Below are 139,653 nucleotides of genomic sequence, written 5' to 3' on the forward strand. Positions count from 1 at the left end.
CTGGGACTCATTGCAAAAAGTTTTGTCTATGCCTGTAAGTTTGAGTGTTTCTTCTGCTCCCTCTTGCAGTAATTTCAGTTTCTGGTGTGAACGTCTTTGATCCACTTTGAGTTAATAGTAGGGCATGGTGACAAACAGGAATCCATGTTCAGTTTTCTGAATATAGCTGCCCAGTTTCCCCAACACCAATTATTGAAAGGGCTATCTTTATTTTCCCACTATTTATCTTTGGATCCCTTATCAAATATCAGACAACTGTAAATACTTGGTTTTATTTCTGGGTTTTCTTGTCTTTTACATTGACCTCTACATCTATTTTGGTGCCAATATCAAGCTATTTTTGTTATTATATAGCTCTGTAGTAGAGCTTGAGGTCTTGGATTGTGGTACCATCACAGTGTTGGTGTTATTTATTTATTTATATTTATTTATTTGTCTAGAATTGTTTCGCCTATTCAAGGTCATTTGTTGGTCTATGTGAATTGTTTGAATGAGCACTACACGGAGATTCGTCACCTGCACGGTGACCACTATGAAGTTTAGGCTAAAGAAATGAATTCGAATTCCCTGGCTGTCCAGGGAACGCCCTGGGTCTGGTTCCCTTTTCTTCCGCAGCATCCAGCCCCGTGCCTGCAGGTGACCACAAGCCCCACCCAACCCCAGGTCTTTGTGGTGTGGAACTCCACCTCAAGAGCCCCCAGGGAGTCTTCCAGGACAGGGGTGGCCAGAGCAGGACCCCAGTGATGGCTGTGTCCCCCCACCCCCACCACTCCTGTGCTGACACAGCAAAAACGAGGGTCACAGGCAGATCCTTGCAGAGTACCACACTGGAGACTCTTTCACCCCCAAGGGGGGCTGTTTTGGTTCAGCAACTCCCAAGGCTCGTCTAAGTTAATCACTGATGACAGAGATTAATTTATAACTAGACAGCAGACAAGATAATTCAGGCCTTGGCAGGGTGGCACTGAACTGTGGCGCAAGGCATGGCTTAGAAGATACCTGGGTGTGTCTTGATGCCAAGGCTGGGAACTGCACATCGCCTTGTTTCTGCAGGGGCTGGGGGGGCCTCTCCCTCACCTCCTGCACACTGATGGTCATAGAACACCTGTCCAAGCCCCAGCCAAGCCCCTAAGCAAAGTCTGATTAGGAGGCGCACGTGTGGGCTAACCCAGCCAAGACCTACCTGCCAGAATGGAGGCATGGAAGGAGGAGGAGAAGGGAGGGAATCAAAATACAGAGAAGAGCTGAAGCAGTGGTGGCTCAAACCTGTAATCCTAGCTACTCAGAAGGCTGAGAGCTGAGGATCACGGTTCAGAGCCAGACAGGGCAATTTGTGAGCCTCTCATCTCCAATCACCAGAAAAAAAACAGAAGTGGCCCTGTGGCTCAAAGTGGTAGAGTGCTAGCCTTGAGCAAAAGAGCTCAGGGACAGCACTCAGGCCCCAAGTTCAAGCCCCATGCCCAACCAAAGGAAGGAGAGATGAGAGCTTAGGCTGAGAGGAGGTTCCTACGCAGCCTGGGTTAGTCAGCTGTGACCTCCCCAGAGAGGCAGGACTTTGGGGACTCTGCCCTCCCATGGTACATTCATGGCCCTTGTCTCTCCACCACCAGCTCCTTCTTTCTGGGCTCCCCTGAAAAGATGGGATTGATGTGTAGACCCTTCTGGCCCTTCATCTTTATGCCCAGGATAAACCTTTACACCTGCATATTGAATAAAATGTCTTTTGGCCATACTGCCTTGGAGAGTGGGCACTGGGGGTCCGAAGCCCTCAACCAACCACACAGCTTCCCAGATGAGTGTCTCCACCTCTCTGCCTTCTTTTGTGCTCTTGGCACAAAGCTTTGGGAAAGGGTATGTTGGTAAGAGAGGGGCCCTTTACTCTGTGCTGGGTGGGGCAGCTTGCTAACCTACACAGTGGGACTGGAGACTTCTAAAGCAGCTCACCCCCATGAGAACTGACATACTGTGCCCAGTGCAAGCTTGATATATATGCGTGTGTGTGTGTGTGTGCGTGCGTGTGCGCACGCACACACACAAACGCATATGCGCTTGTCCTGTGGCTTGAACTCAGGGACTGTGTGCTGTCCCCAACCATTTAATTTTTGCTAAACGCTAGCACTCTACCATTAGCACTCTACCTCATGAGCCACAGCTCTACATCTGGATTTTTTGGGATAATTTATCGGAGATAAAGAATCTTACGGATTTTCTTGCCCAGGCTGGCTCTGAACCATGATCCTCAGATCTCAGCTTCCTGAGTACCTAGGGTTACAGGTGTGTGCCACCAGTACCTGGCTAAGCTTGATTTCTGAAGCTCCTATTCATACTTTTCAACCTGCTCTTCTCAGCCAAGAATTCTTGGGCAGTGTACCACTTGGACACCTTCTGTGGTGGTCCTTGCTGCCATCTTTTCTTTCTTTTTTTTTTGGTGGGTCCTGGGGCTTGAACTCTGAGCCTGGGCGCTGTCCTCGAGCTCTTCAGCTCAAGGCTACCACCTACCCCTTGAGCCACAGCGCCACTTCCTGTTTTCTGGTGGTTAATTGGAGATAAGAGTCTCGTGTTCTTTAGTGCCTGGGCTGGCTTTGAATCTTGATCCTCAGATCTCTGTTTCCTGAGTAGCTAGGATTGCAGGCGTGAGCCACTACATCCGCCCGGCTGCCATCCTTCTTGAACAGAACATTCTGGGTTCTCTGCCATCCCTCATAGCTGAAGGATCCCTTTATCCTTTAAGGACAAAAAATGTCTTCTTGGGCATAAATCTGTTTGGACATTTATAGAGGGATTTGCATGTATTTCCGGAAGAACTGGGTGTTTTTCTTATCTAAATTGCAAAGATGATCCTTTTAATATGATTCAAGAGAGTCGTTTCATATGGTAATTCACACACAAACTGGATGAGAAGCCCCCGACTGGGCATGAAGCTCAAAGCAGAAATTGGATTCATAGGAGGAACTAGGATTTTTTTTTTTAAATCTGATTTGCTTTTAGCCACTGTCACTGAGAAAACCTTGCTCTCTGAATGTTAGTGGGAATAAAAAAAAACCCAGGACACCCAGATTTTTTTTTTAAAGCCCTGTATAAGACACCTGGAAAGGGTAGAGGAAGCATTGGTGCATTTGGGAGCTAAAGAATTGTGTGGGGGTAAGCTGGTGCAGTGGCTCACGCCTGTAATCCTAGCTACTCAGGAGGCTGAGATCTGAAAATCAAGGTTCAAAACCAGCCTGGGCATAAAAGAACTTGAGACTCTTATCTCCAATTAACCTCTAGAAAACAGAAGTGGGGATTGACTCAAGGGTAGGGCGGTAGCCTTGAGCTGAAGAGCTCAGGGACAGTGCCCAGGGCTAGTTCAAGCCCCATGACCCCCCCCCCCCACACACACAAATTGTCTGGGGTGAAAATGCTAGTCAGACACTCACAAGTCAGATACTTGAAAGCAGAAGTAGCCTTTGAGAGGCACTTCCTCTGATCCTGCCAGTGGGGAAACTGAGGCTCAAAGGGACAAAGCAGATTAGATTGGCTTAGGTCTCACCGTGGCAGAACCAAGCTGGTACATGATAGCTGCTTTTTTCTGAGCCTGAACCTGGTGCTGGGAGTTCCCCCACAGAGAGGGCCAAGAGGAGTCACCAGGCCAACAGTGTCCCTCAGTTGTTAGGAGTGTGCCACATCCAGCCAGCAGTGGAAGAGGTGGGGGATGGGAGCTGATCTCACCGGTAGAGGAGAAGACACAAGGAGGCTTCATGTAACATCTCTGACCCTCAAGTGACCAGAAGAATTTGTTTTGGGGTGTTAGAGGGCTGGGTATCAATGCAACAACCTCCCTTAGTTATGTTCCTTTCCTAGTTTTTCTCTTTTCTTTCTTTTTTAATAGTACTGGAATTTGAACACAAGGCCTTGTGCTTGCTAGGCAAGCTCTTTACCACTTGGGCTATGCCTACAATCCTAGTTGCTTGAGGCTACTTTTTCAGATATTTTGCTTGGACCTGGCCTCGGATCTGGATCCTCCTACCTGTGCCTCCCATTTGGCTATAACTGCAGGCCTACATCGCTGTTGGCTTATGAGGTTCCATGTCTATCATGTGTGGCATCTGGAGAAGCATGTTCAGTGGTGAGCCCTATCAGTGGGTGCTCAGGAAGTGGTAGCTGCTCTCAGCAGATATCCTGTTTAAAAAAAAAGGGGGGGTGGTGGGGAGGGTAATGGGTACCAAGACATGCGAAAGGGTATCAATGTATGTGAATTAATGCACCTTCTATCTGGCAAATATCATGTAACCCTTTTATTAATTACAATAAAAAATATTTTAAAAAAGTGGACAGGATCCCACACTCTCTGCAGTCGTTCTATCCTTTGTGCTTCCAGTGGTAGGATTCTCTCCCACTTTACAGATGACCCAATGGAGGATACAAATTCTGTTCAAAGTTGCCCAGCTGGAAAGCAGTGAAATCTGGCTCTTCTGGTTCTATGCCCTTTCACAGTGCCCCACCAGCTTCTCCACGCTTGGTTTTTATTTGCCTTTCTCCCCAGATGACCCACAGACACATTTAAATAGAAGTGGGGGCCTTCAGCGTAAGCTCTGCCTATGGAAGACAGATGTATGGGTGGCTCAAGCACTCGAGAAGGTTGGAGACAGCAGGCCTTTTCCCACAGCATGGAACTGGGGGAAGGTATTTGGGCGCCCTCCCCCCAGCTATGTTTGAATTTTACTCCCAAATGAATTTTCCATACACAGCCATGAGCAGACCCAAATTTAAGCTTTGAGACCAGCACAAGAATCAAGCCTGTGGCCCAGTGGTAGAGTAAGCCCTGGGTTCAATCTCTAGCATGGCCAAGTCAAGTGAGGTGCTGATAGCTCATGCCTGTAATCCCAGCTACTTAGGACTCTATGAGACTATTATCTCCAGGTAAGCAGCAAAAGGAGCTGGAAGTGGAGGAGTGGCTCCGGTATTATAGTGCCAGTCTTGAGCAAATAAGCCAAGCTGAAAGGGCAAAACCCTGAGTTCAAGTTCCAGTACCAACAAACACCACTCACACTCCCCAAAAGCCAATTAGAAAGGAAAAAGATTACAAATGCATCACATAATTCACAAAACAACTTTAACCCACACAAACAAAAGACCAAAGATTACTTTTTGCTAGTCTGGGGCTTGAACTCAGAGCCTGAGCTCTGTCCCTGAGCTTATCTTGCTCAAGGCTACTACTCTACCACTTGAACCACAGCACCACTTCTGGATTTTTCTGTTTGTGTGGTACTGATGAATTGAACACAGGGCTTGACGTATGCTAGCAAGCAGTCTAGCACTAAGCCACATTCCCAGCCCCCTAAGATTTAAAAAATAATTTTTAGCTTGCTGGGCACTGTTGGCTGGCTCACACCTGGAATCTTAGATTCTTAGAAGGTTGAGATCTGAGGATTAAAGTTTGAAGCCAGCCCAAGCAGCAAAGTCTCCAGTAAACCACCAGAAAATCAGAAGTGGTGCTGTGGCTCAAAGTAGAACACTGCCCTCCAGTGAAAAAGCTCACAACCAATAATAAAAATAATAATCATTTTTAGCTTTCCACATATCGAAAACAGACAAGCCTTCAAAAACACCCATGGTCATGTCATTTGCATTTTCTGAAGCCACGCCAGTGAACAACTCTGAAATAAGTGAAAAACTGTGGTCAAGGCTGATGGCACACAAAGGTGTCCAGATGTGCTCAACTCAGCAGATTCGGGTGTGACCCCTACAGAGTCTGGACTCTGAACGGCCAGAGCATTCTCTATGCTCAATGACCATTCTGCACAATGAATTCATCTGTGTAATTGTGCTTAGCTGTCTCAAGATTAACTCTGTGTTTGCATGAAGATCAAAATGCTTACTTTCAGAAGTTTGGTTTTCTTCAATTTTGTCTTATCTAGGGAGGTATTTGTGCTTGGAATTTCCTGGGCTTCTCTCTCTCTCTCTCTCTCTCTCTCTCTCTCTCTCTCTCTCTCTCTCTCTCTCTCTCTCTCTCTCTCTTAAATATCTTGTAGAGATCGAGAATAGAAAGGCAAAAAAAGGGCTAGGGTTGCTTACTTCTTATTGTTCTTGTTTAGAAACAGCCATTGGCACTTATTCTTCCCTGTTTTAGCGTGCTTTTTTCAAAGGTGACCCAGACAGAGATCTTAGAGTAGGTAATTGCATTCTTGCTTAGCCCCACCCCTGAAGACTGATTCTAGTTAAACTCTGACCTAAATTCTGTGTTATTAATATACTTTTTCTTAGCTGGGCATTGTGGAAAATGCTCGTAATCTCTGCACTTTTAAGGGGCTGAAACAGAAGGATTAGTTGCATATTTGAAGCCAGCCTGGGCTATTATTATCATGAGACCCAGTCTCAAAAATATTACCAGGTTATGGCTTACATTTTTTTTTGTCAGTTGTGGGACTTGAACTCTGGGCCTGGGCGTTATCCCTGAGCTCTTCAGCTCAAGGCTTCTATCCTACTGTTTGAGCCACAGCACCATTTTCAGTTTTCTGGTGGTTAATTGGAGATAAGAGTCTTACAGACTTTAGTGCCTAGCCTGGCTTAGAACCCCGATCTTCAGCTCTCAGCCTCCTGAGTGGCTACCACGCCTGGCTTTTGAATTATATTTGTAAAGGGTAGACAGCTGAAGTGCACAGCTTGGTAAATGTTCAGATATACATATATTTTTGCTTCAGGTATGAGCCACTGGTACCTGCCTTGTGCTTCACTTACAACTTCAACTTTCCTTTTGGTGTCACCGGGAAGTACAGCAAATACCTATTCTGGGCTGTTTTAAGGATCACCCCTCTACCCCTGACCTCTGAGGAGGCTTGCAGACACGTTGAGGCCTGGCCAGAAGGGTGGCGGCATGATTTATACTTCACCTCCCCTGCTCTCCAGCAGTGAGTTCTGGAGAAAAGTTGGAAGGCGTGAACCACAGTGGTGATCGGAGCTGCGAATGGAGTGATTTCCCCTTAATCATTACCACTGCTGACATCAATGGAAAGCAAGGGCCACGTGCCAGCTCCATGGGCCTCCGCTACGAGTGGAAAGGAGGCGACGAGGTAGGGATCGGCTGGATTCAAAACAGAATGGCAGGACGGTGCTCAGCTTTCCTTGCAATTGTCTCCTGTGGCAGGAGTATCCACCCTGCCCTGGCCATTTCCAAACCTGCTCAGGAGGGCAGGGGTGCTTCTCTTTCCAGAGTTGCCGTGTGTGCCCAGGTCACAAGGTGGCTCTGAGAACAAACAAATCCTTTCTCAGAGCAGGCGGCCAACTGCTTGCTCATGGACCATGCTATAAAAAGGCTTTGTAAGTTGAGTCCCAGCTCCTGAGCTCTGGACTGATCCCTAGATTTGTTCCAACAGCTCCTTCGGGGGGGGGGGGCGGGGGGGGGAGGAATGGCCCCAGGCTCCCTGGGGAGACTGGCTCAAACAAGCTAAGTCAAGAGGAAACCAACCCTGTCTGCTGGTGCAGGCAGCCCAAGCAAATGGAATGGAGACAGCTTCTGAAGCCACGGCAGCCTGAATGCAAACAACCTGGTTTCCAAATTCTCTTAGTAGAAGTTGAACAAGCCAGTTGTGGGTGACACCTGCCTACGACTGTAGCTATTCAGGAGACTGAAATCTGAAGATCCAAGCCAATCCAGGCAGGAGTGTAAGATCCCTATTTCCAATGAATTAGCAAAAAGCTGGAAACGGAGGTTTGGTTCAAGTGGTAGAAGGTCAACCTTGAGCAAAAGAGCTAAGGGACAGCACCCAGGCTCTGAGTTCAAGCAACAGCACGAGTATAGACACAGGCATAGACACACAGAGAGAATTTTCCAGGAATACAGCACTTTTTGGACCCTAAAAGCTAGTCAGGATCCAGTCAGGATCCAGTTGGGATTGAATGGGATCCAATGTGATCTCCTGGCTGCATTAGAGAGATCTTTGAGGTTCCAGTTTGTGGATTTAAAGAAGTAACAGCCATCTCATTGGTGATTTCTTCTCAAAGCTTGACTAAGTGTCAAGCAAAGAGTTAGCTTTAACCCCAACCCCAAGATAGAGCGCTCTACCACATGAGCCAAGTCCAGTGAGAGAGAGAGAGAGAGAGAGAGAGAGAGAGAGAGAGAGAGAGAGAGAGAGAGAGAGAGACAGACAGACAGACAGACAGATAGACAGAGACAGAGAGACAGAACACACTGGTCCTGGGGTTTGAACTCAGGGTCTGGGTGCTGTCCCTGAGGTTTGGTTTGTTTTTTGCTCAAGGCTATGTTCTACCACTTGAGCCACAGCTCCACTTCTGGCTTTATGGTAGTTAATTGGAGATAATGGGCTTTCCTACCAAGCTAGCTTCAAACCATAATCTGAGGCTAACCTCAGATTTCAGCGGATAGCCAGGATTCCAGGTATTGAGCCACTTGGCACTCAGAATGTTTAGAGTTTTATAAATGTATCCCCACCAGCTATGAAGGAGCATGTCAGGATCCTGTTTTCCTTTCTTCCAACTCCCCCCACCCCCTGCTCTCTTCCCTGCCCTTTATTGTGGTCTTGAGCACAGATTTCTTTCCATGCGAGGTGTGTCAGAAAGCTCACATAACTCAGCTGCATCTTTCTGGAGCATAATCTTGACTCCAAGAATTAAGTGAGATGGAATAAACCCTGTGACTATTGCTCCTCTTTTCTGTGACACTCATCCCGAAGGTCTCAGAGTATGAGGATAATGGAGCTTGGAGTCCCTGTGTGTCTGTGCATAAGACATGTCACTGGTTCTCAACTGTGCGTGTTTTACACCCTTCCCCTCACTCGGAGGAAAGGGACTTTTGTCCAGGGATGTGTGTGTGTGTGTGTGGGGGGGGTGAACTCAGGCTTGGGTGCTGTCCCTGAGCTTTTTAGTTCAAGCCTGGAATTCTCACTTTAAGCCACAGCTCCACTTCTGGTTTGCTGGCAGCTAACTGGAAATAAGAGTCTCAAGGACTTTCCTGCCCGCAACTGGCTTTGAACTGGGATCCTCAGATCCTGGCCTCTTAAGCAGCCAGGATTATAGGTATGAACCACTGATGCCTGGCTTCCAAGGATATTTTGTTGTCACAGCAAGGGTGGAAGTTCTTCCTGACCTCTCCTGCACAGAGGTCAGGGGTGAGGCTAACAGTCCCACAGTGCACAGAATAGCTTAACTGCTATTCCTGCAGTGTCCCCATGCACTCTCTATAGCCCTCTGCCTGGAATGCTCTCCCCCTGGCCACCCCCAAGTTCACCCTCACCTCTTCAAGCCTCTGCTCAAAGGTCACCTCCCCAGGTAGGCCTTCCCTGAGCACCTACCTCATGTAAAGCCATGGGCTGTGTCCAACACGTTCTGTCTGCCGTCCAGGTGCTACGAAGCCCTTCCTCTCTAATTCATTTACTGGACCTTCCAACTCCTCCTCCTTTGCCTCCTCCTCCTCCTCTCCTTCCTCCCCCCATCTTCCTCCTCTGCCTCTTTCTCTATTTGTCTTTTCACTGGCATTCTCCTGCTCCCTAGTGCTCAAAAAATCCTATTTTCTGAATGAATAAATGAAGTGATTAAGCAATACCATCTTATCCCCTTGTCTGATTTATGAAGTTTCTCCCCCCCCGCCCTTTTTTTGACACTCAGGCCGTAATTCTGAAGATTATGTTCGAAGCTTCCTATTTCCACTTTATGGAAAGGATGTAACTCACATGCCGTACATTTCAAGGATTTCACCATTTCACAACACATTCTGACTCTCACAGGAGGGAAGACAACAGCCTGGGTCCCCAAAGCAATTCTGCCATCTCCAGCTTTGTGACTACTGTTGGGAAGCCTCAAAGTGAAATCACTTATGCAACTTTTAATATTCCCAGCGGCAAGACCCTATCCACTAAACAGCATCAGTGGGGATCCATGAGTAGCTGAAAGTCTCTCCAAGTGGTTTTAACTGCAGTCAGGTTTGAGCTATTGTTCCTAATGAAACAGTGTTACACCAGTCAGAAGCAATGTTAAAGCTCAATGTCTAAATGATTTTGTGTCCTCTGTCTCCATCTGCTGGCCATCCCACAACACTGCTATAATTTTCCTGTACTCTGGGTACCCAAGACCTGCTGCTTCCTGCACTTTTAAAAAGAATGAAAAAGTGAGCTTGGCACCAGAGGCTCATGATAATCCTAGCTACTCAGGAGGCTGAGAGTTGAGTCAGTTTGAAGCCAGCTAGGGAAGCAAAGTCTGTGAGACTCTTCTTTTCATCTTCTTTCCATTTAATCACCAATAGGAGAGCTATGGCTCAAGTGCTAGAACAGAGAAGAGAGAGAGAGAGAGAGAGAGAGAGAGAGAGAGAGAGAGAGAGAGAGAGAGAGAGAGAGAGAGAGAGAGAGAGAGAGAGTGTGTGTGTGTGTGTGTGTGTTAACCAGTACAGAGGCCAGAGGCCTGAATTCAGAATCAGCTTTTCACTCAAGGCTGAGGCTCTACCACTTGAGCCATACACTACTTCTGGCTTTTTGCTTTCTGGTTACTTGGATACAAGTCTCATAGATTCATGGGCCGAGGCTAGCTTGAACCTCGATTCTCAGATCTCAGCCTCTTGAGTAACTAAGAATCTACATCGGAGTTATTTCCAAAATAAAATCAAGCTTCTTGAGAGTTCTAGGTGAGTGTTTTTACTTGTCCTAACGTTTTGGAAATTGGGAAATGAAGACTGGAGAAGCTGTGGCTCTGTGCTTCAATCACACGTGCCCTTAAATACTGGAGACTAAAGAACAGTTATCTTCTGTATCCCGATTCTTATTCATCCCATGTCAAATGCAAGTGTGGAATCCTGTAATAGATCTCTGAATTTCTGATAGAGATCAATTCCAACAAATTGGTGGCAGTCAAGAGACAAAAAAAAAAAATTATATGTAAAGAAGTATGCAGCAAGAAAGTACTTTTGACATTACCAAAATGTGACTTAAAAACCTCTCTTTGTAACCAGGGCATGAATTGCACGGTGACAACATGCTTGACTGGTGTGGGAGTCCTGTGCTGAGATCTGCACGCCCTGCTGCGAGGAACGGGCAGCCAGAGGTCTGAGCAGCGTGGACGGGGGTGGTGGGCCAGGCTCACAAACTATGGAGGCCGCTTGGTGAAAAGAGGACATGGTAGAAATGGTTTTCACCAGCTGATTAGAAAAAAGCCAATTCCTGGAGACACATCTACGACATTCTAATTCCTAAGTCTTTCCACATTCTTTTTTGCTGAGACCTCCGGTTGGCTCGGCACAGTATATCCGGACTCCTGCCTGCCCAGGGCGGGGGTTCCAGCAAGCTCGACTGTGGCCTGTGTCGTGGACCCACGCTCCACAGTGGCCAAGCCCTTTGTGGAGAACTCAAACAGTGGCTAATGCCTTCTAAGCGGGGTGATGGGCTGCTCCTGCCCTAAGATTAACCCCCCAGCACAAGATCCAGCCTGGACCTCCTGTCCCCGAACCTGACGTGTGGAAAGTGGGGTGGAACAGTCACCGGCTCGATGACTCCAAGTGTGTCTCATGTGACCCAGAGGAAGCACAGTAAACACTCAGGATGTCTTCAAGGAAGCCTACGATGGCCCCTTTGGCTGTGTCCCCAGTCAGTGCGTGCACACTGCTTAGGTGCTTCAGGGCTGCTCTGACCATTTGGTCTCTTTCCTGAGGACCGTGGGCTGCCCTGGCGTCCTCTCCCTTGGCTCCTGACTTCAAAAACTGCAGGATGTAGGGCCGGAGCATATCCCCATTCAGCTCCAGGGTTTCTCTGAGGCAGGGCAGATCTGAGGTGCCAGCCAGGCTCAGGAGGTGAATCAGTGCCTGGCAGATCTGGGTCCGCAGGCTGGCGCAGTACTTGAATTCCAGGAAGTCCATGGTGTCTTCGCTCTTGTGTAAGGCGGTGAGCAAGGCTTTCCAGATCCGGGCGTACTGCTCCACAGAGCCGTACCGCTCCCTCTGGCTCGGGATGGAAAGGGCCGTGGCGGATCGGATGCGCACCTTGAAGTTCTTGCATGATGTCACCACCGATGTCAAGGCATGGTAGGCCTGGGAGGTCCAGGCGGCTGTTCCTAGAAAGAATCCACAGTCACTGAAACCGGTGAGAGCTTAGCAAGAAGGGGGGCACGAGAGAGAGAGGTGGAGGGGGCGTGCGCCATAGTGTCAAGACGTGCTCCCTCCCACCTGATCAGAGCAGTGCGCTGACCCAGGATCCTCTGCAAAACTGCGACCAAGGACATTGCGATCCATGTCCTTAACACCTGGGTAGATGGGCTGTGCCTCCCCCCGAGGTGCCCCGCCAGAGGAGGGGGGCATTCTTACCGAGTGGAAGAGCCGGGTTTTTGAATACGTTTCCCATCGCATAACAAGCATTCCACCGCACTTTCATGGCAGCCTCCGTCAGAACGGTAGAAATCAGGGCCTGGATAGATTCCTCGATGATTTCGGCAAATCTTGGTTTTTCTATATGAGAGGGTTGCAGAAAATGAAGCAAATTTCCAAGGGCCCGGACTGCATTGCTTTTTACCTAGAAGATGTAAAAAGCTTTAGAAACTTGTTTTGCCAGAGATGTTTCAGAAAGTCTCACTTCTGCTTTCAAAACTCACAAGATCCCAGTAGAGCTCTGTGTCAAAGTGGTAGAGCATTAGCCTTGAGCAGAAAAGCTCAAGCACAGGGCCTACACCCTGAGTTCAAACCCCAGGACAGACACAAAAACTCAAGAGAGCCTAAGCAAGAGAGTTACTCCATCCTGGAAAGGTGTACACACCTGAAAGGCCATGTCTGTTAATCTCCTGAGCCCTGAGAAAGGGGCGGCCTTACATAGTCCCCTAGATTTTTTTTTTCTATTTTTTTTTTTTTGCCAGTCCTGGGCTTGAGCTCAGGGCCTGAGCACTGTCCTTGGACTTTCTCAAGGCTAGAGCTCTACCACTTGAGCCTCAGCACCACTTCCGGCTTTTTTCTATGTATGTGGTACCGAGGAATCGAACCCGGGTCTTCATGCATGCCAGGCAAGCACTTTAACCACTAGGCCAAACTCCCGGCCCAGTCCCCTAGATTTTTAATGCCAGTCTGCATCATCCCAGAGGTTTTAGAAATGAGACGTGAGGACCCCTGACGCAGCGGGACTATCGCACAGTGAGTCGAAGGAGCCAGGCTCCTAATGGCAGCCCGGCGGGCTCTACTGCACAGCGCTCTTAGCTGCTGCAATGTACCAGACTCACCTAGGCAGGCGTTCTGGGTTTGTTTTTATACCAACTCCCAGAGTCTCCGCTCAGAATTCTTTCCAGCTGACTACCAGGTTTTCAGAAGCACTGGAGTAAATTAAGCTCTTGGTTTGAGGAGGTCCTGTCGTAGGTGCTTTACCATAAAGCTTCTCCAAGTAACACATTCACAAGGACTTCTTGTTGCTTCTCAGAGAGAAGCGAGGCAATGTAGTCAGGGCGCCCAGCCACTAATGGGCAAGCCAGGCCTTGAATCCATGGTCTCCTGGCATAAAGCTCAGACTTATCTATCGTGAAATAAGGGACATTCAAAGCCAGGGTCCCTATCTATCTTTCTTTATTTTCACCTAAAAGGAGCTTGAATTTTATTTTTATTTTTTTTGGGGGGGTGGACTAGTAGATGAGTATTAAAGCAAATTCAATAAAACAAGACACTGTGCCATAGTCCACACACGTTGAGCACAGGCCAGCTGGAGACTCATGAGCACGCGGTGGGGGCTTCCAGCATCCCAGGTTATAATGAACACTACTAGGTTTTGGTAGGAGTCTACCTTGTCTTTGTCCTTGGAGGCATCTATCGCTGACCGCAACATTTTTAAGAGCAGGAGCCCAGAGAACTCTTCCTGGAAACTTGGGTCTTGTGTTTCCCTGTTCCACCCAAAGCACACAAAACAGGTTACAAGAAGACTCTACTTAAAATATACGCATATAAATAAATTCACTAGGTATAACTAAAAACTTCAGAAGAACAGCTTGACAAATCTGTTCAAAACCCAGCAAGAACTCATAGTATGTTTTGTTTTGAGACAGAGTCTTGCTACATACTCCAGGCTGGCTTTACACTCATGATCCACCTGCCTCAGTCTCCTGAGTGCTGGAATTATAGGCGTTTACTACTATGACCCAGAAGTTTCGTATCTAGGAATGAATCTCACGGGATGGTCTCAGAGCAGAAATCTTATGCACAAATGCAGTCACTGCATCCAGAAGTGAGGCCTACGTTTCCAGGAAATAGCTAAAGATGCACCATACAGCAGTGACTGCACAGGGCTTACTAAGTCACCAGAGGGGGCCAGGGACCAGTGGCTCACACCTGTAATCCTAGCTACTCAGGAAGTTGAGATCTGAGGAACATGTTTCAAAGCCAGCCCCGGCATGAAACCAGAAAACTGGAAGTGGCAATGTGGCTCAAAGGGTTGGGTGGTAGCCTTGAGCTGAAGAGCTCAGGGACAGTGCCCAGGCCCAGAGTTCAAGTCCCATGACCGACAAAAAAAGAAAAAAAGAAAAGAAAAGAAATCACCAGAGGGCAGAGAGTGTAGTCTAGTGGTAGAGTGTTTGCCTAGCATGCACAAAGTCCTGGGTTCGATTCCTCAGTACCACATACATAGAAAATGCTAGAAGTGGTGCTATAGCTCAAGTGATAGAGTGCTAGCCTTGAGTAAATAGTGTCCAAGTTCAGTACCCAGGCCCTGAGTTCAAGCCTCGGGAGGAGAAAAAACAAAAACTAAAAAAGCACCAGAGAATGCTTATAGATGTCTTACTTAGAGTTAAGGGACTTGGTATGAAGAACACAATTCCTTCTGGGGGTGGCAGGATAGGAGGTACGTTTTAAACTGAATACCATTTTATACTGTTAGATTTTTTTTTGGTCAATTGCGGGGCTTGAACTCAGGGCCTGGGCGTCATCCCTGAGCTCTTTTGCTCAAGGCTAGTGCCCTACCATTTTGAGCCACAGCACCAGGTCCAGTTTTTGAGTGGTGAATTAGCGCTAAGAGTCTCACAGAAACTTTCCGCCCAGGCTGACCTCAAACTGCAGTCCTCAAATCTCAGCCTCCTGAGTAGCTAGGATTTTAGGCATGAGCCACTGGCACCTGGCCTGTTTGAATTTTTTTAACCTGTTGAATATATTACTTATAAAATACAAACACTCTGTTTTTAAAGTATGGCAACCGTTACTAAGGATTGGGTTTCTGTTGTGTGTGTGTGTGTGTTTGGTATTTTGAGTTTGAACTCAGGACCACAGTTCAGCCATACTCTTAGCCTTGGATTTCTACTTTTTTATTTTCTGTAATATACATGTATTAGTTATACTTCCATGTAATACTTAGTATATATCATAGTCTATTTCTGATACATATTAAGAACAAGCTGTTAATACAAAATCAGAGCAGGAAGGCTGACTATAAATATGAGCAGGACCCCTGCTAATTATTTTGTAGTATGGATGAAAGACATTCTCTTGGGATTCCCCCTCAGAAGTCACTCAGAGTAGCTGGGCCTGACGATAAATGCCTGAGGTCTCAGCACTCAGGAGGCTGGCGCAGGAGGATCACAAGTCTAAGGCCTGCCTGGGCTATATAGTAAGACCCCGTCTCAAAGAAAAAAGACGAAAAAGAAAAAGTCACCAAGGGGAAAAAGCCGAGTCACCTACATGTTGACAATCAAAGTATCTGTCAAGTTGCCCAGGGACCAGGCTGCCTTGGCACGAACATTCAGAGACTTGTCTTGAAGTGACATCAAGATGGCATTTGCTGTGTCTGCAACAAACATAGTGTCCTGCAAGACAAACCAACGCTGTATCACTTTAGGAGTTCACACTACTGCCTTTAGCCTGCTCCTATTAGAAACCATTTTTGATTATAAACTTTAATTTGGAAAATAAAATTCACTCGCTCAACCAATTACTTGTCTTGTACACTGCACTCTGGCCCCTCACTGTAGTCTGATGGAAGCTCCCAGGACTTTGGTATGAGCCGTGATGGGTAGGGTGTGGTGGGCTTTCCCTCTTGGGGCCTCTCAGAACCTGGGACTGTCCTCTCTGAACTCTGCGGAGGTTGGTTCTCACCTCCAGGAAACAACGTTCTGACACTGACGACATTTCCCCAAACATCCTCTTCAGTGAAACGCCACCCGTGGCAGCAAGGGAGACCTCCACTTCCTTCTTAGTCATCCTCTGTATTAGCTTGCTACACAATTACTATTCCATTTCATCCAAACTGTAACAGTAATGGCAATGTCCCATTCCATTCTCATTCAATCATTCAGTAATTTTAAAATGTACTAGCCATCAAGTGACCCGCAGTATGCTCAATAATTAAAGATAAATAAATGACAGGTATTACTATATTTAAATAGTAATTAAGAAACCAAATTACCAAGCACGTCAATTTCCTTTACTATCCACACAGGAGCTCTAAAACCGCAAAAGATTGGTGACTTGGGCTATAAAGGGGCACAGGACAAAGCAGGCTGGCTCTCACCTGTCTGAGACAGGGGAAAAGCACATAGACGCCGAGGGCACGGGAGGTGGCAGCTTTCACTAAACGATTCTTGCTGTCGTTCAGGCCGAGTAATACGGTGATGCACAGAATCTGTCTGTCATTCTGTATGAGAAGATGGACAAAAGGAAAAGTGGCGGTGTTGAGGTCCACATTCAAGCTGAACAGCAACATGGCTGTGGTCTGCAGGCTGCCCAGGTAAAAGATAGCTGAGTCCCCGCGCTGCAGAGTGCGTGCAGCCTATCTCCACGCTGAACCCATCGACTACATGAATTAGGTCATCCTTCTAGCTCATGGAAGCGGCCTCTTCTGTAAGAGTTACATACACACATACAGGTGTAGATGTCAACACCGCTGCAGACTATAGAGGAGCAGTTACAACACTGCTACCAAGTAATGCATATGTCATCCCCAAATCCAAGTTCAAATCTTCCCAGGGTGACTGCATGTCCTTACAAATGAGACCCTAGATGCCAAGAGCACTGGAAGGCACTAACTGGGAAGAAGAGAACCACACAGAGCAGATAACAAATCTGTGGGAACTTCTCAGTCTCTTGAACGGTTAGAAATAAATGCTGGGGCTGGATTTGGTGCTACATGCCTGTACGCTCAAAATCAAGAACACGTGCCTCTGTGTAAAGCTCTGGGCTCACTCCCTAACATGCTTCCCCCGAAATAATTCCTACTTAGAAATCATCCAGACTATGGTATTTTTATTATGTAGAAGCTCAGACAAAGATAGATACCAAGTTGTCCCCCCCCCACACAATGTACGTTATTACTTATGACTTCCATTTTTAAGATAACACTAGATTTTAGAGACACTTAGGTGATCAAAGAGGTAGAAAGTAGTCTTTTGATCTCTGGGTATCTGGCTAAAGTGGCTCTGCCTGATGCTTGCCCATGAGTGCCAACTCCTTTCTGAAGCACACACAAAAATAGTTTTCATACTTTCTCATCTGCTCCTCCCCCAAACCCAAGCAGAAGCTTTTTTTCCTCAGAGACAATGTGGAAAATGGTTCCAAAAAGACTCAAACTTGAGCACTGTGACTCAGGGCATGGCTGGAAAGCAAGGAAACGGCTGTTACCGGCAGACTGCTGAAGGCCTCTGGCAGGATGGAAGACAGGGCGTCACAGGCGCTTGCCTGGAGAGTCGGGTGCTCTGAGCTCTGCAGGGCTCGGGGCAAAGGGCCATTCAGCATCATGGTCCAGAACGTCACCACCTGGAACGAAAACACAGTTACAACTGAGTACATAGACATGCATCGGGCCTTAGGGAGGCGACATATTTCCTTCCAATAGCAGCTTTTTAAGTAAACTCTTTCCCACAGTGCCCTTCCCACAGGGACCCAGTCTAATAGTCTGCATTTTATTAAGCCCAGCAGCAATAGTGACAATAATGAAGAAGACAACAACGACGGCAATAATAGTACACGTGTGTTTCTGAAGTGCATCATGTGCCTGGCAAAAGTATTTACAGAGCATCAACTTATTTGAATCTCAGCATGACTAAGATAATTCTACAGCAGTGTCTTCGCTTCAAGCATGAAAGCTTCCTCTTTCTGTCTGCAACCTTGGATGAGTGGCTAACCCTTAAAACTTCATTCCCTCTTCAAAAACCCACTGCAGGGTCTGTGGGACAACACAATGTTATGCCGTGTATAAAGCATAAAGCATTGGTACAGAGTGGACACTAACCCTGCAGCATCTTTTGCCAGAGCTCTGAAAAGTTATTTTACTTCAAAGCAACACTGGCAGGTGGCTGAACAGTTTCCTTCCTAAGGCTCTGTCAACCCTTGAGATGTCACATTCATTTGCAGTCTGTGGCAGTGCGTCTCCAGTTTCTGTTCCATGGACGTGGACCTGGGTTTCACCATGTATTTGTGCACTGCTTCCATCCTCCCCCACCTCAGCTCTTGGAAACCAGTCTGGAGCTCCCTATCCCAGTCCAGAAAAGCGTGGACCGGCATGGTGGCTAGCCTCTGGGGCTGGCCCAATTATTCTCACCTACTAATACTTATGCCTCTGTGTTATCCCCACCCACACTGGACCAGGCCAGCCTGGGTAACCAATACAGCACTAGGGCAAAAACTATGAAACCCCTGGGCTAGGTCATGAGACACGGTAGCTTCTGCCTTGTTCCTTCTCTCAGATGACTTACATGGGGAGAAGGGGAGGAGAGCTGGCTGCCATGTCAATAAGACACTCTGTCTGAGTGACCCTTTGCCAGCAGCCAGTGTTAACTTGCTAGATATATGTGTTTAGGGATAACTATTACTGGGTAATAGATAATTAATACACGAAGCCTGCCTTCTGTACAGGTGAATAATATGAGGGTGTAAGAAGTGAAGAGGTGTGCCCATCACAATCATTTATCTAGCAACCAGGGAAGTATAGTCTCCAACCAACTTCTATCTGATAGCAAAACTCAACTCACTTCCCTGTGTGGTCACATAGAAACTTTGGTGGCAGGAAGGCACCAAGGTTAGACTTCGAATTCACTGCAAGGATGATAGAATTGTGAAGGGAAGAGAGCAGGTAGGATGAGCAGAGAAGAAGAAACATTATCAACACTGAGTTGATTTTGCTTTGGGCATTTCTGGTAGTGTTGCATCCCTAATCCAAAAAACTGGCACAATGTGGGGACAGCAGGCACGATGGTGTGAAACAGAGATCAGAGGGCTTTCACAGGAATTGTGGGTATCGAGAGTTGAAGGGTTAAGGGAATTACCATTCATAAAGTACCCACTATATGCCAACACCTTTATATTTCTCAGCAGCTCTGTGATTTAAGGATTACTATCCTGGGTTATAGTAAAGAAACTCTGCCCAGAACCATGCTGATTCCATGATGCTCTCCAAACCTTATCCTACGCCTCTGATTAAACCCCTCCCTGGCATGCTCAACCATTCCAGTTTGCCTTGTGAACAGGATAAGTAACCAAACTAGGTTTTATGCAAAACAAATACTGATTTTACTATTATTGTTTTCTTATTATATATTGTCTTACTACATGACTAGAAATTATCCTACTACACACTGAATTGCAAGTGTTAGTTTCATGGTTTTGATGGAGACTGAGCCCAGGGCTTCATTTATGCTAGGCTGAGATGCATCTTGAAGTTTTTGATATCAAACTATACCATGCACTTTACCACTGAGTCTCAAAAATGCATGAATTAAAAAGAGCACTACGGATTGATGTTTCCATACCAGGTGGACTGGTACCCTCTGCTCGGGGGCTGTGGGAGAGTCTGGCTTATACTGCTGTATTAAGCCTGTACCCAGTTCTTCCAGAAGCTGCCAAAGAAAAAGAAGGAACCATTAAAACAGAGCATTCAAGCTATGCAGCTAAAAACAACTTCACTTCAATTTGGGGATCACCTCAAATCAAGAAGGAAAGTAGGGCCGGGAGTTTGGCCTAGAGGTAGAGTGCTTGCCTAGCATGCACGGAGGCCCGGGTTCGATTCCTCGGTACCACATACATAGAAAAAAGCCAGAAGTGGTGCTGAGGCTCAAGTGGTAGAGCTCTAGCCTTGAGAAAGTCCAAGGACAGTGCTCAGGCCCTGAGCTCAAGCCCAGGATTGGCAAAAAAAGAAAAAGAAAAAAAAAAAAAGGAAAGTAATCGCTGACTTTCTGTCTTTTCTCACAAAACCCAAAAAGTCTTTCAAGGAGTCAAAGTGCTGTTAGCACAAAATCAATTCTTTTGGTTTATATGTAAGAACTGAAAATAGAGGTTTCCTTTTCTAAGAAAAAAATGCATGTGGCTTGAAGTGAAATTACCTTGGCCCCATGAAGCTGAATGGACGGGTCTCCTTCCCCCATGCACTTACAGATCACCTCGCCGAGCTCCATCAAGTACAGCTGTGCCATTGAGAAGTAGCCCCTCGCCAGGTGTGCCAACAGCTGCAAAGACAGCAGGGAATTAACTCCACCAGCAGAATGCAAAGCTATCTAGAAAACTGCTTCAATATTTCAAAAACCAGTCACTCTTCAAAAAGAGCCTGAAATCTGACGCTGAACAAAATGAAAAAAAGAAAATGACCATCATCTTTATCCTATGCTAAAATAACAGCAGTTAACTGTGTCATAAATTTATGACACATATAGTTTCTGATTTTTTTTATTAATATTATCTCACATAAGTCTCAGAACAATTCTTTGAGATAGGTAATAGAATTCAGAACGGAAGGCAAGGCTAAAAATGTTAAAAAGATATGTTTAACTTTATCTAGGTATTTAGTAGCAGCTACCAGGATTGAACCTAGGTCTGAGACCACATTTAAGTATAAAAAAAAGTAAATATATATATGTAATATATACATATATATATATTTATTTAATATAGGATTGTTTTCTTCCTTTGAAGGAACACTTGTTTTACTTCACTAAACAGATGTAAGACCAAAGGGAATTTATAGACAAACACTAAACAGAAATAAAAAACAGCCATACAATTTTCTAGAACTACTGTTGTACCTTAGTAAACATACCTAGAATGACTACAATAGATTACAAAAAAAGTGACAAGAAGGAATGAATCTGACCTTTTACAACTATGGACATCCCTCCAAGCAAAACAACAAAAACATACCATCTACACTTGAAATTACACCGCCTACTGATACAGCTGGTACATGTCTTGGTTTTATGCTACTTTTACAGAGCTGAAGAAGAAATGGCTACTTCCTTTCAGAGAGCAGGACATGGCACCTCCTTACCTGTAGGGCCTCCAGTCGCATGGGGGATGGCTCATACGTGTTTCCTGCTGCAGAGCCGGCGTTGCCCCCGGCACAGGAATCCTCCTTGGGCAGTACAACAATGGAGATGCAAAGTCGGATGAGCCAACAGGGTTCTGAAGATCCTTTAGGTGAGCTGACAGATGCTTCTTCTTGAGAGGGCCCTGTGGGGACTTTCTTCCACCAGTCAGGAAGGCCAAGGTGAGGTGTTGATGAACTGCTATTGCTGAGGCCAGAAGAACAGGGCTGTTGTAGAAGTAGCTGGACTTCAGGTAAAGGTGCGTGAGTGGACACTATAGCTCCCAAGAGGGTGAGACTTGACACACGAACGTTAACATCTGTGAAAGGAAATAGAGCTGTAGATTGTGGATCACAATCATCCATGCAGGCAATTAAGAACTGTTAGATGAGCCTGGCATGGTGGCTCACGCCTATAATCCTAGCTATTCGGAATGCTGAGATTTGAGGATCACAGTTCAAAGCCAGCCCCAGCACAAAAGGACCTGAGATTCTTATCTCCAATTAACCTCTAGAAAATGGGAAGTGGGGCTTGGCTCAAGGGTAGGGGGTAGCCTTGAGCTGAAGAGCTCAGGGACAGTGCCCAGGCTGAGTTTAAGCCCCAGAACCCACAAAAAAAAAAAAAAAAAAAAAAAAGAATTGTTAGATGATTGTTTGATTAAACTTCCAGACCTAATGGGATATTATCAAGAAATAATCCGCAAATTGAGAACATTAGGTATCTGTAGGAAAACTGTCTTGACCTTCCCTACGATCCGGCCATACCACTCGTGGGCATCTATCCTGAACACCATAACCCAGAATATGATAAGGACACCTGCTCAGCTATGTTCATCTCTGCATTATTCACAATAGCCAGGTGATGGAAACAATCCAGATGCCCTACTGCAGATGAATGGATACAAAAAACGTGATATATATATATGTATATATCTCTGTGTGTGTGTGTGTGTGTATATACACACACACATACAATGGAATTCTACATAGCCAAAAGACAAGGTAAAATAATGGCATTCGCAGTGGATGAATCTAGAGCAAATCATGTTGAGTGAGACAAGTCAAGACCAAAGGAACAAAAGGCGCATGGTATCCTTAATATGTGGCTATTAGATCCAAACAGTACAAGAGAGAGGACTCATTATTCACGTACCCAATGCTATGGACATGGTATTGGAAAAATAAACACAACTACATAGACATAAAAACCTATGACTCTATAGACATAATGTGTTATTACATAGATTAATATATATCTATGACATACAAACCCTCAGCATAATTTTAATTATGTTCTAAAATATAAGTGCCAGTGATTATATACAAAGATTCCCTTCTTGAATACTTGTTTGTTAAATACATCATGTGAAATATGATGAAAAAATCAAGGTTAATAAATTTAAAAAATTTGTGAAATCAATCAAAACAAAAAAAAAGAAAGAAAGAAAATTGTCTTGGAGAGTCGTCCAAAATTCAGTATTATGAAAAAGAAAAAAAAACACAAAAAAAGACTAACATGACATAAAAACTAAATTTAGCCAGATGTGGTAGCATTTGCCTGTAATCCCAGGACTTAGTAGCATAAAACAAACACATACTTTTCCTGAAAAAAATCCTTACTGTTGTACTGGCTAAGTCTTTGTCTTTTCAAATAAGCTTTAGTTTATTGATATCCACAAACTAACTTGCTGGGATTGCACTAAATCTATAGACAAAGTTGGAAAGAACTGACATCTTGCTATTACTGAGTTCTTCTCTCCATAAACATGGACTAGCTCTTCATTTTACTTAGTTCTTTAACTTCCTTCATCAAATTGTACAGTTTTCATATACAACTGCATACTTCATTTTAGATTTATTCCTAAGTATTATAAGGTTTGAGCATTTTAACAAGAAAAAAAAAATCAAGATACTTGAAGCTGGCTGTGGTATTTCATGCCTATAATCCTAGCTACTCAGGAGGCTAAAATCTGAGAATCGCAGTTCAAAGCCAGCCCGGGCACTAAATTCCGTGGGATTCTTATCGCCAATTAAGTACTAGAAAACCAGAAGTGGTGCTGTGGCTCAAGGGGTAGGGCGGTAGTCTTGAGCTGAAAAGCTCAGGGACAGTGCCTGGGCCTGGGCAAGCCCCACAACTGACCCCCCTCCAAAAAAAAAAATTTGAAAAGGAGATTTGAGACATGGTCCTTTCCTCCTCAGTTAAAGATACAAGTAAAGCTGGGCACAGCGGCTTACGCCTGTAATTCTAGCTACTCAGGAGACTGAGATCTGAGGATCTCGGTTCAAAGCCAGCCCAGCCACTAAAGTAAAGTCTGTGAGACTCTTATCTCCCATTAACCACTAGAAAATCAAAGTGGCGCTGAGACTTAAGGGGTAGGATGGTAGCCTTGAGCTGAAGAGCTCGGGGACAGCATCCAGGCCCAGAGTCCAGGCCCCACGACTGACAAAAAGAAAAAAAAAAAGATACAAGAAAAGCAAGTGTGGTAGAATGAGCAAGGGGCTGAGTCAGACTTGGGGCACTATATTCAAGTACTATTTTTGCTACTAATACGATGAATGATCTTAAGGCAGATCTTATCTGCCTGTATTACATGCTGGTCTAAGAAGTGGATACAACTTGAATTTACCTATCAGTATCTCTATTGAATCTCATGAAAATCTTATAGAGTACGTAATTCTTCCTATTAGAAGGAATTTTGGCCCAGAGAATTTTGGTCATGGCTAGGAGATGGCAAAGACAAAATTGGGCTACAGACTCTTAGACTGACTCCAGGTCCAGTGCCTCCCATGACATCAAAGAAAACATTCACACTTTTCTGCTGTTCTACAATTCTAAATGAAAAACTCAAGTCAGCAGAGGTCATCTGCTCTGAAAGCTTGCAAATAAAAAGAAACAAATATTCTAAAGGCAGGTATTTGGGAATAAGTCAGGGAATAACAAGAAGTAAGAGTTTCTCTAAAATTTAGAGGAGATAATGTTAAAGAAGCTAGATTTTGTACTATGGGATGGTACGTAACCATCCTCTACCTATGCCAAAAGGTAGTAATTATTATTATATATTTTTTTGCCAGTCCTGGGCTTGGGCTCAGGGCCTGAGCACTGTCCTTGGACTTTCTCAAGGCTAGAGCTCTACCACTTGAGCCTCAGCACCACTTCTGGCATTTTCTATGTACGTGGTACTGAGCAATCACACCCGGGTCTTTGTGCATGCTAGGCAAGCCCTCTACCACTAGGCCAAACTCTCAGTCCAAAAGGTAGTAATTATTATACATTCAAGGGAACCCACTTCCACTTGGCTCACTCCTAATAGTAAAGCTACATTCTAACCACTGTCCTGAAACACAGAAGAGATTAAACTTCACAATGAATTCTTTAGCTCATGTCTTTCTGTTGGGAGTCTGGAAGTCAAAAGTTGCCAACTTTTCAAATTGGCACCCTTGAAAGGCTGAGAATAATACAGATCTCTATGAGCTATAAAAATGCTTTGAATACTTTTTGAAAATTGGGTAATAGTCTACATTTGATTGGTATAAAGAAGCAATTAGATTAAAAAAAAATACTACTAACCTTTGTGGCGAATGTAAGGCTTTATCTGGTTCCAGACTTTGGTCAGGAGGCTGAGTTTCAGACGGTTATATGGTGCATTTGATACTAAATTTGCAAGGCACTATAAAACAAACAACAAAAAAAAGTTCATTGGGTAGTAAGCATAAATACAACTTTTTTTGGTGGGGGGGGCTAGCACTCTATCACTTTGAGTAACAGCTGCATTTTTTCTGGTGGTTTATTGGAGATAAAAAAATTCTCACAGACTTTTCTGCCCAGGCTGGCTTTGAACTGTAATCCTCAGCCTCTTGAAAAGCTAGAATTACAGGAATAAGCAACCAATGCCCAGTAAAAATACAACATTTTAGGGAGGCTGGGAGTTTGGCCTAGTGGTTAAAGTGCTTGCCTAGCATGCACGAAGACCCGGGTTTGATTCCTTGGTACCACATACATAGAAAAAAGCTGGAAGTGGTGCTGAGGCTCAAGTGGTAGAGCTCTAGCCTTGAGAAAGTCCAAGGACAGTGCTCAGGCCCTGAGCTCAAGCCCAGGACTGGCAAAAAAAAAAAAAAAAAAAAGAAAAAAAAATACAACATTTTAGACATATAATTTAAAAGATTTTCCTGCTTAATAAAAAGTGTATTTTTCTTTTATTGTCTTTGGAAAAATAGTATTTGTTTAAAATTTAATACAATGGTACCTTAACACAAAAGTATTAAGTATTATTATATAAAGTATTATTAAAAGTGTTTTGATTTATTTTTATTTATTTTTTTTTTCCAGTCCTGGGGCTTGAACTCAGGGCCTAAGCACTGTCCTTGGGCTTTCTTGGCTTTTTCTATGTATGTGCTACTAAGGAAACAAATCCGGGTCCTTATGCATGCTAGGCAAGCACTCTACCACTAGGCCAAACTTCCAGCCCTATTAAAAGTATTTTAATAAATCATGTGGATACACAGAGATTATAGGTTAGATCGGACAAGAGGCACTGGTTTCTAAATATAGAATCTTTAATAAAACTATTACTTAATTATGTTCTTAGATTGAGTTACTTTTGGACTATGTGAAATATTATATAAAACCGAAACAAAAAAACCCTCTGTGGACCCCACAGGAACCTGGAATATTTACCTTAATTATTCGAGTTAGGGTCTGAGAGGATGACTCTGCTACCAAAGCCAGCAAAAGACATCTGTGCAGCTCTTTAATGCTGGAAGCAATCATTACAGAAAAGGGAGTGAAAGCCCTTCGGTGGTCACTGGTGTCTTCCGCAACAGAAAGAAATTGCTTTGAGCTTTCCAAGATGGCAGATAAAACTTGCAGAGCACAGGCACGAGTCTGAAATTTCAGGATAATTTTTACTAGTGAGTTAAAAAACAGAAGACAGATCCTCTTCTTCCCATATATATTCAATTTTCAAAATAATTAGAATCATCTTAATTAGAAGAATAAAGACTATAGAATTATATATCAAGTTCTGAATGCAGCCTAGAATTAAGCCATTTGTGCCCCATACTAAAAAAAAAACAAAACAAAAACACACACATAAACACACACAACTTAAATTGAATTGTTGCTTGGTTTTCTTTCTTTTTTTTTTTTTGTCAGTCCTGGGGCTTGAACTCAGGGCCTGAACATTGTCATTGGTCTTTCTCAAGAATAGCACTCTACCACTTGAGCCACAGCACCATTTCCGGCTTTTTCTATATAAGTGGTACAAAAGAATCGAACCCAGGTCTTCATGTGTGCTAGGCAAGCACTCTACCACTAGGCCAAACTCCCAGCCCCTGTTGCTTCGTTTTCTTAACCCTTTAAGTCCTAACTATGGGAATCATTTAAGGATTAAAAGCAAACTAAAAAATATGTTTTTAGATCACAGTTGTCTATTTCCTATCAAAGTTCCTGAGAACATTCTGCTAAATATTCTGTTTGAATAATACTGTATCTTCTTTAGCCAATTCACTCAAAAATGCCAGTTAAAAATCTTTGGGTCAGATTTTTTATTTGTATTTCTTTCTTTAGTTAGTCATGGGCACCAACCATAAGCTTCTTTTGCTCAAGGCTAGTGCTCTACCACTTGAACTACAGCACCTAAGACACAGTCTGCCGCAGGTTGGCTTCAAACTACGATCTTCAGATCTCAGCCTCCTGAGTAGCTAGGACTCTAGGCGTGATTCACAGAATCAACATTACAGTTCAAGGATCTACACTACGTATTTACTCAATAAGAGGCACAATTGAATTTGGAAAGAAAATGGTTTTCCAGAGAACCTTAACCACATTATCACTGAACACCAAGTCATCAATCACTTCTGCAAGTCTTTTGCAGAGAGGGTCCTGACAAGTCTAAAAAGATTTCTTCTCTGAACAGAGACTCATGAAATCTGAAGAACTAAGCATAATCACTTCGATGAGAAATCCGTCTGCGTTAGGAACCTGTGCATGTGAGAAGAGCAATACCACAAACGCAAAGCATAAGGTCCAGCAGAAGGGGAAGCTATCTGCAAAGGGATAGTACATGGTTTACATTTTGGAGTTTACAAGTTACAGAGTGTCTGTCATACTCAATTCTGTTCTAATGATTCAGACAGTATGTGAAAGAATAAATATGGCTATGTTCCAACAAAACTTTATTTACAGACAATGACATCAATGATGTCATTCCATGTATTTCTTACATGTCATGGAATTTTATTCTTCTTTCTATAATTAAAAAAACATTTAAAAGTGTAAAAGCCATTCCTTGCTACAGGTCATACAAAAATAGATAGTGGGTTAGACTTAGTTTATAGGCCATTGTTTGCCAACCGCTGACTGATGGCTGGTCTGAATTGAAAAAGACAGTGATTAGGCTAAAACTTAATTTCTTTAGAAGGTATTGAAAAATCACAACCCCAAAGACTCACAAACCAAACAAAATTAAAAATCAAATTATGGAAAGGAATGAACTGATGTTCAAAAAGTCAAATAATTTTAGCTCAATTAACTGTGGAACCATAAGAGGGAAACATCCATTTCTATCACAGATTGAAATTTGTTATTTTTCCACGCAGCAGTATAAAATCTACATAGAAATTAGATGCCATCTAACATTATACTTTTACTTTATTTATTTAATTTATTTTGGTTCAAGTCTTGCTTCATTTGTTCTTTTATTAGTACTTAATATAGTTTGCCATTCTGATCTGCACTTACAGCACAAAGCCAAAATACACAGGCAAATCATAAAAGGCGTAACTCTCTGGAGAGCTTACTTGTTGATTGTATTTTATTGTCTGATTATTTGCAATGCTGGGTGACTCTGCAATCATATGCCTGGGGTGTTCAGTTTTACTAGTGTATAGTTTTACTTCCTTGGATATGAAAACATGTCTAAAGCTAATACAGGTCAGGAGTTTGTCCTAGTGGTAGAGTGTTTGTTTAACATACACAAAGATCTGGGTTTGATTCCTTGGTATCACATACATAGAAAAGGCCAGAAGTGGTGCCGTGCTCAAGTGGTAGAGCTCTAGCCTTGACAAAGCCCAAGGACAGTACTCACAGGCCCTGAGTTCAAGCCCCAGGACTGGCAGAAAAAAAAAAATAAAGCTAATACAACAGAAAAGTGATTTTCTATTTTTGCTTTGACTTTAGATTGTCACAGAAATGTTTGTTGATAGGGCAGAGAGGAGAAAAAAAAGTAAGACATGTAAATTGATAGCTCTTAGAGTCTAGCTATTCTTACCTTTGGAGAAGGATCTTTTAATATCAGTGTCATTAAGGACACAGACTGTGGGCTTCCATGCTCAGGTGTGTCAGGAACAAACGCGGACCAGTACCCATAAAGAACTTTCTTTTCTATCGATTTTATAGTAGAAAGAAAACAAGCTAGTGCTCCTTGGCGAACTTTGGCTTGATAGGACCTTTTACAAGCAAAATAAGGAAGAAAAAGGGTCTTAAGTGTTTTCTTTTTAAACACAAGCATGAAATTTATTTATTTCAGTTATACATTGAGAAATTAAACACCATCAATAATTTCTAAAGCTATTACCATGACCTTTCAAAAGTTATTTTTCAAAGTATCATCAGCATGTTGAGGCCATCTGCTTATGAAATAATTTTTGTTTAGGGGGTTACTAGGGATTGAACTCAGGGCTGTGTGTTTGCTAGGTAAATAAATGCTCAAACACTTGAGCTATGCTACCTGCCCTATAACATGGTATTAAGGCAGACAAAAACCACAGCCTTTATGCGAGGGCCACACCAGGCATTCCACTGAGGAGGACTCTCTCTCTCTCTCTCCCTCCCTCTCTCTCTCTCTCTCTCTCTCTCTCTCTCTCTGTCTCTCTCTCTCTCTCACATGCATAGATCAAGACAGCAAAGCATATTCCAAGTAATGCAAAGCCCCACACAACTGAAAAAAATCTTCAAGTTCAGTCACCCTTGGCAGTCAGTTTTTAAGCAGTTATAAAAATACATGTAACTTAGAATATCAGGTATAAAAATATGATCAAATATTCCTACCGCATTTTCCCCTGGATGCCTCCTTCCGCATCAGAATAGTCCGACTCACTGCTACTGATTCTTTTCCAAATGGAAGAAGTGAAGGGTGAGGAGACGTGCTCTCTCCCTCTGGCTCCACTTCCATCTACAGGCAAAGCCGGGGAAGAGGGACAGACAGAATCCCTACCACCTGTGTTCACCCTGCCGGATCTGCTGCCTGAGGCTGCGTCCATTTCTCCATTGGATGATTCTTCTTCTTCTTCTTCTTCTTCCTCATCTCCATGTTGGGCTTTCTTTGCTTTCATTTTGTGTTTCTTCTTTTTATTCTGATTTTAGGAGCAAAGGAAGACATAGATGATAACTATTTCAAAATAATTTTTAACTGAATCCTAGCACTTTCCTCCTTGGCAAGTGATCTAAATATGTTCCCAACAGGGAGATGGAAGAAGAAAAGGAGGCAAGAAAAAAGTGCTCCTTGATATTTTTTGTCTCAGGCACAATGCTAAGTATTTACATGACTACCATGAGACTGTATGAAATAAGGAATCAAGGTCCTGAGACAGGACACAAACTTGTGGCTTGGGTTTAAATTCTACCTTAGTGACTCTTGGCAAATATGTTACTTGTTCGAGTTTGACCTTCCTCATCTATGAGTACGAAGTTAATACAAACTAGTTAGTCGAATGGTAGTAAAATCATTCAGCCTTCTGAAGAGATTTCACAAGAAAATTAAGGCTGAGGGAAAAGAATTCAAGTATCTATTTTCTTAGTTCTTACAAATAAGATAACTGGGATCCTTCTAAGGCATGTACTGGAGCTAGTAACCACCACCCATAATGCATGGCCCTCGGGCTGTGCAGCTATGCAGTAGCACATATGAGGTAAAATCAAGTTTCAGATTTGCTCTTAGAAACCTGAGGGAGATGGCAGCTGTTTGGAAAGGCTAAGAAGTCTTGATTAACGTCTGGTGCTGATGAGCTAACTAATAGGAGAGTGTCTCCTGATTTATAGAAGAGCAGCTAAAATACAGCCTGAAGGCCAAATGTAGCCTGGCCCATGACCCGTTTCTGTACATGAAGCTTTACTACAACACAGCCATGCCCGTCAGCTTCCAGGGTCTCAATGCTGCTTTCGTACTATTGGTAGTGTGTCAGAGACCGAAATTATTTACTGGCTAATCCTTCTCGGTCTTCAGAAGTCTAGGGGTGAGGAAGCTTGATCTTGGATGTAAAGCTAATGCTCATTTTTATAGCTGTTACTTGCCTAGATCTCAACTTAGAAGCATAAGGTGTTTTAACTGGTATTTTTAGCAGCCTCATAAATTAGGCTCCTGCGTTAACTATATTAAACTGAAATGAAATTCAAAGTGGGAATAGTAGTGGTATAAATTATAGAAAATACACAGACTATTCAAAACAGTCCACCACTTAAATCCCTACAGAGTAGATGTACCGTAGATGGCCGAGCAGTACTAGATTCTGATTGTTGAGGTGGTCGCCCATCATACTGAGGGAGTGGAGTTGGGTATAACACCGCGGGCATCTCTATGCTTAGTCCAGGGAGTCCATGAAACATGGCTTTCTAAGAGTAACACAAACACACACACACACACACACAAAACAAATCACAAAGCATGATTACTTAGCATGTTCCATGTTCTCAATCAGAACACAAACCTTAGCATTTAAGAGACTAGTAAAGGACTAGACGCATAGCACCAGTGATGGAACAGGTTGTGTAGCAAATGCAAGGCCCTGAATTCAAGCAGGACTGAAAAAAAGAAAGAGGAGGAAGGCTAGGTGTGATAAAACACACCTGTAATCAGCACTATGGCTTGAAGGCAGGATTGTGAGTTAGAGGTCAGCCTGGGATACATAGCAAGTTCAAGATCAACCTAAACTAGAGTGAGGCCTCCACACAACACACAAAACCTACTAAATCATAAAAGTAGGAAGGAAAAATAATCTCTTTAATGAACTTTCAAGAATTTAAAAAAGAGCTTAATTTCATGTGGACTCTAGCTAGATCTGGTTGGCCACATTAGGTGAGTTTAGTATAGTTATTATTTTTATTTATCTATTGTACCCAATTCCTTTTATCCAGTTATTTTATCCATCTTATAAACCAAGTTACACTTTTATTTTGCTACCTATCTTCCGATCTAGGTCTCTGTCTCTATTTGTTCTGGGATTAAGAGAAATGGCATAAGGAAAGAGTAAAATTTAATCATGCTCATCAGCCTTGGCATTGACTTGAGGTGAACACCAAGCCCCTCACTGGAGACCCCACAGAAGAGATTTCAATATGCTTGACCACGAGCATTTTATTTGGTCGGCTCTCACACATATAAAATTTCAATACCTTGACTCTAGCCTTAGAACAATGATATGAAGTGATCCTCACGTCTGGGAAAGGAGCCGGAAATCCACTGAGTGTAATGGAAAATCTACTTACCTTTAGCACAGCTAAAAGAGCTCCAAGTTCATCAGTTTGTGTCAGTTTCATCTTCCCTCCATTGAGGAGTGACTGTATGCCTTTTAATGCACTCTGTAACAACTGGAGGAGGGGAAAAAGAACAAGTGAAAAGGCAGAACAAGTGAAAAGGCAGGTACGGGGTGTTCACTCCTGTAACCCTGGATACTCAAGAGGCTGGCGAGCTGAGGATCGCAGTGCAAAGCCAGCTTGGGCAGGAAAGTCCATAAGGTTCTTTTCTCCAATTAAGCTCCCCAAAAGGGGAAACAGAGCTGCGGCTTAAGTGGTAGAATGCTTGTCTTGAATACAAAAGTTTAGGAACAGCACCCAGACTTTGAGTTCAAACCGCACGATCGGCACTTCAAACAAAACAAAACAAAAGGGCCAGGAGTGTAGCCTAGTGGTAGAGTGCTTGCCTAGCATGCAGGAAGCCCTGGGTTCAATTCCATGGTACCACATACAGGGAAAGAAGCCAGAAGTGGGGCTCAAGTGATAGAGTGCTAGCCTTAAGGAAAATCCAAGGACAGTGTGCCCAAGCCCTGAGTTCAAGCCCTAGAACTGGCAAAAAAAAAAAAAAAGCAAGGGGGGGGGGCCGGGAGTTTGGCCTAGTGGTTAAAGTGCTTGCCTAGCATGCACGAAGACCCGGGTTCAATTCCTCGGTACCACATACATAGAAAAAAGCCAGAAGTGGTGCTGAGGCTCAAGTGGTAGAGCTCTAGCCTTGAGAAAGTCCAAGGACAGTGCTTAGGTCCTGAGCTCAAGCCCAGGACTGGCAAAAAAAAAAAAAAAAAAGCAAGGGGGGGGGCAGATAAAATGTGGTTGTCCATGGATCAACCTTTTGTTCTACAAAGAAGAGGGGCCAGAGCCAGGAGTCTGGCCTAGTGGTAGAGTGCTTGCCTAGCATGCACAAAGACCCAGGTTTGATTTCTCGGTACCACATATTTAGAAAAAGCTGGAAGTGGTGCTGAGGCTCAAGTGTTAGAGCTCTAGCCTTGAGAAAGTCCAAGGACAGTGCTCAGGCCCTGAGCTCAAGCCCAGGACTGGCAAATAAATAAATAAAAAGACAGACAGGCAGACAGTCAGAAAGCCTCCTTTCTTTATATGATGACAAATCCTTCTCAAATGCACTTTTTTTGGCGATGGTACTGGGATTTGAACTCTAGGTCTCCTGCTTGCCAGGCTGGTGTTCTTCCACTTAAGCTACACCTCCCATTCCTTGTTAAACACTTTAAGGCCTTATTTCATATTCTCCTCAAAAGAGTCCTATGATGTCATGACCTTACTTTGACCTTACTTCTACAGCGGTAACTCCTCTGTATATCACCTTAACAATAAAAATTTTAAAAAAAGAATCCTATGATGAAGTGGGATATGGAGGCACCAAAAAGTTAAATAACTTGCCAAGCTGCAGCAGTTACAAAGCATAAGGTGTATTAATAGAAATGATGTCTTCAAGACACTGAGTTCATAAAAACCCCAAAAAGCGGCCAAACTGATTCCACACGAAAATAATGAATATGTTCATTCATACATAGAAAAATAATCTGAAGGACTGAGAATGAATTGTCTTCCATGGTTAGCGCTCAGAAGGAAACCAAAAAAGAGCTTTTCACTATCTTAGATCTGTAATGTTTGAAAATATGTCATTTAAGATTTAAAATGTTAAGAAATTGTCATCTGTCTGAGACTTTTTTTTTTAAGAAATAAAATAGTGGGCTGGGAGTCTGGCCTAGTGGTAGAGTCCTTGCCTAGCATGCACAAAGACCCGGGTTCAATTCCTCCATATCACATACATAGAAAAAGCTGGAAGTGGTGCTGAGGCTCAAATGGTAGAGCTCTAGCCTTGAGAAAGTCCAAGGACAGTGCTCAGGCCCTGAGCTCAAGCCCAGGACTGGCAAACAAACAAACAACAACAACAAAAGAAATAAAATATTGTAGATATTGTTGACATACAGTTTCTTTCCTTTTATGTTTTAAAGTCAGGTACTAACCTAAAACTCTATTGCTTTTATACTCAGGAGGGAAAAAAAAAATTAAGGTGGACTTTTTCCTCCCTTTTTTCTTTTTTTCTTATGTGCCAGTCCTGGGGCTTAAAGTCAGGACCTGGGGCTGTCCCTGAGCTCTTTTCTGCAAAGCTAGCACTCTCTCACTTAAGCCACAGCTCCATTTCTGGCTTTTTTTTTTTTTTTTTTTTTTTTTTTAATGGTAGTGAATTGGAGTTAAGAGTCTCATGGACTCTCCTGCCCAGGTTGACTTTAAACCACAGATTAGTCTTAGATCTTAGCCTCTTAAGTAGCCAGGAATACAGTCATGAGTCAACTGGCTCTAGGCTTTTTTCTTTCTCAAAAACCTAGTCTATTAAAAACATCTTAAAAACAAATGAATAAAAGGCACTTTCTTGCCATTTTAACCCAAAGATCAAATATGACTGAAGTCTTTTTGGCTTATACACATTCTACCTGAGGCAAGCAAATTCACTTATGAATGAAATTCAGCTGTGTGGTATTAGCCTCTATTAGTTTGCTTGTAGATATGCCTGTAACATTTGATAAGATCTCATACCACCTACCAGACAAAATGTTATATCATCCATGTCAGACGATTTTGGAGACTGTAAAGTGGTCAAGAAGGCTTGGAAACAGAGATTTTGGTAGGATTCCTCCAAATATGGCTGTCCTGGCACACTAAAACACACACAGAAAACTTTGAACTAACACCTTTGAAATGGCATTTCCAGAAGAATAAGAATTCAACATAATATCCGGGCACAGTGGCTCACACCTGTAATCCTAGCTACTCAGGAGACTGAGATCTGAGGATTGAGGTTCAACAGCCCAGGCTCTAAAGTCTGTGAGACTCTTACCTCCAATTAATCACCAGAAAATAGGAAGTAGTGCTGTGGTTCAAGGGGTAGGGTGGTAGCCTTGAGCTGAAGAGCTCAGGAACAATGCCCAGGTCTAGAGTTCAGGTCCAGAGTTCAAGTTCCATGACTGACATACACACAAAAAAAATTCAACGTAATAATACAAACTAATAAAGTTGAGATATACTCTAACGACCCCTTTTCTGTGGAAAACTACACTTTGGCTAATTAGTTACTGTTACATACAGGCTCAGGCTTAAATAGGAAGAAATAAGAATGGTTTTTATTGGGAGATGCCCAAGAAGTTTCTAGTGGAAGAAGTACGAAAAAAGAGAAACATTTTGTTGTTGTTGGTCATGAGACTTGAACTCAGAGCCTGGGCACTGTCCCTAAGCTTTTTCACTCAAGGCTAGTTATCTACCACGTTGAGCCACAGCACCACTTCTAATTTTCTGGTGGGTAACTGGAGATCAGTGTTTTGTGGTCTTTTCCTACCCAGATTGGCTTTGAACTGCCAAGCTTAGACTTCAGCCTCCTGAGCAGCAAGGATTTCAGGTGTGAGCCACTGGTGTCCAGCTTAAAGAGGAAGATTTTCTAGTTCTGCTTTTCAGTTCTGAGAGGTTAGAAATGCTAACGGACGCTGTGAACTGCCCCACTGAACCTGGCTTCCTTACCACTGGACAACCTTATGGAAGGCAGAGGCAAATTCAAGTTTGTGCCACTCCCTGTCTACTGCCTATGGCAGACTGGCTTCATTTGCTTTCTTTCTTTCTTTTTTTTTTTTTACTTTGTCGGTCATGGGGCTTTTAACTCGACTCTTCAGCTCAAGGCTACCGCCCTACCCCTTGAACCACAGCCCCACTTCCCGTTTTCTAGTGGCTAGAGATAAGAGTCTCATGGACTTTAGTGCCCAGGTTGGCTTTGAACCTCGATCCTCAGATCTCAGCCTCCTGAGTAGCTGGGATTACAGGTGTGAACCTCTTTATGTCTTTGAGACAGTCTCATCTCCTCTATGTAACCCAGACTCCAGCTTGAGATCCTTGTGTCTTAGCCTCCTAAGTACAGGAACAACTGCATGTGTTATCATGCCTAACTTAAAGGAGATTGTTCTTCTACATTGGCTGTGGCTTCAGACAGACAGGGAAACCTGCAAAGAGCCTGCCAAAGCGTGGTCTTATCTTCTTACTACTGGGGGACCTAATGGGGTCTACGTACCTGAGACACAAGTTTGCCATGCAATGCACTGCAGCTCTCCTGACTTCAGCATCGGACTGAGCCTCGTCACTCAGCCTCGTCAAGAGGCCAGTCTTGCCTAGCAAGTCTGGGAGGTACTAAAACAAAACAGCAGCAAGTCAGCCTAATAAAAGCTTCTTGAAAAGTCTTATTCAAAGGGCTGGAAATGTGGCTTAGTGGTAGAGTGCTTGCCTAGCATACACAAAGCCCTGGCTGGGTTCAATTCCTCAATATCACATACACAGAAAAAATCAGAAGCGGTGCTATGGCTCAAGTGGTAGAGCACCAGCCTTGAACAAAAGAAACTCAGGGATAGGGGCCGGGAGTTTTGGCCTAGTGGTAGAGTGCTTGCCTAGCATGCATGAAGACCCGGGTTCGATTCCTCGGTACCACATACATAGAAAAACAGCCAGAAGTGGTGCTGAGGCTCAAGTGGCAGAGCTCTTGAGAAAGTCCAAGGACAGCGCTCAGTCCCTGAAATCAAGCCCAGGACTGGCAAAAAAAAGAAAAAAGAAAAGAAAAAGAAACTCAGGGACAGTGCCCAGGTCCTGAGTTCAAGCCCCAGGACTGGGGGAAAAAATACTATTCATTGAACAGATTTTATCTTCATTCTTTTTGTTGGTCACAGGACTTGAACTCTGGTCCTGGGCGCTGTCCCTGAGCTCTTCAGCTCAAGGCTACCACCCTCCCGCTTGAGCCACAGACCACTTCTGGTTTTCTGGTGGTTAACTGGGGATATCAGTCCCGTGGACTTTGGTGCTTGAGCTGGCTTTGAATCACAATCCTCAGATCTCAGCCTCCTGAGCTGCTAGGATTACAGGTTTGAGCTACCGGCTCCTGATGAGATTTTACCTTTTATATTTTTAGCCAGTTCTAGGGCTTGAACTCAGGGCCTTAGCACTACACTTGGGCTTTCTCAAGGCTAGAGCTCTACCACTTGAGCCACAACACCACTTCTGGCTTTTTCTATGCATGTGGTACCAAGGAATTGAACCTGTGTCTTTGTGCATGCTAGACAAGCACTCTACTACGAGGCCAAACTCCTGGCCCAAGATTTCATTTTTTTGCCAATCCTGGGGCTTGAACTCAGGGCTTGGCACTGTTCTTGGACACTTTTTGCTCAAGGATAACATTTTGCCACTTGAACCACAGTGCCACTCTGGCTTCTTTCTGTGTATGATGATACTGACAGTATCACACCCAGGGCTTCATGCATGCTAGGCAAGCACTCTACACTAGATGACACTCACAGCCCAAGATTTTATTTTTGAGAGAGAGAGAGAAAGAGAGAGAGAGAGAGAGAGAGAGAGAGAGAGAGAGAGAGAGAGAGAGAGAGAGAGAGAGAGAGAGAGGGAGAAATACACACACACACACACACACACACACACACACACACACACCGCATATATCAGAAGATTAGCTATTAATAAGAAAATGTTACACGATAGGATTTATGGCCAGTTTCTGCCAAATAATAATGCCCAAGAGTATTATTGCCAATGTCTTTCTTTTGGGCTATGTATTTTTTAAAGTTTGTTGAGTAGTTTGTGGATAAGTAGGAAATATGTGCCTTTCAAAAACCAAATAAACTTTTTATGCTTTTCTCTACTCCTCACAAACAAAGGGGAAGGAGGGGGGAAAGGGGACAAAAACATGAGAAGGGGTATCACTGTGAGAGAAGTAATTCACCCAGTTCCTGATGAATGTAACTGCAACCCCTCTATACATTATCCCAACAATAAAATAAAAACTACTAGTAAAGCTTTTTTTTTTTTTTAATCGGTTCTGGGGCTTGAATTTAGGGCCTGGATACTGTCCTTGGGCTTTCTCAAGGCTAGTGCTCTACCACTTGAGCCTCAGCATCACATTCAGCCTTTTCTGTGTATGTGGTACCAAGGAATCGAACCCAGGGTCATGCATGCTAGGCAAGCACTCTCATACTAGGCTACACTCCCAGCCTCAAGTAAGTCTTTTAGACAGGATGCAAAAACGTGCCAAAAAACTGCAGGATGGATCTAGTGATAGAAAATAATGTATACAAGACGGGTGATGATGACGATAATTGTTCGTATTGAGGGAAAGCCAAGCACTCTGCAAAGCTTCTGTTAATTCATCCTCAAGAGCAACTCTAACACATGAGGAATCAAGGCTCAGCGTGGTTCATGAGCATTACTTATTTTCAGCCAATTGCTGACAAGATAAAAACCTGAGCAAGGTCTGTTGTCTCCAAATCCTGGGCTGCTCTCCTTTCAATGCCAAGTCAGAACACAGTTTCAATTACCTTTTGACATTTTGAGCCATTGCAGTACACCAGAGCTGCCAGGGCTTGAAGAATTTTCATGTGTGTCCAGGAACTACACTGGTGGATCGCTGAAATAGTATATGCCAACAAGAAATCCAAGTTCTGTTCATCAACGATCACCTACAAAGGGAAAAGAGCCGACTCAGCTTTCAAAACCATTTCACCCTTTTATAACAGATATGCTTTCCTGACTCAAGCTGTGTAGAGTGTACATATATGATTTTTGTGTGCATCAAAATGATAAACTAAAATCTGACCAAGACAGAGGTCTTCTCCCTGCTCCAGGGTCTCACTCGCTTCTTCCCCTTTGGTCTCTCCATTCAAAACAGAACCTGGCCAAGTCAATCAAACTTTTCCTCAAAGCAACCAGAAACTGACAGCTGTAAATAGAGATCTAATACTCGACACACTGAAATGTCTTAATTCAACTAAATTTCCTTATGCATACTAATCTGTCAACGAATACACGGTAAATGAATATAGCTTTAAAATACCTACAACGTAATGTGCTCTGAAATCAGGGTCTATAGAGGCCACCTGTCTAGTCGCTAATATAGGTGGGGAACATAAGAAAAAGATGACATATGTGGAGTTTATGATCTTAGGATACATTAGAATAACCTAAATATCGTTTTATGAACATTTGAAATAAATTCATCAAATGGCAGAAAGTTGGGGATAGGCTACAGAGAGCACAAACGATCAAGAAGTTTTCTGTCAGTGATACAAAACATTACATGTGAAAACGATAAACATCTGAAGTCATCTCACATTCATCAGAAATATTCTAAACTTCCTTAAAATCAGCCTCCTCTCAGGTGGCAGACGCTGCTGGTGTGGTGACCTTCCCCGAGGACTGAGTTCTGGGTTTGTTTTGGGCATTTCTTTCTCCCAGAAAGCCTCACAGGTCCTAATTAGCAGAAGACAATGCTCCCTGGGAGCCTTTGGCAATGTCTGTGGAAAGTTTTGACTGTCCAATCGGAAGGATGCTACCGGCATCTTGTAGAAAGAGACAAGGATGTCCTACAATGCCAGAAATATCAAATTATCCAAGCCAAAATATCAAATGTTATGGGCTGAAGGCATCCTGGCTGCACACAGTAATTGTCCGGGGAGGGCAAGCTCTCCAGTTGATTTTACTGAGCAGATTTACCATTCATCCTCCTGCTCAGAAACTGGATCAGAAGTACTCATTTTATTTTTCCAACCAGTGATTTACCATTCATTCTCTTGTTCAGAAACTGGTTGTGAAGTATTCATTTTATGTCTCCAACAGTCTATTCGGGAAGTCTGCTGGGGAATCTATGGGACATGTTTTCTCTGTCTCTTTCTGTTTCTGTCTCGGTCTCCGTCTCTCTCTCTCTCTCTCTCTCTCTTTGGTACCACTACTGAGGTTTGAACTCCAGGCTTTGCACTCTCACTCCCTTGTGGATGGAGCTTTACCACTTGAACTACATGTCCACTTCCAGCTTTTTACCACTGATCAAAGTCTCTTGGATTTGCTTCTCAGACTGGCTTCAATGAGCAATTCTCAGATCTCAGACTATAAGAGTAACTAGGATTGTGTGATCCAACGGCACCCAGCAAGTTTTCTTACTCTTAAATACAAGAGATACAAAATAAATGGTTCTTTGCTGAACTGTCTTCCATAAGAAGCCAGGCATTTGTGGCTCACACCTGTCCTGGCTACTGAGGAGGCTGAGATCTGAGGATTGTAGTTCAAAGCCAGCCCATGAGATTCCTATTGCCAATTAACTGCCCACTCAAAAAAACAGAAAAAAAAAAAAGAGCTGAAAGTGAAGCTTTACTCAAGTGGTACAGCACTAGTCTAGAGCACAAAAAGCTCAGAGACAGTATCCTGGCAGTGAGCTCAAGCTCCAGAACCAACACAAAAAATAAAAAAACATAAAGTAAAAAATAAGTAAATAATAAGAGCCTTAAATTCAGACAGTCATCTTAGGACAGGAGAAAGGCTAGCTGAAGCTGGTCTTGCACTCGATGTAGGAGTCTGAAGCTTGTTTGGTTAGCTCATGGCTGGCATTTTACCACTTAATACAGGCCTCCAGCTTGACGTTTTGCTGGTTAGTTAGAGATAGTCTCTACATAAGGTTGGCTTTGAATCATAGTCCTCCAAGTCTGTCTCCTGAGTAGCTAGGATTACAGATGTGAACACCAACAGAAGTTGTTTTAATATAGTCTTATTTAAGGCATTTGCATGTGTATATGTTTTGCTGGGGATCGAATACAGGGGCACAAAAGCTCTACTATGAGCTATACCCTAGCCCAAGGCATTTGCTTTTTCTAGCATCTAAAAGACAAGCCTAATACTTTCCACATGTGCAGAATCTCAAAAGTACTTATTCTCAGATTTCATGATGAGTCCTGAAGTCACATAAATCTGATTACCTGTAATGTGTTAAGCAAATGGTGAATCAGCTGAGACACTTTGCTGACAAGATGATTCTGATTAAGAGGCACAAGTCGGCAAGCCTGAACAAGAAGAGCACTGACATCCTATTGAGAGAAAAAAGAAAAAAAAGACAAAACAATGGTAATATAAGACAAGTGAAGACCTCCCATTACTTGGCCAAGAAGGAAAATCAAATAGCACACCTCTAATGGGAGACGTGATCCGAATGAAAATTGAGGCAGGAAATTACAGGATTGGGTAGGGAGACAAAACAGCAGCCTCCAAATAAAATGTGCTAAAATGAAGGAAAATAATTGAATTTTTCTCAAGTTAAAAGTTCCAGAGCGTCTACCATGCACAGACAGTACAAGTGAATAATCGTAGAAAGGTTTCCAGCATGCTGAAGTAAAATAAATAAATAAATAAAAAAGTAGACTTTTAACAGCATAGGGAAAATCAGAAATGACACATATTAATCTTATGTAAAAAAGCAGGAAAAATACATTTGAGAGAGAAAGAGAGGAACCTATTTGCAAATCACATCATTTATACATTGATTTTTACAGACTATGAGGTCCTGAACACCAGCTCCAGAGATGAAACATTTTCCTGAACCTCAAAGAATGAGAGACAAGCGTACAAGTAATAAAATTAAGTGCTGAAAGTATTAAATACAAACTCAGTGAAGAGCTAGGATGACCTATTTCAGGGCCTTGTGCATGCTAGGTAAGGTCTCTACCCCTACATTAGTATCCCCAGGTCTTTTTAGTTGTTGTTTTTGTTTCTGCAATAAGGTCTCATGAACTTTAATTGGCAGGCCTCAAAATCACAATTTTCTGCACCACCACACCCAACATGGGTGTGATTTTTTTTTTTTTAGCAAAATCTGGAATGATGTGAAGGATGAATAGAACTTTGCCAGACAGACAGGGCACCAAAAACACTATTGTAAATTCACATAATGGGAATGAATGAAATGTGTAAAGACCTGGCGATGTCATGAAACAGCCACAGGTGCTTAAAGAACAGCAAATTCTAAATGACTGCACACAGGACCCAAAGAAGAAAATGACAGGAGAAAAGATTGGAAAGGCCGGGCACTGTAATCCTAGCTACTCAGGAGGCTGAGATCTGAGGATCAAGGTTCAAAGCCAGCCCAGGGACAAAAGGACCTAAGACTCTTATCTCCAATTAATCACTAGATAATGGGAAGTGGAGCTTGGCTCAAGGATAAGGTGGTAGCCTTGAGCTGAGGAGCTCAGGGACAGCGCCCAGGCCGAGTTCAAGCCCCATGACCCACAAAAACAAAACAAAACAAAAACTGGAAAGGCCTACATGTTTTACCTCAAAAATATCAAAGCACAAACCACCCTTTTCCCGCCACACCCTCAGTGCAGTTCCCTATTACTCTTGTGGATCTTTTTTTCTTCATGTATGAAGAAACAGTTCTGTATGAACTGTTTTGTTCCTTGCTTCAACTGTTTACCAATATACATTGACGATCTCCCCCGGATCAGATTATTTACTCTGTCAGGTGCCACTAGGACAAGCCAGACAGCTTAGAATTTATGGGTGTGGACGTGGGTGTGGGTGGGGGATGGTGGTGGTGGAAACTGAGTCTTCCCCTGTGAGGAGAGGCAAGCGGGTGGGCCAAAGGATGGGGTTCAGGGCAGAGAGGCGGGGCGCAGCTCCAGTGCCAAGGAAGGCAGCCCCAGGGAGCGGGATGGACAGACGGGTCGAGGGCGGGGCCAGGACAGCGGGCGGGGCTCGAGGTCCAGGCCATCGTAGAGGGCGGGGTCCGAGGGTTGATGGGTGGGGGAGTGGCCTGGGGCAGGACAGAGCTCAAGAGATGGTGGGCGGGGCCCCGTTGTATAGAGGGCGGGGCTCAGGAGCAATGGGCGGGGCCGGAGCGAGGGCGGGGCTCTAGGAGCAATGGGCGGGGCCGGAGCGAGGACGGGGCTCAGGAGCGATGGGCGGGGCCGGATCGAGGGCGGGGCCGGACTGAGGGCGGGACTCGAGGATCAGTGGGCGGGGCCGAAGCGTGGTCGGGCCGGAGCGAGGGCGGGGCTCGAGGATCAATGGGCGGGGCCAGAGCGAGGGCGGGGCTCGAGGATCAGTGGGCGGGGCCGGAGCGAGGGCGGGGCTCGAGGATCAATGGGCGGGGCTCGAGGAAACAGGGCGGGGTCAGGCAGGCGGGCGGGCCCCGTCCTCCCGCCCAGGCCGCCTACCAGTGGATCGACGCCGACGCCTTCGCTGTAGTTCTCGGAGATGAGCTGATCGAAGAGCAAGTGGATCTCAGTGCGGGCGGAGCTACTGTCATCCGGACGCAGGGCGCGCAGCCTGGCCGCCAAGCGGCGGAACCCACTGCTCGGTTCAGCGGGCGGCTCCAGCGGCGACAAAGGAGGCTGCTGCCCACACGGCAGCGAGCCGGCCACCTGCACCGCCGCCATGTTTTCTCCTCCTGGAAAGGGCTCTGGGAACCACTTCCGGGGCACCCCTGGGCTTTGCGCTCGCCTCCCGGAAGTCCCTTCGATGGCCGGAAGGGCAGCCCGAGGGATTTGTGGGACGATCGTGCCGTGAAATTAGCTTGGGAACTCTCGTAAGTCTGACTGGAAACCGAGTGTTCTGCTTGTTTTGTTTCTGGATGGGCGCGGGGGCCCGGAGGCCGCGGTGGCCGGGAGCTGCGCGGCCCAGGACCGCCGTGTGGGGCGCCCGAGGGCGCGGTGGCGGCGGGAGGCGGAGCCGGGCTGCGGGCCCCCCTCGGACGCAGGGTAACTGAGCTCCTCGTCTGATTATTTCCCCCGCACCCAGGTGTTGTCACAGCGAAGTAGCGGGGCTGACCGGCCCGAAGGTCGTCGGGGGAGTACGCGGGTCCGGCCGCGCAGAAAGTGCTCGAAGAGCCACGTGTTGTCTTCCTCGGCATCCCATCGCCGCCGCGGCTGAATCCCTTCCTACGCTCGGTGTAGTGGTGGGGAGCCGCCAGGAATCGAGAGTGAGGGGCGGAGGGGCCGGGGCCAGGTGTCCTTCCGAGACACGCTCGTGCTGCCGAGCCTCCTCCGGTGAGGCCCCGACCCCACGCCTTCTCACGCCTTCCACAGTGCTGCTGCCCTTGAGACGCAAGCCATTACGTAACTAATCGAATAACGCGAGCCGCGGGGAGGCGTTTGCAGCGATGGTTTATTGACAGGGACCCGCCTCCCCCCCTCCCGCCCGCTCCGCGTGGTCTCTGCGCGCGTGCCCCTGCTTCCGTCCGTCTTCTCAGGCAAGGAGCTCTGGTGACATCTTTGCAAGTGGAAGCTAGAGGAGGAGATAAGCTGCTATTAGAGGCTCTCAAGGTAACTCTGGGAACTGAACACAAAAACTTGACATGAGACACCTGCTGCACGGGGGCCCTGGCTCCACAGCGTACAACCGGGAAGCAGTAGTCCCAGTTCTGGAAGTCTACGGGGACCCTGAACACCAAGTACTGCAGATAGACTCGACAAGGAATACTTCTCAGCAAAACGTTGATGTGGTTTTGAAGTATCTCCTGATACGTTGTATTTAATACAACAATTCATTGTCAAACTTGAGCTGGAGTAGGTTTTATGCTTATTCCTTTTCAATTAATGGCTACCAAAAATAAAGTATCATATGAGGCCTCCAAAATACCTTTATACAAAAAAGAATTCTCATGGATCAAAATGACAACATACATTAAAGGCTTAAAATGAGCATATACTCTTTAACAAGAGCCAGTTCGATTTCGTATTTATTGCTATTTAATATTGTTTAGCATTAAAAGTATCACAAATAAAAATTTCTGTATACTACCTTTATAATAATAAAAATTTAAAAATAAGAAATAAATGTCTACTCATGGAGGATACTAGAGCATGGATGGTAGACTGTCGAGCTGGTAACAATAGTAAGATGGAGGGGTGAGAGAGTCATCAATTTTAAAATTGTTTTCCTAGCTTTTTAATTAAAACATGAAATAATTATCTGGGTACCAGAGGCTCACACCTGTGATCCTAGCTGCTCAGGAGGCTGAGATCTGAATATCGCCATTTGAAGCCAGCCTGGGCAGAAAAGTTCCCATGAGACTCATTTTCAATAAACTACTCAGAAAAAGCCAGAAGTGGTACTGTGGCTCTTTAGCACAAAGAGGTTCAGGGACAATGCCCAGGACCTGAGTCCATGCCCCAGGACAGGCAAAAAAAAAAAAAAAAGAAATTAAGAAGTCAAAATAGATGCAAGATTCTTGTATTTGTTTAAAAATAGACACTAGTGTGTTAAGACATCAGTTGCGAGTGGGCAATTATAGATGAGTTTTTAAATCTTGTGTTCACTGAAAACAAACCTATTTTTAAGCCAGGCATCAGTGGGGCTCGTGCTTGTAATACTAGTTACTTAGGACGCTGAGAACTGGATGGCACTTTGAAGCCAGCCAGGGCAGAGAAGTGATCTCCAATTAATCACCAAAAAGCCCACAGAGATGTGGCTCAAGTGACAAGAGTACTAGCCTTGAGTGAAACAGTTCAGAGCCAAGATCCAGGTCTTGAACTCAAGCCCCATTTATAGCACACACAGCAAAAAATAAGTAAATAAATTAGATAGATAGATAGATAGATAGATAGATAGATAGATAGATAGATAGATAGATAATTTCTCCCCAGAATATGCTAGCCAAGGAAAATGTTTTTTAAAGGTTTGGACACCACCAAACATGTTTAGTGAATGAACCTTTTTCTTGGGGAGAAGAGAGAGAGGCTACAAGGAGACCAGTAGACTTTTTAGGAAGGTCCCATGGGGTCAAAGCCAGACAAGGCTGAGGAAAACAGGAAGGCGCATGTTTTTACCTGTCCTTAGTCTGTATCACAGACATGGCCACAGCCGTTGCTGACACACTGCTCGCCTGGCCCACAGTCCCAGTCACCACTACAGAGCTCCATGCAGGTACCTACGGTAGAGCAGACCACGTGAAAACTGCTGTGGTCCGGATCACAGTGTATAACATAAATGCAAGATAATGACTGGCAGAATAAGAAGGCTCCATATCTATTCAAGTTAGAGACTGTTTTCACATAATCTCAATAAAGTCTACTTTAGAGATTGAGAAGTCCTCTCCCCACTCCCTTGTTTCTTCATCCTTCAGGGAATGGGGCAGAAAAGGGGAGGTTTCTATTTACGGGATGCCATTAAAAGCACTTGTCCACTGACTCTTCCTAGTCCCATTTGTTGGTACTGTAACTGGGATTGCAGAGGTGGCTTGCCTTCCAGTAAAGACAGAAGTGGATTCAATCCAGATCTGCCTGGCCCCTCGGCCTGAGCTCCTTCTTGCATGTCCCACAGTAAATCCCTGATATAAAAAACACAACTCCAAGCTTCAAGGAGTCACTCTTGACCTGAGTAGAGAGATCCCCTAAATTTCCAGCCTCAAAGTCGGTGTTGAGAACCAATGAAGATTTATAAAGCTGATTACAATGCCAGTTTTTAGTAAAATACCATTCACTGTTCCATCTATGCGTTTCCTCAGTTATTATCAGGCATTTCTTTACCTGATTTTCTCTCTATGGTTTCCCGAGCTTTTGTTTCCTTATCTGTACAACAGGACCCATGGGTTCAGTGAATGAAATGGTGGTCCTTTTTCCTGTGTTAACTCCAATCAAAAGGCGGCTCTCTGGGGCTGTATGAACAAGCAGGACCCAAGTCCAAGCACAGAGAGACTGGGTATCATAGTGGCTTAATGATAGCTGAGGCATTTAATGAGAAAGGTGTCGGTGCGATGTCTAAAATGTACTTAAGACTTTGGAAAAGATTGGTTTGGTTAGCCAGGCATGGTGGCTTACACTACTCAGGAGAAGATCACGGTTCAAAGCCAGCCCGGGCACCAAAGACTGTGAGACTCTTATCTCCAATCAAATCACTAGAAAATGAAAAGTGGGGCTGTGGATCAAGGGGTAGGCTGGTAGTCTTGAGCTGAAGAGCTCAGGGACAACACCCAGGCCCAGAGTTCAAGTCCACAGGGGGGGGGGGGGGAGGGGGGGGAAGATTGGTATGGTTGCTTCCCACATATAAATTGGAGAAATGACTCCAGAAATACAAAGATGTAAGACAATCTGTTTAGAATCTAACAATGGAGACTAAGATTTTACTTTAAAACACCAAAAACGGCCCAGAGCATAGCCTAGTGGTAAAGTGCTTGCCTAGCATGCACAAAGCCCTGGGTTCAATTCCTTGGTACCACATACGCAGAAAAAGCTGGAAGTGGTGCTGTGGTTCAAGTGGCAGAGCGATAGCCTTGAGCAGAAAGTGTCCAGGCCCTGAGTTCAAGCCCCAGTGTGGAAAAAACAACAAACACTAAAAACAAAGCAATTAATTCTCAAGCAGCCTTAAAAAGGAAAATGCAGAGGATTCAAGGGGCTCAGGGGAGATAACACACTATTTCCAATTAGATTTATCAGAAAAGGCAAAGCTGGAGATACAGAAATCTTCTTTAGGCAGAAGGTAGAGTTCTGTGAGAAGAGAAATGAATTACTAGCAAAAACTTACGAGGGAGGCTAATGTCCCAGAGCTGGTAGGGAGAGAGACTGTGAGGTGCTGCGGTACCAAGTTTAATAAGACGCTTGCACAAAGTTCTGCATCCTGTTTACCTTATTCTGGCCAAGAGAAGGCCAGGCACATATGAAAGAACAGCTGAAATTAAACAGGAAGACTAATCAGGGAGCCAGCTGCAGAGAGCAGGCAGATCACCAGGGCCTGTGGACTTGAAATTTCGTTTGATGAGTCAAGAGAAGGAGAAGATTGCTGATCAGTTGGATAATTCTGGTATGAGGGCATCGAATGAACCCAGATTCAACAAGCAAGAAGAGAGGAGCTGGGAGAGTCTTAGGGAGCTGAAGCTAGGGGTGGGGGCGGGGACAGGGATGATGGAAGGGGGTAGACAGCCTGCGTGGAAGGAGGAAGGACAGAAGAGGTGCAACGACATCGAAAAATGGACCGTATTTGGCAACCAGCTCAGTGAGGTGGGGAGGAGAGCAAAGGAGACAGAAGAGTACGTGGAATCCGGGAATATTTAGGAAAAAGAACGAAGCAGTGAAACACAATCCAGGTGAGAAGGAATTTAGAAGATGGAAGGAGAGGCAGGCAGTATCCAGTGCTGCTCAGTTAGAGACTGAGTTAGAGTCAGGAGACTGGACCTGGAGAGACACTCCAGGAGTGTTAGGACGGGCAGGAAGTAGACTGTGGCCACTTTGAGAGCTGAGGAACAGTTACAGGGGCCGAAAAGCAGAGGCTGAACAAGATTCTTCTGAGGGTGGTATGCTTCAGAGAAGAGTCCCGTGATACAACTCCTCTTAGCAACTAATGAATACCAAGAAGTGGAAACATATTTAGGGGAAGGTATTGGAGGGTGGGACAAAAGTGGGGAATGCTGGGAAGGGTGACTGGGATCTGGATTCATTGTACCAGGTGTGTTGGGAGGAATGTGTGAGAGTGTTGAAAGGGTGACATTGATCCAGGCACACTGTAGTCATAAAGTGCTTTGTTGAATGGCAACTCCTCTGTACAACTACTTAAAGGATTTTCAAGGATGCATTGAACTACTAATCTGACTTATGGAATTGTAACCTCTTTGTGGAACAACTTAATTTAAAAAAAAAAAGAAAAGAAAAGAAAATTCCTGGGCCAGGAGCATGGCCTAGTAGTAGAGTGCTTGCCTAGCATGCATGAAACCCTGGGTTTGATTCCTCGGTACCACGTATTCAGAAAAGGCCAGAAGTGGTGCTGTGGCTCCAGTGGTAGATCAGTAGCCTTCAGAAAGCCCAAGGACAGTGCCCAGGCCCTGACTTCAAGCCCCAGGACTGGCAAAAAGAAAAAAAAAAGATGCTTATGAGAATGCTGACGGTAAATGGAACATTAGAGATTGCTATGAGTCATACTTACCATGATCAAGAAAGCTTCTCTGCCTGGGCACGAGTGGCCCACACCTGTCATCCCAGCTACTCAGAAGGCTGAGATCTGAAGGTTGCACAGTTCAAAGACAGCCCAGGCAGACCAATCCAAAAGACTCATCTCCCATTAGCCAGCAAAAGAATGGAATGGAGGTGTTGCTCGGTAGTAGAGCTCCAGTCTTGATTGAAAAACAAAACAACAACAACAAAGACAACCAAGCAAGAGCATGAAGCCCTGAGTTCGAACTCCAGGACGAGCACACACACTATTTCCTATTGACTCAAGGAGATGCTAGCAGATGAGAGGCAGGAAGGAAGGAATAGATAGGTCAGCTGGAGAGGAAAAGAAAGATAAGGCAGAGGCGGAAGAAAAAGAGCTCTGCTTTGATGCCCAGGGCAGGCCATCTAGGAAAGGAGAGTTCCTTCTCTCCTTTCTTCCCCTCCTCTTCCTGAGCACACCATTCCCAACATCCTATAATTTCTGGTTTCCTTGTTCAAACAAAAGACTGGCAATGCTTTCTTCCTGGACTTACCCAAAAGCTGCAGGGGTCTCACTGAAGCCTGAAGCTCCCGCACCTCCAAGCTGAGGCTGACGATGGTCAGCAGGAGAAGGAAGCCTCCCAGCCTCATGATGCTGCTCGAGTTGTTGGTAAACAAACAAGAGGGCCACATTTATACCCTTCCACCCACTGAGACTGGCCGGGAAAGCCTACGCCTCACCCAGAAACCCACATTGCTGGAGACACGCCATATGTACCTGGGTAATACCACCAAGGAAACGCCCTCTTTTGATCAACCAATAGGACTTCAAATCCAGGAAATCTAGAAATGGGGGAGGGGGAAGCACTCACTTTGATCTACTCATTCATTTTTATTTACTCATATTCAACACATCTATTAAATGTGTACTCTGGGTCCAGGAGAGCTAGGCGCAAAGGAGTATGTCCTGAGAAGTGACAGCTGAGAAATGACACTAGGTAGGAAGGGTGTGGTCTGCTCTTTCACTTCTCCCCTCCCTGCTTCAGGACGGTCACCCTGTAATTGAGGCAGGGAGGGGCAGTGGGAGAGCTAGCTGAGGTGGTTTCCCATCATCTGATACTGGTAACTGGAGCTAGGTGGTTTGGCTCCGTCCTTTTCTCTCTGGGCAGGTGCTGTGCTATGCTAGATGTGATTTGGGGTAAGGGAGGGTAGAATTCCATTTGTCTTATCCAGCTTCATTTCTGAGAGCCTGAACTGAGGATTTTCTTGTGAAAGCCTCGTGAGATGTGTCTTATGCTGTAGCCTTATCAAGCAACTAGGGGTGAGCCATAGCCACGACAGGGCCAGGCATGAGATTTCACTTCCTCCTCCGAGGGATTTCTAACCCAGAGGAGTGGTTTTTCTAAATACACACAGCACTTGAGTGTTTTGGGGTTGTTTTGAGGTTGTGTTTTGGGTGGGGTTGTTTTGAGGTTGTGTTTTGGGTGGGTGCCTTCTTCCCCAAGGGGAGGCATGCGTGACTTTTGACCATGAAACTACCTTGAACGATAACTAATGTGGATGAGGGGGTGTGTGCTGATAAGAGCGGCAGCACCAGTTCACAGCATCTTTGAGGACCCCGCCCTCTCCCCCACAGAAGATGGAAGAAGGCTGTTGGACATTTCAGGAGTCTGTCTCCTAAACCTGAGGCTGCAGGAACAGACACTCCCTGCTGTGCCTTGTTAGTTTCTGAAATGCCACCAGTCCCTGAAATGCCATCAGTCAGAGATCCTTTAGGCACACAATTCTTTTTTTTTTTTTTGCCAGTCCTGGGCTTGAGCTCAGGGCCTGAGCACTGTCCTTGGATTTTTCTCAAGGCTAGAGCTCTACCACTTGAGCCTCAGCACCACTTCTGGCTTTTTCTAAGTATGTGGTACCAAGGAATCGAACCCGGGTCTTCGTGCATGCTAGGCAAGCACTCTACCACTAGGCCAAACTCCCGGCCCCTAGGCACACAATTGTTAAAGGGACAAAGAGATATAGGTATAGGCCATGCAGAAAGCTGTGTGTGTGTGTGTGTGTGTGTGTGTGTGTGTGTGTAGAGGGAGAAATGAGTGGAAATTTTCGACTTAATGGGCAAGGATAGAGAGAATGGAAGAGTAAGAGAGATTTGGGGAACCAGAGACTGAAGATGGGCCTCCAGGGAACTCATAGGAGGGTCTTTTAAGTTCCCAGATGGGATGTTCCATAAGTCACCGACAGCTGGGAGGACACAGCCTTGGATTTGAAGAAATTTCCACTGAAATCCACTTTCCAGATATGTGATTGTAGGCAATGGTTCATGTTAGAGAATAAAAGAGTTGTATTCATTTTTGAACACATCGATTTTTCTGGGGTATGCCAAATGCTGGCAGGCACACCCCAGACATGATACTTGTTCTTAGACAGCTTCTACACGAGTGGAGGCGGGAACCATTGTGTTGAGAGTCAAAGATCGAGTTTCATTTACACAAACAGGCTTTAAATGGAGACCAAATGCCGCCTCCTCCTCCCTTCCCCAAGACTACCAAGGGCAAAATAATTTTCATTTTACAGGAGTGACTGGACCCCCTCCCTGCCCAAGCAAGAGTCAGCAACTCCAAAAAAGTTTGCCCAAAGGTACACAATGATCCCCAGTGTCTTGAGCTGCCATTTAAATAAACATGTAAGCCTTCGAATGGAGGAGCCATTGTACTTTTGTTTCCATATAGATATGCACTATTGTCGCCATTGGACAGAGGAGGACAATTAGGGGTTGTGTGCATGGTAAGCAAGCACTCTACCAATGAGTAGACACTCATTGACAACCCCCATCACTTAGGGACAATTGTGTAATTTCTCTACAAGATGGTGAAGAGCACAGCGGGTGTTTAGAGCGAATTGTCCTCACCTAAAGGGCTCCTGATTCTGATGAGAACCTGTGAGGGCGTCATTCCCAACAACTCATGAGTATTCAGCTGTTCTACATACCAGCCTCTTTGTCCCCTATATTGTGAAACTCAGGTAGTAGTTCAAGGCTAAGTTATTGGCCAGAGCCACAAGATAAGGGCTGGACGCCATGAGAATGAATGACAAGCATGTGTCTTGCCACAAACACATCAGTTATCCTGTGCCAGCCCTAGATATCACAGTAGGTAAGAACCTGAACTCAGCATTCAGACTGCCTGCACTCATCCCGACTCCAGCTTTGTCCATAGCTGTGTGGTGGAAGAAGAGTTATGTAATACCGACAGCAGGTTACTGTATGAACTTCTTCTCATGGCTATGGCCATGGGCAGAGAGAGGATAAGAATTATCCGCTATCTCCCATTGAGCTGGACAAACATCTCGAGACACAGATACTCAGAAGGTAACTTACCCTTGTTTAGATGGAATGATGGTATCTCTTTTTTTTTAAATAGAATTTTATTGTTATTATTTTGGTGTTATACAGAAGGGTCACCACAATGACAATATATTTTCATATAAGCTTTCTGAGCTGGTTCTTCTTACTGGCCTTCCAAAAGGAAAATGTCTCCTCTCTGTCAATGCTTATGGAGTGGTTCTGGAAGGTGCTGGGTTGAGGAAAGTTGGCATGAAAGATTTTCTGGGGAAGCAGACTCCTTCTATGTAGAGAGTGAAATTGAAATGTAGGAGAGAGGCACTTCAAGTAGAAAAACACAGCCTACTGTCTAGAAATGGCTCCAAAACTTGCTCTACCTCATCAATTCTAGTTCTGCAATTGCCCCATCATGTAGTAATCTAGGGAAATCTCAGTTGGAAAGACAAGTAAGCAGAATCCAGCTGTCTGGCACCAGGGTAAGAAAAGGAAGCGTGGCAAAAGGAAAAGAGAGCACAGAAAGTCATTCTGTCCCAGTGAAGTCCCACAGTGTCTCACTGAGAGGACTCCGAGCTGTCATTTGTAACTCTTCCCTGAAGCTTTTCTTCATGGGTTTGTCCTGGTTTCCTATCATCTTCCCCACAATTCTGCTTCTGAGGAACTGATTTCTTTCTCATTTTCTTAGGAGCATGGAAATGTGAAAGGGGAGACACCTCAATTCTGGTGCAAACCCTACCTTCTCACTAATAACGAAACCACAGTCACATCATGGCTACTACGGACTTCCTGACAAACGAGAAGATGGATGGTTGTGTTGTGTTTTGTTTTGTTTTTTTCTAGCTTGAAATACAAGGCTCCCAAAGTTCCCTAGGAGTCTGAAGAAGAGATACTTCCTGGGTCACCAAGGCCCCTTGGAGAAGCCTCAGCCATCCTCTTCATCTGAGCCTCCATACAGCTCATCTCTTTGGAATATGTTCACCTCACACTAGGGTTCTCCTGAGAGAAGCTTGGCTTACCTTCTAGAATGTTCCATTCTCCTCTGCCTTGAGAGTCACACTCAGTGTCGCTCTCAATTGGTTTCCTATTGCAGCTCTAACAAATTACCACAAACTTAGTATCTTCAAACCACACATATTTATTCTCCTAAAGTTGTGAAGTCCAAAATCAGTTTCCCTGGGCACTGCTGCATCTGGAGGTTCTAGGGGCAGGGAGGGCTGGGGGAGCATTTCCTTGCCTATTTTGGCTTCTTGTATCCCTTGGCTGGTGGTTTCTTCCTCCATCTTCAAAGCCAACAGCAGAACATTTTGCTTGATATCACATTATCTCTTCTATTGTCAAATTTATCACTTCCTCCCTCAAAATGATGTTTAGAAGCCTGGCCAAATAATCTAGGATAATCTCTTTATCTTTTTTCTTTCTTTCCTTTTTTAATTTTTCTTGTGGTGGTAGGGCTTGAACTCTGGTCCTACGGGTTGTCCCTGAGCTCTTCAGCTCAAGGCTACCGCCCTACCACTTGAGCCATAGCACCACTTCTGGTTTTCTAGTGGTTAATGAGAGATAAGAGTCTCACAGACTTTAGTGCCTAGGCTGGCTTTGAACTGTGATCCTCAGATCTCAGCCTCCTGAGAAGCTAGGATTGTAGGAATGAGCCACCATGCCCAGCTTAATCTCTTTAGTTTAAGATGCTTAACTTTATCCTCTTTGCAGTGACTCTTTTGCCCTATATGGCAGCATTCACTTGTTCTGGGGGTGGGGATGTGAACTGCTCAGGGGCCATGGTTTAGTTTACCACAAGGATCTGTACTGTTGCTCCAGACAGAAGACTATGCATTATCTCTCCTATCCAATCTCTGCAGAATAAAATCTGTGTCTTTCTCCAGATCTACCATCTACCCTTCTAGGCCACCCTGGCTCCCTCTTTTTTCACTTCCTTTAGGCTCTGGTATGTTCTAGAATGGTGCCACCCATAAGAACTTTCTGTGATGATGGGCAGTTCATAGCCATGCTACTCAACATGGCAGATATTACCACCTGGTAGCTATTGAGCCCTTAATGGGAAACTGAGAAACTGAATTTTAAATTTTATTTCATTTTAAAGCTGTAAGAGACCTGTAAAAGTTTTAGAAGATGTTTTATCCAACTCAAAGTTTCTCCTAAACATGATCGTAAATCTTACAGAGAATGGGCTGGGAGTTTGGCCTAGTGGTAGAGTGCTTGCCTAGCATGCACGAAGACCCGGGTTCAATTCCTAGGTACCCCATACGTGGAAAAAAGCTGAAAGTGGTGCTGAGGCTCAAGTGGTAGAGCTCTAGCCTTGAGAAAGTCCAGGGACGGTGCTCAGGCCCAGGACTGGCAAAAAAAAATCTTACAGAGGTCTTACTTAACGAAGTATGTTAAGACATTTTCTTTTGCCACTCTTGGGGCATGAACTCAAGGCCTGGGCACTGTCCTTGGGGTTTTCTCAAGGCTAGTGCTCTACCCTTTGAGCCATAGCACAACCGGCCTTTTCTGTGTATGTGATACTGAGGAATTGAACCCAGGGTTTCCTGCATGCTAGGCAAGCACTGTACCACTAGGCCACACTCCCAGCCCCTTAAGTCATATTTTAAAGGTGATGTACAGAGGGGTTACAGTTATATAAGAAATGACCTATTATTTTGAAATTTCCATTGAACTTTAAATAGCCACACTAGCCAGTGACGAACATATCGGACAACTCCGATCTCGACAAAGGAGAGCGGAAGCTAGGCCCAAAGTGACTAACTGCTAGCTTCTCTCCCCACCGACCTTGGTTCAGCTCTGCCCCTAACTGCTTTCTCAGTCTATGGAATCTAGAGGAGATGTCCATGGAGTCTCACGAGCACTTGGGGTAGCTGAGGAAAGGACAAGGAGAATGGATCTGTCGGTCCAAAGAAAGTGCAGAGCCCTGGTTCTGCACAGAATTTCAAACATTCATTTGATTTGTAGTCTCCTCTTTGTCTGTCGTACTCAATGGGCCACCCACTGTGTGGACAACTGAAATGTATCACAGGTATAAACCTTGGACCAGCACCTCATTTGCGGAGTGGATTTTGGCAAGTTACTTCCAGTCCTTGACCCCCTCAGTTTCCATAAACTGCAAGCCATCTGGCTGTGCCAGATGAGTTAAGAGTTCCTCTGGGCTTTAACACACTGTGATTCTAAGTGGCTCAGATCATGCTTTTTGTGTATATAATTCCTCTTCAAAGCCATATTCCCTCTGACCTATGTGAAGGAAGTTCTGAGACTGATTGGGTAGGTTCCTCTACAACGCTCAAGAGTCACACCAGACCTTCATCCTTCTGCCCTCCACTGACAGTTCACATTTGCTTTGATCTATGCATGAAAGACCCTCAGAACCCTGAGCGGTGAGATGCTGAGGCTCAGAAGAAGAGGGAGAGAGCTCATGTAAGAGCTTTAGTAGAGTGGGTCAGAGTGTTCTCATTTCCCAGGTGGGAAAACTGAGTTCCAGTAAGGCAGACTGACTTTTCTGATGCTACACTTATTATAGACTGATAAAAGAATTTCCTAATGCGGCACTGAGATGATGAAGCCACTTTTCTGACTGAACTACCTCTGCTTTCCTCTGTATTGTGCTGTTGCCCTCTATTTACCATTTCCCCAGGAGATATCAAGCCCACAACGCTTAGGCTCGCAGCTTCTCTCTTGCATCATCCTTTCATGATGTTCCAGGAGCAGGGGAGCCAGGCGGATCACTTCTCTGCACCTTTGACTCTTCACTGAGAGCAACACGCCTAATCTTCAAGAGCCAAAAAATAGGATAAAAGAAACAAGTGGTGCTGGCAGAATTGGTTAAGCACCTGCAGAAAACTAAAGTTGGATTCTTCCATGTCACCCTGCACCAGAATTAATTCCAAATGAATCAAAGACCTTGAGGTAAAAGCAGATACTCTGAAAACTTTACAAGAAAGAATAGGAGATACACTAGGTCTCCCTGGCACAGGTAAAACCTTTCTTAATAAAGACCCAGAAACACAACAAATTAAAGAAAGTTTGGACGAATGGAAGTGCATTACAGAGCTTCTGTATGGCAAAGGACATAGCTAGCAAGTTAAATAGGAAGCCCATAGAGTAGGAGAAGATCTTCACCAGCTATGCAACAGACAAGGGCCTCATATCTAAAATATATCTACAGCTAAAAAAATTGAATGTCTCCAAAACAAATTTTCAAAGAAACAACCATCCCATTAAAAGACGAGCTAAAGACTTAAAGAGAGACTTTTATGAAGAAGAAATAAGAATGGCCTATAGATACATGAAGAAATGTTTGACATCTCTGGCCATAAAAGAAATGCAAATCAAACAACTCTAAGATTCCACCTCACTCCAGTTAGAATGGCCATTTTCAAGAAATCTAATAACAACAGATGCTGGCAGGGATGTGGCCAGGAGGGATCACTACTACACTGTTGGTGGGAGTGTAAACTCGTTCAATCACTATGGAAAGCAGTATGGGCAATTCCTCAAAAGACTAAACACAGCTCCCCTATGACCCAGCAATTCCACTCCTTGGCATTTACCCAATTGTCTAGAACCAAGGACATACTTAGCCACTAGCACAATGCAGCATTATTTACCATAGCAAAAATAAGGAACAAACCCAGATGCCCCTCAGTAGATGACTGGATCAAGAAGATGTGAAATTTTTTTTTTTGCCAGTCCTGGGCCTGAGCACTGTCCTTGGACTTTTCCAAGGCTAGAGCTCTACCACTTGAGCCTCAGCACCACTTCCGGCTTTTTTCTATGTATGTGGTACCAAGGAATCGAACCCGGATCTTTACGCATGCTAGGCAAGCACTTTAACCACTAGGCCAAACTCCCGGCCCCGATGTGAAATTTTTACTCAATGGAATTTTATGCTGCCATCAGAAAGAATGACATTGCCCCATTTGTAAGGAAATGGAGACTTGGAAAAAAATCATATTAAGTGAGGTAAGCCAGAACTAAAGGAACATAGGCTCCATGGTTTCCCTCATTTGTTATAATTAGTACACATCTAGGACTCTGCTAGCAGAGGATTACAATAGCTCAAAACCTAGGTGCATAAGGTCATATAGGATGAGACTAAATGAAATGAACTCTAGGATATGGAAACAAGAACTTTATCTTGTGGGATAATCTTGTTCTTAATGTACTATGTTATTTCTCTTCTCTTGTTTTCCCTTATGATTGATCTCATGTTGTTACTATATCTGACTTTGTTACCTGGTATTGTGTATATATGTTTATTTATTTGAAATAGGAAAGGGAAAGGGGGAAAACAAGATGATTGGGAAGGGGCGGGGGGACAAAAATGTGTGTGAGAAGCAATGCATCTACTACCTGACGAATATAACTGTAACCCCTCTATACATTATCCTGATAATTAAAAAATAAAAATTTTTAAAAATTAAAAACATTGAGGGCAACAGTCCCCACCTTGTTGAGGGTGTTATAATACTTACAACAATTATAATAAATAATATATAACACATTATACATTAAATACATTAATATACTCTACTATATGTGATATACTATATAATAATACTACTTATAATATAATAGTTCCTTGTTGGATGTATTAGCCTGGTTAAGGACTCAATAATTGCCAATTCTTCTTGGTTCAGCAACGATATTTTTGTCCTTACTAATAGCAACAGACAATTCCCTCCCCCCCAAATCAGGTTAAAAACCACAAAGAGATTATCTGCTGTTAAGAAGATACTTTATTACCAAAAACATGCATGAAATCAACTGCATTGATTATGTATCCACAATAGCAGAGAAACAGCGGTGCTCGACCATCCCCATGGGGGATACATCCTCTGAGCAAACATAAATACTAGAAATAACTCCAAATACAATAAGTTACGACGAGGGTCAGGAACTACTGAGAGGCGGTATGGGCGTGGGGGGAGCAAACATAAATACTGGAAATAACTCCAAATACAATAAGTTACGACGAGGGTCAAGAACTACTGAGAGGCGGTATGGGCGTGGGGGATAAGGTGCAGCTCACTGAGGAGCATCTGAGCCGGGGTGGTATTCCCTGAAGATGTCCTGATGCTCAGCCTGGACCAGCTCAGTTCAGTTCCAAGTCATCCACGTATTCCTGCACCCAGCTGTCACTGGGGTTGGCACACACTTGCCTGCCCTTTTTGGTCTGGAATCTGTAGGGCAAAACGTGGACAGATTAAAATCCTGTATCCTCTGAGGACATCTACTGTGCCTGGCCTGTGGTAGATCTCTGCCCCTCCCCCCTGCCACCCCCGCCCTTGAACATGGTTCATGTTGGGCATTTCTAATGAGTGGGATCCTTTCTGGGTGGCCCTGGCATCTGACTTCCTATTAATTTTACCTATTGACTTCAGCTATGGTCCCAGGCGCTTCTCAGATTAGGAAGCAATGGTTTGTGGTCAGTAAGGATGTATCTCCCGTTCCCTACCACTCCTTGTTCACATGTTTTCCTAGCATGTTTTCATGCTAGAACCATATGTCTCTCTCTTATGCCCTTTATTTTTGGATTTTCCTCATTTCCTGGCCTTTGCATATCTTCTTTCCTAGAAAGGAAGAAACCTGTCACTGACCCAGGCACTTTCAAGACTGAACTGCTCCCTTCACTGCTCTGCTTCAGCCCAGGGAACCGTCTTCTCATCTGCTCCATCACCTCCTGCTCCCCTCCCCGTTTTGAATTCTGCCAACCCCCATGCCTCTCAGGACATCCCAGGAGTTCATACTCACACCACAGCTGGCTGGGAGCAGAGGCTACTGGTCTCATAGTAATCCGTCACATAGTTCCGAGGAATCTTCTTCAGGGTGTAAGAGAAGCAGCAAGATGTGGGAGGGTCTGAGCCCACTGGGGGAAAGGAAAGGTGAGGGTGAGATCAAAACTCTACTTGGGAGTAGTTCATGTGGGCTTCCAGCATGCTCCTTCAATGAGCATCCATTGTAAACTGCCAGAACCCCCAAAATGGTCCCTAGATTTATGTCCACACACCCACCCAGAAGGAGACTCTAATTCTAGATAGAGAACCTCAGAAAAGAGAAAGAACACACCTCATTTCTTTTATATTACACATGGGGAAACAAGCCATAGAGAGGGAAGGACTTAGCCAGAAGTCAGAGACAGAGACAGTATAGCAGTCTACCTTCTAGCCCATCCTTTCCCTCTGCTAGCTGTTTGTTTTTATTATTATTGTATTATATATTATATTATACATATTATTGTATAGTTTTGGTGCTGGAATTGGGCCTTGCTCTCAGAGCCAGGGCATTTTTCATTAGATTGTTTTGCTCCAGGCTTACATTCTACCACTTAAGCTATAGCTAATTGGAGATGAGTCTTACAGACTATAACTACTAAAGATGAGTATATATACATATTTATACATATATATCCATATATTAAAAGAGTAAATTTAAAGACTTTCCTGCCCAGGCTGGTTTTGACCTGCAATCCTTAGATCTCAGCCTCTTGAGTAGCTGGGATTGCAGGAACGAGCCACTGGCACTTCACCCTACCTGTTAGTTCTTAACAAATGGGCACTCGACTAGTGATGGATACCTGCTAGCTTCTCCACTGAACCACAGAATACTCGGACATCTTCCCAGCTCATTTCTGTCTCTTGGCTAGATCCCACTGTTGGGTCAGCCCAAGTTATAAAAGCAGAGTCTGCCTCCACACGGGTTCTTAGAAGCAGTAGCAACCAGAGTGGACTTACTTGGTGCTGAGAGACATGGAGCGCAGAAGGCAGCGCCGAGCACGAGGAGAGACAGGACAGTTGCGCAGAACTTCATGGTCTTGGTAGAGGAGAAGGCTGCACCGGACTGAGATTGCAGAGCTCAGAAGCTTCAGAACCGGGCTGTGTCCTGTGCTGATCTGAGTCCCTCTTTATAGGGACTCGGGGGCTTGGGACAGACGTTGGAGGTGCGAGGAGGGCGAGTGGAATTTCCAGGGTGGAGATGATGTCATGGCACCAAGAAGGAAAGTAAAGTTTGCTGAGAGTGAAGAGTTCCTTCCCCCCGGGGTAGTGTCATCACAGAAGAAAGAGGGGGGAGCCAGTGAGACATACGCCAAGGGGGAAGTGGTATACCAGAGTAACCAAGCCTGGGGAGGGAGGTGCCAACAGAGGGGAAGGAGGAGTGTTCATACCTGCTAGGAAGGCCTTGTGGACAACAGCTTACTGCTCTTGGTGGTTGACACCAGAAGCTGGAGGCTTTATGTCAGTCTTTCCAAGTTGCCTACCATTTCCAGAACAAAGCATAGCCAGGAGGGAAACTGTTGACCACAACGAGCCTTTCCACATAATCTGTTTCCAGTTCTTCACTGCTGCACGCACAGGACAGAGGTCTGGATAACCTGTTTAGAACAAGGAAGGAAAGGAAAAGCAATCAACCTTTCAAAGTATTTTCTTGGATCGATGACGGATCAGGGGCAGGACACTGGTGAATCATGCCTGTAATCCTACCTCTCCGAAGGCTGAGATCTGAGGAGTGTAAAATCCCAGGGACAGCGTTCAGGACCTGAGCCCCACAATAATGACAAAACAACAAAAAGACCAGGAGAAAAAAAATGTGAGAATCAAGTTTGGGAGACACAAAGAATGTTCTTCTAGTATAGGAGTGGGAGAACTAATTTATTGTGCACCTAGGTGTTTCCCAGCCAGTCTTGGGGAATGCCTCAGGTCCCTGTGAAGAAGGTGAATTCCACCAAGGCCAGAGGATACAGGAATGCAGGAAGTGGGGCAAACGTGGGTGATTCAAATAATTGGACCAACATGCCACCCTTTAGCTCAACTCCTCTCACTGCTTGCACACTGTGATCCACTCTGCTCTGAGAAAGAAAAATGGAAGACTGAGAGGAGGGAGCCCTGCTCCTGGAGGCTTCTGAGAAATGGGGACAGGAAACATTCTAGGGATACTTCAGTGTCCCTTGGTAAAGTACAAGGTTCTCCATTGTCACCCTCCCCTCTCTCCCCATGCACAAATGTAAGTGACTGCCTCTTCCTCTGCACTTTTCTCTGTTCTTTCTATCCTGGCCTTTGTTTTGTACAGTGCTTGTTTCATATGGTCTGCTCTTTACCGAAACCCCAGCTCTACCATTCGCTGGTAGCATGTGTATTAGTCTCTCCCGTGCCCTCTCCTGGATGATGCAGTTTCATTGTGCTTTCTCAAGGACCTCACTTTAGAATGAAGTGCATTGGATTCCCCAGACCCACAGACTGCATTCTCGATGGCACTACTGTTCAACTCAATTGTGTGTCATGGTAGACACAGCTGAATGCCCTTAAAGAGATCTTGGTCTAGAGATGGCATTGACACGCCAGAACAACCATCCCACCAGCTGGAATAAGTGATGTACCAGGGGTAGGAAAGAAAAGTAACAGGGGGCCTGAAGATGAAGTGAAATTTCTCTGAGATCAGTCTGAATCTATGGAATAATACGGCAGAGCATCTGTTTCTGTGACCTGCTGTGCTAGCCTCTCATCTCCTGAAGGATTGGGGCGCTAAGGGTATCAGGAGAATAGTGGGAAGGCCTGAGCTGTGACGTAGCCTGTCCCATTGCTCAGGTAATGAGTATACTTCTTCATAGGCAATTTAATTGGAGATTAGAGTCTCCTGGACTTTCCTGCCTGGGCTGGCTTTGAACCAGGATATCTCAATCTCTTGAATAGCTAGGATTAAGGTATGAGCCATCAGTGCCTGGCTTGGCTGTTAATTATTAAGAAAAGTGGAACTTAGCTGAGAGTGCATAAAGGCATCAATAAGAAGGAAAAAAGTGGAGCTTGACTATGACTGACTGTGTGCTAGATGTCCTAGAAGTGCTGGAATTACGTCCGGTCTCTTTGAGGACAGTGCTGCAATTCAGGAGTGTCGGGACCAGGGGCATGTGCCTCGGGGAGCTAAAATGCCCGGGACACAAGAGCACATGTTCAGGCTGGGCCGCCAAAGCCAGCTGGGATATAGTCAGGTTGTGAGCTATAAACCATGAAGAGGTACATCCAGTGGTCTTGGCAGGGTCGACGCCAATATGTGGGCATTTAGGGGAAATGGGAGCAGAAATGGAACTGTGGATGGGAGAGGTAAGTACACAGTCATCCAGGAGGAAGTGTCCAGAATGGTGTCCCTAGGACAGCAGGCTGGTGGAAGCAAGTTATCCAGACTCATTCGTGCTGATGGGAAATCGCCTTCCTGGCCTGTCTAGTGGGCTGTTTGGCTGTCATGGAGTATGTTCGATTCCTGAGAGAAGCCTTACCTGTCCTTGGGCTTTCTCAAGGCTACAGCTCTACCACTTGAGCCATGGCTCCACTTTGGGCTTTCTATGTATGCAGTACTTAGCAGTCGAACCCAGGGCTTCATCCATGCTAGGCAAGCATCTCCCACTAGGCCATATTCCAGGCCTGCCCTCCCTCCCCTCTCGCCTTTCCTTCCCTCCCTTTCTTCCTTTTTCCTTCCTTCTTTCGCTCCTTCTCTTCCTTCCTCCCTCTTCCTTCCTTTCTTGTACTGGTGTTAGGCAGGCCCTCTGCCGCTGAGCCAGGCCTCCAGCTTGAACACCACAGCCTTTCTATCCTTCCCTCTCACACTATAATGAGAATTTAGGCATAGCACATATTGTTAATCAAATCTAGTTTATTCACTCAACAAGACATGGATTAAGCAGCACTATGAGTCAAGCCTCATGGTTGTCATTGGAGACACATTGATGCATAATACAGACAGGGATATAAAACTGACAGACAATTTAACCTGAGGATATCCATTTACTACCCAAGAATTTTCTAAGTCTCTCCTAACTCAACTATCCTACAACTCCTTTCTATTATACATCAAAGTGCATATCAGGCTAAGGATGCATGCAACTGTGTTGTTTCCCAATCGAAGTAAAAACATATGCCAAAGGGTTATTTCCTGACACAGGGATTGATAAGGGAAAGTCTTACAAATATAAATACTGGGACAGAATTGCATATTTATTAAAAGGAACAACATTGTAAGAAACAGACACTGGGCTGAGTTATTCATTGTGTTAGAATTATCATGAGTTTAGGATTTGGTTAGCTAAGCTCAACCAACCATCAGGACATGGTCTGAATGTGGTTTAAAAGTGACAAGACATTGCTGGGTGCAGCAAAGACATGGCTCATGTCTTTAATCCTAGCTACTCAGGAGGCTGAGAGCTGAGAGGATCAAGGTTCAAAGCTAGCCCGGGCACAAAAGGACCTGAGACTCTTATCTCCAATTAATCTCTAGAAAATGGGAAGTGGGGCTTGGCTCAAGGGTAGGGCGGTAGCCTTGATCTGAAGAGCTCAGGGACAGCGCCCAGGCTGAGTTCAAACCCCATGACCCCCACACACACAAAAAAAAGTGACAAGACATTATTTAAATTTTTGAAGAAGAGTTTGCATAGACGATTGAAGGAGGCACTGTGGTAAATGCTGCAATCCTGGAAGTCGAAACTGTTGATCATCTGGCAAGTGATTGACTCAGCATCTCTATTTCCCCTTTCCCCCGCCCCAACTCCTAGAAGTCCACTTGCAGAAACCGACTCATGAGTATGAAGCTGGTTCCTCTAGAAATGAGAGACTATATTTGGGCTAGGTGACATGAAGGGAAAACTGAGAAGGAAGCATCATCTGTGATGTAGTTTCTAAAGAAATGAATAACCTTTCTTTGGAGTTGATAGCAATGTAGATTCAGCAACATAAGGAGGGATGAAAACAGAGCCTGATTGCTTTTTAAAATGTGGCTCCAGGGCTGCGTGTGGTGACATACACCTGTAAGCACGGCTATACTCGGAGGGTGGGGATTTTGAGGACAGTGGTTTGAGGCCAGCCAGGGTAAACGCAAAATCCCCATCTTAAACCAACATCAAACATGGTGGTATGCACTTATAACCCGGCAATGGGGGCGGGGGGGGGAGGTTAGGTTAGGGAGTAGGTAGGAAGGTTGTAGGCCCAACACCACTGCTGGACAGTATGGAAAATTATGGGCTGGAAGGATGATTCAAGTGTCAGAGCACCTGCCTAACTGTGATTCCCCGAGTTCACACTTCCGTACCGCCCACGAGAATGTGATGGTACAGACACTTGGAGAGACAGGATTCCCCAGGGGGACTTTGGTCCACTTCTGTCTGCTGGCCTCCGTGGTTCTCTGGCATTTAACTCTTCACTCCTTCGGGGAGAAGTCGAGACCTTTCCTGCTTTGGTTCCAACTTCGCTTCATTGTCCACATTCCCCACATGGCTCTGGAACTTCAGACTCACTTGTGCTTCCTGCGGGGCCCACAGACTCCCATCTGCCACTGGGCAGGCCCCCACCTCCCACCAAACCACTTACCTTCATATCCTGCGAGGCTCTCAAGAGCCAGCTAAAGCTCTACTCCTTCACCAAACCTCCCCGCGCTGGTTTGTGTTGTACTGGTAACAGGAGTCAGAGTCTGGGCATTGTCATTTTTTTTGTTCTGTTTCGGTTCAGAAATGGAATGCTATCACTTGAGCCGCTGCTCCACTTCCTGTGTTTTGCCGGTTAACGAGACATAAGAGTCTCACAGACTTGCCTTCCCCGGCTAGCCTTGAACTTTGGTCCTCAGATCTCAGTAGCTAGGATTATGGTTGTGAGCCACCAGAGCCTGGCTTCTTCAACCATTTTTTTTAAAAGAACTTAACAATAAACAATCCAGTGAACATACCATAATTTGCTCTGTCATTCTGTCATAGAGGGAAAAAATCCGGTTTCCTTGTCTCTGCAGTATGGATGCACTATACATGTTGGAAGATGTATCTATTTATATTTGGTTGCTCCCATAGAATACTTTCCTAGAAATATATTTTCTATGTCAATTGGTGCTGACAGATTGACACCTACACTAGTATTTCTCATCACATGTGATAGTTCAATGAATGGACAGAATAACTGAAACATGGCCTCATATTTTCTATTCCTCTAGCCTGGGGTTCCTTAATTAGTTCCTTTGGGGTTGGGGGAAGGGTACTATCATCCCCAGCTTCCATCTGTGTGGTTAAGGCAGAGAGAGCAGAGTTTCCGTTCTATGGGGGTTGGGGGAATGGGACTGGAGACTTCATTCACAGATCACTTCTGGTGAGGAGGTGACCAGCTAAGAATAGCTCTGGGTTGACAAATCCTCTCTTCTCCATTCATGAGGGAAACTATTTCCCCCAGAAGAAACCAGAGCAGTCACGAGTTGAGAGCTGAGACCTATAGCTCAGAGATGCTATTCTGGGATATCCTGAGCCACTGTGGTCACCAGAGACTCTAAGTTGCCCAATGCCCAGGATGACAACATTGCTATGCGTAAAAATTTCCCCCTATCACCCCCAAATTCAATTTCCTCACCCGCCAGCGCTGCTATAAAGAGATAGAGAGGTGGCTTCAGATGCCAGCAGGACACAGGTAGCAGCGAGGACAAGCCTATCTGGGCTGTGCTGTCACTCCGGCTCGAACTCACCATCCATTCGTCATCATGAAGAACTCCGTGGCTGCCCTCGCCATCCTGCTCTGCGCCACCGCTCTATGTCACCAAGCCTTCTCTGCGCCACGTGAGTAGCATCTGGAGCAGGTGTCCCTCCCCTCTTTGGCCACACATAGACCACATCAATCTTTTCTGTGGTCCAAGCAAAAAGAGAACTTTTTGAAGGACTGCAAAACATCTTGAGCTTTCTCTTCAAGATTTTTATTTTCATCCCTATGTGGTCTTAGCTTTCTGAGTTCTCCAATTCTGAGAGTCAAGGAAGGTAAAGGAACTTGGGATCTTGATACAGATAGAAAACAAGGCCCTAAACAGGTGATTCTGCAAGAGGTAGAACCCAGGTCTGGCAACTCCCTGGCAGTGGTATCTGCTCATCACTGGTCCTGGTCTCCCTAAGAGGGCTGTTCTGGGGAGATCTTAAGAGATGACCAGACTTCTCCTATGATTTCCTTAACTAGATGGAGTAAGAGAATAGCCTGCTTGGGTATCTGACTCACAGAACAAGCAAGTACTTCCAGTGAAGGGTCAGAGAGAATGAATAGACATAGAAATGAAGACAGCAACAGAGGCTTTTCTGGGCAAACATACCCAAAAGCCCTCCCGTGCCTTGCGCCCCAGTCTCCACCTTGAGTGAGGCTGCCTCCCTCACCCTCTTGACGGAGTAGACACCAGTTGGCCTTCCCTTCTGAACCATGGCTTGTTCCTTCCTCTACAGTTGGTATCGACACCCCGACTGCCTGCTGCTTCTCCTACATCAACCACCCGATTCAACGCAGATTCATAGTTGATTATTTTGAGACGAACAGTCAGTGCTCCCAGCCGGGCATTGTGTAAGTAGCAGTCCTCCTTCCCACTCGTGGGGGACAGGCCAATCCCATCGGACACACACAAGCTCCCAGTGGATCCAAGAAACGCCCGGTCTGCAGGGTCTATCAAGAATCCAGGACCCAGCTCTCCTTGGTGTGACCTGACTTGGTAGTGATGGGTGGAAGAGAGGGAGAAGGGGATGGGGAGTGAGAGAAAGAGAGGTCTGAGGCCTCCCCTCAGTCAATGATAGCATTCTCAAGCTGCCCCAGAACACAGGGCGCCTGTGAAGAGGTCACCGCCAGCCTGAACTCCCCTGTGGTAGTCCTCAGTATTTGATTCTCTGCTTCTCTCCACAGCTTCTTAACCAAGAAAAACCGGCAGATCTGCGCTGACCCCAGCCAGGCCTGGGTGCAAGAGTGCATCTCTGACCTGAAGCTGAAGGCAGAAGTGGAGAATAGACAGCAGGAGGTCCGCTGACCTCGCCATAACATCTACATTTACCTCTCCTATGGGCTTGCTCCAGGCCCTACTCTTAACTTGGATTTTTATTTATTTATGTTATTTAATATTCATAATTTATTTTTTTATTGATGCATTGTGGTTTTGACCATTTGCACATCATTTCAGGTGGTAGTCATCACCTTGGTTTAGGCAGACACGGTACCAAAGTCTCAGATTAGCAAATAGGTTGTGAATGCTTTTCTTCTGTGACTTCTGTAGCCCAACGACAGAATAAAACTGCTCTTTTGAAAATTAATCTGGCATTGAGTTTGGCTTTGTCTTTCTGATAAATCAGAATTCTTGGTTCAGAAGAATAACCGTAAGAAATAGGAAAAAAATGTGGAGTAGATGAATCTGGCAGGCAGGGAGGGTCAGGAAACAGAGATGTGGTATTCACAGACATTCCACTTTACACTGGAGGCACAGATCCAGAACACCAGAACTGAACATTCTATAATTCAACTCATAATCGATCTGCTCTGGGAAAAGCCCTTTCCTTTCCCACTGTGTGTGTGTGTGTGTGTGTGTGTGTGTGTGTGTGGGTGTGGGTGTGGGTGTGTTGTCATAGGACTTAAACTGTGTCCCTGAGCTGTTTCCCCAAGCTGCTTCAAACCACCACAATCTTCAGATCTCAGCCTCCTGAGCGGCTTGAATTACAGGCACAGGCCATCAGCGCCTGGCCCTCCCTTTTTCTTGAGACAGGGTCTCACTATATGGCCCAGGTTGGTCTGAAACTCACTATGTTGCCCTGGCTGGTATTGAACTAGAATGTTGAGACTAATTATTGGCATGCACCACTACAACCAGCTGAAAATTCATTACTTGATTGGCTCTCATTAAATAAAATATTCTGCAGTGTCTATTTATGATAAATCAAGCTTTCTTAATAACAATTGCTTCTACTTTTGAGGTCTACTTGGGACAGTGCTTTAGATGAATGTCTGTTTGATCCTCCTGTTAGAAGATCATGAGGTAAAGCTTTTGTCCCCCTACAGAGGTGTTCAGAGGAGAGGCATCTGGGAAATGACTGGATCATGAGCGCCGACCTCATGAATTAATTAATCCAGCTAGGGATCATAGCTTAATGGATTTAGGAGATGGATTTTGTTATGAAAGCGAATGCTTTCTCTGCTTCCTGACCACCAGAAGGTGAGCAGCTCTCCTCAACCACGCTCTTCATCCATAATGCTTTGCCTCACCATGGACCTAAAATCAACTAGGCCAAGCAAACATGGACTGAAACCAGGTGCCCAAATAGACCTTTCCTACCTTGAAGTTGAGGTTCTCAAGTATTTTCTAATAGAGACAGAAAGCTGACAAAAGCACCTGCCAATCAAATAGAATAGCACAGCTTAGTTATACTAAGCAGGGTCAAATGAGTCTCTGCTTCTGCTGAAAAATTACATGTAGGCTCTTTCAGGTTTGGCTGACTTAGGAATCCAGTTCCTATGCAATTGCAGTGGTAAGGAGGATAGCGTTCATTTGATCTGCTTATATTAATCTGTAGAGTGAATTTCATATACACTTAGTCTGAGAACTATAAGGAAGGGTGGCTGCCCAAAGGAAATGTAGTTTTCCTCTATCAGGAAAGCTATATGGAAGAGATTCAGGTCAGGAAAATTATGTTTCCCAGTGTGCTTTATTTTTCCTGTTAATTTTTCTTTGATACCTAAGGGGCTTTAGTATTTTGTATGTGATGAATGTTTCCTCTCCTTTGTTCTCTAGACTAGAAAAAGTTATTTTTCTTTTTTGCCAGTCTTGGGGCTTGAACTCAGGGCCTGAGCACTGTCCCTGAGCTTCTTTTGCTTAAGGCTAGCACTCTACCACTTGAACCACAGTGTCACTTCTGTCTTTTTCTATTTATGTGGTACTGAGGAATCAAACCCAGGGCTTCCTGCATGCTAGGCAAGCACTCTACTACTAAGCCACATTCCCAGTTCTAGAAAAGGTTATTTTTTTCTAGTTTATTGAATTACTTTTGATTTGAACTCAGGGCCTGGACATTCTTCCACTTGAGTTTCAGCTCACTTATGGCTTTTGGTAGTTAATTGGAGATAAGAGTCTCACAGACTTTCCTGCCTGGGCTGGCTTTGAACAGCTATTCTTAGGTCTCAGCTTCCTGAGGCTTACAGACATGAGCCATTAGTGTCTAACCGTGAATTAATACTTTTCTTTTAAGAAGGTGTTGTCTTGTGTGTTTCCTATTGCCCTGACAATAACTATCATCCCGGTCTGAAGATAATCAGATGTAAAAGCCCTTCATAGTGTCGAGGGAAAGAAGGCCTACATCCCCACTGCAGAATCTACAGGGAGGAGGAGACCTGACCCTGCTCCCGGAAATTCCCACCCCCTTCACGTGAGTAGGAGCTGGGGATGAGGAATATGGGAGAAGTCAAAGTCCCTGTCCATATGGGGGAAGACAGGGATGGGCAAACACAGACGGACAGATGTGTCAATATGCAGGAACACATCAGATTAGCACTGGTAATCCCCTACTTCCCCAAGAACAGCGCCCACAAAAAAAAGTAACTTGTGGGATTAACCTCACCCTCAGACACTGGGTGGATGGGTCTTGATTAAAATAGGCCAGTTTCTTTTGGAGGCGTTTTAAGTAAGTACATCTCAAGACATCCCATTATTTATAATTCCTAACAGCCAGCTAAATGGAAATACCATCATTCTCCCGATCATCTCCACATTGTGTATTACTTAAATTACACCCAATTTTAAGTATGCTGGATACCAAATGCTCTTAAGCAGAAGTCTTTTTCCATACTTGAATGTCTTTATACAGGAAATGATTTCCTTAGACATGGGCTTCTTTAGTCAACAGCTAAGATCTTTCTAAGGCTCCTAATTCATATGGCCATTCATATTGAACACATCTTTTCTGTGCACGTTGGGGCCCTTGGTGAGTCTCTGAAAGGATGAGATGTCTGCCTGGCTAGCCGCTGTCATCACTTCTGTGGCCCCGGCGTCCCCCTAATTGCAGCTTCATTTGGATTGGGTTGCTCTAGACTTGTGTTCTATTTGTATAGTCCCATTGTGTGTTTAGAATAGTTGGGGAATAACCCAAAAGTTCCATCTCCACCAGGGAAACTATGAGTACAGAGACTGCTGGCATGGTAGCAGTAAGTGTGGCCCCAGCATGACACTGTTTTACCTCCTCTCATGGCAGAAACCACTTCCCCATCCATAACCCCAAGTCAAGTGAGCACTTAAACCATTTCTGCAAATACCCTGAGCCCTGTGGTTACCTAAGGCCACCCTTACATGCACAAGTCTACAAGACACCAGCGTGCCAAAACCTGCCTTTCCTGTCACCCCATTTTCCATCTTTCTGTAGTCTAGGGCTTACATGTGAAGTGGGAGCTGCTGGGCATACCAGAAGTAACAGAGCGTGTTCAGGTTCTTTATCACTCTGTCCACTCTGTGGGGTCCCCACCATCTCCTCACTCAGCATCCCTCTATTCCTGGGTTTCGTTTGCTTTTGGGTTGTTCCCACCCACCCTCCCTGCCCAGTCTCTGGCATGGGTCAGAGGACATCACCAAAGTCCTATGGATAGATCACCCAAGAGAAACAATTTCCCAAGAGATTTTCAAAATGCAGAGTTATCTGTTCTTTTAAAAGTCTTAGCTCTTTATTCTGATTTTTTTTGGTCAGTTGTGGGGCTTGAACTCTTGGCCTGGATGTTGTTCCTGAGTTCTTTGGCTCAAGGCTACCACCTTATCCTTGAGCCACAGTGCCACTTCTGGTTTTCTGGCAGTTCATTAGAGATAAGAGTCTCATGGATTTAGTGCCCAGATCCTAAGATCTCAGCCTCCTGAGTAACTAGGATTACAGGCATGAGCCACTTCGGCTTCTATTCTGATTTTTAAGTCTTTAATTTTTTTATTATAAAGATGAGGTACACAGAGGTTACAGTTACATCAGTCAGATAAGGAATACATTTCTTTTTGGACAATGTCTAAACCCTTTCTTCCATTGCTCTCTCTCAGTTTTAGCTCTCTATGCTATAAACCTCAAGGAAAGGGTAGATCTTGTCCTATTTGGGAAATGAGAAAACTGAAGGTTTTTCAGCAAGAGGCAAAAATTCAGCTAAAATTATTTCTTAGTAGATGGGTAATAAACTCACCTCATAGATGGCTGGCAAAGATGGTCTCTTGCTAGAAAAAAAAAGTCTCATTTTAACCTGTATAAAGTTCTCCAGTAGAGCTAGAACAAGCAGACTGTTCATCTAGCTGTGTTTTCTGCAGAGGGCGATAGAGATCCACATTAGCATAAAGCATAAAATGATGGGGTACATGCACAGGGGAACCAGAAATCTCCACTTCCTTCCAGTTCTCCTCAAACCCAAGTCCTTCTCTATGAACAGCATTCTGACCATCTACTTTTTTTTTTTTTTTTTTTGCCAATCCTGAACTTGAGCTCGGACTGAGCACTATCCTTGGGCTTTCTCAAGACTAGAGCTCTGCCACTTGAGCCTCAGCACCACTTCTGGCTTTTATCTATGTATGTGGTACCAAGGAATCGAACCTGGGTCTTCATGCATGCTAGGCAGGCACTCTACCATTAGGCCAAACTCCTGGCCCTGACCATCTACTTTGTTTCTACTCTATCATTAGGCAGAAGGAGCTGTCTCATTTATGATTTCTTTTTAAAGAGTAGGTTCATCCCCCCACCCCTCTGAGTGGGCTTAGGCCCTAAGCATCTACTCATTTTTCTAAGAACCCTCCCCAACAAGTTGAAACCTAGAAACGAGTAGGTGACCAACAGGCAATGCTAGGCAAAAGCTGGTTCTTCAACTGATCTCCAGGAAGAGACAGGGCCTATTGGGATAGGATTCACCACAGCTACAGCACGGTCAAGGGTACATCAGTCAGGGATGCCATTCGTATGGCCTCCACAGCTCTGTACCAGTAAGCTGCCCTAGAGCCATGACTACAAAGATGAAGAAAGTCACACACACACACACACACACAATGGTGATTGTCACAGCTTCTCTGTGACAAGTAGCAGGTGACCTGTGGTCTAGGATCTAGCTTAGTGGAAGGTACAATTGTTGCATGAGGACCTCATCTGATTCCCAGCACCCAAAGAAAAAAAAATTAACTTCTTGGGCTGAAAGTATGGCTCTCGGTGATTGCGTTCCTGTCCCAGTAGGTGTAACACCCTGGGTTCAAAGCCCAGTATCACAGGAATTTCTTCCATCCACCCCAGTAGTATGGGACTCGGACTCAGGGCCTCACACTTGCTAGACAGATGCTCTACCATTGGAGCCAGGCTTCTCTTACATTTTTTTATTGGTTGTGGGGCTTGAACTCTGGGCCTGGGCATTGTCCCTGAGCTCTTTGGCTCAAGGATACCTCCCTACCCCTTGAGCCACAATTCTACTTGCAGTTTTCTAGTGGTTAATTGGAGATAAGAGTCCAGGTCTCTTTGTGCCTGTGCTGGCTATGTGTATGTATGTGTATGTGTCTACACCTGTCTGTGGCACCTGGGACCTGGGTTTACAGGAAGTACTGACATGCTCGGCTCAGATCATCCTTCTGCCCCTCACCGATGAACAATATTTCTTAGAAGTGCTCCAGTCGACGTGACATCATGGTCCTTTGCACCCAGGGTGTGGTTGAAGTGTGGCTTGCGCTGCCTGAGATGCAGTGTTGTCACATCATACTTCACCCAGTGTGGTCAGAAGGTCGGTGGCTCAGTGTCGGGGACTGGCTTCATGGTAGGCAGCGTTAATCTGTAGATCTCTCCATGTGCTCAGGGCTGGAACAGTAACATCTCACTTCCTCTCAATATCAAAAACATCTCCAGCCGGGCGTGGTGGCTCACACGTGAAATCCTAGTTGCTCAGGACGCTGAGATCTGAGGATCATGGTTCAAAGCCAGCCTGGGCACAAAAGAACCAGAGTAACAGAGCTATGCTTGTACATCCTGAAGCTCCACGGAGCACTAAGCATCCACCATGTGTAGCTCAAGGCTTGACTCCAGACATCATATGATTCCCTCGGGTCATCCAAGCTTCCAGCTCCTCCTGGCCCAGGACTTCCGAGAATGGGAAGAGACATGATTTGAATCCTAGAATGGCTCAGGCAACTCTGGGTGTCCCACACTTCTCCCCCCACCCAGTCTTCATGGTTGCCTACCAACTACTTCTCTACCATGGCCTCAGCTCAGTTTCCCTTGAGGCTGTGATCTTCGCACAGGATGCTGGTTCCTAGAGTGAGTGAGCAAGAGTCAGATTCCTCTCATTTCTTCCCAAGATACTCCATCTTCAGGGTGATCTACAGAAGAGGATCTCCTCCTGGAAAGTTTCTCCAAAAGAAGCGAACAAGGACCAGGTGTTCTGAGGACCATTTCTCCTGAAGAGGGAACTTAAGACAGAGAAAGACAGAGGTAGAGGTTGCAAATAAACATTCAACTGTTTGGCCCCAGTGGCTCATGACTGAAATCCTAGCTACTCAGGAGGATGAGATCTGAGGATCTTATCTCCAATTACCCAGCAAAAAGCTAGCTTGGAGCAGGAAAAGAAAAACAAAAACAAAACCAAAAAAGGACAAGGCCCTGAGTTTTAAGACCTAGTACTGGCACAAAAATAAACAAACAAACAAAAAAACAAATATATTTTCAAAAGGAAGAAATGTTTGCTTTCCCATGCTTCCTTTTCTGTCCAGCTCTGCAGCCCTGAGCAGTGAGTGATGTTTCCGTCAACTTCTTGCTGACTTGCTCAAAGGGTAGGCGAAGCTGACTTTGCTTTTTGCAGGCTCTGGGTGCCCGCGCCTTTAGACACCCTACTGCTGTTATGTTTCTATAGGTCTGTTCAGATTACATTGGTCACCATGGTGATACCAGCCACCAGTGCTCATATCCTGGTTCAACGTCACTGTCAGTCCTTGGAGGTGCTTTCTTTCTTGGTCTGGGGCCTTGAAGGAACCAGAGGAGGTGCCTTAGGGCAGAAGAGACAGTGGTAAGGAAGTGACATTAAGACTGTAGTGTACAACCATCCAAAATCTAGGGCATACTAAATCCACTAGCACAACAATGTTCATTGCAGCATTATTCACCATAGCAAAGATATGGAACCAACCTAGATGTCCCTCAGTTGATGAGTGGATCAACAAGTTGTGGTATTTGTACACAATGGAATTCTATGCTGCTGTCAGAAAGAATGACATCGCCCCATTTGTTAGGAAATGGAAAGACTTAGAAAAAATCATATTAAGTGAAGTAAGCCAGACTCAAAGGAACTTAGGCTCAATGGTTTCCCTCATTTGTTATAACCAGTAGAAACCTTGGGCTCTACTAGCAGAGATCTGCAATAGAGCAAAACCTTGATATATAAGGTCATATAGTATGAAGCTAATTGAAAGGACCTCCAGGATACTGAAACAAAAGCCATATAATGAGTGATTGTTGTCCTTAATCGACTATGTTATCTTTCATCTCCTTTGCTGTCTCTTGGGTATCTCATATTGTTACAGTATCTCACTTTGTTATCTGATATATTGAATTTATTTGTATTTGGTTATTTGAAATTTGATAGGGAAGGGGGGAAAACCAAGACGGGGGGGTGGGTGGTAGGTGGGGGGGGAGGGTAATGGGTACCAAGACATGTGAAAGGGTATCAATGTAGGTGAATTAATGCACCTTCTATCTGGCAAATATCATGTAACCCTTTTATTAATTACAATAAAAAATTATAAAAAAATAAAAAAGGGCCGGGAGTTTGGCCTAGTGGTAGAGTGCTTGCCTAGCATGCACAAAGAGCCGGGTTCGATTCCTCGGTACCACATATATAGAAAAAAGCCAGAAGTGGTGCTGAGGCTCAAGTGGTAGAGCTCTGCCCTTGAGAAAGTCCAAGGACAGTGCTCAGGCCCTGAGTTCAAGCCCAGGACTGGCAAAAAAAAAAAAAGACTGTAGTGTAAATCACTCATGGATTATGAGGTATACGGATGAAGGGGATCCTTGAAAATGTCATTGGTTCTAGGCTCTGTAGAGAGAGAAGGGAAGGGAGAAGTCATGGATGCTGAGGAACTTCTGTTAAATCCTTCTGCTTCGTATCAGCCAGGATTCAACCGAGTTAGAAGAGTTATGTGTGCATGAGAGGAATTCGACCCCACACAGTGATGGAAGCTGGGTTGGTCAGTTTTCTTTAAGGCTGTGGTCTTCACACAGGCTTCTGGAGCTTGACGGCTGCAGAGTAGGCAGTGAGGAAGATGGAGTTAAAGCAGGAATGAGAAAGGAAACATGGGATACGAGGCAGAGGCCGCATGAGTGGACAGCTGCCCGCCTGGACGTGCCTCCTTTTGATGAAGTGAGACATCCCCTGGAGGAGCTGTCACGTCCCAGCCGACTCAGGAGTTGGACAAACTGAAGGAGGGTGCTGAGGTGAAATAGCTCCAGGCCCAGCTGAGCAGCCCGCACGAGAACATGATTTGAAGCTGTGTGCAGGACTTGTCTTGAAGCCCACCCTAACCAGAAACATACAGGAAAGAAAATGCTGGGGAAGGTAATTCATCTGATCAAGTGGGCTTTGGAGAGCAAGAATCTGAGCCAAGAAAATGATCTGTAACCCAAAGCTTCCTCTTTCACAGAACGACTTTCCCCTGTCAAATCTCGGCTCCCGCACCCAACTAATTTTGGTTTAAATGAATCAGTCAAGTGTTCTATATGACCACTAACACTGAATTCTTCAATTCGTTACAAAGCTACTGTGGAAAATTCTACAACGGCCCCTTGTTCAGCCCTTTCACCATCCAATCATATAATGCTTGATGGTTACTGATGTAGAAATAGCGGCCCATCTACCAGCAAACAAATATTCACTGAATACTTGAGCCTTTCCCTTTGTTTCAGACCTTCAGAGTAATAAGACTCTCATCATTACATAACTTATAAGTAGCAATGCATAGTATATACTTTTGTTCTTGAGCCATGTCCTGAGCTATAAGGGAAAAAAAAACCCATCAGATTATGGTCCCTGATGGTTCACATCTATAATTCTAGCTACTCAGGAGGCTGAGATCTGAGGATCAAGGTTTGAAAATAGCCCAGGCAGAAGAAAGTCCATGAGACTCTTATCTTCACTTAACCATCAAGAAGCCAAAAGTGGAGCTGTGGCTCAAATGGTAGAATACCAACCTTGAGCAAAAACACAAGTGAGAATGCGCCTTCAGTTCAAGTCTTCGTACTGGCATAAAAATAAAATCATCAGAATCTATGCTTTTATTATAAAAACAAGAACATTCTCATACAGCTGAAAATCGAAGGGAAAATATGTCAAAGAAGATGTCATAATGGAAACTAGAAAATATTTTTAACTGAATAGTTGTGCATATTTAGATTAAAACAGATTGATCCTAAAATGTATGCAGAAAGGTAAAAGGCCAAAGATATCCAAGCAAGGACAGGAAAGAAAAAAAAAACAGGCAGATACACTCTACAGCACTGGGAACTTCTAAATAAGCTGCTCAACAACTATAATATGGTACTGGCACATAGATAAGAAGATAAACCAATAGAAGAGAGTGGAGTCTAGAAACAGACTACACACCAGGAAGCACTGCAAAGCAACAGGGAAATGATATGATCATCAACTTTATGACCAACTTGACTGGCCCATACCATCCCCAGACAAGAGATTAACTATCACTCTAGATGTTCCTGTGAGGACTATGAAATTTCACATTTAATTCAGCAAAGTGAGTAAAGATTGCTCTTTCTTTTTTTTTTTTTTTTTTTTTTTTTTGCCAGTCCTGGGTTTGAGCTCAGGGCCTGAGCACTGTCCTTGGATTTTCTCAAGGCTAGAGCTGTACCACTTGAGCCTCAGCACCACTTCCGGCTTTTTTCTATGTATGTGGTACCGAGGAATCGAACCCGGGTCTTCATGCATGCTAGGCAAGCACTTTAACCACTAGGCCAAACTCCCGGCCCAAGATTGTTCTTTCTAATGTTGATGGATGGGTCAGCTGGGGGTCTGAATAGGACAGAAAGGACCTACCTCAAAGGGAGGATCCTCCCCAGTGATTGCCTTCAAACTGGGATACTGGTTTTCACTATTTTTCCCCCTCATGTCCTTGGACTCAACCTGGATAATGCTGTTAGCTCTCTTGCCTCTCTAGTCTGCCAACAAAGCCTGAAAATCTTGAGACTTACCAGCCTTCAGACTCACATAAGCCAGTTCCCCTACTCTGTATTATCAGGGTTTTCAGAGGTTCCCTGGAAAGCCCTAATCTAATCTAAGGGTCTTTTAAATAAAAAATAGTAAATACTGGATCAATTAGATATTCACATAACATAAGAAAATAAATCTTCCTCTTCTCCTTCCTTTGTTTCTTCCTTCCTTTTTGGACTCAGGGTCTTCTTGTGTATGCAAGGTTGTTCTCAAACTCAGTCCTCTTCCTTCAGCTTCCTAAATGTCAAGATTTAGGTGTGTATTACCACATCAGGCTAAACTATAGATCTCGAAGCTGAAATTCCAGCACTCAGGAGCAGGAGACAAAAGCATCGTAAGTTCAAGGACAGACTGGACTATATAGTGAGACCTTATCATAAATAGATAGATAGATATGCACACCAATAAATAATTTTGTATCCTTTTTCATACAAAATACTAAAATAAAGCAGCTAGATTATGAATTTAAATATCAATGTTAGAACAGTCAGACCTTTAGAAGTTAACATAGAATTCCTTTAGTAACTCAAGATAGAGGAACATTTCTCATTAGATGCTCAAAGCTATAATCGTATAGAAGAGACTAGTACATTAAAATTAAGAACACATGTGAAGCCAGGCATAGTGATACATGCTTAATAATCCCAGCTACTTAGGGGATTGATGCAGGAGAATCACTTGAGTTCACGAGTTTGACAAGGTTGAGCAAGAGTGAGACTGCGACCTCCAGCTCAAAAGATAAAGCGATTATGGAAATCATCAAAACATGGTGTTCTGCATAGAAGGCTATGACCACTTACTTCAGAGAAAGGAAATATGAGAAGGAAACAGCTCAGCATGATTCCTGGGTGAGGCCAATTCCTGATAACCAGTCTGTTGACACAACTTTCTATAAGCACTCCCATCAGATGAGTCTCTGAAACACTGTTGTGTGCACCCTGAAAACTCTGGCACCCATAGATACTCTGGGTTGTACAAGTCACAAGACACTTCTCTACTTAAAATTTCTTGCTTATGCACTTGCAAATTCTACCTTCCCCTGGTATCAGGCTGCCTATAAAAGACAAGAGAGCTCAGTCAGCTCCCAGAAGGAGACCAGCAGTCCTGAGATCCCAGCACCATCCCAGCTGCGGCCACGCTCCATTCCCCGAGGGTCCAGCATCATGAAGGCCCTCGTGCTCGTCCTCTTTGTCCTCCCCTGCGCCACTAGCCTTCTCTCTTATGAAAAAGGTAAGTCTGTCATCCCTTTTCCTTGCATCGTGGCTCCCTGGCCAGAACACACCATCCAAGTGCCATCATCTGATGTCTCCACAGCTAAGGTTCTCTAGCTTCCAAATGACATGGTTGTTTTCCTTAAGACGCTTTCAAAGAAATATATTGGGCTGAGCTGCATGACACAACTTGGAGAGGTTTGATCCTGCTTTATAGATGAGGCCAATAAGGTCAGATATATTATTAGTGTGAATTATAACTTAGGTGCATTTAGTTTCCATTATTCTGCTACGCTTTAGAATTACCAAGTGCCCATGGCTCACACCTCTGATCCTAACTATTCAGGAGGCTGAGATTTGAGGATCATGGTTCAAAGCTAGCCTGGGTAGGAAAGTTCATGAGACTCTTCGCTCCAATTAGCCACCAAAAAGCCAGATGTGGGGCAAGTGGTAGACTGTCAACCTTGAGTGAAAAAGCTAAGGGACAATAGCCTGGGCCTGAGTTCAAGTCCCATTACCAGACCCCCCTCCTTCCGCCCCGCTCCCTCTGGCCACACACATACACACACACAAATTCTAGCAGATTCCAGTTCAGTTTCTTGAGTGAATTGTAAATGTCCCTAGCGTGTGTGTGTGTGTGTGTGTGTGTGTGTGTGTGTGTGTGTGTTAGTCTTGGGGCTTGAACTCAGGGCCTACGCACTGTCCATGAGCTTATTTTCTGCAGTATTGTCTCTACTACTTGAGCCATAATCCCTTCTGGCTTTTTGTTGGTTAGTTGGAGATAAGCCTGAGCAGGCTTTGAAATGCAGTTTTCAGATCTCAGCCTCCTAATAGCTAGGGTTACGGATGTGAGCCACCACCACCCAGGTCTTAGCTTTTGTTTCTTTCTTGTTTTTTGTTTGTTTGTTTGTTTGGGTTTTTTTTTTCTTTGGTTTGGTTTGGTTTGGTTTTTTGGTCCTGGGGCTTGAACTCTGGGCCTGGGCGCTGTCCCTGGGCTCTTTGGCTTAAGGCTAGCACTCTACCCCTGGAACCACGGTGCCACTTCTGGTTTTCTAGTGGTTAACTGGAGATAAGATCTCACGGATTTAGTGCCCAGGCTGGCTTTGAATCTTGATCCTCAGATCTCAGCCTCCTGAGTAGCTAGGATTACAGGTGTGAGCTACCATACCAGGCCAGCTTGCTTTCTTTTTGTTGGAGACAAGGACTCAAACTCATTATTTTATGCCTGCTTTTGCCCACTGGATGGCATTCTACCACCTGAGCCATGCCTCCAACCCTCTCAGCTTTCTTACAGCTAGAAGAAAAAATATCCCTGAATAACTAAGAGAAGAGAATAGAGTAGCTAGAGAGCTCGGTCCCTTTCTGAATAACACAGGGAAACATAAAACCCAAGACAATTCTAAGGAAAACAATGCAAAATAAATAAAAAGCAGCATGATTTCTAACTTTCTTTTCCCCCAAACCTCAACTCTGAAGTAGACCTTCTCTTTACTCCTTCCTGACTCGCGCCAGCTTGCCTGTTCTGACAACCCTTGTGTCTTGTTCACTTAGATAGGATTTACACTCCACCCACCTGCTGTATCTCCTTCGTCCCCCATTCAATCCCTTTCAGTCGTGTGGTTTCCTATTATAAGACCAGCGGTGACTGCCACAAAACGGGTATCGTGTAAGTACCAGTCCCTCTGCCTTCCAGCTCCCCTCCCCTGCCTCCAGGAGGTACAGAACTTGTGAGGGAGGAGTGGATCCCTCAGAAATGGATCTGGGGCAATTGCCAAGGGTGTCAGATTGTGGATTAGGCGCTGGGGTCGGGGGAGACTTTAGCACATGCTGGTCACAGAGAGAGGCTGCTGGGCTATTTCTTAACTTAGGCTGGGCAAGCAGGGAATACCAGCCAGAGCAGAGGGAAAAGAAGACATGAAGGTAGAGCAGAACGGAAGTGACCTAGAAGCATCTCCATAAATCCCTCCGAGCAGCAGTGGAGCCCCTGAGGTTTTGAAGGATGGATCTTAGTAGTGAATGGACCCTGAACAGTCCACAGGGATGAAAACTGAAGGGGACAGAGCTGGTGATGAATACCCTTACTTACTTATTAACGGCATCCTTCTACTCTCTCCGTAGCTTTCTCACCACAAAGGGCCGTCAAATCTGTGCCAATCCCAGTGATGCCTGGGTCCAGAAATATATCCAAATCCTCGACTCAAATCCTCGAAGCACCCTGCAGGAATCCATTAAAGATGTGAATAGACAGGGAACCACAGAAGATCCCAGAAGCACTCTCTCTAGCCCCTATGAATCCCTCCCCTCCACTATCATACCCTGAAATCTTAACTTTAGTTAAGCAACTGAAATTCTGCAAATCACTTTGTCTACTTGCTGTTTTTGCTAAGAGGTCATAGGACACTCTTATTCACAGCCCATTCCCAATCAGTAGTTGGCTTGGATTTAGAACAATGGTGAATGCTGTGTTCTTCTTTCTAGGTAATCATCACTATCAACAGATACTTACTGTTTAATAAGTCTCTTACTGTATTCACTATGTATGTGTGCATATATATATGAATAATAAAAGTTCTTTTTGTTTTCCTAAGTAAATCTGGGACTCTTGGCTATGCTTTTTTTTCCCCAGTCCTGAGACCTGAACTCAGGGCCTGGGCACTGCCCTTGATACTTTTTGCTCAAGGCTAGCATTCTGCCACTTGAGCCACAGCACCACTTCAGACTTTTTCTGACTATGTGATACTGAGGAATCGAACCTAAGGCTTCATGCATGCTAGGCAAGCACTCTACCACTAGGCTATGCTCCAGGGCCCAGTCCTATGTCTTGAACTCAGGGTCTGGGCACTGTCCCTGAGCTTCTTTTCACTCAAGGCTAGCCCCATACCACTTGAGCCATAGTATCACTTCCAACCTTTTCTGGTTATTTGGTACTGATGAATCCAGGGCTTCATGCATGCGAGGCGAGAACTCTACCACTAAGCCACATTTCCAGGCCTGCTTTTGTTTTCATTTTCCCCACAAATCACATTCATTGGGTGAAAGAAATGAGAGAAAATGTTGGATATCCTGAGTAGGAAACAAAGTTAAAGAGAAAAAGGTTTAAGTGTCAATCTAACAACACTAGGCTTTGTGCCATCCACACATTCCCATAGACTAAAGAAATAAGCATTGTTAAACAAATGCAGATTTCTATGTATTAGAAAAGTCCACCACTTGACTAAACATCAAAGCAAAGTAGTTTATCATGTGTTTGTATACCCGAAGCTTTCTTGAGAATAAAGGCCCAGCTATTTTTGAGGACTCACTTGAACCATGATCTACGTTGAGATTTATATGTCTTGCCTCGTCTTCAAATCATTCAGTTTTATGTCTTCTCAGAGTGTGTGACACTTGCCCAATTTTAGGCATCTGGTAAAGTTGTGCTCAAACCTACATCTCAGAGCAAGTTCTATACTCTTAAGTAACCACTGGGCAAGTACCTCTCCAGATGTCCACATCCCCTAAAAAATGGAATTAGCAGGAAAACACAGTTCCCTGATACAAGAGAGTCTACACCAGACAAGAATCATCGTGTTGGATGGAAATATGGCAAGGTTACTCAGTATTGCACTCTCTCTCAGTATATTACATCATTCCATTCCTCCTTGACAAGCTAGTGGAGTAACATATCTCTATGCAACTACGAATTTCCAAAGAAGATCTTCTCAAATGACTGCTATCGTGAAATCATGGGGGATCTTTCACTTTTTTTGGCTTAGGTATTTTTTAAATTTCACCATACTTACATTTTTAATAACAGATAATAATGGAAGTATTTATTTTATTTTGCTCTAAGAAGAAAATGCTAAAGGCCTACTGTTCACGTAACTCATGACATACCCTGTTTATCTTGTTCTTGGCTGGATCTCCAAATTTACAGTATGTACTCAGTAAATATCTGTAACACTACACCGACACTGCACAGGCATGAGTTCTACTTATGTGGATTTAACCAACAACAGGAATACATATATATTATATATTATATATATGTATATATGGTTTACTGAGGATTGGATGCAGAACCTCATGCTTGCTAGACAAGTACTCTACCTCTTGAGCCATGCCTCTAGACTCTTTTTGCATTGGTTATTTCAAAGGTAGAATCTTTATGCTCTGGCTAGCCTGGGCTGTAATCTATTTATGTTTCTCTGCATCACCAAGAGTTACAGGTGCATGCCACTATACCTAGTAGTTATTGAGATGAAGTTTCTTATAATTTTGTTTTTGAACCAGCCTAGAACCATGATTACCCAAATCTTCATCTCCGAAGTATCTAATAGGCTTAAATCATTTGCACCTGACAAGAAAATGTTTTTTAAAACTGTATTTGTACTGAACATATACAGTCTTTTTTTCTTGTGATTACTCCTTAAACACTAAAATATAAGAACTATCTGCATAGTATTTACATGGTATTAGATATAGTAAGTACTCTGGGATTTAAAGTAGGATATGCATAGGTTATATACAGGTTATTGTTATTGTGGTATTTTATATAAGGAACTCAAATACTCTCTCTCAGGGGCCTGGAAATCAATTCTCCAACAAATACTGAGAAATAATTATATTTACAAAATAAACTAATAGTAAATATGTTAATAAATGAACAAAGATTATTCTCTGCAAAGTAGAAGAGATAAAGTAGAATATTTGATCTTCAAATTTTCATTTTCTCCTTTTTCCCTTACAAACTAAAGGAAGTATAAGAACACCCAATGACAAGAAGACTTTGAAGAACAAGAAGGGTTGTGTTTCTGTTCCATGGCATGGAGGAAGTCCTTTCTAGTAACTGAGACAATGCACAGTGCAGTTTATCCATCTTTGTAGACTCTTGGAAAGCAAACAGGCTGTCCATATTCAAGGCAAGAAAATAGCAACCCAGGGGCCGGGAGTTTGGCCTAGTGGTTAAAGTGCTTGCCCAGCATGCATGAAGACCCAGGTTCGATTCCTCGGTACCACATACATAGAAAAAAGCTGGAAGCGGTGCTGAGGCTCAAGTGGTAGAGCTCTAGCCCTGAGAAAAAAATCCAAGGACAGTGCTCAGGCCCTGAGCTCAAGCCCAGGACTGGCCAAAAAAAAAGAAAAAAAGAAAAAGAGAATAGCAACCCATTTTCCAAAAAAGAAAGTTGGGGGCTGGGAATGTGACTTAATGGTAGAGTGCTTGCCTAGCCTTCATGAAGCCCTGGTTCAATTCCTCAGTTCCACATAAACAGAAAAAGCTTGAAGAGGCACTGTAGCTCAATTGCTAGAGTGCTAGCCTTTAGCAAAAAAAGTTCAGGGACAGTGGCCAGGCCCTGAATTTAAGCCAGAGAAAGAAAGAAAAGAAAGAAAGAAAGAGAAAGAAAGAAAGAAAGAAAGAAAGAAAGAAAGAAAGAAAGAAAGAAAGAAAGAAAGAAAGAGAGAGAGAAAAAAGGAAGGAAGGAAGGAAGGAAGGAAGGGAGGGAGGGAGGGAGGGAGGGAGGGAGGGAGCTGGGTACTGGTGGCTCAGGCCTCTAATCCTAGCTGCTCAGAGGTTAAGAGGATTGTGGTTTGAGGCCAGCCTAGTCGGGAAAGTCCATGAGACTCTTATCTCCAATTAACCAGCAAAAATCCAAGAAATAGAACTGTGGCTCAAATGGTAGAGTGCTAGCCTTGAGCATAAAAGCTCAAGGACATAGCTTAAGTTGTGAGTTCAAGCCCAGTAGTGGCAACCTCCCCACCCCCCCTTGCAAAAAAAAACAACCTTAGAAGATGGATTCGTTTGGGACAAGATCCCTACCTAAGCAGTTCTTATTGAAAAACTCCTTATTGGCACTTTAAAAAGGAAGTGGCCAGAGTGAGTCAAGATGGGTACAGTGTGAGTAGCGTAATTTGGACTTTTCCTGCTTCATTTTCAGTCAACAACAGCCATTGGAAGGAGGGTGGACTAGAGTTGCAGATAAGGATCTGATTCTCACATTTGATTTTTTTTTAATATCCTGAGATCAGTCCATTGCATCAAAACAAAACAAGTTTATATCTATTTTTTTTTTAAAAAAAAGGTTTTGAGCTTTACTCTCTCCTCCCCTATCCCGTTCTTCCTCTCAGCCCTTCTCCTTAAAAGGGAGGAAATGGTGTTAGTCAGGCAAGGTGGAGGCTTTGGAAGGAAGCCAGTGTTGCTTTTCCAAACACAGAAAGTATGTGCCTCCCAGAATACTTTGGGATTGATTGGTCCAACAATGCTTCTGTTTGGTATAAAGTAAGTTTTCATCCATAAACACAGCTTTGTTCCCAGTCAGGGTGTTGCCAGATTGTTCAACAACTAAGAGAGGTAGGAAGAATTGAATGAGTGCATACCTGACCTGCAGGAGGCTCTGGGATCCCAGCAATGAATCATTACATAGGAAAACACAAGGATTTTATGGAGGGTTTTGGACTACCTTTTGCTGTTGTTTTGTTGTTTTCAGACTACAAGTCTGAACTACTTGGGAAAAGCAGTGTAAACTGAACTTACTTTATTATTTTGTTTTGTTATTATATTATTTCATTGCTTATAGGGGTAGGTAATCATTTCTTCCAATATATATTTCTTTAATAGACATTCTGACAAGTCAGGAATTTGGACACAGTGATTTTTTTTTTACCAAAGGAAGAACAGTTGGGGGAATGTTGGAAGCAAATGGCAATGACAGTTCAGGATGACAGACAGACTCTTACAGTTAATTCTTCTCCTATCCAAATTCTTCTAAAATAGTAATGAAAAAAGGGTGGGGTATGGGGGGGGAGGGAAATGGGTACCAAGACATGTGAAAGGGTATCAATGTACGTGAATTAATGCACCTTCTATCTGGCAAATATCATGTAACCCTTTTACTAATTACAATAAAAAATGCAAAAAAATTTAATAATAATGAAAAAAGACAAACAAAAGCTAATGCATGTGTGATAGAGGGAAGATCTGCCCTCTGCAGTTTCCATCACCTTTCTAGAAGGTGGAAGATTAATGAAACCTTCTGTATAACAGATCACACCTGGGGGAGGAAGGAAGGCTGACTCAGGACAAGAAAGCATTGGAGATGCCAGGTTCCTAGGGGTACATAGATAGAGCAGAAGTGAGAATGGGTGAAAGTTACTGATACTGAACAACTGTAACCCCTAGATCAGGTCCTTTGTCTCTATAGACTCAAAGAAGAGTCCATGAACACACAGGCCAGACTAAAATGGCAAACATTTATTAAAGGAAAAGGTAAGCAGAGCTCCAGGTAGACAGGAGGGTTCCCAGGGGACCCCTGGGGCATTCCCTAAGGCACGAGGTCAGGGATTAATAAGGCATCTGTAGAAGAGAGCTACATGACTGTTGTCATCCTAGCACAGCCTGTAGGCTACAGCAGAACTCCAGTCCAGTCTCCATGCAGGCTGCGTGAGCTCTGTGCATCCTTCAGCCTGGCTGACCAGGTGCTCATTCCAGCACACACACACACACATACACACCTCTGAGTCCAGTTGGTCTGTTGTTCATGTCTGAGACTTTCAGGGGTAATAGGCCATGATTTGATGTCTATAGGTCCACACTCTAAATTTTCCAAGGCCAAAATGATGAGATGTCTAGGTGCCTGCATGCAGGAGAATGAAGTATGTAAATCTGAGACAGAACCAATGGACGGGATTTAAACATAACAGATTTCCAGAATACAGTATTGAATGGCTACCTTATGAAAGGGGCCAAAGGCTGAGATTTTTCATTCATCATCATCTGCATACATTTAAAATCCCACAGGCGGGGCTGGAGATTCAGTTTAGCATGTTCAGTGCTCTGGGTTCAATCCCCAGTGCCACAATTGATAAATGAAATGAATTGTTAAAAATCCCACAGTTTATAACCAAATGCTGCAGCAGCACACATTGTGGGTGGATTGACATATCTTTAAGTCTGCAGATGTCACTAATATCTATATAAAGTTCAGACATATAGCTCTTACATGTTTCTAGTCATAGACACAGGGTGTTAAAGGTACTAGAATAACCTAAAATAATTGTTGTTGAACCACTATTATAAAGTAGCCATTTGAAAGATATAAGCAGATACTTAAATAAACCTTAACTTTTTTTTTTTTTTTACAGTCAGGGCCTGGGCACTATCCCTGAGCTTTTTTTTGCTTAAGGCAATGTTCTACCACTTTAAGCCACAGTACCATTTCTGATTTTCTAAGGGTTAATTGGAGGTAAAATTCTTCATGGACTTTCTTGCCTGAGCTTTGAGCCATAGTCCTCAAATCTCAGCCTCTCCAGTAGCTAGGATTACAGGCGTGAGCCACCAGCACCCAACTTGACATTTTTTAAAGACTATTTCCTATGTAGTCAACACCCTGGGGAAATCAGCAGAAAAGATACACAATTATCTTGATCAAAGAGGTAGTCTACGGCCTTAAGAGCATTCTGTTTTTCCACTGTTACTGAGAACAGAAGATTATTTACATTTTTTTTCTGGAAGGAGTAATAATGAAAGTAGGGAGATTAATTAGAAGACCACGGTAATGGTCCAGTGAGAGACTGGGAAATGAAGGGAAGGTCAAGGCTGGCAGAGCTATTCTTTGCAAAGGACTGGTAGAGGTTGGAGAAGCCGGGAATGGAAGCCTCCAGGACATTCTGTAAGCTCTTCTGGGTCAATTCTCTCTGGGCAGAGTGTATCCTTTGTAGACCCCCTGAACTATACAGATTCTTTAGCAGGGACCTCCTTCTTACAGTCCTGCCTGGAGGCCAAAAGAAAAGCACAGGTCATAAATTTTAACCTTGTCCCTCCCTTCAGACCCTGGGTTTGTTTGTGACAAACACAAAAGTAACAAGCTACTTGTTTTCTTACTAAAAGAAGTTTGTGTGGTTGGGATCATGGCCTAGTGGTAGAGTGCAAGCCTAGCATGCAGGAAGCCCTGGGTTTGATTCCTCTGTACCACTTACACAGAAAAAGCCAGAAGTGGTGCTGTGGTTCCAAGTGGTAGAGCTCTAGCTTTGAGAAAGCCCAAGGACAGTGCCCAGGCTCTGAATTTAAGCCCCAGAACCAAGAAGAAGAAGGAGGAGGAGAAGGAGGAGGAGGAGGAGGAGGAGGGGGAGGAGGAGGAGGGGGAGGAGGGGGAGGGGGATGAGGGGGAGGAGGAGGAGGGGGAGGAGGAGGAGGAGGAGGAAGAGGAGGAGGGGGAGGAGGAGGAGGAGGAGGAGGAGGAGAGGAAGTTCGGGTTTTGGGGGGAGGGGTTGTTTTTTTTTGGAGGGGTGGTTTTTTCTTTTTCTTTTTTTGTGGATCACGGGGCTTGAGATCTGGGCTTGGGTGCTCCCTGAGCAGAGCTCAAGGCTACCGCCCTATCCTTGAGCCACAGTCCCACTTCCCCTTTTCTGGTGATTAACTGGAAATAAGAGTCTAAAAGGTCTTTTGTGCCTGGGCTGGCTTTGAACTTCAGTCCTCAGCTCTGAGCCTCTTGAGTAGCTAGGATTACAGATGTGAGCCACCTCACCCAGCAAGTTTGTTACTTTTAAGTTGAAAGACAGCATTATCAAAAGGTCAGAGAAAACCAACTCAGGGATGGAAAGGTTGAGCTGGGAGTCAGGGACTCTGCCCTGTTCCTCTTTTGAACATCCGGGGGGGGCCAATACAGGAAAGTGTGGCAATGGTGGGGGCAAGGGAAGGGACAGATAAGAAAAGGTTGGAAGGAAACTGGCTGATGTGCTTGCGGTTGCTTTTGCAATGTAGATAAAACCTGAAGTTGACCTGACTCTGCCTGAAAAGAAACGAGCAAAGAAGGTTCCTGGGAGTCTTGGCCGCCAGGATGCTCTGCTTCCCAGGAACAGCCCTGGCAGAGGCCACCCAGGGGGTCATGGTAACGCTGGGGACCTCAGCTCAGACTCATACTTATAGGCAGTGAAACAGATACCTTAGGCTTTACATAGATCACCTGGGTGGCTACCGCAGGAACAACATTAAGAGTAAACTTCAGGCTACATAGTAGAGTACAAGACATGAGTTCAGGCCCCCATAACAGGAGGAAAAAAAAAGAGTAAGGTATATAATAGCAGCTTGTATTTGGGTCTACTACGATGTCTTTAATTCTTTTTTTTTTTTATCGGTGATCACCAAACTCATGTTTATTCAGATTGCTGAGAAATCATCTTGGTGATATTTCAGACAGTGTCAGATCAGGAAAACAAAACAAAACAAAATATGGAACCAAGCACCAAAGATTAGCAACACACCTATTGTACAGGTGGGGTCTGAAAAATGAAACAAGGTTTAAACATTTCAGGCAGTTCAGTTTCCAGCCACGATGTCTTTAATTCTAAGGGTGAATTCTTCCTCTGTTCCTGGATCAAAGCCAAGTTCCTGACATGTGCTAGGACATCTTGCCAAACACTGTGGCTCAAATCTGAGGAGACAGAGATTGGGAAGGCTTCAGTTTGAGGCTCAAGCATGGATAATCTAACATGAAGTTCTCATTGACTTTTCTTTATGCCTCTGAATATGGCTTGAAATTACACTATAGTTGATCTCCCTTTATTTGAAAATTTTAAATCTTTTGTTCATCATGGATTGGTAGCATTAATTTTTTAATTAAACTAAATACTTAAATTATTGTTTGTCTTGATTACCAAGTTTGGATGCCATATGTGTGTGTGTGTGTGTGTGTGTGTGTGTGTGTGTGTGTGTGTGTGTGTGTCCCATTTATATGCAATGCCAGTGATTCACTCAGCACATCCTGGCCCTGACCTGCCATGCTAAGAGCCTAAAAGATAACACCTATTGTTAAAATAATTACTGCCATATCAGGAGCAAGATGTAATTGGGACAAGTACAGGATTTATATAGTCAGGTAAACCTGGGTTACAAAGACTACCTCAAGAGTAATAAGAAGTCACCAGGGTCTGGAAAGGGGAAGGAAGGCTGGGTACTTTCCAGGAGAATGTGAACTTTTAAACACCTGACTTATGTACAGACACAGCAAGAGGGAGGACACCTTTAGCCTGGGCTGAGTCTAGAGACAGGAGTGTAAGTGGACCCAGTTAGGAGAGAGAGCCACATGTGGACAGAGAGGGTGAGGAACTGGGGAGGATGCTGAGCCAGATGTCGGGGCCCTGGGGAGTAGGAAAGAGTTCCTTAGGAAGAGAATCACCCAGTCCCAGGATTGGTACAGAAGGGAAGTCTTGATCCTAAGCTTCACCATCTAAAAGACACATCATGCGTTAGTACCGATCTCACAGCCTGGAGCGAGGTCTACATCTTGATCTGAAGCAGGAACCAGCACAAAATGAAAGCATAGGGCCACTGGTTCAAACTATTAAGAATTTCAAATCAATGAAGAGCTTATATAGCATAAAAAAAACCCGAAGCAAAGCCCTGTGTGGGCACACATGTGAGTATCCATGATTCACTTCTAAGGAAAGGTGAAAAGTAACCTTAACCTCACTGTAGCAAGAACTTCCAGGAACTCTAAGACCTCTGACTCACGATGCATTCCTCCCCTCTGCCAGGTCCAGCTACTGTCCTTGAAGTTAACTTCCCATAATGAGAAAACTCAAACACCTCAAAATACCCTAGAAACAAATGGAAATAGATGATGGACTAATATACTCAGTTGATGCCAATGAGGGAAGCCGGCTAAGGGGCCAGCTGCATGTGTGCATCTATGGGTTGACTGGACGCAGCACCTTCACTGCCTGAGAGAACTCCAGGGATACCCTGAGAGCTCTGAGAGAACCCTTGACTACAATCTGAAAAAAATCCCACAACTATCTGCCTAAGGAGGCGAGTGTACCCCTTTGGATTTGGGAAAGAACCAGGTAGTCATGATTAGCAAGGCCCCATGGACCTTCACAGTTGATAATCATGTCAAATGCTAATTGCTTTTTGAGCATGTATTCTAGAGAAATGAAGGCTTATACACACACACACACACACACACACACACACACACACACACACACACGAATGTTAATAGCAGCTTCATCCATAATAGCCCCAAACTGGAAATACCCTGATGCCCTTCAACGGAAGAATGACCAAACATCTATACCAGGAAAAACTGCTCTGTAGTAAAAAGAGTAAAGCTGTTGATATTGAACAAGCTGAAGAACTCTCCAGAATATTAGGCTGGGTGAAAAAAGCCAGTCCCTAAAAGTGGCATACTATATGACTCTATCATACACTTCTTGAAATGAAAGAAATGGGGAACCGCCCAGAGTTTAAGTCCCATGACCGACAAAGGAAAAAAAAAAGAAATGGGGAACAGGTGACTGGTTGCCAGAGATTGAGGAAGAGGTGAGGTGGGAGAGGACAGTAGATAAGGCTATCTGAGGGTCACTAAGAGATCCCTGTGATGAAGAAATTGCTCTTTGTCTTGACGGGGTCATTGTTGATGTCCTGATCACGGCAATGCATTATATTGCAAGGTAGCTTGTATTACCATTAGGAGAAACGGAGTACAAACTACACAGAAGTTCTCTATATTATGCCTTACAATTGTATATAGATGTACACTTATCTCAAAATAGAAGTTTCCTTTTAAAATGGGATAGCTGGAAGCACGGATTAAGTGGTAAAGAGACAGCCATAAGCAAGAAAGCTGAGCAAGCTCAAGGCCTGAGTTCAAGCCCACGCCCTGATACTGGCAAAAAAAAAAAAAAAAAAACAACCAACAAAAACATACCAAAACAAAACAAAACCAAGGTCACCAAAAAAAAGTTAATAGTAGGCCGGGAGTTTGGCCTAGTGGTTAAAGTGCGTGCCTAGCATGCATGAAGACCCGGGTTCGATTCCTCGGTACCACATACATAGAAAAAAGCTAGAAGTGGTGCTGAGGCTCAAGTGGTAGAGCTCTAGCCTTGAGAAAGTCCAAGGACAGTGCTCAGCCCTGAGCTCAAGCCCAGGACTGGCAAAAAAAAAAAAAGTTAATAGTAGTTCTTATTTACACGTTATTGTAAGGTACACACATGCCCAAAATTTGCCTTAAATTCCTAGGCCTTTGTCTTGACTATCAAACAGATCTTGATTCTTACTCAGTGTATGAGTACACAACAAATATTAGCAAATTCACTGATCTGGTCTCTATCCTTTCTCTTATTTGGAAAAGAAGATAATGGCTGTTCCTGTTTCACAGGTGGTCATTGGGACTGAACTAGGAAATGTTTCTAAATTACATAAAACAGTGGCTTATATGTTAGTAAAAATACTTATCCTTTCTATTATTTGAACTTAGCTTTAACAAGAATATTCTTCCTCCTTTATCTGCCTTTTGAAATAGAAAATAATCTCTCACCAACATTTGAAATCCAGGTCAAATGCTAGCCCATTCATGAAGTTTTCTCGTTCTCTCAGTCAGAAGGGATCTATCTTGCCTTCTAAAGTCTCCAAGAATAGGGCAAAACATAGCTGAAGGACTTCAGCATACAGCTAACTATGGACCTCTTTGAGGAGATTTTGTCTGGATATATTTGATTTCCCTACGGAATCAAGCCTATAGATATCAAGGAACAAAAATAAGAGGGAATGGGTTGGTTATCTCTGTTATTCCTCTTATAACTTAAGAAGAACACTTTTCACATGCAATCATCAGACCACGTCTGATGGTGCACAAAGAGTGACACATAATTATTTCTAATCACAGACATTTGCAATAGGACATGTGGGAGGTGATATGCCCAGGAACTCTCCTAATCAGCTACTATGTCTCTTACCATTGGTATTTATAGATCCACTCCAGGGAAAGAATCCAAAAGTAGTCTCCCATGTCAGGTGTGACAATCGTTTAAACTTATAAGTGAAGCTAGAACACAAATTCAAGATCAAATCAAATTGTATAATATTGCATCTACTGAATACACAGCTTTAGTTTGTGAATTCTGCAGATTAGAAAGCAAAAATAAGCCAGAAAAATAAAAATGAGGAACAACTTTCATTTTGCTAGAATGTATTTCCGCCTGCCATCAGAGAAGTGAGACTGTGGCAGAGAAGTGAAATTATGGCAGGTATACTGACTACTTTCCCAATACTATCTTCCTAACACACTCCTGGCTCTTCATTCCTCCCTACAACCCAAAGCAATGTCTGTCACTGATGTGGCAGTGGCACCACTCAGATATCTTCCTGGCACCCAGACTTGCATGTCTCTTTTGAAGAACACGAGGCAGGAGAGGTTGAGGAGTATTTCTTTGAGGCATGACAATATTTGACTCAAGATTCCTCTTTTAGCATATGAGCCAAGCTGAGTTAATGCGAAGTGCCATATCCCAAGAAAGAGAGAGGTATTGTGTATGTTTCTCCTGATCATTTTGGTTTCTTGTGTATAAAGTATCCCCACAAAAGGAACATATATTGAAGGCTCAGGCCCCAGTTGGTGGCACCATTGAAAGATGATTATATCACTTGAACTTCCTTAGCAAATGAATCCAATGATGAGTACATAGCTGAATGAATCACTAGAAAGTGGGGCCCACTTGAAGGAAGTAGATCACAAAGTGCATACCTCTGAATGATTGATAGGTAGATAGATAGATAGATAGACATATACATATATCTTTTTTTTTTTAAGGTCATGGGGCTGAACTCTGGGCATGGGTGCTGTCCCTGAGCTCTTCAGCTCAAGGCTGCCACCTTACTCCTGGAGCAACAACACCATTTCAGATTTTCTAGTGGTTAACTGAAGATAAGAGTCTCATGGACTTAGTGCTCAGGCTGGCTTTGAACTTCGATCCTCAGATCTCAGTCTCCTAAGTAGCTAGGATTACAAGTGTGAGTCACCATGCCTGGCCTGACTGGTATATTTTGGCCCAACCTTTCTACCTCCTGTCTACCATGAGGAGAGCATGCTTTTCTGCTACATGTTACTGCTGTCACCGCATTCCATCTCACCTCAGGCCACAGCAACAAAGCCAACTGACCATGGACTGAAGCATCTATACCCCTGAGCTAAAACTACTTTTCCTGCTTTAAGTTGATTTGCTCAGGTAATATTTTGCCACAGTGACAAAAAAGTGACTGATGCAGTGTTTTTAAGATATAAAGAGCTCTCTAAAGCATGGTGTACAAGGCAGCCATCTCAAGATGTCAACCCACTGCAGAAGTCCGAAGAAAGACAAAGCTCACACAGGTTCTGAATAGAACAATCCTTCTCTGGTAGGTCGGTCTGTTTCAATAATAAGCATTGGTACCCCATAGCCAATGGCCCCATCCTTCAATAAATAAAGGGAAATGGCCTGTTCCCTCTCCAGCAGTGAAGGACATACTAGTAAGGTTGACCAGATGTATGATAAAGAGCATAGGAATTCACATTGTGATCCTTCCACACAAGGCAATATGTCCAGCTGAGTCATATTGGTAAAGAAGGATTCTAGACCTAAGGTCACACATCTGTGTCCTGCTGTGCAAGGTTCCAATGACTGCATGCATATGACTGCCTTTTCTAATAGGACCCGCCATTGGCCAGAAAGAATGCTAGAACTATCACTTGCCCTTGTTTGGAACAACAATCAGCAGAAACGTCTTTGCTCACCAGGCCTCTTCATTTCACTAGGAGAACTTTATTGAGCTATTGTGTCACCCCTTAATATGGACAAAGGCTAGTGAGACGAGTTCCTGGGAAGTCAACTCCGAGACAGCTTGTTTGAGTCATGTTACACTGGTAATGTTGCTTCTGCCTAGTCCCTGCTTCATCAGATGACAGGTGCCTTAAAGGACTTCACTTGGAAACTTAAGCAACAGCATCCTTAGCAGAGAAGAGTCAGTGGCAGGTCCCTTCCTCTGAAGGGAGCTGTACTTTGGATAGCCAAGCCAAGACTTTGTGAACACTCGGAGATACTTATTCCCAATGAGTGGATAAAGGAATGAATGAAAAATTAAATGAAAGCAACAGCAGAACACTTCTATACTCAGTGCAGGGCTGAGAATGAAGGGAGGCTTTCCTAAGGAGGGAAATCTTTCACTCAAGTGTCCTAACCCTTGCCCTACACTTCCTTATAATATTGCAGGGGAGCTTGGCTTTAGCACTAGATAAGCATGCTGTGCAAGCTTATATCCTGGGATGTGGTAAGAGCTGCATTTACAGAATATTTGGTATTTTTGTAAGGGCAGAAGTTGTGGGATGTGCCAGGCAATATTGTGAAATAATTACAGTATGTCTACAACTGTGTCTGGGAGCTAAAAAGTACTGACAATCGTTCTTATTCCTGGAGCAGCTTGTGGAGAAACACAGTGTACTGCCTTGGTTATGCCAAGCTTTGAAACATTTAAGATTCATACCTGAGCTAAATCTTAGCAGAGATGGAGGAAGAAAGGTAATAAAGGACTCAGGAAGCACAGGAGAACTGGCTATATACAGTGATTGCATATAGACATTCCATTCTTGAATACTTGTTAAACTTGACCTTTGAAATATGATGTAAAAATCAATGTTAATAAAATCTTTTAATAAAAAATTACAACATAAAAAAGAAATAGTTGGGGCCAGGAGTTTGGCCTAGTGGTAGAGTGCTTGCCTAGCATGCATGAAGACCCAGGTTTGATTCCTCGGTACCACATACATAGCAAAAAGCCAGAAGTGGTGCTGTGGCTCAAGTGGTAGAGCCCTAGCCTTGAGAAAAAATCCAGGGACAGTGCTCAGGCCCTGAGCCCAAGCCCAGGGCTGGCAAAAAAAAAAAGAAATAGTTATATAAACCAGGTACAGGGACACAAGCCTGAAATCTTAGCTTCTTGGGAAGTTGAAATAGGAGAAATATAGGGCCGGGAGTTTGGCTTACTGGTAGAGTGCTTGCCTAGCATGCACGAAGACCCAGGTTCGATTCCTCGGCACCACATACATAGAAAAAAGCCAGAAGTGGTGCTGAGGCTCAAGTGTTAGAGCTCTAGCCTTGAGAAAGTCCAAGGACAGTGCTCAGGCCCTGAGCTCAAGCCCAGGACTGGCAAAAAAAAAAAAAAGAAAGAAAGAAATTGGAGAAATAGCTGATTCAAGAATAGGCTAGTAGCTGGGCGTGGTGGCTCAATCCTGTAATCCTAGCTACTCAGGAGGCTGAGATCTGAGGATCAAGGTTCAAAGCCATACCAGGCACAAAAGGACCTGAAACTCTTATCTCCAATCAATCTCTAGAAAAACAGGAAGTGGGGCTTGGTTGAGGGTAGGGTGGTAGCCTTGAGCTGAAGAACACAAAGACAGTGCCCAGGCCTAGTTCAAGCCCCATGACCACCCCCCCCCAAAGAACGGGCTAGAGAAAAAGTTTAAAAGATTCTATCTGATACAATCACTGTCATCCCAGCATTGGGGAAGCAGAAATAGGAGGATTACTGTTCAGGCTGGCCAAAATATAGCACAAGACCTTATCACAAAAATACACAATGCAGAAAGGGCCAGTGGAATGGTTCCAGTAGTAGAGTGCCTGTGTGGCAAGAAGCAACCATACTTAACTTAGCCCTTTCTAATCTCTTGGAATTTTGTTTTGTTTTTGTTTTTTAATTCGGATTACCACCATCTCTTTTACCTGGCTGTTTCTTTGTAATGTCTATAATCAACCAGCAATCTAGTAAGTAAACTAGTTTCTTGATTTCTATGACCTGTTCTAGAAAGATTCAACCAGTGAAGAGCCATGGAATGTTCTGTTCTGAAGTTAAGTAAGACAGAAGGTGTGAGAAACCTGGGGACCTGCCAACTCCTACTGATACCTGAAGCAGAGGCAGATTTGTAGGGCTGAGTCCTTAACTACTGTATTCCACACTAAACCTAGGTAGCTAGCATCAGAAAAGGAAGTATTTAGAATGATAGAAGAGTAGAAAAGAAACACATTCTTCTTTCAAAAAGCAGTAAGATTCTGCATATGTTTTAGAAGATAGGGTTAGAAGGACTTATTAATGAATGAATTAATTATTAATTAATGTGGGATGTGAGACAAACACTAGAGACATCAACTAAATCTCCAGGCACTGTGTGAAGAATCACACTCTCATAAGTTAGAGTTCTTCCTGGTGGACAATGTGTTTATAGGCTATGGGGTACTTCAAGGTGGTTACGTCCTAAGAAAGAAAAAGAAAACTCCTCTGATTTAGAGGATCAATGAGTCTCTTGGAAGAAGAATCCTCCACAACATTTTTGTTCTCAGCCTGTACCCATGTAGGCCAGTTTAAGAAACTCTCTGGGGGCCATCTAGGTCGTCTTTGTACTCATTTCCTGTTGCACTGACCCTCCAATTTCCTATTGCATTCACAGTCTGGTTCCTTCTTTTAGAAATAGTAGGTTGACTATTATATAGCCAAAGACCAGCGCTCTGAGCCCTGCCCTGTGACATCCTGTGGATCCTCCTCTCACAAATATAAGAGCGGGTCAAAGAGTTAGGGAGCAGGGAGCCCAGCACCCTCAGGCCAAACTCTATCTCCCCACCAACAAGATGCAAGGCCCCATAACTGCTCTCTTCTTCTTCCTCCTTGCTGCTACCCTTGGATCCCAGGCCTGGGACATAGAAGGTAAGTACCCTACCTTCTCCCTGGAGGTCAGGTCTATGAGTAATTCAAGGCCTAGGAAGGAGACATGGGCAGGCAGTCCTGACTTCACATGCATTCTCCTCCCATCTCTAGATAGGGTTCTGGGTTTTCTTAGGAGCAGCAGTAGGGTACAGACCTACCTTTCTGCAGCCTATGGTCCCTGGGAAAAACTGGTTTCATTTGGAGACAGTTATTTCTCTTTTCATGGCTTAGAATGGTATGCTCCTGTCCTTATATAACCTGTGCACAGTGTCTCATGGACTTTAGTGCCTGGGCTGACTTTGAACCATGATTCTCAGATCTCAGCTTGCTGAACAGCTAGGCTTACAGATGTGAGCCACCACACCCAGCTTTAGACATCAGTTTTAAAGCTAGCGTTATTCTCTGATACAATGAATTGTGGAAATGTTTAAATTAGGAAAGAGGGAAGGAGAAAAGAAGGAAAGAAAAGGGAAGGAAGAAAGGAAAGCTGAAAGTTGAACTGCATCTGCCTAATTATCATTATGTAGGTCTGAAATCCCATATCTAAATCTTTGGGGCTATAGAAATTTTGGAATTCAGGAGGGTTGAAAAAGTATACCCAGCAATTCTAACTTTGGTTATATAATGAAAAATTGGAGGTGTAGGTACATTAGAAGATTTTAATATACTCACTTTTTTTGGTGTATGTGTGTGTGTCATGGGGCTTAAACTCGGCCTAAGCACTGTCCCTGAGCTCTTCAGCTCAAGGCTACTACCCTATCCTTGAGCCAAGCCCCACTTCTCATTTTCTAGAGGTTAATTGGAGATAAGAGTCTCAGGTCCTTTTGTGCCCAGGTTGGCTTTGAACCTTGATCTTCAGATCTCAGTCTCCTGAGTAGCTAAGATTACAGGTGTGAGCCACTGCACCCGGCTCTAATATACTCATGTTTATAGGGCATATTCACACTAGGCAAAAGGTTCCAACACTATGTGGCTATGTTCAGACACCCCTTGGTGGATGGATGGATGGATAAAATGTGGTAGACATGTATGCGCAAAGGAATATTATTCTGCCTTGAAAAGAAAAAATCTGATACATGCTACAGCTAGGATGGTGAGGAGAGTTATGCCAAGTGAAATAAGACTGTCACAAAATGACAAATACTGTACAGTTCCACATTTGAATTACACCTAAATTAATAAAGACAGAAGCAGAGAGTAGTGGTTCACTACTGTAATCCAGACACGTGGGAGGCTGGGGCAAGAGAATCTTGAGTTCAGGCTGGTGTAGGCTACCTACTGACTTCCAAACTATCCTGGGAAAAAAATCTCTCAAAAGGAAAGAAATGCATAAAGACACAAAACAAAATGGATGTGGGGATTTGCTATTTTCAGAGCTATTTAGAAGTTTCCATAAATGTGTAGTAAGAATTGTTGTCTGAGCTAGGTGCTGGTGGTTCACATCTGTAATCCTAGCTAGCCAGGAGGCTGATATCTGAGGATAACAGTTCAAAGTCAGCCCATACAGAAAAATCTATGAGACGCTTATCTCCAATTAAACACCAGAAAACCAGAAGTGGCAGTATAGCTCACACTGGTAGAGCCAGTATTTAGGCCCCAACCTCAAGCCCTACAACTGACTCCCCCCGAAAGTACTCATGGCAGGAGGAGGAAATAGCCAGAGGTAGGCCTTGTACACACACAGATGATGGGGCTCCAGCATCAGAGCCAATGTCCCTTAGAATGGCGGGTAAAGGGAACCGAGTATGATGGTATACATTTGTAATCCCAGAACTTGGAAGGCTAAGGCAGGAAAGTTCAAGGCCAACCTGGGTAAAGGAATAGGTGAATGGAAATGCTGCCTCTTAGCATTCTCTCCCATAAACCCTTTGGTCTTTTCCAGGATCAAAATTAGAAAAATTCCTGAAGCCAAGGAATCAATATGAACCAACAATTACTCATCAAGGTAAATGACCAGTCAAAATATGTATTTAAAAGCAGCAGGCATGGAGGTGTGGGGGGGGAGGGAAACGGGTACCAAGACATGTGAAAGGGTATCAATGTATGTGAATTAATGCACCTTCTATCTGGCAAATATCATGTAACCCTTTTACTAATTACAATAAAAAAATAAATAAATATAAAAAAAAGCAGCAGGCAGGTACAGATTGGCACTCTGGTTTACTTACCTGCTTCAGTACAGAAGGGGTTGTTGGGGATCCTGGAAGGGTGACCATTATCATCTCTGTGGGTCATGGGTTCCTTCTCCATTTCCATTTGGATTCCCAAGTCTTTCCCCTTGGGTTAGAAGCTGTTCTCTGCAGATGTCTGCAGATGTCTGCAGATGTCTTGCCTTTCTGCACAGGTGCTTTGGCCCTTTGTAGCCTACTCTGGGTACCTTCAGATGTGTAACCCAATCTTGGGGAGGATGTAAAGCAAGGAGATGACAGCAAGTGCTGGCTGAGAAGGAGGAAGCATCCTTTCTAAGAGCTGGGTCTTCTCACCCTCCTCCAATCCTTCCACAGTACTCTGGAGGGAAAATAAAACTTGGGCCATAAACAGCTCTTTCTCCTCCTGCAGGCATCAGCCGTCCTTCTGACTGCTGCTTCTCCTACACTTCACGGAGAATCCGATGTTCGGTCATTAACGACTATTTCTTAACAAGCCATGGATGTCCCCTACCTAGTATCATGTAAGCGCCATGCTTGCCCTCTATGTGCTGTGGGGAAAAGATCCTACAGGGTCATGGTGGGAGAATCTGATCAATGGGATCCAAAACAGTCCCACCTATGAATCTTGCCAGGTGGCCAGCTTGTGTCTCTACCACAATCCTGAGTGGTGAGGCCCTTCCAGTGGTGAGGAGGGGAGGGGAAGAGAGAGAGCAGGCAGAAGGCTTTCCAAGACTACTCCATTGAGTTCACTGGGTCATCTCAGAAAGGAGACAGATTCTGAGCTATCTTTTGCAGAGAAGGAAGGAGCAGATGGGTTGAAAGGAGAACTGGAGAGTAGGAGGATGGGAATGCCCTCTTCTATTTTCTGAAGACATCTCAATTTATAACCGTTTTCTTCCCCACCTCCCAGTGTCCTTACCAAGAAAGGGCAACGTGTCTGTGTCAACCCCAGTGACTTACGAATTCAGAGTTGCCTCAGAATTCTGAATACGACAGTGAGGCGTGAAACCAACACAGCTATGTAGGAGAACAAGCCTAAGTCTTCATTCATCCCAGTGCCAGCTCTCTTACCCTAACTATCTTCTGGGAGTTTCTTGGCCTGTATTGTTATTATTTTTAATGTTTATTTTTCTAATAAACAGAGTCTGTGTGCATTCAATTCAGCCTGATGTGACTTTAGGCTTCTTGAGTTGTAACCACACAATTGCTCCAGAATCATTCGAATTGGGTTTTCTAGCATAGTTTCTATAAATGAACAAAACTATTACAGTGGTGTGGAGAGCTTTTCCATAGGAACCTGGCTTCAGGAATGTGCCTGACTTTTTGCTGTTGGCATAAGAAAAATTCACCTAGGATGAAATAATTTTGCATGTCTTCTCTTTGACTCAAATTATGGGGATGTAATTGGTCTCCCAGTCACTCAGATAGACCATCCTACTCCTTCAGTAATGCCCCGATTAAGTCTCACTCCACCCAATCCTAGATCTGTGTGCCATTCTTTGTTTGGCCTCACACATTTAGGGGCAGGCAGTCCTCATATTCTGGATATGCTCTGGTTATTTACTTGATTTTAAGAGGAAAACAAATCTGAGGCAATTATTCTATTTTAGATATCTTCAAAACAAGAGACATTGTAGTTTAATTTCTAAATCACTAAGACTATGGCTCATTCAAATATAGATTGAGTGTGTGCCAAAGATGTTTTTGACCCATTAGTGAGAGAAACATTAAACTGACCTGTAGATCTTAGCTGGATTCCTGAGCACATAAAAGTAGGTTCCTGTACCATACAAACACCTGCACATCCACATTTGCTGCAGCATTGTTCACAATAGCGAAACTCCATGATCAGCTTATGTGCCCATTAATAGATGAATTACAAAGAGATTGTGATTTTATACACTAAAGAGCACTTTTATCCATAAAGCTGAATGAAATTATGTCATTTTCTGGAAAAAATATATGGAACTGATGAACATCATGTTAAGTGAACTAGGTCATTTTCACAAAGATAAATGCCTTTTTTCCTCATTGCAAAATTTTCAGCTAAGGGTGTGTGGCAGGGGAAGGGGGGAATTGGGATTTTGGCATGGTAGCTCAGATACTTGTGATTCTAGCTACTCAGGAGGTCGAGATCAAGGTCAAGAAGGTTGAAGTTCAAGACCAGTCTGGGCAAAAAATTAGTGACATCCCCATCTCCAACAATAAAATCTGGATGTGACTGTGCATCTGAGTCTCATCAATTTAGGAAGAATGAATAGGAGGATCATGGTCCAGGCTGGTCCAGGGCATAAATTCAAGATCCTACTTGGAAGATACTAAAGCAAAAAAGAGCTTGGGGCTGGGGTTGGCTCAAGTGGTAGAAAGCTTTGACTAGTAAGCACAAGGCCCTATGTTTGAACCACAGTATCACAGAGAAAGAGAAAGGGAGAGAGAGAGAGAGAGAGAGAGAGAGAGAGAGAGAGAGAGAGAGAGAGAGAGAGAGAGAGAGGGAGGGAGAGGGAGAGGAGCGGGGGGAACATAAAAAGGAAAACTATTACCAGGGGGTTTCAGGAAGAAGAGGGGAAAGAGCACGGAGAATATGATCATAAGTTACATGTATTTATCTATGAAAAGATCATAATAAAGCCCTTTTTTGTCAATTGTGGGACGTGAACTCTGGCCTGAGCATTGTCCCTGAGCTCTTCAGCTCAAGGCTACCTCCCTACCCCTTGAGCCACAGCTCCACTTCCCATTTTCTGGTGATTAATTGGAGATAAGAGTCTCACAGACTTTTAAGTGCCTGGGCTGGCTTTGAACTGTGATCCTCAGATCTTAGCCTCCTGAGTAGTTAGGATTATAGGCATAAGCCACTACTGTGTTAAGGTAGAGCTCATTTAAAAACATTTTTTTCTAGAAATATTAAGAAGGATAGGTAAAGGAAGGTCATGAAAGTAAAAGAGGCAGTCAATATACGTGAACTATATTATATATATATGTATGAAAATATTGCAATGAAACTCTTCATATTTTACAATAAATATGCACTATTTTAAAAGTCCTGATGGGCAGGGAGTTTAGCCTACTGGTAGATTGCTTGCCTACCAGGCACGAAGACCCGGGTTCAATTCCTCGGTACCACATACAGAGAAAAAAGCCAGAAATGGTGCTGTGGCTCAAGTGGTAGAACTTTAGCCTTGAGAAAGCCCAAGGACAGTGCTCAGCCTTTGAGTTCAGGCCCCAGGACTGGCAAAAAAAAAGTCCTGAGATAACAAAAGATAAGAATGATTATAATCCCAAGGTTATTAAACACAATTTCATGTCTCATCTTTTCTGTTCTACCAAACTTTAAGCTAAGCTAATCTTTGAGATTTGATGGAAACTTAGAAAGCAGCATTTTTATGATAATTTGCTTAAATGGCACACGTGTGTGTGTGTGTGTGTGTGTGTGTGTGTGTGTGTGTGTGTGTGTATGCACATGTCAATACTGGGGCTGATGTCAGGGCTTGGAGCTCTCACTCATGATTGATGCTAGGAAATAAGAATTCCTAAGTTTTGTCTTCTCTAGCTTGCTTCAAACCTCAACCCTCAAATCTCAGCCTCATAGTAGCTATGATTACAGGTGTGAGCTGCCAGTGACTGGCTTTCAAATGACATCATTCTTCTACTCAATATTTCACCTATGAAAATCTCATGTGCATTTCTCTTTCCTATGGTTTTTCAGTAATTCTCTTTTTCTCCATTAAAAATTAAACAAAACAAAACAGGCAGGCACCAGGGCTCACACCTATAATCCTAGCTACTCAGGAGGCTGAGATCTGAGGATTTCAGTTTGAAGTCAGTCCAGACAGGATAGTCCATGAAACTCTTATCTCCAATTAACCACCAGAAAACCAGAAGAGGTGCCATGGCTCAAAGTAGTAGAGTGCTAGCCTTGACCGAGAAAGCTCAAGGACAACACCCAGGCTCTGTGTTCGAGTCCCATGACTGACAAACTAACAAACAAGAACTTCATTATCATTGTTTCCCACTTGACCTTGGAGATTCACAAAACCTGTCTTACAAGACCTACTTCATCCTTGGAAAGGTTCAAGAATCTTGTAACTACCGAGTTTGTTAAGAGGGTAGATTTTGCATTAGGTGTTTTAACTCCACCGCCAAACATAGCAGAATATTGTTATATGAAGAGGATGGCAGTAAGTAAATATTTAAAATAGAGCCTGACTAAAACTATAGGTATATTAAGACTGAGATGCTATTGAATAATTTAGAACAGTACTTGGCTTAGTCTAGAGAAAGCGAGAACCAAGAAGTCTTCATGAATAGCAATGATGGGTTAAAAGGACCAATTTATCCATTGGACACTGGTATTGGATCCTGAAATACATGCATTCACTCCAAAAGAAAAAAATTATACAATAGTAAATATGTTAACTTTCAATTTAATACAAACTAAAGTATCACCCTAAGAAGTGGAAAAGCCATACATGAAAGAAGAATCCCGTTCTGAAGGGCCTTCCACACTCACATAACTTTGGGGCTGGCCCTAAGTCAATTGGCTGATACTATGGGAAGGAATCCCATGGCCTTGTTTACTCCTGGGCCACCTCTGGGGACTATGAGGTCATCAGAGCCTAGAGAGACATTGGGGTCCCTAATCCTGAGACATTCCAGCTCTTATTCTGGTGCCAGCTTGACCTTTTAATTCCTTTCTGGTTAGGGACTCCAGGAACTGAAATGGAAATAGATACAAGACAATGTTCACCAAGTCCAACCCTGACCACAGCATCTAAGGGCCCCTCTCTTCCACTCTTCAGCAGTACTTAGAGAAATAAATGAAGGGCTAGAGGCTTGAGCCCTTGAGCCCTTGAGCCATGGCTCAAGATTCCTATGAGCCATGGCTCAAGTGAGAGGTCCTAAATTCAATCTCAAGGGCAAGAGATGGTTGGGGGGTAGTTTTAGTTGACTCTTCCTGAGGGAATCTTCTAGAACAATTGGGAAAGCCCCAATTCACCTTTGTCCTCTACTTCCTGATGCATTCTCAGCCTTGTTCCCTCTTTTTTTATGGCCAAAGACCAGCATTCTGAACTCTGTCCTGTAATTCCTTAATCCTCTTCTTATAAATACAAGGGCAGGGAAGAGAAACCCAGGCATCCTCACACCACCTCTGTCCACCAGGATGATGAAGGTCTTTATGGCCGCTCTCTCCTTCCTCACCCTTACTGCTGTCCTAGGAGCCCAAGCCCAGGCTGTACTTGGTGAGTACTTCAGACTTTCTCTCTGGTGTGCAGTAGCTCACAGTCTTGGGAAATGGGGAGGAGATTCAGGCAGGCAGCATGCTCTAATATACTCTCCATCTCAGACATGATTCTGGAACTTCACTCAGAAGCCGCAGAAGGGTACAGACCTGCCTCTCTGAAGCCTATGAGGCCTGAGAAAAACTCTACATATATGGCGAGACCATTTATGGTTGAACATGTTCTCTAGGCTAATGAGACTATTAAGAACGAGGTCAAAAGTTCTTTGGTGAAATGGAGAATTCGTGGAAAGAAGCATAGAATTCTACAACATTACAAGCACGAGTACAATCTGTATAAAGCCATCATTTTGAGAGGAAGTAGAAACAGCCAGGCAAGTGACTCCAAGGCCACCCCTCTCATTTGAAGCTGTGGGATTTTAATTTACAGAGGTGACTGAATTTCACCACAGAGCGTTTAAAGGCACTGAAAAGAGTTTATTACCTACATTTCCCAAGAGAGAGAAAGAGGTGCACCATGTCCCACTGAGCCACAGAGAGCATCAGGATGCAGCTCAGAGGTTGAGCTTATAGAGAGCCAGAGCAAAGCAAATCAAAGTACACAGAGTAGAACTGGCTAGTCTAAACAAGTCCAACAGGCTTTGGATATAGTAGTGATCTCTCTCCTGTTCTGGATACCTGATGATATGGGACAAAAGTAATACTGGGGCCAGGAGTTTGGCCTAGTGCTAGATTGCTTGCCTAGCATGCACAAAGACCCGGGTTTGATTCCTCAGTACCACATACATTGAAAGGGCTGGAAGTGGCACTGTGGCTCAAGTGATAGAGTATTAGCCTTGAGGAAGCCCAAGGACAGTACTCAGGTACTGAGTTCAAGCCCCGGCCTGGCAAAAAAAAAAAGTAATACTGGCATAATAAAATAAAAGGGGTGGTTGGGCATCAGGACTCAGAATTCACTTGTTTGAACTCTGCTGTCTCTAAGAATTGGCTGGCTCTGAGAGAGGAAGACTCTGAAACTATCAAGATTTTAGAGTTAACACATGATAAGCCATGGAAAATGAAAATATGATTAATACAATCCACTAATCACTCTTTTTTATTTAGCGAGTACACTGTTTAGAACTTTTTATTTGCTAGGCCACCCCTGTCCTAAGTGTCTTATAAATGTCAAAACATTGATTCACCTAGGCTAGGGAGATGGCTCAAGAGGTAGAGGCTGCACAGCAAGCTCAAGGCCAAAGTGAAGCCCTAGAGTTGAAAAAAATAAATCCTCTTAATAACTTTGTATTAATAAATGTGTGTGTGTGTATGTGTGTGTTAGTGTGTGTGTGTACTTCTTGTATGTACTCAGCTTTCTTGCTCATGGCTAGCCTCCTACTGCGTGAGCCACACTTCTAGTTCAACATTTTTGGTGGTGAATTGGAGGCAAGTGTCTTAGGACTTTTTCTTTTTCTTTTTTTTCTTTTGGCCAGTCCTGGCCTTGAACTCAGGGCCTGACCTCTGTCTTTGGGCTAGAACTCTACCACTGGAGCCACAGCACCATTTCCGGCTTTTTTCTGTGTATGTGGTACCAAGGAATCAAACCCAGGTCTTTGTGCATGCTAGGCAAGCACTCTACCACTAGGCCAAACTCCCAGCCCCTCTCTAGGACTTTTCTATCCAGGCTGGCTTTGAACTTCTGTCTTCTAGGTCTCAGCCTTCTAAGTAAGTAGAATTACAGGTACAAACCAACTGTGCCCAGCTTAATTTGCCACTCTAGTAGGAAAGAAAACAACAGTAAGACCTCAGTAATTTTATATAATTTTGCATATTATTATTGCGATTCTCACTTTATAAATGAGAAAACTCAGGCATAGAAACCTTAAATATTTAAGACTACATAAATGATAAATAATAAAATTAGCAAATGAGCTTGTTAAGAAATGCTTACAGAAGATAAGGATGTTTTAGATTTGATTCCAGGCCCACATACCCACAGGAATTACCCACATGCTTTATTAAATATGATTCATATGTAACTAAGACATGAACTAAAGTTTTCCTGCATTAGCCTAATTAGCATAGTGCACATCCACAATCTCTTATCTACCTAAACACATCTAATACAAGGGTTAGATGTATTTTATGTTGCAGAATTTTTATGATTTGGGAACAGTAATACATGTCTACATATTACTTTAATATTTCTGGAGGTGACTAGAAAGCATACTTTAATCAAATACCTAGGAATCTTTATACTGTTAGATAAATAAAGATTAAATAGCCTTATTTCTTCCAGGGGACATTGTGCTTCTAAATGAGTTGATGAAGAATTTGCTCTTTCTAGCGTCCAATGTATTTCAGAAATGTGAAGAAAGATTTATGTTTTCTATGGTATTATAGACATTCAAATATCTTATCCATGTTAGATTTATAGTGTTCTTTTATGATCTTAGAAACAACAAAATGTTTTCATAACTTAAACATTTTCGGAGATTCCTGATATATATGTCAGGGTACTGGCTGGGGGTTGGGGGACAAATGTGCTTGAGAGTAGAATGGAACCCAGGCTTCAGCCTCGGATCCTGCTTGCCTTGGGATTGGGGTAGAGAGGGTGAGTGAAGATACTGAGACATGGCTACCTCCCAGTAATCTCCATCAAACCTGTCTATTTCTTCTAAATACAGACACAGGAGGCCCCATAATGGCCAGGCATCAATCTGAAGTAGTTCAGCAAGGTAAATGACCAGACATGACATATATTTGAAAGTGACAGGTAGGTACAGATCAACACTGGCTTCATGTACCTGCTTAGAGAACAGGAGGGGGGTGTTCAGAAGGTGGCTGTCGTCTCCATCTCCATAAAGATCAGCATGAACTGTGAGGGCCACCTCCGAGGATACCTTCTGTATCTCCACCTGGATTCCTGAGTCTTTCCCCTTGGGGGAGAGGCTGTTCTCTGATACCTACGGGCATCTGCAGCTACCTTCCCCTTCTGCAGAAAAGATCTGGCCTCTGCAGCCCACTCCAAGTACTCTCAGACACACGGCCAAACCCTGTGACACAGGAGATGACACTGAGTGCTGGATGAGGAGGAGGAATCTTCCTTTCTGAGTCCTGGGCCTTCTCACCCTCCCCAGAGCCCTCCACGGTACATCTGAGGCAATAGCCTTTGTCCTTAAAAATGGTCCTTTCCTACCCACAGCCTTTCTCCAACCTTCTGACTGCTGTTTCTTCTTCACTACCCGAAGCATCCGGTGTGCATTCATGAGAGATTATTTCTTAACAAGCAGTAACTGTCCCAGGCCAGGTGTGATGTAAGTGTCAAGACCACCCCCCTGCCCCTCCCCCACATGTTTTGTAGGAAAGGGAGTCTGCAGGAGATAATTCTCTCAGAGTTCTCTTAGAGTCCAAGAGTTCTCTCTTTGGAGAGAGAACTTGATGGATAAAATCCAGCAAAGTCTGGGTCCTGTCATGTAATGGCAGCTTGTATCCTCCACCAGGATTCCACAGTGCCAATCTCCTAGTAGAGAGGAGGAAAGGGAAGAGGAAGAGAGCTGGCAGAAGGCTTTCTAAGGACATGCCCATGAATCACTGAGGAATTCAAAGGCTATGGGAGGCAAAGAATAGCCTGGTTGAGTGGTGAATCAGCGGGAGGATGGGGTGTTGATCTTCATTCACTGAAGACACCTGTCAGTAATTTGCTCTCCCTTTTCCTCCAGCTTCATTACGAAGAAGTATCAACACGTTTGTGCCAACCCCAGCAATCCATCTGTTCAAAACTGTACAAAAGCACTGAAGTTGGCCAGAGGTGGTGCAGTGGCTCAAGTAATAAAGCTCTAGCCTTGAGAAAGCCCAACGACAGTGCTCAGGTTCTGAGTTCAAGCCCCAGGACTGGCAAAAAAAAAAAAGGAAAGAAAGAAAGAAAAAAATGCTGAAATTCTACTTCTGAAAAGGGGAAAGAAAATGCTAGCTACCCCACCTCCAACCCTCTTGTCCTAGCACCTATGAATTTTTTGGCCTGAATTATAATTTAATTTTTTTATAATTCAAGGCCATTTAATTACTATATCTTCATTAACCAGTTCTACTCCCAAATAATGATATCACTGTGTGGTTCTATAATCAAATAGGGAACTTCTGAACCCTGTTCTTTTCTAGATTGTATGTTCAATTTTGACTTTCTTTTTTACTTTTCAAATTCTTACTGATGAGCTCTTGTTAATGCAAGTTGTGTACTAAATGAAGCACATTCAATTTAACTTTGTTGGAATTTTTTGAAAAAAAGAAATAAACTGAAATAAAGCTGAAAGAATTCCAGAACCCCCAAAGAGATGAAACACAAGTTGACAGATGTCTTAGCTCCTCTCTTCTGAAACAGCTAAGCTTTGAAGGCCTGTCTACAATTTCAGAAAACAGATTGTCCCCCATCCATTCCACCATTTACTACTATCACGCTATGTTTTAGTTTGCTTCACTTTTTTCCATGGCAATCTCTTGTAGTCTTGGTTTTCTCACAATTCCTTTCTATTAGCCAAGAGAGCATGGATTTCATCTTTCTGTTTTCCCTTTCTTCTGTGGTAGCTATTTCTTTCTAAAAACAAACATTTTTCTGCCATCTTTGAATTCCCTATTCCAGTTCAGAGAAATTATTGTGGACCCTCTCCCTTCTCCTCCTTTTTCTTTATGTTTTAGCAGCAGTAAAGGTATATATTGAATTTTAGTCTAGTATTATCTTGCTACTCCGAAACTTCTGAATTCTCTATAGAGATTTTGTTTCATAGACCTAGGGAAATTCTCAAAGGCTATGAGATTAAAACTATGCTAGCCAGGTGTTGGTGACCAGCCTATCTACTCAGGAGGCTGAGATCTGAGGATCATGGTTCAAAGCCAGCCCAGACAGAAATATCGCCGTGAGACTCTTATTTCCAATTAACCACTCAAAAACCAGAAGTGGCACTGTAGTTCAAGTGATAGAGCTAGACCCACATTGAATGTATGTGCTTCACTGGGTGATCTGGAAGCTTAAGTCGTTAGATCAGAAGAACAAAATGGGTAAAATAGTATATGAATATCAAGGGACCGGGTGTCTCTTTATCTAGGTATTGCGTTATAATATGGCAGAATTACAGAAATGAAGGCTTAAAAAAAAAAGAGGGGCCGGGAGTTTGGCCTAGTGGTTAAAGTGCTTGCCTAGCATGCACAAAGACCCGGGTTCGATTGCTTGGTACCACATACATAGGAAAAAAAAAGCTGGAAGTGGTGCTGAGGCTTAAGTAGTAGAGCTCTAGCCTTGAGAAAGTCCAAGGACAGTGCTCAGGCCCTGAGCTCAAACCCACGACTGGCTTCCTAACAAAGCATCTAATGACTCACACATCTTTAAAGCCTTGTAGGAAGTATTATATCTAATGTTGTTTATATAACATACCCTAAAGGTTAGGGGAGTACTCAGTAATAGAGCCCTGGCCTAGTACACACAAGGCCCTGAGACCAATCTCTCAAGAAAGAGAATATACTTTTTCTTGGCTTTCTTGCGTTTGTGTAATGCTCTCTACCTAGCAATACTGAGCCCATCTTCCATGCTTCAAATTAGGTGCTACCATGAAACCTTTCCCCAGGTATACTCACCAGAAGGACTTATCTCCCTTTTTCTGGAATCCTAAAGGAAATGTTTATTATCACACAGGTTATTACTGAGTAGCTACTGAATGTTCTGTACTGTGCTAGGCATTTGGGAAAACCATGTGAAGGAAAACACATTCGATTCTTGTCTTTCAAGAATACTTCAATCAGGCTTTGTACCAGTATCTCACACCCATAATTCTAGCTACACAAGAGTCTGAGATTGGAGGATGAAATTCACAGCTAGCCCAGGCAGAAAAGTACAATTCTATCTCCAACTAATCAGCAAAAAACTGGATTAGAGATGTGGTTCAAGTAAAAGACTGCTAGTAGAGCAAATATATTGAAGGAATATGAGGCACTGAATTTAAAAATAATTTAATCCATCTGGGTATGGGTGGCTCACAACAGTGCCTCAGTTACTGAGTGGCTCTCCTAATTACTTATGAGGCTTATTTACCATAGTTCAGCCCAGCAGACTTGATGACCTTGTGATCAAAGTAGTGGCATCATAAGGTAGAAGTACCTCCGGTTTCTGGATGAGCACAGGGGACAGACCTGCTGGACTGTGAACCTTTCTTTGATCCTCTGGGTTGTTCAGCATAGAAGAACTACAGAAGTAGAAGCTCAATAATTACTGAAGGAAAAATAAGAGATTTCCTGTAAGGCAACAAGTCAAATTTTGGCAGATAGGTTCATCTAGATGAAAACTTAGGGAACATTATCTCTTCCCTTCTCAAATTCCTCCTAGAAACCACTTGTTTTCTGAGATTATTCCGAATGACGACTCCTACCATTTCGTTTGGGGAGTTTTGGTAGTATCGTTATGGAAATTTCCAATTAATGACTCTCTCCACATCCAACTATGAGAATTCACTTGAAAGATATATGCAAACTTGACTCCAGTTGTTTACTCATTCTGCTTTTAAAACCTGTATTTAGGACTAAAAGTGCAACACCACAGTAGAACACTTACTGAACATACATAAGGCTCTAGTGCTGAAAAACAAAACAAAACTTGGTTTGGTGCCAGTGGCTCATTCCTGTAATCCTAGCTACATTGGAGTTAAGATTTGCACTTCAAAGCTAACCTGGGCAGGAAAATCCATGAGACTCTTATCTCCAAATTTAAAAAGTCAGAAGTAGAACTGTGCTTCAAGTGCAAGAGTGCCAGCCTTGGGCATACATAGCTTCAGACAGGGCCGGGAGTTTGTCCTAGTGGTAGAGTGCTTGCCTAGCATGCATGATGACCTGTGTTTGATTCCTCAGTACCACATACATAGACAAAAGCTGAAAATGGTGCTGTGGCTCAAGTGTAGAGCTCTAGCATTGAGAAAGCCCAAGGACAGTGTTCAGGCCGTGAGTTCAAGCCCAGGACTGGAAAAAAAAAAAAAAGCCTACAGACAGCACCCAAGCCCTGAGTTTATGTCCCAAAACCTCAGAACCTGTTCGTGTGTGTGTGTCCACATGTGCATGCATGCGTGGACACACACACACACACACACACACACACACACACACGAAAAAGAAAAACACATGTAATTACAAATAATCTCCTAAATGCCAGGTTCTATGTCAATGCACAAAGATAAATAAATAGAAGTTGCTCGTCCTATGATTCCAGGTAAGTAGAGATTAAACACACCTAACTGTAACAGGAGGAAGAAAGGAGCATGTGTCCCCAAGAATAGTATGATGAAGACCACTGGACTGAGTTCTCCAAGGTGGGATCTGTCCTTTAGTCAAATCATTGTGTGGACATGAACACACAGCTGCCCTTATCTGAGCCCCAGCTTCCATCCAGGAAATGGCCAGCTGAGAGCCACAGGAGGATTCAAGTACACAGCATGCAAGCAGCACAAATTAATACAAGCAGCTCTTCACAAATTAATGACACCTGATGCTATCCTTGAACTAGGCATTCCCACCAAGCTTCTCTCCAGCAGACTCACAAAGCCAAAAGAAAGGTATCAACTTCCTAAGCTCATGAAGGGCTCAAACTGAAGAGTCACAGGGAACTCAAGCTAATCAAGGCGTTTTTGGAGAACTTAGTTGGGACATCCATATTTCTTTCTTTCTTTCTTTTTTTGCCAGTCCTGGGGCTTGAACTCAGGGCCTGAACACTGTCCTTGGGCTTTCCTCAAGGCTAGAGCTCTACCACTTGAGCCACAGCACCACTTCCAGCTTTTTCTGTGTGTATGTGGTACCAAGGAATGAAACCCAGGACTTCATTCAGGGAAGGTAAGCACTCTACCACTAGGCCACACTTCCAGCCCATGCATCCATGTTTCTTTAAAGCACATAGTTTTATCAACTTTCAAAGCATGGGCTTTGTTTCTGAGCCTTTTATCCCCCAGTGGCTTTTATAAAGATTAGTGTGAGTGGCAAGCATTGTATAAATGAGTTGTCCGCTGCAGCTCAGCACCTCTTCACCACTGGGTGTGGCAAGGGGCTGGAGATAAAGCTGCTTCCACATGTGTAAGTGAGGATTTCCTACTTCTGACTGATGACACCTGACTTAGAGGACTCCAGACTCCATCTCACTACTCCCAATATGTCTCTCTGTTCTCTCAGTGAACCTCTGGCCTTCTGATGAACAGATCCTGAAACACAAGGTGTTACATAACTCTATTCTGAGACTTAAAACTGGAATTAGGCACATAGCACATCCCAGCCTTGAGATCTTTGGCTGAGTGTGAGATAACTCCCCAGGCCCTAAGAAAGTGGTTGACGTCTAAGGAAGGGCTTCCATTGGAAAACTATTCCCACGAGAGACAATTCCATCCCTTCAATTTTGGCTCTCTATATGGCCTTCATACCACAGGGAACAAATGTACAAGATGTGAAATTGCTGAGCCATCTCTACTTTGCTACTTCCTTTCAAAAATCTTAGTTCCTTGTTTATAGAAAAAGAGATTTGGCCAACAAGCTCATTTCTCAACACATCCACACCCTAAGAACTCAGAAGCCCCAAGAAGCAGGCCAGCCCTCCTCCTGAAGCAGAACCTGAATGATGAAGGCCTTAACGACCACAATCTCCTTCCTCCTCCTCCTCCTCATCTCCTCCATCCTAGGGTTCAAGGCTGAATCCTCCTCACGTGAGTGTAACACCTTTTCTTCTTTCCCTATGGGTAAATAAACAGAGGGAAGGTAGCTGGGAGGCAAAGTCAGAAAACCCCAAGAAGGAGATCTGAGTCTACTTAAACTTTTTCCATCCTGCTCTCCCTAGAGCTCGAGACCCTCCTCCTAAGACCATGGAGTGATGTTTGTGCCTTCTCTCAGTCCTTCTCTTTTGCCATCAAGGAGAGGTGGCCCACCCAGTAGTGACATATTATCCCCAGAGGGAGTGCAGAGCAGTGTCTGGAAGCCCTGAAGACCATTTTATCTACTGGCCTCCTAAGATATGGGGCCAGCCTGTCACCAGCCTCACCTATGGCCTGTGAGGACAGGATAGTGCTTAGGTATGGGCTGGGTGTAGGGTTCCTGCCCAGATCACTACTTCCCAGCTTATTTCATAGAATGAGACAATCAGACTGTTCTTCTCTCTTCCATTTTGTCCCATTTTTTTAAGAAACTAGGAAGAACACAGAAGGTTGTTGACACAAAGCTGCTCTAATGTGCATGGGAATCTATTGACTGACTGATCTGATTCTCTGAGAAGTCCTCTGTCAGTTCTGAGGGCTAAGATTGGAGAATCAGAGCCCTGAGTAGATCTTGGAGACCCCTCCAGGGAATCCCTCACTGCAAATTTCGGATAGTTAGGATACCGGCTAGGGTGATGCTGGATAAAGGTCACGGTCCTTCTCTTCCTCCCCTCCCACCCTCAAGTACTTGGCCACCCTCAGGGGCCAGGAAGACACTGCCATACACACTCTGGCTCTGACCAGTAGGAGAAACTAACATGGTCACAGTGTGAAGAAAACAAGTGCTCAATTAGATTCAAACTTGAGTATCCTAACTTCCTGGCCACTGTCCTCACAGCTGATTGGGGTATCCTTCCTTCCCTGTACCTTCTCTGCAGGCCCTGGGTCTGATGGGGACAGGATGAGCCACTGGGAGGGGCTGGATCTGCATCCCTAGATGACCTCCCTCCATTAGCATTTTACCCAAATATTCCTGCGAGGGCTGGGTGACCACTGACAAGTCCCTTACCCTTCTCAGAGTTGATTCCTGGCATAGTTTGGGCCAACTGGGCAGCTGTGGCTTTGCTGAGCTTCAAGCCTGGGGTTGAAAGTCACCAGCTGATCTTTCTAGGAGGGGTTAGGAGAAAGGAGGGAGGGTGGCTGCTGTGGAGGGAGGAGGGAAAAGGAGATCGATCAATATGGTAGAGAGAGATGAACCAGGTCCCCTGAAGTCCTCTCTCCAAGTTATCAAGGGAAAATGTTGGTGTTAGTGAGGGACCCACCTCACTGACCTGTGCTTTCTCCTCAGGAGGGCCTTACCACCCAGCTGAGTGCTGCTTCAGCTACATCACACATGCCATCCCACGCCAGCGCATTTCCAGTTATTATGAGACCAGCAGCGAGTGCTCTAAGCCTGGCATTGTGTAGGTATCCACCCCTCCCGTGTACACAGACATGAGGGGAGGGAGGAAGCAAGGCCTCTGGGAGAGGCAGCCCAGGGGAAATCTGGGGATTCTTTTCTCTGAGGCCTGCAGAGTCACCTGAGAGATGCCCATAAGTGGGGAGGCATTGAGGGAAAAAAAGAGGGTTCAAGGCCCAATGCCAGTGGCTTACACTTATACTCTAGCTACTCAGGAGGTTGAGATCTGAGAATCGCAATTCAAAGCCATGAACTACTCAGAAAAAGCCAGAAGTGGTGCTGTGGTTCAAGTGGTAGAGCACTAGGCTTGAGCAAAAGAAGCTCAGGGACAGAGCCCTGGCCCCAGTTCAAGCCCCAGGATAAAATAAAAGAGGGGTGGGGGGAGAGGGACACAAGGATACTTCCTAACCCTACTAGCTGAAGGGTCTATCTCCAAAGGAAACCTAATCCTAAACTGCCTCTGATAAGAGAAGGTGGGACAAAGAATGTGAAAGGGAAGAAGTTTCTTCCTTCTGGACCCCTTGGTTTGTAATCCCTTCCGGTTCATTCTATAGCTTGATCACCAAAAAGAACCACTCCATCTGTGCCAACCCCAAAGATAAGTGGGTCCAGGACCTCATCAAGGACCTAGAGGAGAACTGAGTGGTCCAGAAGCACAACAGACAGTTACAGCTCAGCAACCTACAGAGAAAAAGCCAAGTGCCTCCTCCATGCCCAGCCCCCCAGCCACAGCCAGCCCCCTGGGATTTCTCCATCATCAATTAAAAATTATCAGTGCCCTTCCCTGTCTTTTCTCTCATTCATTTCTGCTGGATTTACCACTGGAAGTGGACAGGACATAGAAGGGGGCCCAGCTTGGGTGTGGCTCCCTCAACACCAAGCCTCAATGGGCAGAAGTTTTGCCAAGGCCTGGTGCATAGGTCAGGTTGATGATGAGGTGATGGGAAGCTGAACAGAATGTGAGAAAGAAACTCACTAATGCCACCTCATTTTCTCAGTGCTTCCCTAGCACAATCACTGCCAGGCAATCTATTTGCGTTCGCTATGTAGCTCTACCACAAATGCAATAGCTAAGAGTTAACATTTGATTTTACAAATAAATCTTTATAAAGGTCTCTCCTTAGCCATTAGACTCCAGAGTTGTGTGTGCATATGATCGCCAAAGCCTGTCTTCACTGCAATCTGGGATAGGAATGATTTGTGGACACATAAATGCAAACATTCACTCCATCCAATTATATATGCCTGATCTGACTATATGATTTTACTTAGTTTTGTGGCTCTCACCAGACCTAGCATCTGCCCCATTCCAGGTACTCAAGAAATAGAAGGCAAGAGAGAAAGGGAGGAAGAAGAAGGGAAAGGAATAAGACGGAAAGAGGAGGTCTGTGCTCTAAGATCTGACTTTCAAAATTATCTTCAGGTCTCAAAAAGGCACTCCATTTACCTGGAGTAAGAGCATGCTCAGTGCAGAAACCATGACCGCCCTTCCCTGGCCTCTGCTTTTTCACAGACAAGAGTTTGTGGGTCTAGGCAAAGACCAAGATAGGGCATGCATGCGAAGGGTACAATGAGGCTTACCTAACAATCTACACATTACCTGTTCTGCCCCCGCCTCTTACAACTCTCAACTCCAGAGTTCATGGCCAGACACAGCAGAAATCCCTGTGTCTTCTGCGTCTTCTCTGAACAATATCTTCAGCCTGAACTTGGATCCTGAGGCAATGCAAAGGGAGAAGATGCTGTGGAGCACAAGACAGCCGGAACCCAAGGCCATGTGAGTGAGTGGTAGACAGAACCACAGCCACTGGTCAGCAGGTGTACAATGTTAGAGCACGTTTTGCTGGTCATTATTGGGCCCCTAGTATTGGACTGGATGACCTCTGTGCCTAGGGCACCAATAATCTGTCTGATGTTCAACGGCCAAAGAGATAAGAAAATTGGCAAACCAAAGGCCTCTACAACATAGGACATGGAAGGATCTGGCCGCTTTTATCAGAGCATTTTTAGTAGCATTATTTTATTGATTTATTTATTTTGCCAGTCCTGGACTTGACTTTCTCAAGGCTAGAACTCTACCACTTGAGCCTCAGCACCACTTCCGGCTTTTTTCTATGTAGGTGGTACCGAGGAATGGAACCCTGGTCTTTGTGTATACTAGGCAAACACTCTACCACTAGGCCAAACTCCTGGCCCAGTAGCATTATTTTTGGCAAGAGAGCTCATGTGTGAGCTCAACTATCGGTCCTTGGACAGGGGAATATGGAACCTGTTTTCAGAATTCAATCTTCCCTAGCCTCTGGCTACATTCTAATTCAACTTCAGGCACATCCAGAGCTCCCTGACACTCTTCCTCTCAGTGTCTCTGTGTCTCTCCCTCCCCCTACTCCTCTCCCTCTCACTGTTGGGTCTGAAATCCATGATAGGTAGGTTCTCTACCATATGGGCCATACCTGTAACCCAACATTCTATTCTCTGTAACCACAAATTTGACTAGCTTATTTCACTTAATATAATGTAAGGTCTTCAAGGCTCATTCATGTGGTAACATGTACTATAATGTCACTCTTTTAGGCCTGAACAATATTCTACTGCATGTCTCTCCCACAGTTTGTTAATTTACCATCCATAGAGAGACATGTGCTCTCTCCTTTTCTTTATACTAGCCAGAGTTAGCAGATTCTGCTTTCTGTCACTGGCATCAGTAGAACATTAACATACACAATTACCCTTGCTCACCACTATGTCTGACAGTAGCTTGGAGGCTGAAGGCCTTCCTCCACGTTATTGCTACCCTTACCTCTCCACAGGGGCCATGGGACCTGCTCTAGGTCTTCCCTGAGCAGTGAGCTCCTGCTACTTGTTCCAGGGCTTTCTCTGGAACAAGAGTTATCAGAGCTTAAAATTGCACCAAAATATGGTCAAAACCCTACCTTCAGGAGCTCATAGCCTAAGGGTGACAGAACCACTAACACAGAGTTATCTGGGGTCTGTACCTTCATGGGCAGACACCAGAGCAGACACAGGGACAGTGAAGCAGTAGGCTCACTCAGATTGATGCAGGAGCCAGAATCTGCTTAGAATGTACACTAGAGGCAGCAGGAAGTTCCAAAACCCTTAGCCAGCACTTGGGTCAGAATTAGGGAACCAGAATACAGAGCCCTAAAGATCAAAGAAGGGATGAAAGCAGGAAGCACAGGACCATGGTTTGGGCAAGTTAGAACTCCGAGTAGCACTATTGTTTATTTTCTGTTCATCACAGGAGTCCAAGGGTGCAGGGCTGGTCTAAACACTTGGCTGTTCTATGTATACAAGGGGAAATCCCTACCAGCACATAGTATGAACCTTGTCAGAAACTCCTAGAAGTTTTAGGATAAGGGCTGTTAGTGTGTGCTGAATTCTATTTCATGTATTTTATTGTGTGCCGGTACTGGGGGCTTGAGAACAGGGTTAGGATACTGTCCTTTTGCTTTTTTTTTTTTTTTTTTTTTTGCCAGTCCTGGGCTTGAGCTCAGGGCCTGAGCACTGTCCTTGGACTTTCTCAAGACTAGAGCTCTACCACTTGAGCCTCAGCACCACTCCGGCTTTTTCTATGTATGTGGTACCGAGGAATCGAACCCAGGTCTTCGTGCATGCTAGGCAAGCACTCTACCACTAAGCCAAACTCCCGGCCCTGCAAATATTTATTTTTTTCCTTAGCTTTTTTGCTCAAAGCTAGCACTCCACCACTTGAGCCACAGCTCCACGACAGGCTTTTTGCTGATTAACTGAAAGTAAGAGTTTCACACACTTCCCTGTCTGGAATGGCCTTGAACCATAATCTTCAGATCTCACCTCCTGAGTAGCTAAGGTTACCGGCATGAGCCACTAATACCTGGCAACCAATTGTTTTTATTTATTTATTTATTTATTTATTTATTTATTTTGCCAGTCCTGGGCTTGGGCTCAGGGCCTGAGCACTGTCCTTGGACTTTCTCAAGGCTAGAGCTCTACCACTTGAGCCTCAGCACCACTTCTGACTTTTTTCTATGTATGTGGTACCGAGGAATCGAACCCGGGTCTTCATGCATGCTAGGCTAGCACTTTAACCACTAGGCCAAACTCCCGGCTCCAACCAATTGTTTTTAAAGGGAGTAGTATCTAGTCTTTTCAAAGTAGGCAGATGGATGTCAGACTTTAAATAAACGCATATACACATGTACACATGCATCCATACACATTTACTTCTTCCTCAAATACATAGGGGTTTTTCAGCACTGTTCATCCCAAAGTGAGGGCCTCATTTGCATAAATCTACCCCCAAACACCTCCAGTCCTGGGGAACGTGGATGGCCAGTTGGGAGGGCATGCGTTACAAGAGGTTCACTAGTGGATTTCTGTCCACTATCAAGTTAAAGAGAGCAGTGGCTCTGAGTGAGCCAAGGCCACACAAAGAAAACAAGGGGAACCAGTTGGGACAAGAAGAGAAGTGAGAAAGCAATTCTGGGTAACACAGATTGCAATTTCTGGTCATATGTCCCCTCTCAGTCCCATGAGGATTTGGATCAGATGACCAGGCGCAGGGCCTGCTTTAGAAATGCTATAGGCCTTTGCCCTGGACTAAGCGAGCACATATTCTTCCCCAAGAGTATCCACATGTGACTGCACTGTATGAACAACAACCAAGAGCTGCCAACAGCATGAGCACTAGAGACTCGGGTTGAATCCAAGGATTAAAATCATTAGGTCTAAACACAAACTGGAGCACTCAAATTCAAATCTCAAGTCTAACACTTGCTGTGAGGCTTTGGATAACTAACTCCTTCTAAAAGTCTGTTTTCTTTTTTTTTTTTTTTTTTTTTTTGCCAGTCCTGGGCTTGAGCTCAGGGCCTGAGCACTGTCCTTGGACTTTCTCAAGGCTAGAACTCTACCACTTGAGCCTCAGCACCACTTCCGGCTTTTTTTCTATATACGTGGTACCGAGGAATCGAACCCGGGTCTTCATGCATGCTAGGCAAGCACTTTAACCACTAGGCCAAACTCCTGGCCTAAAAGTCTATTTTCTCATCTATGAAGCAATTATACCAGTACCTACCTATGATGTGGAAAGAATGAAGAGGTAAAGTAAGGAAGTTCTCAACAGGTAGGAAATGTTTAAGACAAGTCTTACGATGCCAGTATCTGACCTTCCTTTCAGAGGGGGTTGAAAGTGGGGAAGCAAGCTTTCACTGTAAAGAGAATCAAAAGCTCAGATAACAGTAAGTTGTCCAGGGACATACTATCAGTATGCCACTAGAACCCAGAGCCATATCTTCTACAAGAGAAACATCTAATCTGTAAAACTTTGGGCTGAATAAATGTGAGGAAGTGTTTTTCTGATTGAGGAGAAGATGGAGCTTAAGACTGCTTGTCCCGGGACCTAGAATCTATCCTTCATTCAAGCCCCTGCCAATTCCTACCAAGAAGGCTCTAAAGAAGCAATAAATGAAATTAGAGAGGTGCTTTAAATCTTCCCCAGAGCCTAGATTTTGCTTGCAACAGTTTTCAATTCTCTGAGCCCAGATTTGTCTGCCTGGGCTAGCTTCAAACTTTGACCCTTAGATCTCAGCCTCCTGATTAGCTAGGATTACAAGTATGAGCCACCAGCACCCAGCTTGTTTTTTGTTTAGGAAAAGAAAAAAGCAAAAAAACACATAATTCTATTGGTATTATTGCTGGTACTCTTAAAAATTAAAACAAGCATCTCTTCAATGGATGAAACAAGCTTTGTCACAAAAAAATGTGCTAGCAACTCCAATTAGGACAAGAAATTTCCAGAACATGGTTGCAAAGTGACTGAACCAAGAGGAGAGACAATTTTGTCCTGGGAGTTAGAGATGGGGAAAGAGAAAGAGGAGGAAAAGGCTGAAGGCTGCTTAGAAACAGAAACACCTTCCTTCTTTAGCCCCTCCCCCAAGGCCCATCAATTATTTCACTCCCAGAATACAGGATGAGAGTGGTTTGTGGAAAGTGGGGAGGGTAGGAATTCAATGTGAGACAGCTGTGAGATAGCACCAGCTCTGAAGGAATTCGCTCTCTTCTTGGAGACGGAAAGCTGTGAAGCAAGCCCCTTGGGGATAATCACAGCCATCTGGTCCAACTTTAGATTCTAGAATGGGGAAAATGAAGAAGAATCCTAAACAGCTCTCCAAACCCAGGGACATGACTAGCTGGCTGAGTGGGACTGAGTGGAAATAACGTGTAACCTGAATGTAACCTGAGCTACACAGCCTAGAGAGTGTGGCTAAGAGAGGACTAGAGGAAGAAAGGAACTTCCCAGGCATAAAAGGGCACAACCTGTGCAAAAGGTCTGAGACATTTTAAGAAGCCCTTGGAAGGGCCGGGAGTTTGGCCTAGTGGTAGAGTGCTTGCCTAGCATGCACGAAGACCCGGGTTCGAGTCCTCGGTACCATATACATAGCAAAAAGCCGGAAGTGGTGCTGAGGCTCAAGTGGTAAAGTGCTCTCCTTGAGAAAGTCCAAGGACAGTGCTCAGGCCCTGAGCCCAAGCCCAGGACTGCCAAAAAAAAAAAAAAAAAAAAAAAAAGAAGGCCCTGGAAGATGGCAAAGATTTAAGTTGTTAAAAAAACAATGGGGGGCGGGGCTTAATCTTAAAAAACTTGGTAGGCAGTGCCACCTACAGGCTAAATGACACAATGACTAGTCTCCATTCAACTGTAAGGTACTAGAAACTGGTATATATATATGGAAGACTAAATCTTTGCATAAAGACAGATGCTTTTCTTTTTTTTTTTTTTTGTGGGTCCTGGGGCTTGAACTCGGCCTAGGCACTGTCCCTGAGCTGTTAGGCTCAAGGCTACCACCCTACCTCCGGGCCTGGACACTGTCCCTGAGCTCTTCAGCTCATAGCTACCATCCTACCCTTGAGCCAAGCCCCACTTCCCATATTCTAGAAGTTAATTGGAGATAAGTCTCAGGTCCTTTTGTGCCCAGGCTGGTTTTGAACCTTGATCCTCAAGTCTCAGCCTCCTGAGTAGCTAGGATTACAGGTGTGAGCTACAGTGCCTGGATAACCAGCTGCTTTTCGTAGAAGAAAAAACACAGCCAGGTGCTGGTGGCTCACACTTGTAATCCTAGCTAACTTAGGAGGCTGAGATCTGAGAATCTCCGGTCAAAGCCAGGCTGGGCACAAAAATACATGAGACTCTTAGTTCCAATTAAGCACCAAAAAACCGGAAGTGGTGTTGTGTCTCAAGCAGTAGAATGATAGCCTTATGCTGAAGAACTCGGGGACAATGCCAAGGCCCAGAGTTCTAGCCCCACAACTGACAAAATAAGGAAGGAAGGAAGGAAGGAAGGAAGGAAGGAAGGAAGGAAGGAAGGAAGGAAGGAAGGAAGGAAGGAAGGAAACACATACAAGCCAGGTGGTTCACACTTAACAATCCTACCTACTCAGAAAGCTGAGATCTGAGGATTGTAGTTCAAAGACAGCCCAGACAGCAAAGTCTGTGAAACTCTTGTCTCCAATTTAACCCCAAAAAGCTAGAAGTAGAGTTGCAGTTCATATGGTAGAGCACTAACCTTAAGCAAAGAAAGCTTGCAGGCCCTGAGTTCTAGCCCCAGGACTGATAGAAAAAAAAACTCACAAAACAAAACTTTAAACCCACATGCAAACACGCATGCATGACATCAAGTTTTATAAAGAAACATGAAGCAGAGTACATATGATGGTGAAGACTGTAAAAAAAAAACAAACAACAAAAAAAACAAGGTTGTACCTGTTGAGAAACCTCATGAAGATTTTGCTGAGTGGTGTTTCTGATAGATGGACAGAATGAGCCTCGGCAATAGTGACCACAAGAGAATGAAGGCAAAACCCAGAACAGAGAAAATCATCAAAGGGGCATCCTAAAGTCTTCGGATAAACTAGCTCAAGGTTCTGGCTGACTTCTGAACCACAGAAACTTGTGTAAAACTGAAAGCAGTGCTTGTTGCTAAAACTTCAATAACTAAATCAAGTTAGCTTTGAAAATGCTTTCCAGACTATTATGCTATTATGGTAGAACCTCTCTCTCTCTCTCTCTCTCTCTCTCTCTCTCTCTCTCTCTCTCTCTCTCTTCTTTCTCTCCTTCCCTCCCTCCCTCCCTCTCTCTCTCTCTCTCTCTCTGAGTTTGAACTTAGAGAGCTACTTTCCAGCCATAATCTCCAACATAATTTGCAACATCCAAATTAATCCAAAATAAGTCAACAGGAAACAGTGAGCCCTTACATTTTTCCCTAGAAAAGACAAAGGGAGAGCCAATGAAGCTGAATCTATTCCAATAGAAATTAATGCCACCTGAGTGAGAAAGAGAAAAACATTAAATAATGAACAGAGCAAGGTGATGAGATGAAACAAAGGAAAACATATACAAAATGATAGGAAACTTCCCACATGTGGTAAAAAATATGAATTTATAAATTCAAGGCCTATCCTAACCTCTCCTGCATAGGATAGGTTCAAATGCATCCATGTATAGATTATCAAAATGGAACCTCTGGAAATTAAAGGATAAAGAGAAAAATTTGAAAGCAAAAGAGAAAAGTGACACCTTCCATACAGAAAAACAACTTGAATGATTGAAAGTTTCTTATCAGAAATTAGGAAGGCCAAAACACACTTACATGGTAAGCACAAACTGGATGTGGTGTACACACCTGTAGTCCCAGCACTTAGGAGGCAGAAGCAGGAGTTTGAAGCCAGCCTGAACTACCAATGAGACTTTGTCTCTAAATAAGGAAAGAACAACAACAACAAAAACCCCCACTGAGACATAAAAATATAGTTTGGGGTTTGGAGTATAACCTAGTGGTAGAGTGCTCAACTAGCATACACGAAGCCTTGGGTTCGATTCCTTGGTACCACATTCTCAGAAAAAGCCTTAAGTGGCACTGTGGCTCAAGGAGCATTATCCTTGAGCAAAATATGTCCAAGGACAGTGCCCAGGCCCTAGGTTCAAACCCCAGGACTGACAATTATATATATATATATATATATATATATATATATATATATATATAAACAGTTTTCCCTGGGTTTTCATTTCTGAGGGTTCCTGTGGCACATAAAAAATTGGTTAAATGAACTTGTTTGTCCTGTTGATATTTGTTATTAGGATATCAGCCATGAAGCTTGCAATGGAAAAGGGAAAACTGCTTTTTCTCCTCTATAATACCAACTCTCTCCAAAGTTGAATTTGTGTTGAAGAGGTCATCTTGAGACTGTCATGATTTCTGAATGTCCTACAGAGGAGTCGGATTTTCTTTTTCTGATATAAGGAGTCATTTACTAAAGGGTACCTTGGGAATATGAAAAAAATCTTATTACAGACTGTACTAAGTAATAGCTCTTTTTCTTACCCACTATAGGTTTCATGAGAGCCCTATGAAAAAATGCAATAATAAGAAAAACATGCAAGATTATTCAGTGTAAGTTTTATGTGACATCAGGACCTTTCAGAAATAAAAACCTAAAAACACTCCCCCCACACCAGAAAAAAAAAGGCTGTATTTTTATAGACAGCCCTGCAAAGGTATGAACAAAAAAGCAATGCATAGGTTCTGATGGTAAGACAGGATGGAAACCTGTTTGTTCAGATTTTTCTTAGTCTCTGGTAGGGCAGGTCTTCTGTAGAATGAGGGTCTGTGACTTTTTTTCAGGGAAGTAGGTCAAGATTTATTTTCTGATGATTTATCTTATGCTTCAAGGGAAAAAGAAGAGAAAGGTCAGAGAGATGCTTTCCGATTTCTGTGGGTTTTCTCAATTTCCTTCAGCCTAAATTAACTCAGCAGGAGAACGTGTCTTATCTTGCGATATCATGTTTCACACTTCACAAGAATCATGTTCTAAAAATCAACGCTATATTATAAATTGCTCCCTGAACATGGCTTTTAATGGCATAAGACAAAAGCTGTGTTACTGCTCCTAGCTTTCATAGGCCATAAATTCAGGAAAGGCATGGCTGGGGAGGGGGTGGGGTAGTGTTCTGGAATGAGGTCTCTCTCACGCAGTTGCAGTCAGACTCGTCTTTGGTCCAGTCTCTCTACATGATCTCTCCAATATGCTACACTTCCAGAGAACATATGTGAGAAAGAACAGTGCCTAACCTAGCCAATCCACATCTACCAGTTGAGGTTGTCAAAAAGATCTGGGCACTGGTGGCTCATATCATACATAATTCTAAACTACCCTAGAAGCTGAAATCTGAGAATCATGGTTCAAAGCCAAGCCAGGCAGAAAAGTTCATGAGACTCTCATCTTCAATTAACTACCAAAACATTGATAGTAGAGGTGTGTGGCTTAAGTGGTAGAGTATCAGCCTGGAGGGGAAAAAAAAAAAAACCTAAGGGAATGCTCTAGGCCCTTTATGCAAGCTTCAATATTGGCACCCCCCCCCAAAAAAAAACGGTCCAGGGACATATGTTCCACTTCCAGATAGGAGAAACATCAAAGACACCCCCATCTCAGTGAATTCATCTGTAGACTAGGAAGGATAACAATAATAAGATGAAGTGTGCCTGGCAAGCTCCAGCACTATGTGATTTCAGAGAATTTAATTAACCTCACAGTGCCTCAGTCTATAAAGTGGAATTAATCATTGTACATCCTCCATGGGGTTATTGTGGCACATAAAATAAGATGACTCATTTAAAGTAATTAGAAGAGTGTCTGCAAAGTAGAAAATTACAGCTCACCAATTTTTCAATTCTAGTTCTTATTAACCATTATTGATTAAAGCTATTGGCATTATCATCAAGGGTCTTCACTGGCTATCCAAGAAGCCAAGTAATAGTGGAAAATATAGGCCAGCAAAGAGCTGATGATGCTTAGCCAATTAGGCTGGGAAATAGTAAGAAGGCACTAAAGCTCTCCTCTCCACTCTCCACTATCTGTCCCCTGAACCTAGAGAGCAGGCACTAGAACCAGGCCAGCCAATGATGAATTACTAATGGGCTACTTGAGGATACTCTTGAGGGAGTGATAAGGTTCAGGTAAACAGTGATCCCCAAGGGCCAAGCTGAACACAGACCTGAGAATATTTCAAGAACAGAGATATCCAAGGCCAGGCAGAGCAGCAGTAATCCACCTGTCAGAGGAAGGGGGCCAAATGAGGACAGAGCTCAGAGTCTGAGATGAAGCGTCCTAAAGAACAATTTCAAAAGCAGGGCCAGGTTTGGATCTTCAATCTTCTCATTTGGGGAAGCACTCAGAACCTAAGATCTTAGGATTCTAGAATAAAACCAGAATCTCAACCAATAGCTGGGTGTGGTGATGCAAGCCTGCTATCCTAAATAGCAGGAAAGCACAATGGCTGGGCACAGTGGAGCATGCCTATTATTCCCAGGGCCACAGAGAAGCACAAGTAGGTGACCCTTATGTCCTCACCTTGAGTCTCTTTAGGGGCTGCAACAGTGTGTAATGAAGACATAGCAACAAAATCCCTCTGGACTTTATCTTTAAGTTACATTTGCAGTAGGAGGAGGAGGAGGAAGAGGAGGAGGAAGAGGAGGAGGAGGAGGAGGAGGAGGAAGGAAGGAAGGAAGGAAGGAAGGAAGAAGGAAGAAGGAAGAAGAAGTAGAGGAGAAAAGAATCCTGACATTTGCAGCAAAATTCATGGAACTGGAATAAATTAAGTTAGCTGACTAGTTTAGAAGGAATATCTGACCATGGTGCAAAATTTCCAAATCCTCAGTCGAGGGATTTCCACATTCACAGTGGAGTTTCCATATGCAAATGGCTGCAGAGGTTCTAGGATTCCCATTCTTGGGGCCGGAATGTTCTGCAGGCCTGTGGGCAGAGGGGCTGGGGAAGCAGTGTAGAGGAGAAATGAGGGACTGGTGTCCTCCATCTCTGAGACTGAACGCAATGGGCAAGAAGCCAGGGGGCTTCTTGGGATCCAATCAAAGGCAAAACAAAAAGGATAGCCCCCGCTGAAGGCAGCTGCCTAGACTGGACACTGTACTTAGGCATGTGCTGCACTACTGGGAGAACAGCAGCCAAGAGCTGGCTGATATTCTGGGCCCCATTCATGCCAGCTCTGTAGTTAATTATACCAGGATGTCAGAATAGTTGCGGGGGAAAGGATAGAAGCTGAGCACCAAATGCTCAAACTTGCATTCCTGGCTACTCAGGAGGCTGAGATCTAAGGATTGAAGTTAGAAGCCAGCCTGGGCAAGAAAATCCATGAGACTTTTATCTCCAGTTAATCAGCAAAAAGCTGGCTCAAATGGTAGAGTGTCCACCTTGAGCAAAAAAAGCTAAAAGATGGCAACCAGGCCCTACTTTCAAGTCCCAGAACAAAAATACGAAAGGAGCAAAATCCAGTACAAATACAGACTCCTGTTAGGGGGCTAAAAGTTTGGTCACTTCCTTTTTAAGTCTCTATGTGAGACTCATCCAGAAAGTAGCTGTGTGCTGGCCTGTGAGGACAGCCAAGAAGAAAGAAGAAACCATGTCTTAGTCCACAGACAGGCTCTGAAAAAGAGATCCAGTGAAGTGTAGAACATGAAGCTGAGTGTTTGAAGGAAGCTAAGCAGAGGGGACAAACCTCAGGCAGTCTGAGTCATAACCACATTCTAGGTGTTGCTTTCTACACTACAATAATGCCTCCAGACTCTGACAATGGCATTTGACCACTGATGGAAAATTATTGCCTGCTCTCCTCCTCCCTCACCCCAGTACCTCCCAAGCCTCAGCTGAAATAAGCGCCATTATCAGGAAAGATAGGTCAGTGAGGGAAGAAATGCTGGAGCCTAGAAATTCTGGGGAAGAAAAAGAAGGAATTGCTTCCCAAGCATCTATGTTGTACCACTGCCTCATTTAATTCTGAGATGTTCTAGGAGCTAGGTATTTTAGCCCCATTCCCAGAAAATAAACAAAATTAGAGAAGAATTATAGTTCATCCAAAGATATATAGATGATATCTAATCAGACACCTACATAGCGCTATCAGATTTCAACCTTAAGTTTGTTCTGACTCATCAGGCTTTCTGCTGAAAAGCAGGGACAACACAGAGGGCAGTGCTCTGACGATAAGAGTTCCTGAAGAGTGAGAAACAGGAAATTTCATGAATTAGTATGAGTGAAGTATCGGGAACACCACTGGCAAACAGTGGTGAAACAAGAATAGACTCTACGCCAGGCGTTGGTGATTCCTACTGGTAATCCTAGGAACTCAAGAGGCTGAAAACTGAAGATCAGGGTTCAAAGATGCCCCGGGCAAGAAAGTCCATGAGACTCTTGTCTCCAATTAAATACCCAAAAGCCAAAACTGGCATGTTGGTTCAAAGTAGTAGAGCACTAGCCTTTAAGCACAAAAGCTCAGGGACAGTGACCAGGCCCTGAATCCAAAATCCAGGACTAGCAGGGAAGAAAAAAAAAGGAAGGAAGGAAGGATTCAATGATGTATCAGACTAGGGCCTGAGGCCAGCTGTCACCCAGCAATTGTAGAAGCAGTACATACCCCAAGACCTTACTCCCACAGCCATGTACTTCCTAAGGTACTTTGGGTCCCTCCAATAACCCCAGAACTGATAAACACCCATCAACAAACATCCCACATGTGGTTCTATGTACAGAAAACAAGTGGGGGTGCACAGTCACTGCCCTATGTGGTGGAGGTGAGAAGAGTGGAGAAGGGCAAGCTGCAACCTCCCAGCCTGAATGTGGTCAGAATTGTGAGAACAGCTGTTTAAGGCAGTACCCCAGACCTACTGAAATACATTTCTGGTGGTCAGGAAAGGGAAAGAAGGGTAGAATAACCCAGAAAGAGCAAACCAGAACCAGATCAAAAGACAATGACAGGATATAATTGTCTGAATCTCGTTTCTACCTGGGCCCATCCCGTGAGCCTGCCAGGAGGTCTCAGTTTGTAACTACACCAACTCTTGCAGATCCCTAACCACCACCCATGGAGCACAAATGAGAACGTACTGGAACAGGAGTGTGAAGCAGTGCTTTGCTGTCCTAGCTGGGAAGGTGGTTCTTTCCCTCCTCCTCTGAGGGATGATGAACCAAGGCTCCTATTCGCAGATGAGGAACGTTAGAGCTCATGGGTGGAAAGTGGCTTTGCATCTAGCTTTCCTTGGGGACCTTGACTCCTAGAGACTGGATAGACTTGCCCTGCTTTAGCAATTTATAAAACAATCTACCTCCATGTCTGACCAAAGCACTGGAAACTACATGGAACAAGGTTTCAGTTTCTCAGCCTGTATTTGGTTTCGTAACAGCACAGTGTGAAATTGGCAGGCAGCCAGGCATCTTTGCTTAGGAAAAGAGTGAATGACAGTGGAAAGGCCAAACTTGAACTGGGATGGCCACACTTGGATGGAGAAGAGAAGCTTGTGGCTTTCCAGAGACTTGTGGGAGAAAAGGATGCCAGAAATACAAAGTCTTGGTAGCAACCAACAACGAGCCTGCCAACTCTAAGAACCCTCCATATGCAAAACAAGTGTATGGTAGGTCTCCACTTATCAATGGAAGATCCCATGGCTGAATGGGATCCCTGAATGGTCCCTCTACTCAAAATGGGTTGGATCCAATCTCTCACTTTATCAGTGAGGACACATAGGCCTCAAGGAAAGGAAGTACTTAGTTTGTCTGCCCAACGCTTTCATTAGTAAACAATAGAGAACCAGAAACAGAAAGAAAACTATTGAATGATCTCATATGTATAATATTAAGAAATCAAAAACATGAAAGCAAAGATTAGAGATGCAATTACCAGGGCTAGGAGGTGATGCCAAAGGTCTAAAGTTGTAGTACTATAAGATGAATGAGTCTATGGGCCGGGAGTTTGGCCTAGTGGTTAAAGTGCTTGCCTAGCATGCATGAAGACCCGGGTTCGATTCCTCGGTACCTCATACATAGAAAAAGGCCAGAAGTGGTGCTGAGGCTCAAGTGGTAGAGCTCTAGCCTTGAGAAAATCCAAGGACAGTGCTCAGGCCCTGAGCTCAAGCCCAGGACTGGCAAAAAAAAAAAAAAAAAAAAAGAAGAAAAGAAAAAAAAAGATGAATGAGTCTAACTATCTAACAATCAGCATGAGAATCCTAATACCTAATAAATAGCTTGAGAACTATAATAAGTTGCAGACATCTGCTGGAATGTATACTGGAATTATACACTGGAAATTTCTACCACACTGTATTGTTTGCAATTCTCACCAAGGCTCAGTTTTTGTTTTAGTTTTTTTAATTTTTTTTCTGAGAGCTCAAAGTCTATTTCCTTTCCTTGATCTCAGTTTTTCTCTTCAAAGGAAGAATAGAAAGTATTTTACTAGATCCAAGATATGCTAGGTAGGGTTACTAGCCGAGGACAGTATAAAAGTATATTCTGTATTATACAATAGAAATTTGCTGGGCCGGGAGTTTGGCCTAGTGGTTAAAGTGCTTGCCTAGCATGCATGAAGACCCGGGTTCGATTCCTCGGTACCACATACATAGAAAAAAGTCAGAAGTGGTGCTGAGGCTCAAGTGGTAGAGCTCTAGCCTTGAGAAAGCCCAAGGACAGTGCTCAGGCCCTGAGCTCAAGCCCAGGACTGGCAAAAAACAAAGAAAGAAATTTGCTAAGGGAGATTTCAAGGGTTTACTTCACACACAAAGTGGTAAATGAGTGAGGACACATGTTTTTAGTAATCATTTTGCTATATATATGTCAAAACTTTATGATATACATCTTAAGTTTATATAGTTTTTACTTAAAAGGAAAACAGTACAGCTAGATTTTGAATGCTGACACATTCGTGTATTTATTCAACATGCCATAAGAAGTTATTAAAACTGGGCCAGAAGTTTGGCCTAGTGGTAGAGTGCTTGCCTAGCATGCACAAAGACCAGGGTTTGATTCCTCCGTACCACATCCATAGAAAAAGCTGGCTCAGGTGGTAGCTTTGAGAAAGCCCAAAGACAGTACCCAGGCCTTCAGTTCAAGCCCCAAGACTGGCAAAAAAAAAAGTTATTAAGATTAACTCAGCATTGATTTAGCATCTCTCATGTCTAAAACTGAAAAGCAGTGGAAGAAGGGCCAGAAGTTTTGCCTAGTGGTAGAGTGATTGCCTAGTGTGCACAAAGACCTGGATTCCATGCCTTGGTACTACATACATAGAAAAAGCCAGAAGTGGTGCTGTGGCTCAAGTGGTAGAGTTCTAGCCTTGAGAAAGCCCACCGACAGTGTTCAGGCCCTGAGTTCAAGCCCCAGGACTAGCACCAAAAAAAAAAAAGCAGTGGAAGAATACTGAAGACAAATAGAAAAGAAAAAAAAGAGTGATATAGTCACATAATTCAACAGGATAGATAGTGAGAATCTGATTCACAGTCAAGGAGCACCTTATCATTTATCTCATTTATATTGTTCCCTTCTTTAGATCACACTCCTGCAGAGTGGTTTCAGGGGCATGCTTTTGACTGCTTTGCTCACCACAGTGCCTAGAACATTCCTGCTTCACAGCAATTTGTACAATTACTTTTAAAAGTAAGATGGGCACCGATGGCTCATGCCTATAATCCTAGCTATAGGAGGCTGAGATCTGAGGATCTCAGTTCAAGGCCAACCCTGGGCAGGAAGATCCATGAGACTTTTATCTCCAATAATTGAGCTGAAGAGCCAACAATTTTGCTGAAAGACAGCACCTAGAGCCTGAGTTCAAGCTCCAGGATGGTCACACACACACACACACACACACACACACCAGAGAAAGGAAACAAATCAGCTGTATTAAGGAATTTTCCCCAAAATCATTCAGCAAGTAAATAGAGGTGGCCATAATGAAAGCAAGAAGTCCCCACCCCACCCCACCCCCCCACAGGAATCACTCCAACTTCTGTCTCATGAAAAGAATCCCAATGCCACTCAGAGACACTGCCGCAGTCACAGGATGGGTTCTCTTACCTCCTTTAAGAACTACATGACCAAAGGACCCTCCTCAATAAAACATCCTGTTAATAACATCCTTCTGCAGATGAGAGAAGGAAAATAAAAATAGAAAGGAAGCGAAGACTAGCCGCTCTGATCCTCACCCTAACCCTTCTCTTCTTGCCTTCAGGGAAGCAGCCTCCTGCTGTTTTGGGAAAATCTACACAGGAATGTGAAGCAAAAAGGAAACAAATGAGATCAGCCGGGATAGGAGGACAGTGAGAAATGGAAAGCCACAGTCGGGCACAGTGGCTCACGCCTGTAATCCTAGCTACTCAGGAAGCTGAGACTCGTGGCTCAAAGCCAGCCCAGTCACAAAAGTCCATGAGACTCTTATCTCCAATTAACCAACAGAAAACAAGAAGTGACTCAAGGAGTAGAGTGCTAGCCTTGAGCTGAAGAGCCCATGGTCAGCACCCAGGCCCAGAGTTCAAGCCCCATGACTAAACAAAAAAAAAAAAAAAGGAAAGCCACACACATTTCCGGAGACTGTTTCAGTTTTCTTTTCCATTTTGTACAACTTCACTGTGACATCAGCCAACACACTGGGCAGTGTTCTGGAAACTCCCATTAGGGGCCACTGGCTCCCTATAAACAGCCGTCCTGAGCTGTGGAGGGATCCTGAGATAGCAGAGCACCTGCCACATCCTGCAACTCAGGCACCATGATGTCTGCAGCAGCCCTCGCTGTCCTTCTCACCACTGCAGCCCTCTGCACAACCGCATCTGCCTCCCCATGTAAGTCTCACCCTGACGCCTCTGCCTATGGAATCAGACCACCCTCTCACCTAAAAGGCCCACCCTCATCCTACTATCCCTTGCCATGAACAGGCGATGGGGACTCTCCCAGGCCTGCTACACTGTCTGAATCCCATTAGTCACTTTTTTTTTTTTTTTGCCAGTCCTGGGCTTGGGCTTAGGGCACGAGCACTGTCCTTGGATTTTCTCAAGGCTAGAGCTCTGCACTTGAGCCACAGTACCACTTCTGGCTTTTTTCTATGTATGTGGTACCGAGGAATCGAACCTGGGTCTTTGTGCATGCTAGGCAAGCACTCTACCACTAGGCCAAACTCCCGGCCCCCATTATTTACTTTCTTATGTGCTGTTTTGTCCAAATGTCCCAGGTTCATGCATGTGCTGGCAGGGCTAGCTCAAGCAGATCCTGAAAAAAATGACTCATACCTGTCACCAGCAGAGTTTTTAAGCAACTTCTAAACCTACCAGGACAGTTCTATTTCCTTATTTTTGTATTTTTCTTTCTTCTTTTTGAGTTGTGTGTGTATACACATATGTACACTGATACCTGAGTTTAGATTCAGGACCCTGGACTCTTGCTTGGCATTTGCATTCAACATTGGTGCTTTACCACTTGAGCCAAACCTCTCCTTCCAGCTTTTGCTGGTTAATTGGACATAAGAGCCTCATGGATTTCGCTGCCCAGGCTGGCTTTGAACTCTGATCCTCAGATCTCAGCTCCCTGGGGATTACATGTGTAAGCCACCAATGCCCAGCTTCACTCGTGATATAGATGGAAAAAAAGTTAAGCTTGAGAAAGAATAAATGTCTAGTGTGTGTCAGTAGCCATTGCTCTATATGTCATCTTATTTAATGCAACTACTCTATATGCTTTTGGCATATAGAAGAGAAACCAAGGCCTGGGAGATTAGGTTAGTTGTCTAGGAAGCAAGGAAATGGGTTTTCAAGCAAGGTTCGACTGGGGAAATAAACATCACAGCCTTGCTAGGCAGTGGGAAATGAGCTTCTTATAAGTATCTGGAATGAAGTAACTTTAGGTTCTTGATTCAGAGTTCTCACTGTGGTCTGGCCAGGGGCTCCCAAGGTACCATATGTATTTTCTGGCCCCACTAAATTTCTTTTTTTTTTTTTTGCCAGTCCTGGGCTTGAGCTCAGGGCTTGAGCACTGTCCTTGGACTTTCTCAAGGCTAGAGCTCTACCACTTGAGCCTCAGCACCACTTCCAGCTTTTTTTTTTTCTATGTATGTGGTACCAAGGAATCGAACCCAGGTCTTCATGCATGCTAGGCAGGCACTCGACCACTAGGCCAAACTCCCGGTCTCTGGCCCCACTAAATTTCTGATTAAGCCACTGAGCTGCAGTTTTGAAAGGCTCTGCATAACATATCCTACATTTCAAAGAAACCAAGTTTCAAACCCACTGGGAACTCTGAAAGGAGAATAAAAGCAGAGCGCCCTAGACATGGCAGAAGGTCCAGAATATCTTGAAAGTCAGGGTAAGTTGTAATAATATGACGCAAAGGTCAAAGTGAGATTTCTAACTTCTGACAGACTCTCCTCTATGCCACTGTGTTTTTGTGACCAAATGACTGCTGAAACCTCTTTTCTATCCATCAAACTGCCCAGTGTACATTTGCAATGGATAACAGGGTTTCTTCCTTCCTTCCTCAGATGCCTCGGACACCACCCCCTGCTGTTTCGCCTATATCTCTCGCCCACTGCCTCTAACCCACGTCCAGGAGTATTTCTACACCAGCAGCAAGTGCTCCAACCTAGCAGTCGTGTGAGTCTCAGTCGCAGGGTTTTCTCTGGGGGAAACAAGGGTGAGGAAGGGATATCTCTAGTTCCCAGAGCTAATCCTCCCTCTTCTGAGGACCCCCTACCCACTTGCACCATCCTCCAGCTCCTAAAATAGCCAGGCTCCTCTCTCCATCCTTGTTACTGTGAACTTCAATCAAGCTGCACACTAGTTAATTTTCTTCCTATGAGAACTCCTATTTATACTGTCCTACCTTAAGTAAGTAAAATCAATGCTCATTTTTTCTATTCTGTGCACCAGTACTGGGGCTCAAATTTAGGGTCTTGCACTCTCACAAACCTTCTTCATTCAAGACTGGCATTCTGCCACTTGAGCCACAGATCTACTTCAGGCTTTTTGCTGGTTACTTGGAGTAAGAGTCTTTTCAGTCTAGTCTGGCTTCAACTCATGATCTGCACATCTCAGCTTCCTGAGTCTCTAGGATTCCAGGTGTGAGTCATCAATGCCTGGACAATGCTCAACTTTAAAATAATATGAGGCTGGGGCAGGGAGTTTGACCTAGTGGTAGAGTACTTGCCTAGCATGCATGAAGACCCGGGTTCAATCCCTCAGTACCACATACATAGAAAAAAGCCGGAAGTAGTACTGAGGCTCAAGTGGTAGAGTTCTAGCCTTGAGGGAAAAGCCAAGGACAGTGCTCAGGCCCTGAGCTCAAGCCCAGGACTGGCAAAAATAATAATAATAATAAGGCTGGGCACGATGGTTCATGCATGTAATCCTAGTTACTCAGGAGGTTGAGATCTGAAGATTGAAGTTCAAAGCCAGCACTAAAGACTGGGAGACTCTTAACTCCAATTAATCACTAGAAAACAGGAAGTGGGGCTGTGGGTCAGGGGTAGGGTAGTAGACTGGACCTGAAGAGCTCAAGGACCCCACCCAGGTCCAGAGTTCAAGCCCCATGACCCACAATAATAATAATAATAATAATAATAATAATATAATAATGTATAGGAACAGACTCTAAAGAGGAAGCTATAATGAGGAGCCAAGTAGGTGGAACCAACCAAAGTTATGGGTTGTTTGGCAGCATAGCTGTCTAGACCCATGTTTTTCCCACACAGAACTAGTCTCACAGCAGGCAGACAAGGAGACAGTTGGACTGACCTTCCTGACTGCAGAGGCATAGCCTCTAACTCTCAGGACTCCACATGGGTCAGCCATCACGGGGTGATGCAGCCGAATGGGTGAAGTGTTTTAATGCCGCCAGGATCTCAGGGCCCTCAACCTTTCTGAGTCATGTCTCTAGCACCAGGCCCTTGGATCTCACATTGTTCATGCCTATAATCCTAACTACTCAGGAGGCTGAGGATCACAGTTCAAAGCCAGAAAGAAAAAAAAATTCGGTGAGACTTTATCTCCAATTAACCAACAAAAAGCTAGAAGTAGAGGTATGGGTTAAATGGTAAAGCACCAGCCTGGAGTGAAAAAAAAAGCCAAGCTCGAATGTGAGGCCATGAGTTCAAGTCCCAGTACAGGCACAAAAACAAATGAATAAAGAAATGCTTATGGGGTTCCAAAAAAAGTACCCTCCCTTGCTACTATGACCATGTCCCTTTATCCTCAATCTACCTTGTACTCAGAACTGGCTGTCCCAGTCCTAACAAGGTCTCACTGTCTTCTCCTCTCCAGCTTTGTGACTCGTAAGAACCGCCAGGTATGTGCCAACCCTGAGAAGAAATGGGTTCGGCAATACATCAACTCTTTGGAGATGAGCTAGGACAGAAGACACCTTGACTCTGATCACGAACCTTGAACCTTGTGTAAACCCATCTGCTACTGTTCGCTCTTCCTGTAACTTGGGAAGCTCCTCCCCAACCCCTGCCAATCATCCCTGGAAGGACACAGATTCAACCACACCTCAGCGATTCCAGCAACCTCCTAGAATTACTGAGGCTCTGTCTGAGCAACAGAAAGTCTCCAGGCTCAGTACTTTCAGACCCTCCAGGCTATCAACCATGGCTCTGTAGCCAGAAAGGAAGTCAGCATGCCTCTTGAGACAAAGAAGGAAGATGGGGGGCTCCCACAGGAAAAAGACGCCATCTCAGGCCCTCACAAGTGCTGACCGGCAAATGTAAAATCTGTCATTAAAAGATGTTCAAGGCCATAACAGCTGGCTCCCTGATTTGATTTCTATCTTGGGGATCCTCCTTCTTCCTAAGCATTCTTTTTTTCTTTTTAAGGGTCCAAGCTTCTTGTTCTTGTCCTAACCAGCTTGAGAAGTTTCTTCCTAAATCATTCCTTAATTTATCCCTGAGAGGGCAAAGATCCTACCACCCAGTCTGGATCCTAACAGCCTCCCCTATCTGGGAGAATCGCCTCAGGGGCTAGGGCATGGCCAGGTCAGCAGGGCTGGGAGTAGAAGCTCTCTGGAAGGGAGCATGAGCAGGCAAGCAGTAAAGTAACTAAAGAGTGATTCGCTCCATGGAGGGATGGCATTCACTATATCCTCACTCTCAAGTGGCCCCCAAATGTATTTATCTACTTGCTTCTGCCCCTCAGTGTCCTCAGGCTTCAGCTGGCCCTTCCAATTTAGCGCCTCCACCTCTTACCCCTGGCACCACTCTTGTCCCAGGAACAGCATGTAGTGGCAATCCCAGAGACCTCAGATAAGGAAGAGAAGTTATTTTGTAGGTTTTTACAACAGCAGTAGCTCAGTCTGCCAGTCCCTCTCCATGAACACACACTGATGACAGATACAAGACCAAGTGCAGCTGGTATTAACTGAGCAGTGCTGGGTCCCAAGCCTTGGCCCAGCCCCATCAGTTTTCTAACCCTATGGGATATGTATTATTATTAGTTGTTTGCAGCCAAGAAAACACTTGACAAGACCGATATGACTTGTCCAAGGCCCCACAACCAGGAAGAAAATCAGTTACTACTAGTTTTTGTTGTTGTTGTTGTTTGTTTTCTTTTCTCTCAGTACCGGAGTTTGAACTCAGAGCCTTGTTATATGCTACACAAGCATTTGAGCTATGTCCTCAGTCCCTTTTGTTTTAGTTTTGCCCACAGGGTCTCACATTTTTACCCTGTCCACTCTCGGACCACCATCTTCCTAACCAGTTGAGATTACAGCTGCGAATTATCACATGCAGCTTGTGTATATCATGATGGAATCTCTCTAGCTTTCAAGGCTGTAGTTAGCCAGATAGGAACAACTTTGCCACTTTCCAGATGAGGAAAGTGAAGCTCAAAGAGGTAAAGAGGCCAGCTCAGCCCATAGGCCAATAGGTGCCAGAGGCAGAGCTCAGGAGTGGAACCTGAGTGTTCTATTTACTGAGGCAATCTGGTTGCTCGGCACCCAGAGCAATCTGGTTGCTGGTCCCTCCTGTGGCTCAGGACAATCTCTTCCACTCCCCCACAAGCCTGAGTTGTCAGCTGCCTTAGCTCAATCCAGACCCCACCCGGAGAAAAAGATGGACCCTGAAGACTCAATGGGTGCTTCTGAAGTCTTCAAATCCATGTTCCATTATCCATGGCTGGAATATCGAGACAGGGCCAAAGGTGAGGATGAAATAACAGGAACAGAGTTTGGGGCAGGGAGCTTTGAAAAGGCAAGGTTGCATGGCTTTCGGTCCCAGCCAGACATGGCACAAGAGTGAGCTTAGCAAGGGCCAGGAGTTTGGCCTAGAGGTAGAGTGCTTGCCTAGCATGCACAAAGACCCGGTTCGATTCCTCGGTACCACATACTAGAAAAAAGCCGGAAATGGTGCTGAGGCCCAGGAGGTAGAGCTCTAGCCTTGAGAAAGTTCAGAGACAGTGCTCAGGCTCTGAGCTCAAGCCCAGGACTGGCAAAAAAAAGAAAGAGAGAGAGAGAGAGACAGAGATAGAGACAGAGAGAGAGAGGTTAGCAAATGCAGGGGGAAAATCAGGGCAGGTTCACTGGATATGTTAAGCCAGTAAGATAAATATCCAGCTCCTCAGCAGTTTGCAGAGTTAGGATCCATGTCTTTCCAGCATCTTCTCCACCCACAGTCTGCTCTCCACACCAACTCGTATACCTTCTTTCTTGCCAGAATTCAGGAAAGCCATAGTTCCTGTTCACCTGCCTCTGTCCTGCTTTAAGGTAAGATCTCTTTTGCTACTCTGGGAGTTATGCCAAAGTAGCAGGGGCTGGCTCTTACCATTCAGGCCAGTTCACACAACTCTAACATTCACTCCTGGGACTGCCATTAAGGCTGGATGATCTTGGACAACAAGTTACCTGCCCTCTCTGAGCCTCAGAAGTTTCCTCTATCACAGGCAAATCCTTGACTACTCCTCTATATAGAGCTGCTATGATACAAAAGTCTATAAGGCCTGGGCTACTCAGGGAATGCTTGCTGATAGGAACCATTTTCATTCATTAGTACAGCAGTCCTCAGGGTTGCCCAATGTAATATTAAATTCTTTTTTTCCCCAGCCTTGGGGCTTGAACTCAGGAGTCTAGATATTATCCCTGAGCTTCTTTTCCTCAAGGCTATCACGCTACCACTTGAGCCACAGTGCCATGTTCTCCAAATTCTTATTATTTGGCGTGGAGATGCTTAGTTAGAGGATCTTCCATTAGGGCTGCCAGATAAAATACAGAATGCCCAATTAAATTTAAGTTTTAGATAAATCATAATTGATTTATTATATAATCATTCCTAAATACTCATGTCCTAAATATTTCATTCATTACCCCAAATCCAAATTTAGCTTGATATCTTGGTTAGGCTTTATTTTGGTGTTGCTTTTAAATCTGAAAACTCTACTCACCATGAGTTAAATGCTCCATCCTCTGTACTCACAGCCATAATTTGAAAAGTTTTGATTTTTTTCAGTCACATAGCTGGAAACCATGGGCTAAAATCTTTTTTCTGTAGTCCAGAGAAATGTGCTGTAAAAAAAGGAGACAGGGGCTGGGAGTTTGGCCTAGTGGTTAAAGTGCTTGCCTAGCATGCATGAAGACCCGGGTTCGATTCCTCGGTACCACATACATAGAAAAAAGCCAGAAATGGTGCTTTGGCTCAAGTGGTAGAGCTCTAGCCTTGAGAAAGTCCAAGGACAGTGCTCAGGCCCTGAGCTCAAGGCCAGGACTGGCAAAAAAAAAAAGAAAAAAGGAGACAGGGCTGGATCCCAGCCCAAATCCTCAATCCTCCTAAAACCTTCTCTTCAGTGGGAGCTGTAGGGTACAGTGTAGGGCTAGTGATGCATCTCAGAGGTAGAGAACTTGCAGTATTTACAAGGCACTAGATTTGATCCCAGCATAAAAAGTAAGTTTTTACAATTTTCTTCCAATTAAACAGGTGATATTTCTGAACCCCTGAGGAAGTTAACAGCATCCCTAGCACACACAGGGAGCTCAAAAATGATCTTTTCGTCACCTTTACTCCACATCAACCCCAAGCCCTGGTCTTTTCTTTTTTTATCTTCCTGGCCATATAACCTTTATAACAGGCTTTGAGATCTTAAACTAACCAACCTGTGGCTTCAAATCTCAACCTCAAGCTGGGTGCCTGGTGGTTCACACCTGTAATCCTAGTAACTCAGGAGTCTAAAGATCTGAGAATCCTGGTGGGACGCTAACCCAGAGCAGGAAAATCTGTGGGAGTCTTACCTCCAATAACTACAAAAAGCCAGATATAGAGCTATGGCTCAAATGATAGAGCATTAGTCTTGAGCAAATGAGTTCAGGGATAGCACCTAGGCCCTGAGTTCAAGCACCTGTTTTAACACAACAAAAACAACAATATTTTAAGATCAGAATCTCTCTGGATCTTCACAGCAAGACTGGAAGGGGAATTGAACAGGTCATCTTTCCCACCTTCCACCTTTTTCTCCCTCCATTCCCCCACCCCACTTTGCCCTAGCTCAAGTAAGGGCCTAGAGGACCTCTTTGACAACTCTGCCACTCGATCCTCCAGATGCCAAGGGAAGAGTATCCCCCAAGTCCAGAGGTCTGGCGGAAGCACCCCAGAAAGCCAGGCGCAGTTCCATTATCTTTCCATGACGTTCCTGAGGAGTTCACGCACTGGTTTACGCTGTTGGATAAGCGAAAACAATTCGAGGCCCTGAAGGTGTTTCAGAAAAGCAAAGAACAACCGAGGTGTGCTTTTCCTGCCTCCATACTCTTCACGTCTTCCATGTCTTCTAGGAAAGGGGAAGAAAAAGGCAAGGGTGGGTGGGGGTAGAGGAAAGTCTGCATCCAGACA

The 139,653-nt window shown here is 44.2% G+C and overlaps 10 protein-coding genes across 10 annotated transcripts in view; 7 read left to right on the forward strand and 3 right to left on the reverse strand.

Annotated features, from left to right (window-relative positions):
• Nucleotides 1–10,903: 10,903 nt before the first annotated feature.
• Nucleotides 10,904–42,983, reverse strand: Heatr6 (HEAT repeat containing 6). Its single transcript, XM_090351229.1, has 20 exons — nucleotides 42,747–42,983; nucleotides 40,515–40,622; nucleotides 38,088–38,228; nucleotides 35,789–35,904; nucleotides 34,280–34,394; nucleotides 31,693–31,794; nucleotides 30,691–30,819; nucleotides 29,260–29,564; nucleotides 28,481–28,658; nucleotides 25,888–26,094; nucleotides 24,781–24,880; nucleotides 21,177–21,532; nucleotides 20,239–20,361; nucleotides 19,669–19,755; nucleotides 17,543–17,677; nucleotides 16,437–16,559; nucleotides 15,608–15,732; nucleotides 13,728–13,824; nucleotides 12,278–12,482; nucleotides 10,904–12,027 (listed from the first exon to the last, which is right to left on the reverse strand). The coding sequence occupies exons 1-20, from the start codon at nucleotides 42,966–42,968 to the stop codon at nucleotides 11,456–11,458; spliced, it is 3,546 nt and encodes a 1,181-aa protein (XP_090207355.1). The 5' UTR covers nucleotides 42,969–42,983; the 3' UTR covers nucleotides 10,904–11,455.
• A 2,382-nt stretch (nucleotides 42,984–45,365) lies between these two features.
• On the reverse strand, nucleotides 45,366–49,132 carry LOC150052001 (protein Wfdc21-like). The gene is made up of 2 exons (XM_090351760.1): nucleotides 48,986–49,132; nucleotides 45,366–45,460 (listed from the first exon to the last, which is right to left on the reverse strand). Exons 1-2 carry the CDS (start codon nucleotides 49,122–49,124, stop codon nucleotides 45,366–45,368), a joined length of 234 nt encoding a protein of 77 aa, XP_090207886.1. The 5' UTR covers nucleotides 49,125–49,132.
• Nucleotides 49,133–57,514: 8,382 nt separating this feature from the next.
• LOC150052002 (C-C motif chemokine 4) lies at nucleotides 57,515–59,638 on the reverse strand. The gene is made up of 3 exons (XM_090351761.1): nucleotides 59,511–59,638; nucleotides 58,531–58,645; nucleotides 57,515–57,959 (listed from the first exon to the last, which is right to left on the reverse strand). Exons 1-3 carry the CDS (start codon nucleotides 59,584–59,586, stop codon nucleotides 57,872–57,874), a joined length of 279 nt encoding a protein of 92 aa, XP_090207887.1. The 5' UTR covers nucleotides 59,587–59,638; the 3' UTR covers nucleotides 57,515–57,871.
• Nucleotides 59,639–65,203: 5,565 nt separating this feature from the next.
• On the forward strand, nucleotides 65,204–66,819 carry LOC150052003 (C-C motif chemokine 3-like). Its single transcript, XM_090351762.1, has 3 exons — nucleotides 65,204–65,344; nucleotides 65,990–66,104; nucleotides 66,438–66,819. Exons 1-3 carry the CDS (start codon nucleotides 65,269–65,271, stop codon nucleotides 66,556–66,558), a joined length of 312 nt encoding a protein of 103 aa, XP_090207888.1. The 5' UTR covers nucleotides 65,204–65,268; the 3' UTR covers nucleotides 66,559–66,819.
• Nucleotides 66,820–77,782: 10,963 nt separating this feature from the next.
• Nucleotides 77,783–80,566, forward strand: LOC150052004 (C-C motif chemokine 3-like). The gene is made up of 3 exons (XM_090351763.1): nucleotides 77,783–77,993; nucleotides 79,526–79,640; nucleotides 80,093–80,566. The coding sequence occupies exons 1-3, from the start codon at nucleotides 77,927–77,929 to the stop codon at nucleotides 80,292–80,294; spliced, it is 384 nt and encodes a 127-aa protein (XP_090207889.1). The 5' UTR covers nucleotides 77,783–77,926; the 3' UTR covers nucleotides 80,295–80,566.
• Nucleotides 80,567–96,290: 15,724 nt separating this feature from the next.
• On the forward strand, nucleotides 96,291–99,765 carry LOC150052005 (C-C motif chemokine 6-like). The gene is made up of 4 exons (XM_090351764.1): nucleotides 96,291–96,452; nucleotides 98,335–98,397; nucleotides 99,012–99,123; nucleotides 99,513–99,765. Exons 1-4 carry the CDS (start codon nucleotides 96,377–96,379, stop codon nucleotides 99,625–99,627), a joined length of 366 nt encoding a protein of 121 aa, XP_090207890.1. The 5' UTR covers nucleotides 96,291–96,376; the 3' UTR covers nucleotides 99,628–99,765.
• A 3,476-nt stretch (nucleotides 99,766–103,241) lies between these two features.
• LOC150052006 (C-C motif chemokine 15-like) lies at nucleotides 103,242–107,727 on the forward strand. The gene is made up of 4 exons (XM_090351766.1): nucleotides 103,242–103,839; nucleotides 106,505–106,555; nucleotides 107,023–107,134; nucleotides 107,540–107,727. Exons 1-4 carry the CDS (start codon nucleotides 103,761–103,763, stop codon nucleotides 107,658–107,660), a joined length of 363 nt encoding a protein of 120 aa, XP_090207892.1. The 5' UTR covers nucleotides 103,242–103,760; the 3' UTR covers nucleotides 107,661–107,727.
• A 4,650-nt stretch (nucleotides 107,728–112,377) lies between these two features.
• On the forward strand, nucleotides 112,378–114,759 carry Ccl14 (C-C motif chemokine ligand 14). Its single transcript, XM_090351765.1, has 3 exons — nucleotides 112,378–112,537; nucleotides 113,871–113,985; nucleotides 114,536–114,759. The coding sequence occupies exons 1-3, from the start codon at nucleotides 112,450–112,452 to the stop codon at nucleotides 114,621–114,623; spliced, it is 291 nt and encodes a 96-aa protein (XP_090207891.1). The 5' UTR covers nucleotides 112,378–112,449; the 3' UTR covers nucleotides 114,624–114,759.
• A 16,607-nt stretch (nucleotides 114,760–131,366) lies between these two features.
• Ccl5 (C-C motif chemokine ligand 5) lies at nucleotides 131,367–135,581 on the forward strand. The gene is made up of 3 exons (XM_090351767.1): nucleotides 131,367–131,644; nucleotides 133,333–133,444; nucleotides 135,110–135,581. The coding sequence occupies exons 1-3, from the start codon at nucleotides 131,572–131,574 to the stop codon at nucleotides 135,195–135,197; spliced, it is 273 nt and encodes a 90-aa protein (XP_090207893.1). The 5' UTR covers nucleotides 131,367–131,571; the 3' UTR covers nucleotides 135,198–135,581.
• Nucleotides 135,582–136,802: 1,221 nt separating this feature from the next.
• The window catches only part of Heatr9 (HEAT repeat containing 9), a 10,207-nt gene continuing 7,356 nt past the window's right edge, over nucleotides 136,803–139,653 (forward strand). Inside the window, exons 1-3 of the mRNA XM_090351768.1 lie at nucleotides 136,803–136,981; nucleotides 137,494–137,543; nucleotides 139,366–139,547. Of these exons, the coding sequence (XP_090207894.1) occupies nucleotides 136,894–136,981; nucleotides 137,494–137,543; nucleotides 139,366–139,547 (320 nt within the window). The 5' untranslated portion in view covers nucleotides 136,803–136,893. The remainder of the gene's footprint in view (nucleotides 136,982–137,493; nucleotides 137,544–139,365; nucleotides 139,548–139,653) is intronic.

Source organism: Megascapheus bottae, chromosome 17, assembly GCF_031878675.1.
Source record: "Megascapheus bottae isolate mThoBot1 chromosome 17, mThoBot2.hap1, whole genome shotgun sequence".
NCBI lineage: Eukaryota > Metazoa > Chordata > Mammalia > Rodentia > Geomyidae > Megascapheus > Megascapheus bottae.

What these genes read in the sequence shown, in the direction of transcription:
- Heatr6 (XM_090351229.1), bottom strand. Translation starts at nt 42,968, where the DNA reads ATGGCGGCGGTGCAGGTGGCCGGCTCGCTGCCGTGTGGGCAGCAGCCT. An exon ending in AGGCCTTCAGCAGTCTGCCG is followed by an intron (nt 16,560 to 17,542) that starts GTAACAGCCGTT and finishes CTTCTCATACAG; the next exon opens with AATGACAGACAGATTCTGTG. An exon ending in AAACCCGGCTCTTCCACTCG is followed by an intron (nt 12,028 to 12,277) that starts GTAAGAATGCCC and finishes GATTCTTTCTAG; the next exon opens with GAACAGCCGCCTGGACCTCC.
- LOC150052001 (XM_090351760.1), bottom strand. Translation starts at nt 49,124, where the DNA reads ATGTGGCCCTCTTGTTTGTTTACCAACAACTCGAGCAGCATCATGAGG. An exon ending in GAGACCCCTGCAGCTTTTGG is followed by an intron (nt 45,461 to 48,985) that starts GTAAGTCCAGGA and finishes GCTCTACCGTAG; the next exon opens with GTACCTGCATGGAGCTCTGT.
- LOC150052002 (XM_090351761.1), bottom strand. Translation starts at nt 59,586, where the DNA reads ATGAAGTTCTGCGCAACTGTCCTGTCTCTCCTCGTGCTCGGCGCTGCC. An exon ending in TCCATGTCTCTCAGCACCAA is followed by an intron (nt 58,646 to 59,510) that starts GTAAGTCCACTC and finishes CCTTTCCCCCAG; the next exon opens with TGGGCTCAGACCCTCCCACA. An exon ending in TGCTCCCAGCCAGCTGTGGT is followed by an intron (nt 57,960 to 58,530) that starts GTGAGTATGAAC and finishes TTTGCCCTACAG; the next exon opens with ATTCCAGACCAAAAAGGGCA.
- LOC150052003 (XM_090351762.1), top strand. Translation starts at nt 65,269, where the DNA reads ATGAAGAACTCCGTGGCTGCCCTCGCCATCCTGCTCTGCGCCACCGCT. An exon ending in CCAAGCCTTCTCTGCGCCAC is followed by an intron (nt 65,345 to 65,989) that starts GTGAGTAGCATC and finishes CTTCCTCTACAG; the next exon opens with TTGGTATCGACACCCCGACT. An exon ending in TGCTCCCAGCCGGGCATTGT is followed by an intron (nt 66,105 to 66,437) that starts GTAAGTAGCAGT and finishes TTCTCTCCACAG; the next exon opens with CTTCTTAACCAAGAAAAACC.
- LOC150052004 (XM_090351763.1), top strand. Translation starts at nt 77,927, where the DNA reads ATGAAGGCCCTCGTGCTCGTCCTCTTTGTCCTCCCCTGCGCCACTAGC. An exon ending in CCTTCTCTCTTATGAAAAAG is followed by an intron (nt 77,994 to 79,525) that starts GTAAGTCTGTCA and finishes TTGTTCACTTAG; the next exon opens with ATAGGATTTACACTCCACCC. An exon ending in TGCCACAAAACGGGTATCGT is followed by an intron (nt 79,641 to 80,092) that starts GTAAGTACCAGT and finishes CTCTCTCCGTAG; the next exon opens with CTTTCTCACCACAAAGGGCC.
- LOC150052005 (XM_090351764.1), top strand. Translation starts at nt 96,377, where the DNA reads ATGCAAGGCCCCATAACTGCTCTCTTCTTCTTCCTCCTTGCTGCTACC. An exon ending in CCAGGCCTGGGACATAGAAG is followed by an intron (nt 96,453 to 98,334) that starts GTAAGTACCCTA and finishes GGTCTTTTCCAG; the next exon opens with GATCAAAATTAGAAAAATTC. An exon ending in ACCAACAATTACTCATCAAG is followed by an intron (nt 98,398 to 99,011) that starts GTAAATGACCAG and finishes CTCCTCCTGCAG; the next exon opens with GCATCAGCCGTCCTTCTGAC.
- LOC150052006 (XM_090351766.1), top strand. Translation starts at nt 103,761, where the DNA reads ATGATGAAGGTCTTTATGGCCGCTCTCTCCTTCCTCACCCTTACTGCT. An exon ending in CCAAGCCCAGGCTGTACTTG is followed by an intron (nt 103,840 to 106,504) that starts GTGAGTACTTCA and finishes TTCTAAATACAG; the next exon opens with ACACAGGAGGCCCCATAATG. An exon ending in TGTCCCAGGCCAGGTGTGAT is followed by an intron (nt 107,135 to 107,539) that starts GTAAGTGTCAAG and finishes CTTTTCCTCCAG; the next exon opens with CTTCATTACGAAGAAGTATC.
- Ccl14 (XM_090351765.1), top strand. Translation starts at nt 112,450, where the DNA reads ATGATGAAGGCCTTAACGACCACAATCTCCTTCCTCCTCCTCCTCCTC. An exon ending in CAAGGCTGAATCCTCCTCAC is followed by an intron (nt 112,538 to 113,870) that starts GTGAGTGTAACA and finishes CTTTCTCCTCAG; the next exon opens with GAGGGCCTTACCACCCAGCT. An exon ending in TGCTCTAAGCCTGGCATTGT is followed by an intron (nt 113,986 to 114,535) that starts GTAGGTATCCAC and finishes TTCATTCTATAG; the next exon opens with CTTGATCACCAAAAAGAACC.
- Ccl5 (XM_090351767.1), top strand. Translation starts at nt 131,572, where the DNA reads ATGATGTCTGCAGCAGCCCTCGCTGTCCTTCTCACCACTGCAGCCCTC. An exon ending in AACCGCATCTGCCTCCCCAT is followed by an intron (nt 131,645 to 133,332) that starts GTAAGTCTCACC and finishes TTCCTTCCTCAG; the next exon opens with ATGCCTCGGACACCACCCCC. An exon ending in TGCTCCAACCTAGCAGTCGT is followed by an intron (nt 133,445 to 135,109) that starts GTGAGTCTCAGT and finishes TCTCCTCTCCAG; the next exon opens with CTTTGTGACTCGTAAGAACC.